This window comes from Chaetodon auriga, chromosome 22 (assembly GCF_051107435.1).
Source record: "Chaetodon auriga isolate fChaAug3 chromosome 22, fChaAug3.hap1, whole genome shotgun sequence".
Taxonomy (NCBI): domain Eukaryota; kingdom Metazoa; phylum Chordata; class Actinopteri; order Chaetodontiformes; family Chaetodontidae; genus Chaetodon; species Chaetodon auriga.
In genome coordinates this window covers 4,353,055-4,470,752 of record NC_135095.1, presented here as the reverse complement: position 1 = coordinate 4,470,752, position 117,698 = coordinate 4,353,055, and the positions used below count along the sequence as shown (strand labels likewise).

Here is a 117,698-nt window from a genome sequence, read left to right as displayed (position 1 = left end):
CCGCTCATCATCTAAATGTAACTGTTGTAGTCAGATAGGATGTGACTCTTTGTACTGTTTGCAGGTTTACATTCACGCTTTGGTTCAGGCAGAAGCGCTCTCCATTTATCCTCCAAACACACAAATTAGCCTTGATGCCAGTTATACAATTGCAGAGATGAGATGTGTAAGAGTCAACAAAGTCATTTTCGCTCCAGTTTCCCCCCACAGTCCAACCAGGTTCTCTGGTTTCCCACCACAACAAGTGTCACTTGACTCTAAACTGCCCGTAGGTGTGAACGTGAGCGTCGGTGGTTGTCTGCTGGGATTCGCTCCAGCCTCCTGTGACTAAAACATATATATACTTAAGTGTACTTAAGGCATATTCAAATATTGCAAAGTATGTTTTCAGTACTTTCATATGAATGTATTCTTACTTTTAATAAATATACGACAGTAAAATACATTTTCAGTCAAATTGAAGTTCAATATGTAAAGTGCATTTTGAGATAACTGCTGTCAGATACTTTTCAAGTATATTTTCAGTAGGTGTGTTAGTGCAATTTTTTTTTTTTTTTGACTGTGTGTAAAATGGATGCATCAACAAGTTATTATCAAATGTAAAATTGTTTCTGAAACTCGCGGGCAAGAAAACAGGAACAAGAGTGATCCATAACCGTTACAGTGTGATAACAGCAACAGGGGCATCGATGAATGTTCAACTAGTTCCCAGTCAATAATGAATACTGATACTCGTTGGAAGGTAAAACTCAGTGTTCCATTGTGTCAAACTGTTACTCCAGTTTGAGCTACAAGAGCTACAAAATATCTGTATATATTCGACTTTAAAGAGCCGGGCGCTCATAGAACACTTCCTCTGACCAGATTGCCGTTTAAAAGTAAGAAACTGAAACTGAACTATTTACTTCCATGCTTTTCATTAATGATTTAACTGTATGGAACTACATTGCAGAGTAGAGTCAAGCAGATGTTGCCTTTCAACAAAAGTGCAGCTAGTGTTGCTTTAATTTTACACTGCTGCAGTTTGCTCACTGATAAAAGGACACCAACTTCAAATGCAATTAAAAAAAGTCCATCATTCCTGCTGCCTGAAACAATACATCCCATCTGCTACAGAATTGGACCTGTGAGACTCCACCTGAGACCGTGACATTTCTTTCTTTCTATCACACACTCCTGCCTCAGATAAACAGTGATGGTAACTGGTGTCCATTTTCAAAGCCTCTTTGTGGTGAATGAATCCTCTGACACACCTGTCTGTACACCTCATGTCAAAGAGCATTTCAACAGGATAAGACAGCCAACTCACCTCCAACAAGACGTTTCCTCCAGAAGAAAAATGCAGTGAGTCGTCCTCACCTGGCAGAGTTGCCAGATGCAGTAAATGACGTGAGGTAAAGCTACAGAGCAGGCAGCAGCCTATGGAAAAGGTCATTGTAATAAGAGGAGTCACATGTTCCTGCGAGTCTGCATGATTTAGAAATAAAAAAGGTCACACCCTGGAAAAATTAAGCCTCCTCCCAGCATGCATCATAGACGTTTAGAAAGTTCTAGCAAGTCCAATAAATTTGAGTTTATTATGAGTTTCTTATCTTTCACGGTTTGAGACGAGTCAAGATTAATATCAGGAAGGTAACTAATTTTCTGATTGATACATTTTCATCTATATGTTTCCATTTATTGGTTTGGTTATTTTTTTCCTTGTTGATCGGCGTATTTTAGCAAATATTCATGTTTCACATCAAAATCAAGACATCATTTTCTAAAGGGAAGTTAAATCTAGTATGAATTTGCTCTCATTTCTAAAGCACTGAAATGTTCATGGAAGTTATGTCGCATCTGTTTGAGTTCCAAGAAAGAGGAGAGAGTACGGCGAGGCATTCATTCAAAATAACCAGAAATATGTAGTGATGTTATTGGCGCATAGTTTTGGCCATTTAGTTTGGCAGTGTGGATTTCATACATGTAACACTCACAGTCTGTAGTTTTATTACTGGAGATCTGTGAAGCAAATGGATTTATCATTCATCTTTTGGTTCAAAAGTGTGAATTTGATACATTTAATAATGTTGATGCAAAATATTAAGCTATTCACGCTTTAACACAGAGGAAGGACTGTAAGTTGTAGGTAATTATTATACAGTACGTGGCTGAGGATCTGTCTTATCAAACTGTGATAAGAATCAAACAAGCCAGTTATGCATTTACTTTTACAGACTTTGACTTGGCAAAGTGAATTTGACACCTGACACACGTTTGAAAAACTCATCTTTGAATGTTCCTGTAACCGTCTGAAATGCTGCTCTTGGGAGACGGACGGACAGACGAGCTCCATCACAACAACACTGCCTTCCAAACACCGATCAGAGTAAACCAAATACAGCACAATGCAAAGAAACCTATTCGGAACACTGGACAGAAGGAACGCATTATGTTATCCAGCCCTAAAAAGAGATCGTGAAGCCGCAGAGTGTCTGTACTTTCAGGGACTGATCCTAACCAAGTACAGGCTCAGTGATCAGACATAACAATGGAAAAAGGAATACTTAAAATACCACAGTGACAGTGACACACGCGTCACACACATATGCATTCATTTAAAAACAGATGGTTCACACTTACTTGTATTTACTTTTTTAACTGCGAGGCTACTTTTTTTTCTCACACACACACACACACACACACACACACACAAAGCACATGTGTAATTTTTTTTTTTTTTTTACTGCAGTTAAAGATAAAGCCCCTTTGACTGGAGACAAGTGACAACTGAAAACTGAGCTACAACCTGATCCTGCTACTATTTAATTCCCCGAACTTAATTTATCAGTGAAGTGAGTCTCAAGCCACATGGATTGGTTTTGTGTGTAATCAATTACACCACCAGAATAACATTTCGATTTGGTACATTACTTAATAGTAGTGTGTTTTTCAGTCAGCTTAGTGTTGCCTCATATACTTTCAACAAAAGTGCAGGTAGTGTTGCTTTAGCTTAACACTGCTGCAGTTTGCACTCTGATAAAAGTACACCAACTACTGTAATATTCATTCAATAACTTTCAATCAGTGGTCGAAAAGAAACTGCCCTCACAGCATATTTACACTTTGTTATTTCCACAGGACCCAACTTCAAATGCAATTTTAAAAAAAAGTGAATCATTCCTGCTGCCTGAAACAATACATCCCATCTGCTACAGAATTAGACCTGTGAGACTCCACCTGACACCGTGACATTTCTTTCTTTCTATCACACACTCCTGCACAATGCCTCTAATAAACAGTGATGGTCACTGGTGTCCCATTTTCAAAGCCTCTTTGTGGTGAATGAATCCCCTGACACACCTGTCTGTACACCTCACGTTAAGAGGTTCAACGTTCAACAGGATAACACACCCAACTCACCTCCAACAAGACGCTTTATCCAAAGGAAAAATACAAGGGGTTGTCACTTGGCAGAGTTGCCAGACGCCGTAAATGACGTGGGGCAGTGGTGTGTGGGTCAGGGGAACGCCACAAGATACGGGGTTATGCGCTCGAGCGTCCTTCTTATATATAGTGGATAACGCGCGCGCACTCCCTCTTAACGGAGAGAGAGGGGGAGAGAGGGAGACAGAGGGAGAGAGAGTGTGTGTGTGAGAATATGGACAGAAGTGTCGACTTGATCTAATGTTGTGCAAGAAACGTATTTTATTGAGACTGAATAGTTTGCTATTAAACATGAACACATTAATTAATGTCCAGATTTTGGTCGTGATAATCAAAATAAAAATGAAGGGAATAGGGAATTGCATCTCTCTGCATCACATTATAAACTTCTTGAGAAACTTTTAATTACAAACTTGCATGTGTGAAATGGAGGACAAGATGCCATGTGTAGAGCTACTGTGGCTTTGGAAGAGAAGCTTGCTCTCTTTCTTCAGACATTGTTCTCATGCTTCAGCCGATGTCTGCAGAGCTATTTTCTGCACGGATGTATCTCTTAAATATCTTAGATTTTTTTTTTTTTTTTTTTTTTTTTTTTTAAATAATTTCTAGTTTTCAGAGCATTTGCAGTCAGACAACTGTGGCCTGTCTGCTGATGCATTCTCTGTTAAGACTTCCACAAAAATAAGCCCTCATGTGTCGCGGCTTCCCCCGCATTTCGCTCATCATGAACTGGGTGAAAGAACATTAACCATCAAGGGAAAACACGAGTTTCAATATTAAAAAAGAAATGCAGAGAATCCCCGAAGACTACGACGGTGTATTGGGCCTCATTGAGAAATAAATAAATAAATAAAGAATTTTTTTTTTTTTTTTTTTTGAAAAAATCCAAGATTTCGAGATTAAAGTCGTAAATTTATGAGAATAAAGTCATGATATTATGAGAATAAAATAGCTGTCATAAGAAAACACGTCATAATATTAAAATAAAAAGTCATAATTTCACGAGAATAAACTCAAAATATTACAAGAATAAAGTAGTAATTTTATGAGAATAAAGTCATAATTTCACGAGAATAAACTCAAAATATTACAAGAATAAAGTAGCAATTTTATGAGAATGAAGTCTTAATTTTACGACAATAAAGTCGTATTTTTACCAGAGTAAATCTGAAATATTAGTACAATAAAGTCTTGTGTCTGTTATTTTAGAAGAGAAGTATCAGAAGAGCAGTTCTTATGAGGGTCGTAGGGAACTTCGTGAAGCTGTACTTCACACACATTAGTAGAAATTAGCTAACGGAGGCTCTTTGGAAGCAGCCGTAAATCTCAAGTAACGTTACTGTTCCCCAAACCCTGAGCAAAACCGTTCAATTAACGATTAACGCATAACATGACAGCTCCTGTTGTCACGGCACGACGCCGGCGACAGCGGTGTCTAAGGGGCCACTTCCGCTGTAGAATAGGTACCGTAATATCTTTTTCTCATAAATTTACGACTTCATTCTCGAAAAATTATGACTTCATTTTCGTAACATTGCGACTTTTTTCTCCTAAAATTACGTCTTTTTTCTCGTAAAATCACGACTTTATTCTCATAATAGTACGACTTTATTCTCGAAGTCTCAACAAATAAAAAAAAATATTAAAAAGTCTCCTCGATGTGGCCCTAAAACTCCGTCGTAGAAGACAGCAGGCGGCAGTCGCGCTTGTTCTTTGCTTCGAGAGAGGCGAGAGAGCGTCAGTGAAGTACTCTCGGAAGTTTGGATACCTAGCTTTCAAAATAAAAGCCGAAAACTCATTTGTTAAGATTAATTTCAAATATTTTCTTGATTTAATCACAAAACCCGCTAAAAGCACATATTGATTGATTACATAATAAAATAGAGAGAATGCCGTTATATGTGTATTTTTTAATGGTAGGATTATAGGTTGCAATAGATGAGCAAAATTAGATGCTGTGTGATTTCTGTGCAATCACCAAGGTCTGGCCTTGTTGGTGTTGTTTTTGTAATATCATCATGGTTAATATTGCTCCAGGACCATCATTGTAAATGACCAATCACGTTATTGTGCCATAGCTTTAAGAAAAAGCCCCCAGGATGGCGCTGGAATGACCCACCTTACTCTACACCTGCAAATGATAATTTATAATAAATATGTTTGACGATGTCCTTCTTCAGCGCACACTTTATCTGTCAAATCGAACACCAGTAAGTCAACTGGATTCAGGAGAACATGTGTTCACCAGTTCAGAGCTGAAGACAGCAATCACAAACTGGAAATGTGCAGCCAAACACTTAGAGCAAGATGATGTTGAATATACTGAATATGTCAGTGTGGAAAAAGATGATTTTAGCGACCTTAAGGTTACTTCAAGTCCCTCAAAACTTGGTTTCAAATCAGAAGTTCTCATCACATTCGAAAGTCATGACTGAGCGTGGAACAATCAGAATGAACGGTGTTAATTATTATTCACTCAACTGAACACTCAAAAATGATCAAGAAAAAAAAATCAAGAAAAATACAGAAAATGTCGCTAAAAAGTCCAATAATAATAGTTGCATATTATTTACCGCCAGGATGAGACCACTGAGGTTGTCAAAAGTCCAAACAAAACAAAAATACATTCAATTTGACAATTCAATTCAATTCAATTCAATTCAATTCTTACATAAAAGCATAAACAAGTGCAACTGACAGAATAATGAAGACAGAATGAGGTAATAATTTGTCCAAGTTTTGTGATGACCAATTCTTTGGGGTTTCACTAAACATGAACTCCTTTATTGAGCGCTTGATCACTTCCTACTATTGTCTGACTGACATATAACAACCAACCTATGCTTCTCATTTCTAGCTGAAGACCATGGATATTACAGGCTAAAATGATGACTCTCAATAGCAGATTAAGCTGGCTAATGTAAGCCAACGCCAATGCTTAACCTCTGTGAGTCAGCTGAGAAGTCTGTTTCCAGCTCATGTTTCCACAAAACCCATTTTAAAAAGAGACACATGAAAAGGGCTCTTAGATATGGACAGTGCTAAAGCAGCTGTGTATTTCAGTGTAGAGCTAGTTAGCCCCATAGTATGGTATTACAGATAAAATGTCAGAGTAATTAAATTAATAATGTAGACAAGACATGTTAAGAGCTGAGCTGGGAGTAAGATTGTTTTTTCATCTTCGGACACAAGCCAGACATAAGTGGGCAAATAACAGCATGGTGCTCAGGTTATGTGATCAAAACCACATAACCACATCCTCCAGCATTAGAGGACAGTAACAGAACCCACTGCTTCCGGAAAATCATCAAGGGTCCATCTCTCTCCAGCCATCGCGCGTTTGCTCCTCTGCTCTCTGGAAAGCATTTCTCCATTTGAAACAAGCTCTCTCACACTCCTTGTGCGCGTGTTGTTTCCCGCAAATTGTTACTTCTCTAAATTGAAATAGGCTGCGTCCTCATTGTACGTAAAGGTTTACAATGATTAAATATATAAAACAATATAAGAATAAAATGTGATGTTAGTCAGGAGCCCGGAAATTCTTGGTGTTTCAGTTTTCAGTTGACGCTTTTATTCTGAAAGCACGCCTCCCGGAAGTCCTGTTCCTGTTATTGTAGCGCAGCAGATCACAGCTGTTCTGGGCTGAACAGCCTGCTTTCAGCTCTCTAACATCACATAGTTTCATTGTGTGACAGCGTTACGTTTCCTCTCTGGCCTCCATTTCTATAACAACATCTTTTAGCGACCGGCGTTGCTTCCTGACGTCTCGCGCCGTTTGTGTGCTCACGAGAGGATGGTCCTGTCAACATCACAGCAGGTCGCCCTGGCTTTCACGGCCGTGCTCTTCACGTTTGTCGTCCTGCCCCGGTTGTTTGGCGTCGGCGGCGGAACCGGGGCGAAGGAAACTCGATTTGACTCTCGCTACACCAAAAAAGGTAAGAAATGTCACTTTTGTCGCAGAGAGAAGTGACACACAGCGACATGGTTCCCGTGCGCTCCTTCCTACATACGTCGTGTAGCCTCGAGCGCACACACCGTCCACTTTGCGCACGGGCTAGGATCCCCAACTTAAATGTCCTGACAGACACAGCTTATAGCGAAGACGGACATCGATCCAACAGCTCAACGTGTGGTAATGCACTGATGTTCAGCGCCGTTCATGTCCATCTATTAAAGGAACAATCCGCTGTTTACACAGGCTGCTTTGAACGGCCCATGTGACGGGGGACAGTAAAGTCAGCATAGGTATAAATCAACATCAACATTAGATTATGTCATCAGATGTTATCATGGTCTGGACTCCTTTCACAATGACATGCCTAAGTTACACATATTTACTGTGTCTTGTGTGTGTTGTACTTGTATTCCTAGCAGACTCAGGGTCAAACAGTGTCATGTCTGCCATGTGTCTGTTCATCTCTGCCAGGTGTGGTCCATCAGCTCTGGGTCATCTGCTGCCTGACGTCAAACTTAAATAACCAAGGGAACTACCCTGTGATCACCCCATTTAAGTAAAGATGGGCAAACACTTGATTTGAGCCCGTTTCTGACCCAGTTTTTCAGCTGCAGGACTCTTCTCAGAGTTGGGCAGAATTTAGGCCTTGTTGGGCTAAAACCAGCTGAGCCTGTGTTGCAGTAAGAAGTGCGATAACAGAAGTTAAGATAAGATAAGATAAGATAAGATAAGGTAACGCTTAATAAATTCCTTGTAGGTGAAATTAGGGAGTTACAGGATCATACAATCTGCTAAGACCATACCCTTACTCCTCCGTGCTGGGTATAGGTGTGCAGAAACCCCCGTGTCTGCTGTCACTGCGGGGTCTGTCAGCCACCTTGTCTCTTTTGTCCTGACAGCCTATTCAAGCGATGTACAGTGTGTGATGAAGAGTGTCACATTATTAATCCAGCTGCCGCTGATACTCTACAAACACTGACAGATTAGACACAGCGGTGTCCAAACAAGGAATGTTTGGCAGCATGTTGTCGAGCAGCAGTAAACCCTGTCAACGCAGTCTGTCGCAGCGCTTTGCTGTACTCGGGTCATTGTGTGATGTGAATTTTCTTTGTATTATAAGTGCTGAAAGTGAGTGTATTATAAGCAGTCTTTAATAACTCTGAAGAATTAAATAGGACTCCTGCTGCTTATTAGCTTTATGTTACTAATCTGGAAAGAAAAGTTAGACTTATCTAAACCTCCTGTAGGAAACCTAACAAGTCTGATGTCTTTGTAGCAGCAGGTCCAGGCCCGGGCGCAGTGAGAGGTCAGGCCATCAACATGAATGCCCCCGGTTCATCTCAGACCCCTGAGAACATGCAGCAGATGAAGAAGCTGATGGAGCAAGAGCTGAAGAGCGACAAGTACAAATCCAACAGCAACAAGGGCTACGTGTTCACGCTGATGCCTCTCTACGCCATCGGAGTTGGAGTGTTTGCAGCCTACAAGTTTTTGAAGGTAAGTGAAGATACCTGCAGCGCCAAAGTACATTGAGAGAATGAACAACTTTAGGAGTATGTGCCAAATGTGGACCTTTATGCTTTTCACCTCACAGATCAAGTCTGCAGATGACCAGGCACAAAAGGACAAATTCGTAAAAGGAGCCAAAAAATCAGTGGAGGCAGGTGTGTGTGTGGCATGCGTTGGGACTTCTGTTTGCATATCTGTGTTTTCTTTGTTCAAACATGTATTTGGTTACCGTGAGTAATTCAGACACGGTGTTTTCATCCCTCTCGGGTGTGTTTGGTTTTGCGCAGAGAACCAGCTGAACGAGCTGGAACAAAGGCTCGCGCAGACCGAGAGGATGCTCAATTCCATCCTGACCCAGCTGGACCCGCTCACCAACTGGTGAGTGATGATCACTCTTCTCTTTTTTTTTCAAGGGAGTCTGGAACAAGATAGCAGCAGCATTACGGTATTTCAAGCAGCGCGGAAACATTAACAACACGCGGAACAAAACCGACAGTATCAACTGGCATTACAGCGTTTCAAACCACACGCCACATATTAACCAGACCCAAGAAGAGAGAGCACATTAGTCCAGTTTCAGCTGCTCTGCGTGGCTTCCTGTAACATTCAGAATTGGTTTTAAGGTCCTCTTCAATGTATACAAAGCTCTTAATGGGCAAGGACCAAACGGCATTGCTAACTACCTTGTTCAGTATTTGCTTTCAGGACACTCTGCTGCTGGTTTATTGAGTTTATTGAAGATACAGCTTTGTTAGTTACGCCCCAAAGCTCCAGAACACACTATCCACAGATATCAGGGAAGCAGCTCGCTAAATATTTTTAAAAGAAAACTGAAAGCTTTTTTCTTCAGTTTAGCCTTTAATTCAATATGACATCCTGATACAGGTCTGAAGCTTCTGTGCTTTGCCCAACACTGACGCTGCATTTCTTTGAAAAAGTTGTATTTTACTTGATTTTCTGCATCCTCCTCTGCATTGTCCTCACTGCATGCTCGGAGTAGCTCCTCTGAGGTAAACTGCAATTCTGAAATTCTCATGCAGTTTTCACTTTTCTCTTCAGCGTGAAGTCAGTGGCTCAGGAGCAGAAGAACGAGATCATGTCTCAACTCCAGACCATCAGGTACCTGATGAAGAAGAGAGGAATGGACTGTCCACCCCTCAACATCAACGGTGGGCTCATTGACTGTCTTTGTCTCAGATCGCATTAGAAATGAACGTTCGCTCTGTTACATTGATCTGTTTGGACTCAGCTCAGGCATTACGAACCTGCAGCAGCAATGTGCACACACAGTATGCTAATGGTTGGTGCATTTTGTCCAATTAAAACCCCAAAACTGCAAACTGCCAGGTGCATGATAAGATATCGATAGTACAGTCATGCCTCACAGCTTGCATGCTGTGTTGGTGTGACATCAGTGTTGCGTGTCCTGCTGTAAATAGACCACAATTTGAAATTCAACTCGAGCAGCCACATTGAGACGCATGTGTAGAGACGCGCTTTGCATCTGATTTACACTCATGAATGTGGCTGAAGTCAAATTCGCAAACACATCAGAACACAACCTCTGCTGCAGCGTCAGATGACTGACTGCAAGTTCCCATTAACTTTGCTTTTCTTTCGTGTTGTTCTCTGTGATATATGATACTATGTGGTGGTTATGCTCTTCCCCACTGTTTTAAATTACTTTCGTCACATCTTCGGCATATCTGTGAAGCTGTTTCGACGAACACGAGACCGAACGCTGAATGCTGCAAAATAAATTAGGATCATCTTAAGAATAATGGTACTATCTGTATTGTTCCTATATGCTATTTGGATCATTGGCTCCATTTCCACAATACTAGCTTGCCGTTTGCAAGTCGCTCCATCAGCCAATGACACGAAGCAGCCTGGCCAATCCCTTAGGTTACAGCCACCTTGTTTGCTGCACCTGCCTTGCATCACCCTTGGTTAGTAGAATGCAGTGGTTAGTTATACACCTTTGTTTTGAACCATTACATAATTTATTGATGGCTAAATTTAACAAAGTTTGTCATAATACATAAATGATTATCAGGGATCACCAGAGGCGGACTGGGATTATAATTCAGACCAGGAATCTAACATCAGTCCAGTCCAATCTAATTGTCCACATCCACATTTGCCTTGAGTGTGTCCAGCTATTCCTTGAAACTGAGACTTGACTGTCTGTAAATTCTGACTTTCAGTAAACAGCTTACGCTTGTAGTTTTACTATTGATTCACAGTCAAATCTATCGTTCTCTTTATATCACTTGTTTTGTGACTTTCAGAGGCTTCCTGCGGGCGGAATCTGGACGACCTCATCGAGTCACTCGGAGCCAGCGACACCTCTGCAGCGGAAGCGTCGCCGGTGGAAAAGGAGAGCTCAGCAGGCGCAGCAGAGGCTTCCGAAAAAGTCTATCAAAAGCATTTGGAAGCTAAAGATGAAGCTGCAACAGACGGTGAGGAGATGAAGGAGCTCATACCAGAGGAATCTGACGGGGAGGCAGAGGAAGAAGGGAATGTGGAGGAAGAGCAGGAGGACGATAAAAACGAGGAGGAGGAGGAAGGATTGGAGGACTCTGAGCTGCCTTCTCTAGAGGAGTCATATGAGACAAACATTGAGGAGGTTGGAAGGGAGCAGCCGGTGTCAGGCCTCAGACGACGCAACAGGCCTGAATGAACTCACTGCAGGACTTCTGCGCTGTACAGAGATGTGACAGATTATTATGAATATTTATTATCTGAAAGGCTTTCATCCCAAAAGGCTACGCTCATAATCATCCAAAAACATATATCGCTTTCATAAGAAACAATAACTGTAAGGAAAGAAGCAGTGAACACACGGGGCTCTATTTTCCTGTTGCACTCTCAAAGACCAGACACGCTGCAAGGCTGTGTGCACGAGGTCAGTGGGGGGCATATCAAAGTGCATCTGCTATTATTGCTCATAGAGGTTATGTGCAAAAGGTTCGGGTGAAGTGGTCCTCAGTCAGGTGTGACTTTTTAACAGCTGTGCTAATCTGGTGGTTTACAACTCTGCAGGAAAAATCAGATGATGTTCCTTTTAAAGCTGAATATATGGGTGACAGTTTAATGGAAAAACCAACATTTCATGTCTTAATAAGGTGTTGTTCCACCACGGGCATCCAGAACAGCTTCAGTTCTCCTTCTCCTGGAGGGATGAGCAGCATTCTTCCCACGGATATTCTCTCATTTGGTGTATTGATGACGGCAAAATGTCCCACAGTGTCAGACTGAAAACCCCCGCTCTGGTTCTGAAGTCACCTCTCTAGATAGAATCACCGCATAATCAGCTGACTTGAAAATAGAGCCCATGATGTCCTTAACTTTCCTGCTGTCAGTCATTTTTAACGATAATTATCACCTTTTGAAACTTGCCTGATTTTGGAATGAAACCTCCATACATTTTTTTATTTCACTAATTGTAGGTTTGCGCCTGCTTGAGTGCTGAATCCAAACATTTAAGCAGTATAATCGACATTAAAGGATGTGGTCAGTGTCACCTGTTTCTGCGTATTTGCCTTTGTCGTTCCTTTCTCATTATGGACAGCTTGCCAAACACAGATGTAACTGTTACAATCATGTTCAGGGGTTCTGCTGTTATATTATCGGTTCTACATGTCTGCACTGAAAAAGGCCTGTGATGTCATGATCCCTGCATCTTAACCCTGCACCATCCCGTAGTGCCACCTTCAATGGACAATTGCTGAGATGGATGATTTCATCACAAAACCCATAAAACAATGCTGCTTTCCTGTCATTAATATATATACTAATTCATTTTTATCATAAAGGGATTGACACTAATGCTGCTGGATGTGATGAGTGTGCTCAGACTGCAAAATGTCACAGTGTGGATTTGTGCATGTTGTCTATACATCAAAAACATAACTGCATGTTTTTTTTAAATGATTTTTTTGTTGTTGTTTTGACTGCACATTGTGAGCGCATGTTTTCCTTACTCAAGAGGAAAATGACAATCATTTGATCAAACAGGACCACATGAACTCACCTTCACTTTCTCTACTTTTTACACCTCTCTTACCTTTTCAAACCAGCCTTATTTTGCATGTTTGTATGTTTGTTGGATACCAGTGTGGTAGAAAGGAATCAGTTGTGACTTTGCCTTATATTTTAATATTTTTTTTGGTTAGAAATCCTTGTGAGAGGTCACTGTGAGGAGGCTTTCAGGTTGTTTCTGTGTTGTCCGGTAGGTAAGATACATCAGGCGACTATCAGGGTGCTCTAACTCAAAATCTCTGTATAAAGTTAATTAATTTAAACTTTTAACAATGAAAAGAAATCTTGTTATAATTTGTACTGATGTCAATTAATGGCCAACAGTGTATTTATGCCTGCAGCTACAGCAGCACCAGAGTTAGTTATTAACCTTTGTGTGTATGATCATTTTACATCATATGTCCCTGTTTGTCACTGATTAGCACTGCACGGTGAGGTCACAGCCATTACAATTAACTTTGCAGTGTATAACAGTAGCCCAAATGTTGATGTGATGAAACGTGCTAAAAGTTTGGTAAAAACCGCATTTAAACAGTAGTAATTATTATTTTTGCCAAAACAAGATGGGCCAGTAGTACAGCACTTATTGTGGAATGACATAAGATCAAAGCATGAATTCTTGTGACGCTCACAAATCGTTTCCTTGTTAGTCAGTGAATATTTGACCAGTAGAAAGATGTTTGGGTCGGATTCATATTTTCATTGTTTTCCAGAGTCGTGACAGTTCATCCATATGAAATGTATTGACACATCATGGAAACCACAAATCTTTGCCTTAACTAGTTTTGTAATTGTTTTGTGTCATTCTCCCCCTTTTATGTATAGTTACATTTTTGTGTTGACTGTTGTGTGTTTCATGTGGTGGTTGAGTGAAGAAACTCAGCTCGCCTTCGACAATAAAATGTCTCAAAAAGTGATGCTGCTGGTCCCCGTGACTTTTGAACACAGGACAGTTAATTAAGCTTCAACCAGTATGAGTTTATCTAAATCTGAGCTTCTCCATCCAGTGTTTCTTGTTAAATTTTATTTTCAAAAAGCTGGAGAAAGTCATATTACTTTATATTTATAAAAATGTTAAAAAAAAAAAAAAAATGTTTCATTAACACAAAATGTATAATAATACCATGAAGAAATTCCAAGTTGTGGACACCCACACGTTTTCAGTTTATAGACCACTGCTCAGCCTGAAGTCAATGCTCCGTTCAAGAACTATAGGATTTTCTAAACTTACCTACCTCAGACCCATCAACAGAATTGCAACTGGGAAAAAGTTGACCAAGCTGGCGCCTAATAATACGTAAGTGCCTGAAAGCCACATACACATGGCTGACCCGAAATTACCCAAGTCCGTGTATCAAGGCAATGAACCCCATATGTGATGGTTGTTGTCTTATATCATCAATGAACAGTATTTCTGACACTCAGGACGAAACTGTTGAGTTGACCTTCAACTGTCCTTTGTTGTAAATATGGGAGTCTTCTCTGCCTGTACCGTTAGCAACAAGCAAAGTTATGCTGGAAATGACTACATACTCAGCAGACACTGAACAACATGAACATTCATTAGGAGTTATATTTCTGGCCACGTGACTCATGTAAGTCCAATACTCCATTCCCTTTTAGCTCTGTTTCACTCTCCACCGACTTTTAAGGGAGTTATCATGACTGTTAGCTTCCAAATGCCCCAATGTGTTCACAAGCTAGCTAGCTAGCTTAGTCGCTAGTTTATCTGTGCGCTGGGCAGGTAACTTGTAGTGGGTTGGTCTTATAATGGCTACTTGTTTTGACCGAAAACAGCACCATGAGAGTAGTAGTTAAATGTGATGTTGCTCCATAGGGGTTGAGGGGCAGCTTTGAGTAAAATAACGTTACTCGAGGAGCTAATTGCGCAGTTATATTGCTACTGCTAATGAGAAGTCTGTTTCCACAGAGCACACCTTGACGTGTCACAGCAGGACAGACACAGGTGAAAATAATATCATGATTGAGGTCTAAGTTCAATTTAGCTGCTTCATTTTCAGGGTCCCATCTTTACGTTTCCCACATGAGATAGTTTGCCACATGCCAATCAAGTGAGAACACCTGTGAGGGTGAAACATGGCTGTGTTGGGACCTTAAAATATATTTGTTGTGCTGCTTTCTGTAGCCGTATCGGCAGGTTATCTGGCCTGATGTATGCTGTCTGATTCTATTCTCAATATTCTGATGAATAACTGTTACCATATTCCACCTGGATACTGTAACACACACCACGTTGCACCTGCACTTACACAGTCTGCTGCAGAGTGTGTGATTGATGCCTGAAGTGGACGGAAGCTGAAGTGTTGATGCTGTTCCCTGTAAATCCTGCAGATGGCGCCACAGGAACACAACTACAGCAAAGGCAATCAGGTAAGGGAGGTCCGACACTGTGCACTGGGTGGCAAGGGCACGTCGTTATACATATACTGTATTTATCTACTTAATATTAAATACTCCGTTTGCATTTATTTTTGATATACATTATATAAAAGTGGGTTAATTGAAGGATTGTCTAGAAAATCATTAAAATAGTGTGTGATTAACATCGAACTGAAATACAAGCTCCACTCCTTGTTAATTCCAGGGAAATTGAAGTAGTCTGGAGAACTTCTCCAAAGTATCCCGGTGAAGTAAACCACCCCCTCTTGTCACAACTTATAATTAGACATAAAGAGTTTATTAATGACTTCCTCTCATGCAGTGGAGGAAAAAAAAGATCTGGGATTCATCACAAATTAGCTTGGCTCTCTCAATTAGGAAGGCAACATTTAATCAGCTCAGTTTTCTTCCACTGGGATTCCTGTCTAATTCCATCCAAGGGCCCGTGGTTAGCAGGATGCTGCGTTTTTTTTATTGTACTCCATGGTTGTGAATGGAGCTAGAAGTGTGCGGCAGAGCCTGCACGAGCTGCTAAAGAAATAAATAAAAAGAAGAAGGGAAAACTAATTCCCTTCACCACTCCCTTCAGGGCTACACTGGACTTCTAATCACACACCCAAAAAAAAAAAAACATTCTCAAGGGTGTTAAAGTGTTTACAAAGTGTTTTTATGTGGAAGGGCTGAAATCTTTAGGGTGCTTTATATGCTTATACACACAGTTTACATGCTCTTTGATGACTTGGCTGTAATTGTTAGCTGCAGTAATTGCCTCTCTGATGGACTTCATTGCTTTATTCCCCAAATGTTCTTGGTTATCCTGCCTTAATCTGGATAATGTAAATGGAAGGGTTGGAGAACAAAGAGCTGTTTAATTTTGATTGATAAAACGTCAGACTATATGGAGCAGAGCCTGACCGAAACCTGATTTTTGGGTCTGATGCCAATACTGATATTAGGGAGTATAAATTTTGCATTACGTTCGGTAAAATTTCATAGGGCAGCATAATGGACAACATGCGCCGATACCGATAGTTCTCTGACATACCTGTGATATACCAATATTGCATGCAATCCAGTGTAATTTCATCACATCAGCTTCACTGTTTACTGTTCACTCTTCTACAGCCATTTGAGAGCTGTATTGGGATGCTGCAAATGCCAGCACTATCTTTCTACTGAGGTCATTTTAATGCTCACATTAAAAACACTGAACTGGCAAAACTCAGGGTGCAGATTTCAAAATATTGAAAGAGCCAGCTTTGCAAATGATTATTGAGATAGGAAATGCATTAATTACAAAACAGTGAATGTAAACATAATTTGTCTGAAAGAAAACTCCACAAAGTACCTTTTAAATTTTGTAGTTGGGAACGTTCACAGATTCCAGACCCCGATTTTACCTCTGATGATGTCATCAGAGTTGTATTGGGCTTGTTGCGATAATTGCAATTGCAAGAAAGCTTGCGTTACAAAAACGTGGCACGGTGTTTGAAAGAGGTGGACCTTTACCAGGCAGAGAGACTTGAGAGAAAAGATGCCATTGAGGGGCATTTTGGGAAATGGAGGATTGTGCATTTTTGCAGCTTGTCCCATTCTTGGGACTAAAACTCAGGATGGTTTGATTTTGACTGTCTTTGTTCTGTCTGCCTCTTCTAAGTCTTCCAGTTTCATGGAATGCTGTACTAAAACAATGGAGTACCCCTTTAAAAAAAGTGGTCATGACCGGATGTGATGTATTTTTTTTTTATGATTTGTTGGAAAAATGTTGGTAAATGTTAGTGTAGTCAGCATGCCATATAGAAATGAGATATCAACATCTAAGCCTTTTATTTTTCTGTCAGTATTGGAGTTTTTATTATAGGTTTCAGACAAAGCACTGTCCTTTTGGTTCCTGTGTGTCTTCAAAGTCAGCAGGATTGTGTTGTCAGACCTCTGGGAGGGAGGCAGAGGTATTGTGCTTCATCAGATATAAACCCAGCAGACAGTCTGCAGGACGGTACAGAAAGTTCAGACTGAAAGGGCAGAAAACTCTCCCTGCCTCTGTCTGACAAGGTCGCTGCTCTGCCGTTCGGTGAAAGGAATACATTTCAATAGTATTCATCATCATCCAATTAATTTCTGTGAAATTCAAACTATGATGCAATCTTTTACTCATGGTCTTTATTCTACTGACCGCAAAGTCTTCTGCCCCATTGCTTTAGTATTTTCTGTATCAATTCCAGCTTCTTGTAATGAATTTGTAGAATCCTGTCCTCTACTTTAGCCTGGATTAGGTTTTCCTTTTATCAAGCATCATTTATTCCTGTGTAATATTGCTTGAAATAACACAATGGAGATAGCTTTTCTTTTTACAAAATCCTCTACTTAGAACACATTGAACATAATTACATCATGCCCTATTCTTGCATTTCTGATTGATGCTATTGTGAACCTGAATTGAAACCAGCCAAGGCTGCCTGTCTCGCCTTCAGCCCCCCCTGGGACCGATCCTCTGGCTCTACTTGGGGAAAATGGACTGGCCAAGGACCTTGGTTTTCCAATAGACTTTTCCTTTTTTCTACTCTCCAGTTCCCGATAAAGATCAGCAATCTGGCTGCTCTATTTTTAGTGAAGATATTACGGGGAGGGAGAAGAGACTCTGAATCCTATTTGCTTCCTGTATCGGTCAGTACAAGGATGGCTGTTTATAGGCAAGGACCGTCTTGACCCACTATAGTCCCAAATACTTCATCTTCTCTGATGAATGGCCTCATTAGTAAAACATTAAAAGGCCTCAACACCCCAATTTTAAAACTCACCAGCTGGTTCAATTTAAATTGAAATGGGAGGTAGCAGATTGTGGAAAATGAGTAATGTCACCACAGTAGGTGTTTTTTCAGGTAACGTATGACCTACATTGACCTCTGTTGGTGATCAGGAAGAACACCAGTAAGGCTGATCCTGTCCTGAAACTACACTGAAAATGTAATTGATGTGATGTGAATTGAAGCCAAATCCACATACCATAATTGCAATTACATAGAGCACTGAACATGTTGTTTTGATGTGTAACATCAGGGTAGCTGCAGGGAGGGTCCCTGTTTGGGTCAAATGTTTCCATACACCTGTAAGGTGCATTTATCCTACATCATGGCCATTGGCAATTCAGTGATTTCTTAAACTGTTTGTTACTGGTGACAGGTTGATTGGTAAATGTACTTTGTCACATAAAAAAAACAAAGTTTACATTATTTTATATATTTTGTTGTGGAAACAAAGCAATTAGCTCTATGAGATTGCCTCTTAAAGTCCTGTAAGTGATTATGATTTAGCACAGTTGATAACTTCTCTGTTAGAAATAGACCTTGTTTGACTGCATGCATTAGATTGAATCAAGCAAGTGCTACATCACCATGGTCTGAGAGGTGTCAGCCTTCCAGCTTGACACAGGACTGTTGCTGATCACTTTGTGATCAGATGAAACTTGGATGGAGCCACAGCAGCTGTTTTACTGTAGTTTAATGGAACCTGACTAAATAGACCCTAAGACCCACCCACATGTTAATTTCCATATCAAAATACAACCTGTAATTTGTGCTCAGGGCTTATCATCACTAATCACAAGGACTCAACACATAGCGTTGTTGGAAGAAGTCACCAGATTTGTGGCTACTCATCTCTTAAAAGCACGATCTCGCATCGCTGCATCCACAGTCAGATTACTATGTTAGCAACAGGAGTGAACAGCTGTCACTAAATGGAAATTTCCTCTGTATCTGTCACTACAGTGTGAGGCAATTAATAGATGGACAAATTAATTAACTTTAGTTGGGACTGGAGACCAGTTCCCTCTGCTACTTTAGACCTAATGAATTCATTGTGAAATGCTGAGGAGCCATTCAGATTTGGACTAAAATATGTCAGCGTAGCTAATACCAAAACAAAATCGATCATTTAAAAAACGATAATAGGTTATTAAAAAGAAACTTCATTCATTCCTGATTCCCATTTTAAAACCCCGACTTTGTAACCACAAATAGATCTCTTTCTCAGCAGATTTGGTCAAAACAAGTAATGAGTAATTAGGTTACTCAGAGGTTGCAGTTTTACAAAGCAGCCTTACATCAGGGAATAATGATGCATGTAATTATAGGCACGCTGCCTGCTGCGTCTCCTCGTTGATTGAGCTGTGCTTAGATTCCCTAAAGATGTCACTCTTTCCTTCTCGTACGTTATGGTAGACAACTGCGTCTCTGCTCTTATCTACTAAACCTGTGTTTCTCTCTCTCACACATTTCCTAACTTGTACCAAGATTTATTTATCTGTTGGGAGGATAAACAAAGAGTTTAGTCCTGAACCAACACTTGCATGATTTGTCAAGAGGCATGTGAACCTGCAAATGGACTAAGAGCACAGACACGGTCCACATAAGTGTGAGTGAGTTTGTTTAACCCTTTTGTCGCAGAGACACATTTGGATCAGCTCTATATCGCCCCCTTGAGGACTGATGTTGTTACCTCCACCAATGCATTGGAGTGCATGTTGAGTGTGTTTGTTGGGGTCACGTGTTTGTGGCGGGTGGGACCAGAGCTAATCTGTGTTCTTGGGCTTCCTAGCAGGTTACTGCAGCCCTGCATGCATCTACTATAACGAGTGCTGCTATTATACTACAGCCTACTTCTATTGTCAGCGTGACTACTGATACGGCCTCTGCTACCATTAATTCTACAAGCATTATTATTAATGGGGTGTTGCAGTAGTTCAGTCAGAGCACTGAAATCTGACTTGCATCAGCTGCTTCCTTCATGCTTCGCCATCAGAGATTCATTCTTCACCTGCTTGGCTACCAGCTGACTTGTATCATTAAATCATATTCATGCAGGTGTACAGCATGGCCTTTGGAACCTGACACTTTTCACTTCTACTCTGCTGGTACCTTCATGCCAATGCCATTTGACAGGAGGCACAGCAGCTCCCTCCACCACCCCAATCTCCTCTTCATTTAGGATTAAGCTCTTGGTTTTGTTGACTTGGTAAGATTTGATGTTTGTTCATACATGCATTGTTGTTTCTTAAGGACCTACTTCAAATAGCGGAACCAAACTACTACTACTGCCTCTTGAATACTAATTAATTATTAATATTATTATCACTAATATTGTTATGTTTACCTCTAACCTTTGTAATAATAACACTTGTATGTTATTTATATACTAATAATATTTGTGTGTTAATGCTTTAAACTGTGACTGCAACTAATGATTAGTTTCTCATTTAATCTGCCATTTATTTTCACCCTTATCAATTGTTTTGTCCATAAAATTGCAGAAAAAGAAAGAAAAAAAATCAGAATTTTCCAAAGCCAGAGCTGACATATACTCAGTACAAACTCAGTTTTTGGCATTTTGGCTCGAAAAATGACCTTAAACATGAGTATCAGAGTACAGCAGACGACACAATTTCCGTCTTAGCCACGTATGCACATTATTTATACACACATGTGGAAGGAGGTGGAATACTGAAAACACAAGGCAGTGCTGTTCCCTCATTCTGTAACACTCAGAGGAATAGCTTCCTCTCTTGGTGAATATACATATATGTGAAATCCCATATTCTGATTAGAATATATTGATGAATTGAACCTGTAACGCAAGGTAAGAATCAGACCCACTGAAATCATTTCAGGATGAAAACAGACAAAAGATGCTGCGAGCTAGTCTTCTTAATATGACCTGCTGAAGGATGAAAAGCTGAAATCACACTATAACACAGCTTTTCTTGGTGTCCCTGCCTTTAATTATTTCTAAGTCATCTGAGAGTTAGTTCTTCATAATTAAATTAGCTGCTCCGATTAAAATGAACATTTTCAGTCCTATCATTTCTCAGCTCCCCAAATCACTTTCCTGATTGGTTGTTGCAGTTTACTAAAGCAGCATAAAAGGAGCAAAATGCCTGTCTCAGGATGCCTCTGTCTCCTCTATTGCTTGTTCAGTCGAGCTATGACCGTGACAGCAGCACCGGAGATGAGCGCTGATTCATCTCCCTGAAAGCCAACTTCTGATTGTGTAAAGCAGCAACAACGACAATGAAGTGTAACTGAAAAGACTTGTAATGGGTTGGCTTTCCCCGTGGAGTGATGAGTATAGAAGCGACATTACTTTTTTGAAAGAAACGTTACATATTTTGGAGTAACGAGCCCGACGCTGACGAGCGGCTGTGCGTCTTGGAGAGGGCAGGGACGCCGGAGACGCGCAACGGCAGCAGCAGCAGCGCAGTCTGTTTGGAGCCACCGGTTGAGATCATTCAACACTCCGAGCGCTGACTGTCTGAAGGGATTGTGGGCTACAAATCGACGACCTCCGCCTCCCCGAAACCTTCCTAAACAAATTATGGACATCCTCCTCGGCCCTCTAAATAGCCACGAAAGCGTCGGATGAGTGAAATCGGAGATGCTGCGCACCACGGCCAAAATCCTGGAGCTTTTTTGAACAGGACTGTGGGTGTGTGCGCGTCGGGCTCGCCGTTACCTCCGGACTGCACTCGCCAACTTCCCCCGCTTTCCATCAAGTCATGTCTGATACAGAGCGATGGGCAAGTTTGACGACAACGAGAGGATAATCCTCAACGTCGGGGGCACCAGGCACGAAACCTACAAAACCACCCTGAAGACCCTGCCGGGGACGCGACTGGCCCTGCTCGCCTCCGACTCGGACATCGACTCCGTGCTGGATCAGCTGCAACAAGTCCCCGGCTTCATCGAGTACAACGCGCGGACAAACGAGTACTTCTTCGACCGCCACCCGGGTGTCTTCGCCTACGTGCTCAACTACTACCGCACCGGGAAACTCCACTGCCCGGCGGATGTGTGCGGACCGCTGTTCGAGGAGGAGCTCTCCTTCTGGGGCATCGATGAGACGGACGTGGAGCCCTGCTGCTGGATGACATACCGGCAGCATCGGGACGCTGAGGAGGCTCTGGACGTCTTCGAGCTCAACGTGGACAACGGGGACGAGGACGACGAGATAGGGAAGAGGCTCGGCATTGAGGATGTGGCTGCTGACGGCAATGTCAGCCTGTGGAGGAAGTGGCAGCCGGTGATCTGGAATCTATTCGAGGATCCCTACTCCTCCAGGGCGGCGAGGGTAAGGGCGCATCTGCATCTGGGGCTCGCCAAACATAAACAATAACCCCCACATCACACCTCACCTCCCACCTTCCTTTCATTCACAGAAACACGCTATAAAATCCCCATTTAAACAAGCGATTTTAACCAAAAATCTCCCAGAAAGACCAAAGAAAGTCATGTAAAAGTTGGTATAAAGTCTCAAAAACTTAATAGCTCTGAGATGTGACATGTCTTGCAGTCGTGTCAGATGATTTCCTTCCAACCTTTTCCTTTTTGGTTATTGACCTATTTTATTTCTCTAATGAAGTAATTGCTTCATTTTGACTCATTTCAAGATGATGGCACTTATTCTTGAGCCTGAGTTGGGAACAGGTGCAATTATCACTTCCAAAAAAACAGATTTTTTCCACTTGTCATAAGAAAACAAGGTGTTAACACGGTCAGGATGGATATTCCGAGCTGCAGTGTATTTTAGGTGTATAGGCCTGTGCCAAACACAAGCTATAGCCTACATTTGTTGCACTCTGATGCTGTTTTTTTTTAGCCATGCATCCTTTATCTGTGTTACTCCATTGTTCCTGTTGAAAGATTTTGTTTATTGGGTTACAGCTCTAGAAATGTCATTTCAACACTCGGAGCATGTGTTAGCCATTTAGATCACATTCGGTCCTGTCTGCTCCAATCTGAATCCCAGAAATCCTCAATTTCTGATAAACACAAAAGAAATGTGTGGGATTTTATCTTTTCCAGAAGGATTGCAGTGCTGGGAGTATGAGATATGTACACTTTGTCATTCATTTTTGATCATCATCATGTTTTTTTTTTTACACTTGGGCACACCTGTAAAGTTTTATCTGGGATGAGTGCAGAACAAAAGCACGCATGCTGAGATTAGACATCCCAGTTGATAAAACTGATGTGCATGTGATGATGCTAGTTAGCTGTTCATGAGACGATTTGGAGTAGTACAAATGCAGCGTGTTGAATGGACTTCATATCAGCATATCAAAGCAGCAGTCTGTAAAGTCGAGTCACCTTTCATTTTCAGTCCCCGCTGTCAGTGACGGACAGGGGCTCCGCTAAGCTCGCCTTAGGCTGCAGGTGAATTCTGCATAATGGACAGCAAATAGATCCCTCACTGGCAGACGGATGTGTCACAGGAGTGAATGACTGCTGGCTGTGATGTCACGTTGTGTGAATGGAAATTAATGCAAAGCAGCCACACAAATGCCTTCATGATGTCACAGACAGCATGTCGTTGTAGCAGGTGATGCAAACGAATACACAAGTGTCGAAGCTAAAATGTTTAATTAGCTTGACTGATGAGGGTTTTTTGTGATATGCTTAAACACTAAGTAAGAAAAGGAAGAAGGCTCTTGCTGATGTTTTATATCCGCTGTCAATGGCAGAGAAGCAGCTGTGACATCACTGACTGGGGTGTGGCCAGAGGTGATACTGCCTGAAAGAGAGCAGCGCTGCAGTGGCTTTCTGCTGTACAGTTTATGATTGATTAATGATTAAATGGAGTGTTTTCTTTTGAGGGCCAATACGCCCTTGCAGTAGTGTTTGGAAATTGAATTTTCACTTGACGATCTGGAAGGTGATATTTTGTTTGCAGTGATATTCTTTATATATTTCAATTTGCTAATATCACCTAAAAAAAAAACAAAACAAAACAAAGTATTTGGTATTTGCAGCCTCTGAACCCTGCAAAACAGCTTTTAAAGGAGTAGTTCTGCATTTTGGTATATACACTTCTTTTTTGCTGAGAGTTAAATCAAAAATCAGTACCACTCGTGGCCATCTGCTAAACATGAAGCTACAACCAGGAGACAGTTAGCTTAGCTTAGCAACAACCCATAAAACCACAGCAAACAATGTCATTTTTACACTTTGGTTTTTGTAATGATTAAACAAATGAGATATAAGGTGTTAATTAGTGAGCTCTAGAGGTGCTGGTTGGTTGACTTTGTTGCTTTTGGACAGAGCTAGGCTAGCTATTTCTATTGGTGGCCATAGCAAATAAGAGAATTTCCCAAAATGTTGAGCTATTCCTTTAAATCTTCATAGGACGCTAAAGCCCCCAACTCTGGCCATGTCCAACCAACAGTGACACTGCAGCAAAAAATGCCAGAACAAGGCTTTAGGGAATTAAAGCAGTGTTGCACAGCAAACAGAATTTAGCCTAGCTTTACTTTAACCAAAGCATTCAGCAACAAGCTGTGGTAAATATGTGCACAAACCAGTTAGAATAAGGTGCATTGTGTCCCTTAGCATTGTCCTAATATACTGTTCAGGAGAAACTGATTGTTGCTGTGATGAGCCCTCCCAAAACTGTTCCGATCTAATGTTTGACCACCTGTGCCCTGTAGCAGCTTCCACCAACGCAGCTCTTTGTGTAGTTTTGCCAAAATGCTCCCGACAGTCTGAAAGCATCCTAAATCACACAAAAGCCTGGAAAAGTTTTCACTGCAAGCTTTTAATCTATCACACCTGAGACTTCAGGGTAAGATTATCTTCTTATGAGCTTAATTCTTCCTGATGTTGGTCCATTATGTTAAGTCTAACTTGTAGTTCATGGCAGTCTTCCCTTCGGCCTTTCCTTTCAAAGGATCTAGCCTCGAACTGCTTTGTGAAATTGGTTATTAAACTATGAATGGCCATGGTGAATGTTGTTTCCAAGACATTTGACCTGGCAAAAACAGATCTGGGAAAAAAAAGCGTATGATTCACAATCAAAGAAAAGCAGTGTAAATTATCAGTTTTTTTTAATCCTTTATTTGTCTCTCAGCTGCTACCACAAAGTACTATTTCATACGTGCATTCGTCCTGTATCAGTGCTACATACAGTGGAAGAAGAAATTCTCCTGCATCAGAGCAGTATCATTACCTCTCTTTGATAAAGATGGAACAAACATCTTGTCAGACCAAACTCTGTTCCTCAACTGTTAAATGTGAGTAGACCTTTTTTTGATGCCACAACAAGCAGAGCATAATGTAATTTAGCAACAGAAACAGCATTGGTTTCATTTCTGCTGTGGTTACATCATTCCTCCTCTTCATTGTCTACGGGTAGCTGTTTGAACAGGACTGCATGGACTTTTATAAGAGATTTGGACGAGGAAGGGAAGAAGTGTCAGAGAGAGGGGGACTCCATTGTACAGTATATATTTTATGGGAATCAACATCTTGTCATACGAGAAGAATTGAATTAACTATCCCCTTCGTTAAAGATGCCATAAAGATGCAGATTTAGTGTTTTTTCTGGAAAAATTAAATTTGGAGATATGAATCTGATAAATACTGAATGGATGATTGTCCTGGAGTTACAGTATTCCCTGAATTCTTGTGAGGAGTCATCAGTGATCAGTTTGGCCTGTTGATCCAACCAGTCTTTAATTGTTTCGTCCGTCGGCCAATTCCAGAGGCAAAAGAGGAGGGCGCGTGTGTGTGTGTGTGTGTGTGTGTGTGTGTGTGTGTGTGTGTGTGTGGTGAAGGTGGTATTGGCATTGACCTTGTCCCATATCACTTGTCCTCCTCTCATAATCCATCAACAAACTTTGAGCAAGGACGAGGGCAGGGATTTGTCTTTGTGTGTGAAAGAAATGCTGATCCAGGTTGTGTACTTAACAATTAGAAAATGCATCATATTCAAACCACATTACACCAAAGCTCAATTTGAGGTTACGTTAACATTACATGACAGTTACTTTACAAGCACAGCTTAAAATAGTTCCTTCTTAACGGGAAACTGTCGACGACAAAATCTGCTGTTCCTCGTACTCTTAACCAAATTTCATTGGTCATTTCTTGGAAGTGTTTTTTGGCGATTACTCTGCTGACAGAGGAACTAGCGGGGACTTATCAGAGGTAAATATTGAGTTAGTTTCAGCGATGGTTCACTGGCAGAAGGGAGTTGATGGAGCTGAATGCTTGTGTTTACAGCACGCATTCATCTGTCTCCCTGCACCAACACTCACCCAGTATGCACACACAGAAATGAAGTCACGCCACATTTCCCTGCCACCAGTACCACATAGAAGCATCTGTTTCTAGAAGTGCCTTCAAACCTCTTTTTGCCTGCATGTGAACCATGTTGCCTGATGGCGATGATGCTCCACCTGCAGCCATATCAGGGCTCAGTTCGGTGTTGCGGCGGCAGCATGCAGAGAGATGCTGCTCCTCCGTGATGCCTGAATGTTTCCTCTTTTATTAAAGGCCATCTTAACCTTTTAATACAAGTCCCTTACATAGAGAAAGGCTCAGTGTTTGTGTGTGAGAAAAAGAGAGGTGATGTGTAGTGTGAAAGCAAGCGTGTGTCTCTGTGCACGTCTAAAAAAAGGCCCTTGGGGACACTAATCCGCCCCCTGACAAGGCGTTAGGAGAGACTAATGTGGAATTATCCTCCGTGGAAATGAAAGGTGTGATTTCAACCTGGTAACCCATGCAATGGAAATCGCAGCCCTCTTACACAGTTCACCTTTGACCCTGACACTACAGAGGCAACCGCATTAACTGTAAAGTGCTCTTTAACAGCAGAGCTGACATTAAACTTCGTGTGGTGGTGAATAAAAAGGTGAATGGGTGGATCATGCACAGCTGAACATTGATTGTCATATAATGGTCGCCATTTGCAGAAAAGGCTCTGAATCATATCATACTTGTTACAACATGTATGTAAGACATTGCAAAGGTTTGTGTTAGCCTAAATTAAAGTAGGCTAACTTCATTCATTCTGCAATTCAAAGAGAGTGTGAACTCTGTTTAGGTGGATTATTCTCTACTATATATAGTACTTCATCAGGAAATGGTTGATATCACTGAATCATTTGTTACAGCTGCTCACCAGTACATGTTATGTGTCTCTTCCAGGTCTAACAAACATTTCAGTTTTTGCATTTCCTTCCTCATAAACGCTGATTTTTCTTCAAAGTTTGAATCGTACATTGTTTACATCCATGTTTGACGAGCGAGCAGTCTTTTTCTTTGCCTTTGCTGGCACATGCTGCAACCCTTTGAACATTCCAGCCACCTGTCGATCAGCGGAATGGTGTGAAACCATTGGCTGGATTGTGAATCACGCCACCAGTGTGCACTTGCACAAGCGTCCTTGGACGCATACACGAGACACACAAACTGTTGCCCCACTCATAAAAAAGTGCTCCATAGCATTCGAGGGGTCCAAAACTCCACAGGATACTTTTAAGAGAAACGGATCACATCATGTGTTAAATGCGATGGCCCCTCAAGGAGAATTTAAATTACAGTGCCTTCATGCAAATTCTTTTTAAGTCTGATAACCCAAATCTTTGTATGACTGAAAAAAAGAGTGTCTAATTACAAGCTGTCAGACTTTCTACTGCTAGCTAATGGTTGGTTTAGCGAAAGCATATTGCAAAAATATTTTTTACAAGTTAACAGCTCTTAATCTACTCTTCAGTTAAACACAGGAAGTGCATCAGGCGGGGAGGGCACGCAAAAATACCCTCTTTGCAAAAGGAGTTTTTGGGAAATGTCTTCATTTTGGGAGGCAGTAGCACTAACTGCATGACAGAGCAGCAGTCCTCGTCATCGTGGTCTCATTTTTTTCCTGTAATTACAGTGTATGCTAACTAATATGACAATTCTCCTTAAACAGCAGCTTCGTTAACAGCATAATAACTGACTTGAGATCAGCTGTCTGTGGCTGTCAGAAAGCCTTTCATGAGCTGCTTTCTCCAGGTTTACTGAAAAACCCAAAAGTCTCATCTGTCCCTTTAACTAACTCATCTATGAGTGTTCATGTGCCAGCAGTCAGCGGTAGCAGGCGTGTTTCTCTGGCTCCCCACGCTGTTTCTATTGTTGTAGCCATCCTGTTCTCTCTTCACTCTCAATGCTGCCTCTTTAATCTGCATGCAGTGTGTTTTAACAGCGGTTGTCGGTTTGTTCACTTGTCTGTGTGAGAAAGAAAGAGTGAGTGTTTCTGCTTGATTTTCCTGTATGTTTATAATTGTGTTGAGGATATATAGCTGTTTTTTTTTCTGTGTGTGGGTGTGTGTGGAGGTGTATGTGTTCTACTATGTGTTAATCTGTTTGTTTGTCCCTCTCATATATCTCTGTAGTTGGCCATTGCTGGATTGGGATGGTAACAAACAAAACACCCACCACCTTTTTCATTTCCCATGTCTGAGCTCTGAGGCAGAGGTTTAGCTTATGCCTGACTTTGTAGTCCCCCCCCCCCCCCCCCCCACACCACCACCACACATACACCTCACCCTCACCCACGCATCCCCCCATTCTCCCATGATCCCATCTGAGACTGCAGCTTGCTTTCTTCCACTAAAGAGGTTAAAAACCCAAAGCGTCTGGGTGCCGCCTGCCGCACGCCTGAAGATACCAAAGCCAGGCTGCATGCTCAGCCTGCCTGTTGTCATGGCAACATCGTCGCTCATCACCACAGCCTGTTTTCATTCAGATCCGTCCGGTCTGTGAAACTGATTGATTTCAGAAACCTGCTCGACCATGAACCCTTATTGCTCAGTAACACCTTACATGCTAGCTTGTTAGTTTTGAGGCAGCGATGCAAGAAAAGGGGTGTTGGAGCATCACTAACACAACTGATCCATGTGTGCATGTCTCTTTAATTGCTTTCTTATTGCTGTCAGAGGTGACACACGGTGCAGTGCTGCAGCATCTTTACTTTTTGTTCCTGTGTGTTCGGAGCTACAGGTGCACAAAGGCCTGCCTGCCTCATCTGATAGCCCCGTTGAATCATGTTGTGCAGAGTCTGAGGTTGTAGGAGGCCAGGAAATGCGACTGATTCGCTGCAAACAGACGGCAAGGCCTCACTGAGTAAATAGAGTCTGACGTGTAAACAGCAGCAGACCTGACGCTGGGTAGGAGAGCAGGGCAAATGGCTGCCCGGGCGTGGGCGGTGACGGCACGCCACTGGGCATGTTTGTAGCCGCTGCCAGTCACGTTAATCTGCCCCGCCAATCATCATCCTGTGCTGCTTTGGTTGACTATAATAGCTCAGTGTACAGAGTAGTGTGGAGGGCTACGGCTGTGATAATTAGGAGAGAAGTTAGTATGTGGAAGACTTTCCACAGCTTTCGTTCCGTTAAAGGTGTGAGATGAGATGCTTCTTTTTTCAGCATTGGGTGATGTATTTGTTGCTAAGCACTCATCACTGCGGTGTTTGCGTTTATCACCTGTCAGTTGTGCAACGTGCTGTCTGTGACGTCTTGTGCACTGATCGTGCACTTAAGCATACTGACTGTATAGAAATGTACATGTAACACCTGTTCCTTCATATGTACATGTATGAGGGCAAGTTCAAACTTCCTGTATGGAACTGGCACTTGGAAGTCACTATAGCTTCAAAAGCCAATTGTGGTCATAAGGGAGGAAGCCTGTGAGGACCGAAGCGGTGAAGGTAAACAGCAACCACCATGGCTGACTGTAAGAGGCTGAAACACCTGTCAATCATGCAAACATTTGGCAGATCATACTTCTGTTCTGTTGTGTATATTTCCTTAATGAAAGAATGATTATCCAGCGAACACATTAGACACATGAGATATTAAATTAACCACTGAGATCATAATTACACAGTGAGGGAGTATTTTTGGAGTTAGTAGTTAATGACTATTAAAGCAAGACTGGCATTAAGAAGAAATCATAAAATCTTCCTCTTACAAATTAAAAGTAGAATTGATTAGCAGTGAAAAGCACCCTTGTTCAGATCAGTGCATTCAGGGGTTTTGATGTTACAGCCAAACTTGGTCTAGTATGATTAAACTGCTATTAGCTAATGTTTGTTTGATATTTCTGTGTAACTAATGTCCCTTCACTCACTTCATGACTCCTTCTACTTGTGCTACTGTTGCACTACATTGTGGTCAAATTCCATTAGATGAGTCAATCTGATTCAAGAGAATTTTGGAAAATGAAGGGAAACTTAATGTGCCATTATTCTAAAATGGGCCCCTTTGGTCACTTGTGGCAAGTACATAATACAGTCCCCCACAAACTAATGGAGCCAGATGGTAACATTATGACCAAAGCTGTCAAAAACAGCCCACAGGTTGACTTTCTGTTCAGATTTGACTCTCAGTAAACTGATTTGACTCTTAATGCAATTGTGTGCCCACCTTGCATTTGCAGTAATGGTTATTTTTGTAGAGGTTAAAGTTAGCTGTTAGCCTGTTTGCAACCTGTGTGATCATCTTGCCTTAACAGACTTTGAAGTCGCATTTTCTGGGATCTCAGCAAACTACAGATCCTTTATCCTTTAAGTCACACGTTGACTCAGTTATCGTGGTTGCTACTTGGTTTAGCCAGTCACAGACATTTCTGTTCGTGCTAACTTTTGTGAACATTTTCTAATGCAGTTTCATCGCTATTGTACTTTATTAATTCACAATAAAGACCACAGCAGATATTAATTCATATGATGATACAGTGAGCATCCACCACCAATAAAAATGATAAAGTGCAGGAAAGTGTCTTTGTGTGCATACAAAGGATGAAGAAAGAGGCCTGTTGGATAGTTAATGAAGGAGACTTGTTCAGTATGCATGATTGGACCCGTTGCCTCCCAGTTGTTAGCTATATACAGCATCCCATCAGGCCTTGCTCTCTCTGTCTGTCACTCCCTCACACACAGACACACACACACTCGAAACAAAGAACATGTTCACTCTCTCTTTCTCTCTTTCTCTCTCTCTTGCAAAGGAACTTTTAAATTATTGCGTAGTAGATTAAAGTGCCAGATTTGGCATACATGATGATGGCGTTACTCTGAGACTTTAGACTCTGTCTCGATGACGGATTCTTTCCCTTTATGTGGCTTTTTAAATCTTGTAGTAGTTGTATAATATTCACAGGGCAATTAGAAATTCGTTTTAAGAAAGAATAATGTTCTATGAAGGTGTTTTATCACCTTTGCTTGCTGTCTGTCTTTTTAAAGTTTTTGTCTCAAAATCTTTGGCCAAGTCTTTGGTCGTAATTACACAAATCAGTGTGTTTTCTTCAGTTTAACAATGTTGAAACAGTGAGAGGAGCAGGAGGGATGATGTACAGGCACCTTCAAGGATAAAAGAGTAAAGGATTGTGGGTAATCATTGCTATGGAGATCTGGAGATCTCTTCGTCCTTGATGGAATAGGCAGGAAAAAAAAAGCTTTCTGCTCTCAGAAAGCTCAGTTTTGCAAATTTGTGACGACTTTGGACACCAGTTGGCATGATATGCATTTGATTATGAATGAAGCATTTTGAAGCATGAGTGCATGTATGATTTTTCCATGATGGCAGTGCTCCCCTATGTCTCATTTTTTACAGGTTTCTACAGGTGTTACTTCAACAGAGCATCTGATATGAGTAATGCACTTGTTAACTCACTCCCACCCACCTTCCTCCTTTATTATCTAGGCTGGGTTTCTACACGTGCACGCCTTGGAAAAGAAAAAAAAGCTGAACAGCAGCTGGGTTAGGCTTCAGATCATGTTGAGTGTTAAAATGTTGTGTTTATATGTGGAAATATGTGAGTGAAGACTCAGTGTGACAGTACCTCAAAATGAAAGACACAGTGGTGGTACAACTCAGTGTTCGCCTAATTGGACGAGCTTTATTGCTCAATTTGCAAATGAAATTGATGTCACCGTGAGTTAAGACTGCAAAGCCTGCTTCTGAAACTGGAATGGATCAAAGAGAAGGAGACAGGTCTTGTTCCCCGATGTCCATCTCAGTGGGAGAACACCCTGCCAGATACTGGATTATACAGTAGAGAGATACGCTTCAGAGTCAGAAGTGCACTTAGGAATGGGTTAGATAAGAGCTATGTGTCATGCATATATGGATACGATGTCATGCATGCTAAAGGTGTGTTCCATCTGTCTCACTGTCCGTCGACCGCCAGGAAGGGCCCTGGTGTGAGCCTCCAACCTTATGCGAGCTGTAACAGACGTGCTGTTTGTTTGGACTTAATGCTGAATAATTAATGCTCATCCAATCACTCAAAAAGGTTGAGCGCCTCCCAAGGACAATGGATTTACTGAAAGTTCTTTTGTCTGGCACCATTTGCACAACCCCAATGTTCATGCATTAAAAGGTAATTAATAAGTCAGACTTTCAGGCTGATTTGTGTCTGGTGTGTCTGTGCCCCCGTCGGCTGACTGAGGCTGAGTCGCTGTCTTACGGAGTGCAGCATGAATTCAGTGAGAGCGAGTTAAGTTGCTTCCATTATTTTCTTTTAAATCTCTTTAACAGCTTTTTTTTCCACATTGCTCAATGCATTTCAGAATTCAATTTATAGCTTTTGCAGTTTATTAAGAAAATTCTATGTGAGGTTCTGTTAACATTGAAATGTGTGTCTGTCAAGAATTTCCCACTAAGCACTGATTTTTCTGTGTGATTTACCAGCCAATAGACATATAAACAATTGGCAGAATGATTTGAACCCAAGGTCCGCTTACTGGCTTGACTCTGTTGCTCTTTCTTCATCAGCAGTTTCTCAGAAGTCACTTGTCATGGAACTGTAGATGTAGATGTTTAAACCTTTGACATAAGTTGATTTTTGAATTGAGATTGTTCGTCACCTGCTGTTTCCAAGGTCAAGAATGAACTGTGGAACACCTGAACACCTGTGAGATCTGTTACCTACTTAGTCTTTGATCACACAGTTCCTGGTTTAAATAACACTGTTTTGCCAATTTTCATTTTTTGTTTGGCCAGAGTTTTTGTGTGCATGCTTATGTGTTTAGATAACATTTACCATTTGAGAACTTCTTTTATTAAACTTGTCACATACGCAACAAATTCTAAACACAACACGACATTAGCATTAAATTCTCAAGCTAGCTTGTCTGTCTGCTATTGGGTGGTGTACAGCTAGTGTAGGGTTTGATTAACAGAACTTTTTTCTTTTTTTCCACTGGAAAAAGTCACGGCTGAATATGAGTTGGTCAGAGTGGTGAGAGTGAACCACAACAGTTACGGGTCATAAAAATCCAAAGCAATAAGCAAGAACAATGCTCCATAGTGCTGAAAGGAACTGCAGAGTCATGGGATAATTGTCTGTTTGTGAATTGTTTTTGTCTTTTTCACTCCAAGCAACAGCTTTAACATTTAATGTAGTCTTTTATTCCACTAATAATTTAGAAATATTCATTAGTACAGCTTCAAAATGTAGAAAATAGTTTTGTGGAAAAACACGTTTATATTACATTTGTCATAGAAAGGTATTCAAAAAAGGATCATTTCAGTCTCAATACTGAAACTCTTGCGGTGCCAATTAGTAGAGAAAACTCGACCATGCATAAAACTATTGTTTCAATTCATGAACTGCCTTTCAACATACAGTTAAACCTCCTTAACATGAAATATAGTCGTTAAATATGGTCATATGTGACCTACATTTCCCTTTCATCCAAATTGAACCTGGTTTTAACTTTAGCTTTTTGACCCGCAAATCACTAAGTCAGTCCTTAATAGATTGAGCTGAGGGTCTACGGCTCTAAGCATCACATGGGAACATGCAGTTATAATGATATAACCTCCAGTGCATCATTGGGGTTGCATAGATTAAACAACATTAATATATATTAGTGTTGTATGTTAATCTTCATTAATCTCATTGGAAATTGGTTAATTACAAAAACATTTTATCCTATTTTTTTCTTTTTTTTCTTCAGAAAAAAGTTATCATTCTCCAGATGCTGAAATGAATGCCTTTTAGATAAAAAAAAAAAAAAAAAAAAAAAAAAAAACATCCTGTTTTCTACCTCTCTACAGGGTTTGATATCCCGTCACTTAGCAACTGTATGCTGATGCAGTCTGGTAAACTGCACAGCCTTCAAACTTTTTTTTTTTCCTTTGAGCCAGAGAGTAAGTATTGAAGAAAGTCTTTCCCACTGCTGAGATTAACTCAGATTTGGTAGGAACGCACCCACAGAGCCTTCCAGACTTCACAGGCAAAGGTCAGACCACAGTTTCATGGAGGTGTTTACTGTATCCTCAACACCGTCTTATTTAACTGCCAACGGTCACATTTATAGCACTCCTAGACACAGATGAGGGTGAGGCTGAAAATGTCACACCAGCTAGCAGACGACAGGAGTGCGATTTGCACAGAGAGAGTTGTCATCTCGTAATGATGATGACTAGTTGCGGGCTGACCCTGTTTGACAGCTTTGGTTGCGATTGAAGCTGTAAAATGTGTCGATTTTTCTGTCCCCACGAAGCGAAGCATGGGATTGAACTGGATGTTCCCTTTTTTTTTTGTTTTGTTTTGTTTTTTTGTGGGTGACTGATGCAAATTGCAAGCCTGGTTACCCTGCTGGATCAACCCCTGGCTTTCAGCTCTGTCCACTGATCATTTACACTGGTTCAAAGACGGGCTTTAAAGAGGATCTGCTGTTTAGTGCAGCCACAACTGAGCAAGCAGGGCTCAATTAGAGGACATGTGGTGGCAAATCAACACAGCATAGATGGACAGAGCGAGAGGCAGACAGACAAACAGAGGGACTTCAAGTGAAAAGGGGAGTGGATATAATATTCAGGTCAGATAACAAGTAATTACAATCCCATGGTGCTACTGTCTGAGAGTTCAATCAGTGCATCACACAGGAGGATTGTGGCTACAGTTTGAACTGTATCTTGCAATGCTCCACAGTTTGTTACCCCTCCAGCTGTAGACAGAGGCATTATGTTTTCGTACATGCGTACATATGCAATGCTTTGAAATGTATCAACAGTTAATTAAGTGTCCCTTGCAGTGTTGAGTTTGTAGAATTAATTACTTTTGTGTTATTACAAGCAGAACAAACTAACAAAATAATTACAGGAGATATTTGATAGACCTTAATTGACTTTCATCATTAGGGTCTATCAAATCTTTCAGTAAGAAGGTATGTCTTCTCAGTTTTTATTTGTGCTTACTCAAATGTGCTTTCATCATTAGCTTGTGCTGTATGTCAAAAACACTGTGGCTCAGAGAGCAACAACAGAAAAAAGCAAAGCTTTGGTACTTGAGATCAGACTCAACTACCACAGCCTCTTTCCTATGGAACTGTAATTGTAAATACTGTGAATGTAAGTTCTGTCAGAACTGTCAGGGGTCTCTGTGGCTGATGATGATGACATACGGAGATGCAGGCTCTGCCAGCCTGATATCGACTGCAGTCAGTAATGGAAACCTCCCAGGAGGTTGTGTCTTGGAAAGAAAATTTAACTGTATGAAGGGTCGTTGCTCTGCTCTCTGCCCTCTGGCACGAAAACAATAGTCCAATGTGAAATGAAGCTCTGGAAAATGTTTGTTTTTGTGGCTGTGCAGATTTTCTCAATGCAGACATTTGCACAAGATAATGACTTTATTTATTTATTTTAAGCTAATAGTATTTAGGATAAGAGCAGATTTGATTAAAACCCTTGCAAAAGTGTAAATAATGACTCCGATGTAGAGCCTAAGACTTTAATCTCTGTATGAATTACAGCGATGACAGCCATTCTCCACTTTGAGATGCTGTAAACATCAGTTGCCTTTGCTGATGAACCTTTTAACAAACTGTGACCGTCTTCCAGTCCGGTCCACTTCACAGTGTTCCTCATGGGACCTCATGAGCCCATTTGATTTGAAGCAGAGAATATTGTTTTATAGACTCCATGCTCTGTTGAACAAGCCTACACTTCCCTTCAAACTCCCTTCACACAATGACGTGCTGTCAGTCGTGTTACACAGCTTACTGTATCAGGAGTTTATGTTCTAAATGCTACTATATGTATTCATTTTGAAAAACATTGCACCAAATGGTTATTCATTTGAAATCGTGCAGGTGATCCCCTTTGGCTTTTTTGAACATTTTTAAAGCTGCACTAATGAATATTTTGATAGTAACAGAAGGTTGCATATCGGAAAATTATCACCAACTCTGCAGTTCCTCCCAGCTATGGAGCATTTAGCATCTTTCAGGTTGTTGTTTTAGCACTCATCAACTCCATTTCTGGAGCACCTATCATCAGCTCTTTTAAATGCACAGTACACTAACTGCCCAGCATCGAACAGCACACAGAAAGTCCCCAACTAGCTGGCAAACATAGTGAATTTAGCAGCTAAAGAGAGTTACTGGAGACCAAAACTGCTGAATTCTAGACTAGATGTTCGTTGGGTGACCAGAAACACCAATCCAAATTAAAACTGCATGCAGCGATGAATGCCTCCCTTCTCCAGGGTGGATCTAGTTAACCTTCTAGGAGTGTATCAAAGGAGAGAATCTGTCATTTCCTGTTGCCAGAAGGTGGTGCCATGACTGACCTTTAACAGCTTTTCATCTTTAAGGTCTCAAGGATGAGTTTGTTTAAGTAACATGCCTATATTTTTTAAAGTCTTGGCATTTTACATGTGCCAACCAAATTTCACACATGCAGGTGAAATGTACCATGAGGGCTGCTTTGCTGAAATTATGTTGGGGGGGGGGGGCTATCAAGCCATTTTGCCACACCCATACCTAGGACCCTTAAAACACATACATTTTCACTACTTTTGACATGTGTGCCAGGTTTCATGAGTTTTTCAGCAGCTTTAGCTCCTCAAAAAATGGATTCATTTGAACAATAATTGGACAATAATGATTCCTTACATTACAAAATTGCAGCAGTCGGTGCTTGGGCCCTAGTTAATGCAAATGTTACTCTGATGTGTCAGATGGATGTATAAATAGGCAGATATTTGTTAACAGAAATCCTCATATTAGGAAGTAACTATAAGTACTTCAGTGAAGAAGTTAAATTCTTCATGTGGGAATCGGCCTGCAGAAGAGGACAGTGTGTACTGAACATGTGAATTAAGAATACATCTCAGATTTATTTTTAATACAAGCATGACATGGTTCTCTATCCTAGTGAGTCTTGGGAAACCAAGCTGTGGTGTAGGATTACTGTACAACTCTCCCTTTGGTTTCAGCTGGAAGCAGGACTGTTTTAATGGCAAACAATATTAATAGCCTTACCCCTTCAGCTAGTTTTAATGCTCTGGATCAACCTTTTTTGGGCCAGTGCCTCCCTATCCATTATCCAGGTCGCTTACCACGCAACATCAAATACAATGTAAGCGAATTGTCTTCCCTGAATGTTAATGTTGATGATTATTCTGTTTTACATCGTTAAAAAAAAACCATGTCATTGAATGCCAAACGACGGATTTGGTTTACCTGGATAGTTGGAATGTCATTATCGTTAGTTTCCCAGGGAGAAAAAAAATGCGATGTGAATAGAAATTGCATTTATGAGCATTAAACAAATGCAAGTTAGAACTTTGACATTCAAACTTTAATTTGGTCTTATCACTGATCACAAACAGCAACCAATTAGAAATGCCAAACAAGAAGCATTCTTATTAATTCTCCCAACTTCAAACAAGAGCAGCCTAGCGAGGAAGCTGCTCCGAGGCTCCTGGAAAACAAAGCATGATTGGCCTATTTATATTAATGTTTGAAGGAAATCAGCTAAATTACTCTCAAAGTTAGTGTGAGCCCCACGCTTGGTGGTTCTCTGCCAGTTTCTTCACTGTGGGTGGCAGAGAAGATCGTTTCAGCTGTATTTGCACCTGAGACCATCAAGTCCAAGCTATTGCAGTACATGGAGAAAGCAAGAAGCAGCAGCTTGGTCTCCTCCCAGAGAGCCAGGTAGCACACGGAGTATTTGGACCGCATGCTTCTCCAACCAGATCTGCGTGTAGTAGCTGAGGGTTATTGTCACTCTGGATAGTGGACTCGCATTAGGTCACATCCACCTGAAAGGGCTGAACCGCCGGATGGGAACATTGAGGTTCAGGTCATAATGTAAATGTTTCTTTCTATTTATAATGGATTTATAGAGCTATATTAAGTGTTATAGTGTTTTTATGCATGTGGTTGCTAGACTCTAGGTTAGAAGTGGCTTTCACAGGAAGTCTGACAGCAGACATTGTACATTTTTAACCACTGCAGTAACATGGTGTTCATGGTGTATCCTCAGGAGAAATGAATGCTTTTAAGAGGAAGAAACTCTTAATTTCCTCCACAGGGAATAGCAAGGAAGAGAACGTCCATTTTCCTGAGTTGACACAGTAGCACATGATGGTGAAATGTTAGTGATGATACTCTTGATGCCTCATTCCCGTGAAGGCAGCATTGAGCTGTGCTACAAACTGTCCAGTGACAGACCGCTGACAGACACACTGAAGTGAAGAGTCAGCGCTCTGGAAACGATATGTCGTCTTGCCTAATCACATTGGTGTAAACTGGCAGACCACATTGTTTTGCAAGTAGTTGTTTCATCGTGAATCTTTGGTGTAAAGTCTCCCGAAACAAACATGCCCAAAGAACACCTCAAGGGCCCCCTTTCAAAAATATTGCTGTGAACACCCCCATTAAGAAACACTACTCTAGATGGTTATTTCAATTACAAGTTTAAATTGTCCAAAGATGACTTTAATATGAGTACAGGTGAAGACCTTTTGCTCCAATGTCAGCATTCATATTAGAGGAGTAGGAATCACATTTAATAGTTTTGAGAAAAACTATTCATTTTTTATTGTGTTGAATTTGCTTCATGGACCAAGTGAAGTGGAAGCAAGCTGACCCCAACTCCACAGTACAGCGCTGGAGTCTTTGTCTGTTTGAGTCTTTCTCTATGGTTCACTGATACCGACCTTGCAGAACCAATCCTATTAGTAATTCTCTACTGGATTCAGGCTCCTGGGTACCCAGAGAAGCCCTCCACTCCTGCAGCCCCCTCCTCTTCACCAGGCTCGCAGACAGGGCAGGAAATTCACGCCTGGGTGCGTTTACTCTTCAGCGAGAATCACAAGGGGTTTGCTGGTACAAAGATTGAGTCCTGTCTCTGAAGGAAGAGGGTAAAGGCCCGTGCCTGAGGAGATCTCTCTCTCTTCTCACTGTATGTTTGCAGCAACTCTCAAAGCTGTCTAAGGGAGACAGACGCTGCAGACATTTACCTCACATTCTTATCCACGGTGGCTGATGGAGAAGCCCCACTGAACACGATTTGCTATGTGTCCAATTCCTCCTGCATGCTTTTCATATTAGAAGTGAGAAATGTGCTTCATCACACACGGGATAGCCTGTAGTGTGAATCAAGCACCCAGTGAAGGAACATGTGGGGGGTAAAAGTTTAATCCATTGAACTTAATGCAAAAGTGCCCCATGTTTGCACACAGGAACCAATCCATTTGGCCAAAGAGGCTCTCACTCCATTTCTTATTCCCAAGAAATACACCAGCTCTCCATGTGTCTTCTGAGGACAAATTAATGTCAGGATTTCCAAAGTTTAAGTTATATGCCTCCTCTCTACACCGGTCAGGACTCAGGCAGGAGAAATGATGCCTAGAGGGAAGACAAAGGGTGCCTCTGGGGATCAATAGAGAAAATAGCTTGTAGTAGCGAGACCTCTGTCTCATTAAGGTCACAGAGGTCTTGAGAAAATCATCAAGAAATTTCGATAATGAGAACTTTGAAGGTGCTCTAGTATAATTCTCGAGCAGTTATCACACTATTTAACAATATAGATAATTTGTCTCTGCCTCTAAAATGACCCAGAGTATATGACTGACATCCCTGAATGCTAAAAAATTGCTGTGTAAAACAAAAACAGAATGTTATCATTTGCTCTTTTTTTTCACATTCGCAATTGACAACACTACAAAGACTATATATTTAACTGATTCACTGATTTCTGTAAATGCATATTCTGAATTTGATGCAGCAACATGTTTCAAATAAGTTGGGACAGGAGCAATAACCTTGCTGTAATGTCAAATCCAGTAACATGCAGATGTGGAAGTTAACATATGAGTAACATACCAATTTCTCCGTTGTTGGTTGCAAAAACCACCACAAAGCTCTTCATCTACTCCCACCAACCAAGGAAGTGAAGAGATTAACTTGATGGAAATGTCCCCACAACAACAACAACAACAACAACTGGAAAACTCTTGAGCTGTTTGTGTACGCTAATCATTGTACGTTGGATTGCTGTGAGAGCAAATACAAACAGGATTCGCTTCAAACTTGAAGCTCAAGGATGGATCAATACCAACTTCAAACTGAAAACCTGTAAGTTTTAACATCTTTATGTTGCTTTTCTGTTCATTAACATGCTGATTTTGGTGTTAGCACATTCTGCTAGCACATTAGCAGTACCATCTATTGAAGACTCATGCTGAAGCAATGTTGGCGTATTTAACATCGAGGGACAGTCAAGAGAAACTGTGTGAACATTAAGCCTCATTTGAAGCCAATTAACTAACCAGAGTAGTATCTTGGATGTGGGAAACTGTTTTCACGTTGCATGTTATGTTGTCTCACAAAGCCAGAGCTGATGTTATCTCCACTCTTCATACTGCAACACGCTCAGCTGGTTGGTACAGGAGAGCCTCCTCTGCTGCGTGCTCTGTCAGTCTGTGAGTCTCTTGCTGCTGTATATAAATGTACTTGATGGACATGCCTCCATGTACTGTGACATATATAATGTACTTTGGGATTTCTTGGAAATAAATGCTGTTGAGATGCTGAATCCTATCCTTTGTCAAACTCTGAGAATGAATTACATGACATTTACTAATTAGCTGACATTACAGGCCAGGCTACAGGGCTGTACCTTATTTTCATTCATATTTGGAGCCAATAAACCCATTAAAACCTATTAAGCCCACTGGGCTTTAAAAAGAAATACCATGCTCTTGTTTAGAATTTAATGGTTTTAGGATGCCTTCAGTGTTAACTGAGAGTCCGTTGAAAATTTATAACCTGCCACCTGGTATGAACATGAGGAAAAAATAAAAATTCAGTGTAGTTGAGTGCTCAACCTCACAGCCTATACTGCAGAATTCATCCAAATTAGTGCAAATCAGTAAATTGTTTCTAAAACACTATTCACCTGTCCTTGATAGGATGTCAGAGAAGTGTTTTTTTTTTCCTAAGAAACCCAATTCTCTACATTGATCAAATCTCCACTGTAGCTTTGACATTAATGAGAGACAGAATGATTGTACTAATGTCAGCCTTCCTGACACGTTCACATAACTGAAAACTGTCAGAGTTCAGTTCTCCTTCAGAGTGTTAAAATAAACAAGCAGCACTATTCTAGTATTTACAAGTTTGCACCTATCAGTTATTTTTTTCTCCTTTGGTCCTTTTTGAGCAACTGCCCCAGAGCTATATGAGCTCACAATGGACTCCGCAGTCAGCACTTGTCAACTCAAAGTAAGTGCCACAAGAAGTCAACACTTTCCTCCACACTGGTGGTGAATCTGGGGTATGATGTCGGCTGACCTTTATAGCCAGAGTAATGCCTGAATGATTCTCCAGACCACAGTGTGTTTGGACTGTTTCTCCATGTGTCTTTAAATCTTTTATTCCTCAGTTATCCATTACTGAGGAATAAAAGCATACAGCAGTAAAACAAGCTGCATTGCATTGTCTTGTTAATTTGTGATAACACAAATGATGATGATTACAATGTCTAAAAAGAAACTTGAACAGCAATTTTGAGGATAGAAATTCATTCTTTTGTTTTAGGGAACGTTGTGAATGACTAAATGGACTCAGCATGAGTAAGTCCTGAAAAGCAAGCGACTGCACCTTTGAGCTTACAGTATTTTGATACATTTGAGTAGTGGAACTGGAACACAGGAAGATGTGGGCACTTAAAGTGATATGCAAACAGTTATCAGAAAGAAAATAATCCATTGGTTAAGTTAAACCTCTGCGAGTGGAGCAAAACAAATTGCTTAACACCATGCAGATGTATGATTGACAACTTGGGGGACATGCCTGCCAAATTTACACTTGGCTGTCTTTGTTTGAGCCCAGAAAAAATGTGTTTGCTAACGAATAATAGCAAAAGATGTGATACTTATTGCTGCATATTGAAATTACTTCCTAATTAGAATCCATTCCAATGACACTTTAAATATTTATTAACAAGGTTAAGAGTCTGCTGCTACACTAGCGACTGTGAGGCACTGAGCTACAGTGCTGCTATGAGCTAAATGCTAATGCCAGTATGCTAGAAGGTATGGTTTTCCATGGTCACCATTTTGTGTTTTAGCATGCTAACATTTAGTAATTAGCATTAAACACAAAGTAAAAACTGGTAGGAATGTCATTATTTTTGCAGACATTTGGTTAGAAAACAAAATATCGGACAAATTAGCATTTTGACCTGTTTTCGTCTGAGCAAAGCTCTAATTTCAAAAGTATTACTAGTCCATGAATCCATATGAGTTCATGCCCACATTTTGTGAGCCGGTGCTGCACAAACCCGTGACTGAAATAGCTCAAATTACTGGGCCAGCGAGTTTATGTGTGATCAAAAGTGACCTGGTTCCTCCCCAAGACCAGTGTTAGTGGAGCAAGCCACCCAAAAGTGATTAGAATGTGGCACAAATAAGAATTTACCCACAATATTAACAAAAGCAACGTGTGAATGAACATCTTCTGTCTCGTCAGAGATTAGAATCAACATTAAAATGTCCAAATAGTGATTCTGTTCCTTATCTGTCCTGTTTATGTGCAGATATGACTCATATTAATCTGTAAAATGAATACCATCCTTAATATCAGTGTTTGTTGGTGAAAACCCTCTGTGGGTGTCGAGGAGAATCGCTCATTTCAAAACATGAGTGGGAGAAACACGGAGACTGAATTACTTCAGTTTCTGAAAACTGCTCTTTTCAATGTACCTTAATGTTAGTGTAAATATTTCTCAACCCAAGGTGATGGAAAGTAGAGAAGAGAGGGGTTTTTTTTTTTGCATGTGTGTCAAAGTACAACGCTGATTCACTCCCACATGAGCAATTTTGTCATTGACTCACACATCTTCAGCGGAGTCTAGCTGGGATGAGAACATTACTTCGGGCCCTTTCTATAAATGACTCTGAAATTAGTTTAATCTGATAATACTCAAAAAGTCATTTAGGGTACAAATGTGTTCATCTAACCCAGTGACGTCTAACCATGTGCCACTGAGAGAGCCAAGCTGCTGCAGGTCATTCCGCTGATTGGTCCCACCTGGCTGAAGGTTTTGCAATCAGTGAATCACCTTCCTCCGCAGAATATGTTTAACTACAAATGAGACAGATGTGTCTGTTTGCTTAAGTCATTATTTTGTGGGAAGCTTTAATTGTATTATATTATATTATAGGCTGTTCTAGTCTCAATGTAAAATACATATTTAGAATCATGCTGCTGGAGAATTAAGATATTTCAACAGTTAATGAAAATGTTTTGCCCGACCGCCCAATAAATTAGCAGGGCAAATGGTGATCGTCTCTTCAGTTTTCAGCAGTTGATACAGTTATCAACCCCAAAGACCCAAATTAAAACTGGTCCTATTATTTTCCTGCTTTTGAAACTTTCCCTATGTTATTTTTCCCAGCAATGCTGTGAATGTGCTGTCTCCAGCCATCAGCCTCCACACAACAGGTTACTCTAATGAGTCGGGAATTGAAGCTTTAAGAGGTTGCAGTGATGAGTTGCTCTACATTAACAGGTTCTAAATGCTTACTACCATGAACACAAACATTGTTTCTCATTGCCGACCGCAGTGTGATGCTCACCTCCAGTTTGAGCTCTCCCACCTGTTCCTTGAACGCTATTCTGTGACAGTTAACCTGAATTCTGTGGGAATCAGAATTGGCTCGGTGGCGAGGGTGACCAAGCATCTGCTCCCGCAGGCTGAGGAGCCATTTTAAGAGCTCGACTTCAGCGCTGATCGAGCGCGAGAAATGCAGCCTCTCAGCAGTACGCCTGCTGTTATCCAAGGACATCCGTCTCTCTCTCAGGCTCTGTTGTGCCGAGGGAGGGACACACTCCTGTGAGGGTGAGAGTCTGAGCAGATGCATGCCAGTGTGTGCCAGCCGCTAATGCCTCCTGGCATGTGATATGTCTTAAATTACCACTGCTGCTTGCTGTCAGAAGGGAAGAGGAGTGTTTTAAGTCAGCACGTGTCTCAGATAAATGGTTGTTTAATCCACCGCTAAGCTTCACAACTCAATTCAGCGCAGCTTCACTGGTGTTCACCTTGCACAGCTGTGGAGAACGGTTTCTGGTGCTGAAAGCACAACTCAAACAAGAGTCAGCGGAGATGAATCAAACTGGCACTTTACAACAACACAACTTTGCGCAGTGTTGCAATAGAAAGTCCTCTGCTTGACTCTGTAGAAACCAGTTGAAGTATTTCATTGTATGTACTGTTGCACCTGGAAAAGTACCATCACTGAACATCACATCATCGCGTTTCATACTTTGAAGCACTTTAGCATTGCACATCTGTAGAGATGGATGAAGAGTAGCTGTTTTCCTTGAGCACATTGTGCTTAGTTTCCATCACCCCTCTGTGTCTCCATCACAGTTAGTTTTGAGACAAGAGTGTGAGAAAGAGTTTGTAAAGTTTACAGCCTGTCTTGCTGTTATCATACCCTGACAGTCAACTATTACCTGTGAGATTACAGTAAAGCAGCAGGCCCTGCACATAGCTTGCATTAGTTGCTAATGTCAGTGCAGAAATCTGTGCTCTGTCAGACGATAGTCTCTCTCTTGTTACCTTGGTGATTCATCAGCCAGAGGTGCCACCTTTATTTGGAACATATTTCATGAACGAGTCAACTCAGAGTGGGTTTAGTTTCCTGAAGCACCACCCTAAAATACCTGCAGCCTCTTGCTTATTTTATGAGCACCGGGAAGGAGAAAAGACAGGATGAGGAGGGAGGATGAAAGACAGATAGCAGGAGAGGGAGCTGAAGAAAAAGAGCAAAGTCACTGTGTGTCTTGACTTTTATCTCAGTGACCTCAGATATCATGTTCGCCCAGATGCTGAACTGGGTCTGATTTGGAGGTAAACAGCTTGACTTTGGGAGGATTACACTTTGAGCTTGCGATAGCAAAAAAGCCAGAACTCTTGCTTGACTAAACAATACTTGAGTGTCAGTCACTGAGAGGAGGACTCAAGGTCATGAGGATATTTAGACACCCACGGCTCAGAAATGAAAGTTAACAGGTCAGAAGGTTCGCGTCAGCAGAGCTCTTAAGAACTGGTTGCAATAGCTGTTCCACATTGACAAATGATAACCTGATGTGGTCTCAGAGCAACAGAAAGACAATCTGTTCGATGTCCATGTCAAGCTGAAGTTAGATTTTTTTTCAGAGGGTGAAGTTATTTGGACATATTAGTAGAAACTAAGCTACAAGCCTCCGAGTGGGTGTTTCCCATGGCAGTGATTGACACCTCAAACTCTGTGGTATGCTACTGACTGGAGAAGGTCGTTCTGTGTAGCTCACAAGCCGTTTTTTTTCCTCCTTTTTCAACAAGCCCACATAGCATTGATTTCTACTGTTAGTAATTTAAGACGCCTACTCTTTTAGAACATTCGACTTTGGAAAGGAACAATCGTGCTGTGAGGCTTGTACTCCAAGCTAGCAAGCTAGGCTAACAAGCTTCCACTCAGAAGCCCCAGTTGGCCCCAAGCTTACAACACAAGCACTGATTCCCTTTTGACTTTTTGTTTTTTCAGCACCTGCTGACTCATTGGCAGCTCCTGCACCCTCTCTGTGTTTGTTACACATTATGCAAAGGAGGGGTTCTAGCTACTGTTAGCTGTCTCTCTTTCATGGGTGCATTTGGTGTGTAAGGCTGTGAAAGCCAACAGCAACAGGTACTCCTGTAGTCTCAGCTCTGGTTGGTGAAGGCCAGTGTAGGGTTTGCTTTCATAATGAAGAAATATAAATACAGAAAAAAGAATGTACAGAATTCAAAATGCTGAATCTTTGCTAGCCTCATTTTATGCCTTTCATGTATTTCATTAGCATCCAATTTTACCCAGCAAGCTTTGGGACACCCAGAAAGCCATTCAGCAATATGTACCACTGCTTGTTAAACAAACAGATTTTTGACCTGTTTGCCAATTGAATATGTGTTAAAAGTCATATTAGTGTACATTGATGTTATTTTTCAGTATTCTACATTTTCACCAACTGACATTAGAGGATTCTTTGAGCATACTGGATTCTGAATACCTTCTGCAAGTGTTGTTAAACGAGTATGTATTTTTTGGCAAATCTGCAGAGCTCAGTAACTCAAATGTGATGGTAATACACAAAGCGGGGCTAAACCTTCACCTGCTCAGTCATTACATAAATGAATGAAATGAGCCTCTGCATGTCCTCCTTCATCCTAATGTGCTGCCACTGCATGCAAAATATGTTCCATGCACCGCAATATCATTCCACTATTTATGCAACAAGCGTTTATCAGAGTAAAAACAATCAGGCGCTGCGTGAGATCTGCAGGTTCACCGCCGGCTGCAGTGTCAGATTTAAATGCCGTGGTGTGTCTGCTCGCGCTCACAACCCAGCATGTAAATATAACCCTCTCCTCTCTAGCACCCTCGTATTCCCGCCCTCCTCAGACACAGGCAATTATGCTATTCACTCTCTGCCAAGCTCTGCCTGGAACCATGACTCTCTTTCTATTAGAAGTCACTTAAGCAGCGTGCTGGAGGAGGCTAGTGGAGTTGTAGAGAGGGTCTTTTTTTTCACAAGCAAGCGTGCGCACACACACACACACACACACACACACACACACACACTCTTATAGTAGTGCATATAAGTGGCTTTCCAAACACTGCGAAAATCTTAATGCGAGTGAGAGGAAAAGAAGCTCCGTCTTCACCCTCTATCAGCCGCCTCCCCCACTTCAGCTCTCAGCACCTGGTCAGATTACACACCGGAAAGATCCAGACCTGTCTGCTTCCTCTCGACAGAGGAAGCTACCTCTAACAGTGAAAAATGCATTCGATGTAAACAAGTTGAGATTTTAAAAAAGAACACAAGGTGTTGATGAAAATATTTCAAAATAGTCCAGATGAAGACGATTGTGAGTGAATGCATGGCTTCTTTGACACAGTCTTGCAGACTCCAGTCTCAGCATTGACACATCTCTGATGACTCAGACCTGTGCTGGTTCGTGGTGGGTGATACACATTTTGGTTTTAATCCAATACACAAACTGTGTGTTGCAGATGCCTACATTGATACTGATATTTTTCACTGGTAAGAACGCAGATGCACATTAATGGAAGAAGACTTATTAGTCAAGAAGGTCTGCTGAAGTTCAGGCACAAACAGGTGGTATAGAAGTGCACTTTATGTCTGCAAGAAAGTTGGGAGCATATTTTACTAATCAGAAACTTTTGTGATTGATAGCTGTCCATAATTTCTCCCCGTCACTAGAAACAAGCTGCAGTCAGCTCCCACAGTGTGTACTGAAATAATCCTCAAACCCCTGTGCATTCGTTAGAGAAAGAGAGCAAAATCCTATAAACGTTGAAGGATAATATACACGATTCCTCCGTCAACATGTCCATTTGTTTTTCATCTGTGAGGGCCTCCATAGTATAATATGTATGTTTTAATTGCAGAAGGGATGTCTGCTGTTTGTTGCTTCTTCTGGCCTTAAAGAAGATTCAGTTTATTTTTGCTTGAATTCAAGTGAATCAGATCTTTAAACTGCCTGAGTTGACCCTGATAACAGCTTTGTCTCCCCAAATGCATTGGCCTTCACTAACTCTTTGAGTTTGCTACAAAAAAAAAAAAAAAAAGACAGTTCCACATCAGAAGATGATGTCTTTACGGTGCCTGTTTCCACATCAGTGCCCTTGTTTTATGAAGGTGTGTTTCTAAGTCCAGTCATTGTCTCTCTCATGCAAAGCGTCTCTGCTCTCCCTTTTGATCTTTTGCTCCCTGTCTGTGAGCGCAGACGGCAAGGGGGCCGTGACACTGGAGGAGCCCTGCCTTGACACCATCTGTGCAGCTCTGGCTCTCCACGCTCATCATCACATGATGACACCAACGTCAGCACACCGCCCGCAGCAACAGACAGACGTGCAGGCGTGCATATACCCTACACACACATTTACAGTAGATAGAAAATACATTCACATTACCAACACTTGGTAAACGCTCTGGCACTAACAAACTTCCAGAGTGACTTAGCATTAATGAGTCAAACACTCAGTTCAAGTACAGATACTATAGACATTAGACTGTGTGTGTGTGTGAGGTGCTCCGGTACAGAGAAGAAGAGCAAGTTGTGTTATTCTCAAGGAGCTGCTGGTTGTATTAAATGCACATATGCTGTATAGTTTAATACAAACTAAAGTGTAATAATGGGTAGGGTGATCTCTGCATTGCTGCGGGTCTTTGGTCTGTGCGGCAGTACCTGAATGGATTGGAGCAGACTGGCTCTCAGCTCTGATGACACAGTGTGTCAAAGTCATTACAGGAGAAAAATGTGTTTTTGGACGAGAGTCAGAGTGTGAACTGCGAATGGCAGGAAACACTACGTGTGTTGCTACTTCTTACAGCTGCTTCTTAATTGGTGGAGCATTGTGCTGCTTACCAGTGTTGGTGTTTTCTTTCTGTTTAAGTCTAACAGGGTTGGTCTCATTTTGGATTGGTCCGAAAAATACTCGGGTCTGTTTGGATTGGGTCTGACCGGCCTGTGGTCCCCTTTGGGTTTTTTTATGCTTGTCAGGGTTTTTCTCATGTCTGTTTCAGGTCACTCGAGGCAACAATGGTTGTGTCTGACAACACCATTTTTGAAAATGTGAAAAAATCTGGGGGTGTGGAGTCAGACATAAGCTTAGCAGACTTCAGTAGCCTGCTCTTCATTCTGCTTGAGAGTCAGCCGCTACTAGCATAGAAAACAGTCCAACAGTGTCTTAGGAGTGCAGTCCTGAATCAGTGGAGTAGTCTGCATCAGGCGCTTCATAAACACTGCTCCACATACGTCAGGGCTTTAATAATTTCATACTCTTTTATTTCCGCAGAGAAATCTCAATTCTGATTGGCTGCAGGATCCGACTTTAGCTCAGACCACCTCTTTGCTTTGACATTGCAGCCTTATTAGCATTCTTAACCCAGCCCCTTACAGCTACCTAACATAACATTTCAATGAAATTAAATTACCCCAAAATATGTCAAAATAATGCATATTCGTATTTCGATCAAAGTGCTCAAACAGCATCTGAAATCCTGTTTCTAGTGCCTGCATGCTACAAAAAGAGTAAATGGAAGCCTCTTCTATTTCTGCCACTCTCCGTGTGTACAGCCAAGTGCAGCACTATGAATGCTTTCAAGGAGCGACTGTCCAAAACACTTCTGCTCTCAATGCGGCTGGACCACACATCGCACGCCGTGGTTTGTTTGGATTGTGCTGAGACCTTAAATGAGATAATCCTTTCAGAGCCACGCAGTTATGAATAATGTTAAACCATTCATGATTACATTTCTCCCCTTTGCATCAGTGGGTGTTTAGCTTTTGCTTACTGTGTCATATCTCAGTAACTGTAAGACTGTGTATGTGATACTCAAGTAAATATTGGATACGATCTGTTCACTGTTTTTTTTTTTGTGTGTGTGTGCAAATGTCTCCATTATTTCTTTGTTGAAAGGTGAAATCCATCCCAGAGTTTCCCCACCAGTGAGTATGTGAGGTGAGTCATCTGTGCCTTACCAACTCTTAAAGTATGACTCAGTTTTAGTTTCCCATTATAGTCAAAAGGTTGTCTTGGAGGTGTTTCTATCTTTACAAAAATAAAATTCTGCGGGAAACACTAACTACCTCAACAGGAAAATGACTGTCAGCAATTTAAATCTTAAAAATATCAATATTACGCTTTGAGTGATCACACCCACTATTCCTTCCTTTAAGACAAAAAAGAGAAATAAATAGGCTAAGAAATGAGGTCAGCAGATGTGAGGAGAAGGTGTCACCAAAGTCGTGGTCTCAGCATACAGTAGTTGTTTGTATCCGATCTAAGGTTTGCTTTGAGTGAATGTGTCAGACTGGCTCATTGTGTTCTGGATTCAGTCTGTTCTGTCACGTTCTCACAGCATCTGAGAGCAAACAAGAGGCAACTGGGAGTATAACATGGATATGGAGTCACTGTGTTTTCAGTGCAGTTTGCAGTGATGTTATTGGTGATTTTAGTCTCACTCAGAGTCAAACTGTGTTGATTGTTTTGCATTTGCTTTTTTGTAAGTCCAATCTTCAATTACATGTCAGTAAGGGCTCTGAGACACATCTGCACAAACATGTGAATCCCTTGGTTAAAGTAGACAGATTCTAGAAAGTCTTGTGGACTGCTTTGCTCTGAATGTATCAGGCCAATCTGCAGTTTAACCTCAGCCCATTTTGTTATGCTCGGCTTTCCAACTGTGAGAAACTGCAGGCTGTCACAAGTAAACATCTCTCCTTGAACTCATAAACCCCGGCATTTGGAGGCGTTTCTGTAGTTATTCCTGGTTCGTTGGCACTGCTAACAAAGTGTACCAGAGTTCTAGGAAAGGACTGTATCTTTGATTTTCAGGCATCTCGTAGACATTATTTGAGGAGATTGTCTGACAATGTTTTCTAAACCAAACCAAAGGAGTAGACATATCAGTAGTCAGTGCATTGTTGCACAGTTGCCCCTTTTGAAAGTCTTTTTAAAAAACACTTAAAGCTCATTTGCTTACGTAAGCCACTTAGGCCCAAAGGTTTCTTACAGCAAACTGTCAAAGAAAAGTCTGAAGCTTTTTGAATTGTGTGCTTGTTGATTGAGTTGTGTATGGGCTGTGACATGTGAAATTACAAGAAAGTGGGGACAAGGAAGAGTCCTGAGTGCCTTTGACACCCAACAGCCCACCTACTCAGGTGGCAGAGGACCAGGACCAGAAAGGAAGGGTGCCCAGCAACTGGGTTAAGACCCCACAGCCCTGACACAATTTAGCCACCGGAGCAGTGCCAATGAGATGCCAGCCTTAGAACACTGGACAAGCAGCAAAATCTGGCCAAGCAGACACTTCAGTGCTGCAACTTGTTGTCATTTGCAGCACTTAATGTATATTCACATCAACTGGTGTGAACAGAGTGTTGGACCGATACCAGTGCTTTCCCCCCCCCCCAACTTTAAAATCACAGTCTCTCAAATAATTCTATACTTTTCTTTTTATCTTTTTCACCAAAGCATGTGACCTGTCCATGGCTCTGCTTTCTCAAAACAGGGCTTTTCAGTGTGATAAAAAGCTGCCTCTCCAGATCGACAGAGTAAATCTCTAATGTCATTACTACTACAATACTAATGCCATTGTCAAAATTAGCAGTTTCACAATAAAGGCCTGCTATTACCATGATATTAAAATGCATTTTTTGAGAAGCACATGCAGGGAGTGGTGTTGCTTATTTGGGTCAGTTTCAGTGCAGATACCGATGTGATTCATTGGATCCATGCAATCCTATTGCAGTTTCATTAAGTGTTCGTCTGAAACACTCAAACTCACAGATTATTTTGTGAGACTTCAGTTGATGCTCCAACGTGAAGACTTTACACAGATTTCTCGAGAAACTAATGGACATCAAGGAGTCTTATTTCACCCAAGGCTGACCAGTGTCCAATCCTGCTGCATTCAGTTATGCAAAACAATGGCAGCTGTTTTTTTTTGTCAGTGCATACAATTTTAAATGTAGGTTACATTCTTAGCCTTGAGCCAAAGTAATACCAGTGCAGAGGTGAGACTTTAGTGGAATTCATGTTAATATGATCATTCATGTGTGTCAAAGTGCCTCTGAATTTGCATAGATATTACCAGTTTTCCTCAGAGGAAATATGTTTTTAGTGTCACACCAACTATTCACGTTGCTGTTGAAGATGTCAGTCGTTGTGACTGATGGGTTTGCACAAGTCCTCCTGTGGTGCCTTCTGCTTTAACGCTGAACATAACAGGTCATAGCAGCTGCATATGCAAGTAGCAAAGCGTGAGGAGGAAGTTTTCTTCCTCAGGGCATAATGTCCTTCAGACAGTATGATAGACTAATACATGTTTGGTCACAGGTGTGTGTATGTGTGTGTGGTGGGGAACTATTTATAAAGAACCTATTCTGGGAGTAGGTCTAAAAGGTTATGGTAAAGTAGTACAAGAGGATAGGGAGAAGACGGCGGGGATGAATCGGAACATCTCTCTGATGTAAGAAAAGAGGACCCACAGACCCAGTTAGGCCCGAGCAGAGCTAGGACTCGAGGCAGCATGCTTTCCATTTCAACCTCAATCTTTCGCTCACTCTGTGACATTTACCTCATCATTTTCTCTCTTTCACTGAAGCGCACTTCATATTTGGGCCTTTTACCATCTTTCTCTTATTTGGGGTCGTTCTGTTTCAAGTATTGCCCACTAAATCTGTCTCTGTCTTTTTTGAAGGACATCAGCTGATGAAACCCAAGGTCAACAATAAACCTTCATGCTCAACATATATCTGACACTCTGATGCCCTCGTCACAGACTATATACTGTAATTTATACTGAAACTAACAATATTGCATGTGTAGCTAACATTCCCAGTCCCACCAGGAAAAATCAACCATTTGTCTTCAGGAAATATGTATTTCTAGAAGCTTGGTGATGCAGCGACTATTCACAGGCCTATTTGCTGTATGAGAATAGCCAATGAGCCAAATGCTAACACCCTAACCAGCCAGAAACATGCTAGCGCATGTCAGTCACAATAGCTCTCAGAGTTGAACTAGCTCACATGATTTATTCAAGAACCATCATACCGTTCATTCTTGTCTCATAATTGTCTACAAACATGCCTCGTCTGTGGTGCAGACTGTACTTAGGCAGAGGAGGGTTAAATATAATTAGATAGCACCATATGGCTAAAAAGCTATTATAGCTTCTCCTGTTTTGGATTTAGGTATTGGTTTCACAGGATGATGCAGGAAACAGCCTTAAATGACTATACAAAGTATGTTTTTGGTGTTGGTGCAGGTTGTTCTTTCAACATCTGCTCTTCCCCCTCACTAGTTCATTTGATGGTCAAATCAAAGCTAACTAAAGCAGACGATTGATTCTAATCGACATTTTGTTCTCGCTGTCCGTCTTGATCTTCCTTGTACTCACTTTGACCATGTGCCAGGGCATCCTCCTCTCACCCTTCATCCTTCTCCTTCCTTTCTTCCCTTGCTAGTCTGTACTTATGTGTGTTTAGTGTCCCTGAACACAGGAGATGGTGTCAAAAGGGACTTGTAAAACTGTCATGTTGAGAATGGAAGGTGCTTGGCCCAGTTGGTGAGCGATTAGAGCCTTGGCAAAGGTCATGTTTTATGGGCCCTTCTTTTAACCCCTCCAAATAGAGGTGATTATGGAGGAGGGCGCGAATCCAGTGACCTACTGTCCTGCCACAGTGCCTTGTGTTCCGTCTCAACCTGATGTTCCCATAGTAATGGTCACGCAGTCTTGCACTGCCACGAGAGTCATGGCTCCCAAATGTATGTCTTAAAATGTCTGAAAGACATTTGGTGATGAGACGAGTGAAGCACCTGTTCTGGACAACTTGTTTTGTTTTGTTATCAGATGTGGGTGGAAGCAGGAATTGAAATTAGAGTGTCAGTGCTTGAGGCGCACTGCAATTAGCCTGTCTGGCATGTTGGACAGCAGGCAGAGATTATGTTTTGGATCCCCACAGGAAATTTGAACCAGTGTTTTCTTTTACTTTCCCCAAATTTGGAGTTAATATCTGTAACTGAAAGACATTTGAGGTTTTCAATTACTGGGACTCATATCATATTGAGGGATCAAAATCACAATCACATTTGTACTTCTGAACTTACCTGATATTTGAACTCAACTCTTGGGAGTTGGAAGCAAAATATGATCATTTTCTAACCTTCACCATTCACTTTCCCCTAAAAGAATATCCACTGTGTAATCATTTCCTCAAGTAGTGGATATTTCCCTTCGAAACCAAACTCTCTGCAAAGACTGAGAGCTGTTTCAGAGATCAATTCTGTTTGATTTTCTATTTAAAGAATGGTACAGTAGAAAGGATACGTTTGGAGTTTAAGCCTGAGAAGGGATGGGGTATGAGGAGTTCTTGTCACTGGGACAGAAAAAGAGAGCCACAGGGTTTGGATCTGAACCCCATCTGAACCACTGTGTACTTGTGCCAAGCAGAAAGTGCTCCAAAGCAACACTTCTTTCTTCACCCTGATCTCATTCTGGGAATCCTCATCTGTCAGCAGCTTCTAAACTTGCCCATCTGCCCTTTCCATTAGATTCAGGGTCATTTTATGTTTAATCCCACATTGGTGACATTTAGCTTGTGTTCATTGCTGCAGACAGTATTTTCCTGTAGGTTAAAGTGGTGTTAGGTAATCAGTGGATCCTTTACTGACCTGTATTGGCAACCAGTAAGAGCTGGAAAAATAACCAAAAAACATCTGCACTATCAGATAACCAGATATGTGGTGGTCCTTAAGTGATTCTAGTGCAATAAGGTCTCTGAGAGCAAAGATCTAACAGAATTTTACACCAAATATCAGTGTTTCCCAGCCTATTAAGTACCACTCCTGAGTGAAAGGCAGGAGGCTGACAAAAGCAATCCAGAGTCATTTTGCTGTGTAAAAGTAAAGCAAAGTTTCAACTAAAATAAGGTAATGAGTGGAACTTCTACAACTTCCAAAGCTGTATGAATAAAAGGGGTATGAATCAATATCCTGTCAAGTGGAAAGTCTAATGTCTTAAGTGCTTTGAATGGCAGCAGAGCCCAAATGATCCCAGCTGGCGTGGTGGCACCTTTCTTTATAGCCAACTACAGGCCTGGAGCTGGGAAAGAACAAAAGGAAGACGGTGTCTATCGTTACCTCGCCACAGTTTCCAGGGTCACGTCGACCTCAGTAAAGCAGGAGAAGGGTTGTGCGGTCACAAAGAGAAAGCCACGGGCCTATGATGATTGCTTGTCAGTGGGATCAGTTTTTATTTGGGACAGGCACCAGACCCCACATAATGATACAATAGTGTATACCGCTGTGACAAGACAGATGAATTAGTCTGAGATGGAGGAAGCTGGATGCCTTCCAAGCATTCTGGGATGCCCACTTGTATGTATCCGTGTGAGGATGCCACTGGGCAACTCTGATGCCCCCGTACAACATATTGGGTCACCAACCTTGATGCCACTAAAAGCCCATCTAATAGAGTAATTTATTATTATTATTGACATCAAGCATTTTTGCAGCATTATTCAGTATATGAAATTCCCAACTGTCACTAAGATTAAAAAGCATATACTGGCCCTCTACCAATGACAGCATAGTGCAGTTTGTTCCGAGTAATAACTAATCCATACCAACTATAGAAGATAAGTCAAAAATTAAAGGTCTATCCCCTCAGCAGGAAGTGACCCTTTGCTAAGCCCTGCCTCATTAGCTATTGTGGTTTTTGTGTTTTCATTACCTTAGAATAAGCTCTCTATATGGGTGCAGGTCCTCTTTCCACGGAGTCTACCATGTTGTACCACCATGTTTCTGCAGTAGCCCAGAAGACAAACCAAACACTGGCTCAAGAGAAAGCCTTTTGTGTTTTTCATGTTTGTTGTGCCCCCATAGGTTCTCCTACATGCTTGAAGGGTGATGTGAAGGGTACTCAGTTGGTTGCAGTCTGCAACCTCACCACTAGATGCCACTAAATCCTATATACTGGACCTTTAAAGGAGGAAATTAAAGTAAGATATTAATGAATTGTGATAAGCAAGCAGGACATGAGTAGCTCTGTAGCAAAATGATTTGTTGGGAAAATGGAAGAAGATGGGAAGTTAACGGAGGAAAATTGGCTGGAGAGCAGACCGTTCTTGCTCTGGAGGTGTCCCATCTCCTTTCGTTCCACTACTTTCACCCATAACTGTGTGGAGAATTGCTCTCTAATATGCCGCTGTAGCCACATGTTGCCTGAGTATTTCTCAGAACTCTCCCCACTCCAGCTCTCCAGTCAGCATGTATTCCCAGCTCAGGTACCGGGGAGAGCAACGGAGCAGTCAGCACTCACCTGTAGAGGAAGCAGGGTTGATCAGTCAGGAACAGGAAGAACACCGGGGCGGAAAACACAGATACGCTGGGGACCAGCTCAAGCCTGTGCAAGTCTCCGGGTGTTCTGTCTGTACTCTGCGTCTCACTGACTTTGGCCTATATTCACTGCCTATTCTATCGGCAGGACTATCCTTACATTACCTTTAGAACATCGCTCTTAGACATTGCGCAGTGTGTGTGTGGCCTCTTTGGGATAAAGTCTTCTGCATAGTCTTGGGGAGCATTTGTCCAATGAGAAAGGGATTTGTGGATGCCACAAAGTTCAGTGCTTGATGACCTAATCAGTAATGCACCAGTAGTGATTGTCATTTTGTGTATGATGCCTTTGAATTCTTTATGCATTCAGATTGCAAACATCTGTAAGCACATTATTAGCTTCCTATGTAGCATATTATTCAAAACCCATCTTACCCCATAAACTTCTGCTGAACTGTTCCTTTGGCAGACGTTTACATCCACTTTGTTTGTGCTCTCTCCTCTGTGCTTCCTTCTTTCTTCATTATTCTTTCCCCCATGCTCTTTATCTCCCATATAATCCCCACTGAAATGGTACATATCTCCTCACTAAGCAGGGTAAGACGAGATGTGTGGCCATGTTGCTCCAAGTCTGGCTGGCATTGATCCTGCTGGCAGCGCCTGTTCTTTCGTCTCCTTTGAGGGAAAAGCTTTTGCACACTTTTTAACGAGACAGTGTGGCTCAGCTTCCCTGGCCACACAGGTGCATAGAACACCAAAGATCCCTGTGAGAGTGCCTGTTTGGCTGTGTTTTCCTGCTACACACAGCATGAATCCTGGATGTATATCCAGAAATCCTCTTTACTTTTTCTTTTTTTCAGGTGTTTGTTGTGCAGCTCAACATGGCTTCTGTGTTTTCCCATCTTCACACCCCTGGAGGTGTGCTGTTGTTTGAATGCGGGTATTTTTAGGACATTAATGAATTGAGTGAAGGTGTAAAATGGCTGCCACGGGAGGTCAGACGTTGGTCATTTGTCATCAGGATGAAGTAAGCGAGCTTGAAAGACGGAAATAGCTTTGTTTGGAGTGCCAAGTCATCTCAAGCCAATCTACTGGAACCACAGTTGGGGAGCCAGGCTCTCGATTTCTCCTTCATCTTTTCCTGCCACACATGGCCCTTAGGCATTGTCCACCAAACACAAGACATAAATATCCTGTACCATAAGAACTTGTCCCTCCCAACTGTCTAATAGTGCCTGTGAGCATTGAACAATAGTGTATATAAAATGTTGTCGGTCCTCGTGGTGTATAAGAAGCCTCTGGCAAAAACTGTTCTCCTTTTTGTTCCACAGTTTGCACTGGCTTCGTTTTGCTTCCTTTAACAATTTATACCAATTCCTAGTGCTTATTCTGGAAGCTAAGCTAACTGTGTCCAAGTCCTAGTTACACATTTAACAGACAGATATGAGAATGTTATTGATATTCTCATCTAATGCTTAGCAAGACAATGAATAAACAGTTTTCTTAAGATGAAGTTGCTCTAACGACTCCAGATGGAAAGTTCAGACATTCAGAATGTCATGAGGTAAAGGAAAAAACTTCACAAACTCACAATGCATGTCTGTTGACATCGTTATAAGTACAGATGTAATTACAGTGAGCATTAATGGAGCTCTGAGGCAGAGGCAGCTCAAACTGCCCTCTGAGGGCCAGACCAGGACCAGTGCTCGCTGCATGCCCCATATTGATTTTTAACTTACTGTACCTGACTCACACCAGTCGGCTTACTTATTGTTCATTGTGTCTACTTTCACCAAGCACTGGTATGGCAGGAAAGCACTCTTGAAACCTAGCATTTAAGTTTTAGTGATTGAGATTTAGAAAACCCCATTTTATTTTTAAATGTGGCTGCAAAGTCTAGCTAAATTCTAAAACGCTAAACCTGAACCAATCATATTTGGGCTCTGCAACATGACATGTATTAGAATGAAAATATCTGCATGCATGCCACCTGGGGCACTTCTCACAGGGATGATATACAGCTCTCCTCATTAAGACATGGGTGCATCATTAATTCAAATGTTGAAATTAAAATGCTTGTGATGCACAGCACTGTGCTTGCTAACGTACCTCCTGGTTGCCATGGGTAACTGTATGCTCATAGACCAATTTTCTGCCTGAGGAGATTCAGGCCACCTATGGGTCAAACGTTAAAGGGCAGCACAGTAACACTACTCATTTAAAACAGCACAGGAGACTTTAAGTCAATGGAAAAGCCTTTCTCTTTTGTTAACCTCCCGCTGTGACAACAAACCTGCAGGTTCCCTTAGGAGTTGCTTTAAAGAACTGGCTGTGATTGAAGGAAAATCAAGGGCAGGTGGAGGTGGATGGTGGATGATGTGTGAGGTGTTTTTCACTTCAGGTGCAGTGAAGCGTAGCGTCCACTCCACACCGACAGACAGCCTCATTGGTCACCATTTACACATGGAAAAGTCCATTGGTCACCGGTCATTTATCATGCTATGAACTGATATAGAACCTGGAGCAAAATCACTTTCCGTAACAAGGAGTCCTCTCAGACTACTCCATTTACTGCTGCAAATAATCCAAAGCACCATTGATTAACTACTGTTAGCAACTAGTACTTCTGCTTTCACTACTGTAGTCACTGCTCCTACTACCACTTATATTACGGTTCACTCAGCCATTGTAATTAGGACTGCAGCTACTACTGTCATCACTATAGCTGTAATTGTTAGCTTTACTCATATCACTGCTGCTACTCATTGTCATTAGCACTGCTATTGTGAGCTCTACTATGACTTATGTTGTTACCACGATGTCTATTACCAGTATTTCTACAAGAGATGGGTGATGTGTTTTGAAATCAATTTTCATCATCAGGACACAATGTCTCAGTGTTTTGGGAGAATCAAGTCTACTCTATAGAAACAAATGGCGACAGTGGCTGACATTTAGGGTCGGTCCAACTCTTTGGTTCAGGCTGAAATATCTCCTCGAGTGCCACCATGAGGTTGATTGTTGTGGTTTTAAGTGAAGAGTCTTGATGAGACTCATGAAATGAGGTGCAGACATTCATGTCCTCCTCAGGATAAACTATAACAACTGTGGTGACACTTTAACTTTCAGCTTAACTCTGCTTTGTGATTAACAAATCTTAGCATGCAAACATTTGCTATGTTAGCATCGTCATCATGAGCATGTTAGCATGCTGACCTTAGCATTTAGCTCAAAATACACGCTCACAGAGGTGCTAGGATGGCTGTTGTTGGCGTTGTTCTGTGACGTCTGAGCAGCACAGCTGTCTTTGTCTTGTAGACGAGTTCCTTTATAAATTTGTGGTGAGAAAAGGTCAATAAAATAAAATAAAGTGCAGTAAAATGTGCATATACTGCTATTTGATCTGTATGCCTACTTCCACTAGAGACAAAGGCTTTGCCCTGATAGGGATGGATCGAAAGGAGAATGGATGAGTAAAAGCCAATTAAGTCCTGTCTATCTTCCTCAGTCTTGCATCTCCTTACGCAATCATTAGAACCCACACACACACACACACACACACACACCCTCTGTCACACACCCCCCCCCCCACTGGGTGGCGGTGACCTTGATGCAGCGGAGAATTTGGAAATCACAAACCTGAGAGTCAAGGGAGGGGTGAACGTCGATCGTTTTCTTGGCAGATCCAAGGCTGCATTTAGAAGTTGGGGAGTGTGAGCAGGGGAAGTGTGTGCTTTCGTTACACAAAGTGATACCCGGACCCACTAGAGGGACAGACAGACAGACAGACAGAGGGGGAAAGATTAGACGGAGTCGAAGGCAAAAAAAACAAAAAAAATGGCTGGGTAATGTGAGAATACTCCTGCTTCCCTTTCTGAATCTTGTTCACTTTTTCTTTTTCTGACTTCCTCCTCTCCGTCACGACTTAATCTCTCTTGACTTCCACATAAATGCAGCAGAGATGCATTCAGATACTCCCAATAAACTGCTACACGACAGCATGCCACTCACTCTCCACGCTGCTCATTCACAAACAATACATGGACCCACACGCACACACACATACACACGTACAAACGCTGACACACACACAGACACACACCCTCAACCTCCATCTCTGCTTGATCTCTTATCATATCCCAGAACACCGTACCGTTTCCCTCCCTCTGGCAATTCATTTCATGTTAACACAACATCAATCTGCAGGGCTGCCCTCTCACTCCACACATCCATCCATCGCTGCGCTGCTTATCTCAGTCACCTTCAGGGAAAACAAATGATGTTTATATCCTGCCTCGCCGCTTACATCACCTCCACCTCGCTGTGTTTGTCGATCTCTACACGCTGCACAGGCTCTGCTTGGTTCATGCTCCAGTACAGTATGAGTAGACAAGTACAGTATCTGTCCTGCTGAAGTGTTCCTGAACAACACTTCCCTCATCCTGAACTCTGAAGGGGCCAAATGGGCAAAAAAAATATGCGGCCACTGCAAAGAATAGTTAGTTTGACTCCTAATTAGGGTACAAAGAAGGCTATTGTTCGGATATTGTGGAGCATATTTAGAAGCTTCTCTTCTGCATTTTACCACAGTGTCCAGATATGCAGTGGGAGCATCCCAGCTATCTGTTTGGACATTTGACCATCAGATTCAGGTTTCAGATACCTGGACTCTGTTGACCTTCAGTGGCCATCATGGCACCAGCCAAAATCGGATCTCAATCTCGCCCCTTTGTGTAACCATCTGTGAGTGAAGTTTCATATTTGGGCCAAGTGATAACAACAGAACATCTCCTTGACCTTTGTTTCACCTGCTAATGAAAGCAATGGAAGATCTGGAAAATTCATTAGAAGTGGAACTTGCTGGTTGTTGGTTGTGGAAAGTTTTGCACAGCCTAATGGAAAAATCTCCTGTCAGAGCATGTTTGGGGTGGTTTAGATCGGATCTCCGTCCATAATTATTGTGTTTGGTGTAAAAGTCAGCAAGCAAAGCCAACATCTCCCTCTGAGAGTCTTGCAGAGCATCACATATTTATTTTTGGTTCCAGTTTTTTCAGTTAGAAAATGAGGATTTTAGTTTGTGGTGGGTTGTTGGTGCGGTGAAGTAGTCTCTATTATAATCACTGCTGGAGGGCCTCTTCGGTCCTGTGTGTGCTCTTCTCCACAGCAGCTTCTTATGCGATGGCTCCTCTCACTCCCTACAGGCTAATTGGCCCTAACTCGATCTGAAACGGCAGATAGGTTCACCCATAATGCCTCGCGTTGATATCTATCCGCTGGAGGCTGATCGTCTCTGTTTCAGCAAAAGCAGCTCACCGTGTGTGTGTGTGTGTGTGTGTGTGAGAGAGAGAGAGAGACAGAGACAGAGTGTGTGTTTGAGTGGTGCGAGGGTGAGTGGGGGTGGCAGTGGGAAGCATGTCTGTTTGTGCACCAGCCTTTGCGTGCGCGTGCGTATGTGTGTGCGTGTGTGTGTGCGTACGGGTGGTTGCGATGGCGTGTGTGTCTGTCTACAATTGCGTGCCAGACTGTCTGCATGGTACAGCGCTAACACTCTGAACGCTGGCTGTTCCCAAATGTCAGTTTGTGCTGTGCAGGTTGCCTGGCAGCATGTCGAGGTTGAGCGAGCACGCTAATTTGATGAGAAAACACACGGTAGAGAAATTGATGCAGATTTGCTCACTCTTTATCCAGATTATCATAATTTCAAACCTTATTATCTAAGATTAATATTGGAATAATAAATCGCATTATTGTAATTGCTGTAGTGTGGAAGCTGTCTCAGTGCTGTTTGGCACTGCAGCGCCATGAAAAGGTTAATGTCAGTCGCTGAGGCGCTGACACTTGCCTTTATAGCTTTTTAAGGATTTTGTGAGCATTGCTGTGTTTTACTACTGAATATACTCTGTGTAGCTGTAACTGCAACTTTATTGATGTCTGTGGGCAAAGGTTCCTGTGTCTCCAAAGGGAGGTCAGGTTCAGCTCTAGGCCAGCACCAGGAGTCTGTGGGCTGGCAGTATTTTCTGGCAGAAAGACCAGTCACCAGTGGTAAGATGTGCAAAGTTGAGGAAAGTTAATGAGCTGTGTTGTTTGTCCCTCTATCAGTCTTGTCAGCTGCTGGTATCACGAACCTCAAAAGAACTTTGACTGCAAAAAAGAAAAAGTGCACCTCTGAGATCCATCAGCCTCCAGATAAACTAATATTTGCCTCCAGCTGCTGACAGAAATCTGAGAAGAAACACTCAGTCTGTCATCTCGGAATCCGAAAAGGAGTTCACGACACTCAGCATATCCTCTCCTTTCGTTATGCCTAATATGGCAGAATAGGTGTTATATCAGAAAAGCTGCATTTTGTGAGGAAATTTGAAGAGTGCTTGCTTATGATGGAAATTGCAAACTGGTTTGTTGTTTGTGTATAAGTGCTTAAAGTAATTGAAATAAATTTAATTTTATTGCTGCCCAGGGTCTTGAGTGCCATTCCATTTGAAGTGCAGTGCTGTGCAGTGACCTCTGACCTTTAAAACACACCAGTGGTGGTCACTGCCGTGTCTTTGTTGGACAGTACAACAGAGGAGGGGATTGAAGGTCAAAGATATGCTTCAGCTCCATGACCCGGCACGTGCGAGGCGTGTGCAGCACAACGACAGCCCTGTTCCCTTTTCACTTCCTCTCAGAGCGTCGGTGCTGCCGCCGCTCGGCTCCTCCTGTTCCTCCTCTCCATGTATCGCTCACAGTTTCTCTGGAAGGTTCTGCGATAGTAATGGGAGCTGCTTCATGAATCATTAAGCACATTTTTTCTACAATAGAGTGCGATTTGGTTAAATGGATGTGGACGATGAGAGCTTTTCCATCTCATCTGTATTATTAAACGTGGAACGGTCGGACGATGGATGGTTGGGATGGTGGCGTGTGAGCCACAGCGAGTAGCCACGTTCATTCTCGTCACTCCCCATCGTTCCCTGTGTCTCTCCCCTCTCTTTCATAATTTCTGTTATCTTGTTTTTCCTACTTCCCATTCTTCATGCCTCCCTTTTAGCATCACCAGTTATCCTGCACTCGTCTCTTTGTCTGCGTGTCTTTCTCCCAGAGGGTTTGTATCTAATCAGCCCTCTGACAGAAATGTAATTATTGCACTAATGGTATATTTTATTCCAGAGAGCCTTTCAGCACGCTGCCACAACACCTAAGCATAAATAAGTTGTAACCATGAAATGTTATTCCAAATTTAGATCCATCATATCTGAAAGTAAGGGCTTTTTTTAATCATGTAAGTGTAAAGTAGTAGTTCTTGGGCACATGGAGTGTGTGGGCGTCTGCTGCTATGTTGGTTCAGCAGCGCAAAGTGCAAAAGAGCCGGGTGAATGGGATACAGATCTGAAGGTGTGGTGATTAATGAATACACTCTCATCCAATCACATCGCTGGCCTCATAACGAATGAAGAGTTCTTCATGAGATCATATTGGTGTCTGGATGTTGCAGAGCGGCATGATGTGAGCACACAGCACCACAGCTCTGCAGCCGAAGGCAGATGGTGTGGGTGTTTTTTAACTGTTCGTTAGTACGGACCTGATAGAAATAAACACAAAAAAAGTTTGATGAAGTAGTTAATATGGTCGCATCAGTCTTACACTATTTCACTCATAGCTGTTTTTCATGTTGTAAATGGTCAGATCAGATCGTAAACTGTGACACAGCAGCCTTTGCGTCATTATTATTCCTTTCAAGAAGAAAACATGAACCATTGAAATGATTATTTTTTAATCTGGAAAGGAGGCTGTGATGTATAGCACTGATGAGCTGTGGTAATCAGATGTCTCTTGCATAAACAGGCTGAGTTATAAGGGACCTAACTGATGCGTGTCGAAGTGTGTGTGTGTGTGTGTGTGTGTGTGTGTGGTTAGTCTGTGGCAGCCTGGAGTCGTGTGCACGTTATTTAATGAAGGTAAACACGGTGGACGGTCGTGCATAATGGCACTGCACTTCTCCAATCAGAGATAGCAGATTTGTCAACATATGTGTCGCGCTGCCTTCAGATGTCTGCAGGGATTTAATGAACTGACGGAGAAGCTTTTCATGCAGTTAGTACATCATTATAGCACATGATCATATTCATTTATAGATCAGTGCAGACTGATTGACCAGCATGTCAGGTTTTTTATGCTGATTTAAAAGCAGCCGCTAGCAGGGGGTTGCTCATCATCAGATTCTGAGATGCCTGTGCATAATCGTATAGAAAGCTAATTGAGGGACCAAACTGGAAAGTGTTCCTCACCAGGAGAGCATGAATATACTCAGAAACGTCAATGGTAATCTGCCAAATGGACATTATGTGAAAAAAAGTGAACATTTAGCCTGACGGCACTACGAGAAAGGCCAGAGTCTCCCAAATCATTCGGGTTCTTCCTCTGGGGACCATGAGTATCCACAGCAAATATCATGGAAATCTGACAGCAGTTGATCTGCAGATGTCACAGCTTTAATCTCATCGAAAGAGAATGAAAAAAAATGGTCTTTCAAGAATAATAAAAAAAACCCCTCTATTATATTTTACAGTACAGTGAATCTGAAATGAATTCTGAGTTTCACCTCTACAGCTGAGTGACAGCTTTAACATGACACTGTTACCTGAGTGATCAGTCAGGACCAGAATACACATCTGATATGAATAATTCAGCGGGCGAGCCACAAATAGATTTACTGTAGTGGCAACAGACATGAGGCTTTGATCTTTCCTGAAGAGTAAACGGCTGCAAAAACCTCCTGGTTGTTGCATCCGACAGCGTTACACATCAGCAGCGCTGTGGAGAGCAGGTCATCTCGCCACAATCAGCTGGTTTGATTTGCGACTCCCATTGATCCGCGCTGTCAGTGTGTTGCTACCAAATATGTACTCGAATATATTCAGATTGTCGCTTGCTGATGTTCATCTTCACCCTCAGAAATTGTGTTGTACTTAAATGGACACAAGGCGGTCAACCAATGGAAAAATAAGCAATGGCTGTCATACCTTTAAAATGATGCTATGTAACGCCAGCGCAAGGCCGTCAGACACCGCAACAGATAAATAATTCATCTCTCGGTCAGTTATTTTGCACATAGCTCCCATGAGTGCAGGCAAACTGAATGCTATATTTCCCTGTGACACAGGAAGCGAGCTTCGTCAGATAGAAAAGGTGGTGTTTCACATTTAGCCGTGGGGCAATCATCAGTCACAGGGCTCAGATCCCAGGCCAGAAAAAACACTGTTGTGACCTTCATTTGCATTAACATTCAGGTTTCTGGGCTTCCTGTCTGCCTCTGTGTGTGTGTGTGTGTGTGCGTGCGTGTGTCCCTGAAGCAGGTAGAGGTGAGAGGGGAGTGTGACTGCGACTACATCATATATTAATTTATTCATTGTAAAGGTTGTCAAGCCCAGGAGACTTGAAGAATCAGCCCAGGTTTTCTCCATTTGGCAGACATCAAATTCCAGTTTAGAGGAAATGTGACTGATGGTGGTCAACTAATGGTTATCTCACCTTTAAATCACTGCAGATGAGGTGTGCAGTGACCCTTAATAACACCGACAGAGGAGCACTGTCACAGTGTTGGACAGTAAACCATTACTAAGTTGGGTTAAAGCAGCGTGATTACTCTTTTACAGCGTTCTGTATTTGCTTGTGTTTTGTCTATTTGCATGTGTTTTCTCCTGTTGCAGTTTGTTGGGTTTAGTGACTCCATTGTCAAAATGAAGACAGTCTCTTGCAGTAAATGGTCAAATAGATGTATGGTGTAATAGACTGAGCTGAAAAATGAAAAGAAACCTGTTTTCATGTCACTGGAACCAATTGGGTTTGAACAGTTGCTCTCACCAGACCCTCACTTGTTTGAATGCAAATCTGTCCTTTTTTTTTTCTCATTGAGATGTTTGTGTTTGTTATTTTGGCTCGTGAATTCTGTTCTAATTTCACCACGCTGCGGCGTCTGGCTCGAGGAGTCGGGCATATCAAACAACACGCGGACAAATGTTGGAAGTTGTTCCGCTATTTCCACCCAGGCATCAATATTGAAACTCAAGCCCATGATGACACTCTATAGCCTGCCTGTATTACATTCTCTGTGACCTTTAGTGGGTCAACAGTAAATCCCACGAGGGATTATATCACTGGCCGGACTGCTCTATGTGGCATGCTGCTATGCTCAAGCACAGTTTGCCCGTGGGTGTCCATCTTGCTGAGCATAATAGCAAAGTGGGACCTTCAATTTCAAGTTGCCTGAGGGGGGAGAGGGGCTTACACAGGAGCCAGCTCTGCCCTGCAATCAGACTTTAGCGGGGGGCTCCCTGCCATCCAGCTGGGGACAGATACATGGACGAGTAGTAGTCGTAGTAGTTACAGAAGTCCTGCTGGGAGTGGTATCATCAGACTGATTGGTAAAAGACAGCATTTAGCATTTATGGGCGCCATTACAGCGGTGGCGGAAACTGCTCATTTTCACGGTGAAAACACCTTACCTCAAGCTGATGACAGTTGGCGCGTGTCTTCTCCAACAGATGAAGGATGCATCTGTTAAAGTGGAAATGATGCAGTCTCTCAAAAAAATTGATAAAGACACAAGCTTTAGGAGGGGAGAATGACATCATCGAAACACGAATGCTTATGTTGGACCTCCATAGTGTAAACATGACATTGCCGTGAGGTAAATAAAGACAAATGCTAACAACTTATTGCCATTGCGTTCAGATGACACACATATTGTGTTCAACAGAGCGTCAGGATTTTCTGAAGATGAGGGGTTGAATGGATCCTGTAGCCTTGTGGAGGTCTGTTTATTGTTGGGGTGTTTTAAGTGAAGAGTTCTGTCATCACGGATATTTAATGTTTTCACGATGTAACAGGTTCCACAGAATCGCCTTTGGTGGCAAAGATTTTGCAAAAGTGCTTAAAAAGCCAAATTATTTTCATGCATTACAGTGCTACAGGGTTACAGTCACAGTGATGTCAGCTTGTTTACTGTTTACTGACAGATTAGTCAGTTCAAGAGCTGGAAACAGTGAATATTTATTTGTGACAGATGACCTCCCACAGTGGTGTGAGTAATGACTGTTATCTCTCAGATACAAAGGTGGAAGCAGCGTGATCTTGTTAAACTACCTACATGAAAGCGAACCTTACGAAGGCAGCGACGGGTGACCTCTTCTGTCGTTTTGAGCTGTCGTATGCAGCTGTTGTGTTGGCTGAAAGGCATTGAAAAAAATATCTGTGAATGCGTCAATTCAAATGAGCACAATGTCTTTCACTGTCCACGTTCTTCCACGGAGCACTGAGGGCAGCATCAATGTGCTGCACAAGTTGTCTTTCCTTTTACTTTGGCGCAGACTGTCATATCAGCCCGAATCTGGTGTCTCAGCGCTTACATGCTTCCTGCGCTCGGTTGGCGTAACGGGCCCTGAGCGCTGCCAGACATAATGAGAGTAAAGGGTCTCAGGTACGAGCCTGTGTTTCACTGTTGTTTCCAGAACGCCGTGTTGTCAAAGCACATCAGCATTCAGCTCAGGGCCGATCGGTGCAGGCGTTGTCGGATCCGGCCTCGTCTTTTGTCACAGCGTTCCTTCGGCCGCCGCTTCCACGTTCCTCATCGCCATAGCAACAGTGGTTTTTCCCTACCTCGCCTCTCAGCGCGAGCCGCGGCCCCGACGGCGTTGAATAATGCCGAGCGGCTGTGGGAACGGGTGAATGGAGCGGACGCGGCGTGATGAGTTTGTCTTGTCAAAAGGAGAGATCCGCCATTCAGCACGATTCAATTCATCAGACGCAGACGCAGCGAGCGACCGCAGCCCTTCGCTGTGAAAATGATTACACGTCTACAGATTAGATCCTGGGGATTTTTAGGAGGAAAGATGATAAAGTTGGTTCTGAATTGTCACAGACTGTAACTCGCTCTCCTCCGCAGGAAAAAAAGGGCATGTGGGAGTGTATGCGTGTAGGTTCGTTTGGGTCAGAAATAATAACGCCGTCGAACCCTCCATGAAACATGCGTCACAGCTCATTCTCGACCTTTAAAACAGCAGCTGATGAGGGCCATGTGACACCGTCAGAAGCTCTAGAACGCACGAGTAAGTGGCCCGTGACGTGAGATTGTTTGTCAGCTGCTGTTTCAACAATAAACGGCCAAGCTTCACTTTTTTTTTTTTTCCTCCTGCCTGGACGTGCCCCGTCATGGAAAGTTTGAACATCCGCAGTTCCATGGCAACCTGGTATTCTGCAGCTGAGGACTGTGTGATGCGGCTGACGGCGCCAGAAGACGTAAGCAAGTGGACATTGGGTTGAGTTTGTTTCGTCAGCGACGGTGATATGAAATATGCTTCTCCAGGTTAGCTGCTCCTAGCAACTGCGACCACAGCGTCCATGTGGACTGCAGATGATGACGGCGGCTCGGATGTGCCGCTTGTTACCGGGTAGAAATAACAGCTGGCTAGAAAACGTACCCATCTTTTTGCACAGTTTCCTTAGCACTGATTCCATTAAGTCATAAACACAAGACTCCTACGGTGTTAAAATTCTCTGCATGAATCATAAGTCGTTGGCCACTGCCTCCACCCAGCTGCCGTCCTCAGAACCTGACCTCAGCTCTCCTTCCTCCCCACTTCCTGTTTGTCCTCTGCATGTAAATCCTCCTTTTTGGTTAATGTCTCCCATTTGTCTCACTTTTCCTGCACAGCGCACACTTTTGAGCTCCACCGTACTTTAAAATTCACGAGTGCTCGTATGAAACTTGTATGAAACCACACCGTTCAGAGCCATCAGGTGTGACCTTGAAGCAGCGTGCGAGACGTCACACCCCATAGTTTATTGATCAAAGCCTGGAGGTGAACAATACCTTTCCCCTGCTGCTTGGTAGAAAGCAGACTACTTTATATCCGCACCTCAAGCTGGGTTTGAATTTCAATAGCCTGGTACCACCCGTACCACGACTAGAAGTTTTTACCCAGACTGCTCAGCCTCGGACCTTGCCAGCCCAGCTTTTTGCGCGTGACCCACTTCACTGCAGCTTTTGGCTAAATTAAGCAGACGAAATCTGGAGCAGGAAGCTCGTCAGAACACAAATAATAGCAAAGTGACAGATAGCAGGCTCATTAATTGGAGACAGCACATGTTGTTTGGAGCAGGTTGTGATTGAAGGGAATGGCTGCGGAAGTCAGCCGGAGGTGCCGTGCGTGTGTTCAGAGTCCTCGCGTGTGGACGCGGTCACACACAAAGGGGGTATGTATAGCAGTTTGACTAGGCTTGTGTCTCTCCTTTATTCCCACTCTCCGTATAATTGCATGTTTGTTTCTTTTAAATGACAATAATGTATTCATGAATTCAGGAAAGCTTGGGAGGGCTGAGCAAATGCCTGCCAACTAGGCTTTTAATCACAACAGAAAAAAGCCGGGATACTGACATCAATTTTTACGCTCTAGCATGGAGGCAAACACACACAGACACACACACACACACACAGGCACGCACACACACAGACAAATCATATGTTCCTCTCCACTTATCTGCAAATGGATGACAGGAGGAAGGAGCACTCCAATCTGTGTTTTACCAAGCTGAATACACAACTATACAGCGTGTTCTTTTCCAAACGCCCAGGACATCGAGCAACACAAGCTCTCATGTGCAACGGCCTCAGAGTCTGAAACCCAGTGTTCATGTGGCACAAACAGACTTTCTTATTTGTGCAAATGTTGGCATATAAAGAACCTTTCTGGTGTTATGACTGGTGTTTTAGTCTGTGCATGCTGTCATTGGTCAAAGTTGTCCAAGTCATGACTCAACTCTGTCAAGTCCAAGTGACTTGAAATGCAAGATTTAAGCGAGTCAGAGTTCTGTGTATACCTGAAACGAAGACCCCAACCCGGCTCATACCCGCGTCTTTAAGAACTGACCCGACTGAGCTGGACCGGTGCAGCTTCTGGGTTTTCTGTGGCCTTCAGGTGTTTTGGCCCACAGAAACATCCTCTGGCTGAGCCATGTGACTTCCTGCTAGCACCCCATACACACGACTGGCACGAAGACGCACCTATGAATGCAGATGATTGGGCCAATCAGAGAGACAAAGATGGACTGTTCTCTAGTCTAAAGACGACTTCAGTCGCACTCAAGTCGTCAGTGATGGAATGTAATTAAGTATAATTACTCAAGTACTAATGTACAAATTTGAGGTACTTATACTTTACTTGAGTATTTTCTTCTCATCCCACTTTCTACTTCTACTCCAGTAGAATGTTGAATATTGAGGTTTTGAGCATGCAGCTGTTTCTTTCACGTCTACCTGCCAGCCAGCATCTCACTTAATCTTCTCTCAAGTCATACCCAGCCTCATGAGTGGTCACTGAGGAAGCCACTGCATCTATTAATCACTCGTTCACTAAGTGTCGCAGATTAGCTTCGTCCACACGACCCTGCAATGTTCGTGAAACTCTATTTCGTCGTCCGCGTTTGAAGACGTTGCGCGTTTCACATACTTTCTTGAGACACTTGATGTGATCTGTCGGCACTATTTTGGTTTTGCTTTTATGAGGTAGCCAAAGTAGCGAGAGATGGGATTTTATGCCAAAAAACATTCCCCTTGGATGTCTGATTTTCACAGTGTGTATCCGAGCCACCTGGATGTTCAACTTGTCAATATTTTTCCTGACAGAAGAAGTCGGTGTTGAATCAACCTCGAGTAACACACATTGCACAAATGTGAAAGAACTGTTCTGCTTCACACACTTCCAGCAAAAACCACCGCGCCTGTCCGCCTTCCTCCACCTCCACCGACACAAACAGCTCCTGATCCTGTTGTCAAACCATGCCTCCTCAACTTAAGAGACAGCCGGGCCCCGAGTGCTTTGCGCCACAGCGAATCAAACGCGTCATGGGCCACTGAAATATCAAGGCTGTTAAGTCAAATGAGGCAACTCGTCTTCCATTGGAGCTTTGTCTTTCTGATCCTCCTCCGTTTCAGATTATCATGTCGGACTCTCAGATGTGTCCCAGCCTTGAAATGTGATTAATGTCACATTTAGTCTCTGAGGATTTGGGAGTGGGATTTGAACGCGGAATCAAAGGCGTTGCGTCTTTTATTGGGAATATGGGCAGTCAGTGGGAAATGGCTGGATATAATGGCAACTTTAGGGCTATTAAGATTAGTGATGAGTTGCACAGTTGCGACCGTCTTTAGAGACTGGGCTGCTTTTAGGGCAAGGGATAGATGCTACAATCCCACCCTTTAAGAGAGAGAACAGATGAATGCTGTCTGTTTTCAAATGTTGACATGGTCCAACAGAAAATAATGTCCAACATTTTCAGCCAGTTGATGCTTTTCGCTGAAGTTTCTACAAACTGTGGAGCTTTATTCCAAAATGAGGTCTGAAAGTCAATCACTAAGCCCCAAAACAACCCAAAACTGAGTAACAGGTTATCAGACACTGAAAAACTAGATAAGTAATATTGTTGGGTAAGGTAAGGTGTAAGATGAGGCATTGTCAAACAAACGATGCATCTAAAGTTGGAAGTCAGCTGATTTTTGGGTCAGTGGTTAACTTTCGGGTTTTTTAGGGTTAAAGTTATGCAAGTATTGATTAGGTTTAGGGTCAGTCTCCAGTGTGTGTGTGGAGCGATCAGGAGGCTAGCTAGCTTAGCGGAGAACACTGGTGGTGACATACACAGGGCGCTAGTCTTTCGGTAGCTACACCAGCTCATGTAGGTATCATTAATAATTGTTATCCTCCTGTGTGCTGCACAGCATCATATACCAGCGACTCTTGTAATAGCAGTTTAAATATTTTAGCCAAGAAGCTAACACTGACAATCATCATCTTCATCTTCAAGTGCGTGTCTGTTGTAACTGGGTCCTCTTCATATTTTAAAGACTTGGATAAAGTTCAAATCATGTTCAAGATCACATTTGTGCAGAGATACAGGAGGAAAATTAGAAATGTGGTCCAGAAAACGAAATGTGTTGATGATATGGATATGGAAAACTAGAATGAACTCATAATAGATCATTGTAAGAGTAAAATGAGCTTTATTTTATTGTGGGTTAGGGCGTTAAGAAAAAGATATGTACAAAAAAGTCCTTTTTTGATCCAGTTAAACTCTGTATTTCTTTTTTCCATTGTGGATCTTTTCACTTGTGCCTTGTCTGATGAACTCATACAAAACACCTGCTAACCACCAAAATCAGAGCGCCGTCAGACCTCCGCCCAGCCCCGTCATGTCCCGGTCTGACACTGCTGATGATGGAGTCCACATCAGCGCAGTCATGGCTAATATTTATGCCGCTTGAGCGCAGACGTGCTCACATAAACATCAGCTTTCATGAGTCAATGGCACGCCTGAGCTATAGGCAAAGCGCTGAAATATTGATGGGCAGATGAACAGATGAAAGAGCGAGTCAGTGAGAGAGAGGCGTGCTGGTTATATTTAGTATCACAGTCTCCCCGGGATCTTCAAGCGCGTGTATTTTTGTCTGACTGGAGAGGTTGAATACTGCTTTTGTTTTATTTTGAGTGATGTTACGATAAGCGCTCACATGCTGTCTGCCCGCTGCTCGCTTCAATCTTTGTCTTGAATTCTTTGTTTTTTAGCAGCCATGTTTTCAGGGCAACTTTGACAGGCGCCAACGGCTGAGGAATATTTTGAATTTAATGATACAGGACCATGGTGGTGACAGGAAACGGATATTTTAGAGCCGCTTTCTAGATTGTTAGTAGGAATGCTACTTGTGTTTATTACCCAAAACGCTGCTCACAGAAGAGATGTGCTGACATTTTTAACTTCTTCTTTTTGAAATCCTGGATTTGATTATTAATGAAGCAAGAGCATGGAACTCAAAATATTTAGACTAGCCTCTGGATGTAACTCTGAACAAGTAAAAGCTTCCAGGAAGTGCTGTTAGTCTAAATAACTATGATCTCCTGTCCGTCAACGAGCTAAGCTGAAGTGACTTCCTTGTTCTCGGAGTGCTATTTGAGCTTTTTCCTTTGTGAACTTCATACATTTTATTTGTTTTAAAGGCGTACTCGTGCTATATGCTATTTCTTCTATTTACGAATAACAAATCATGATAAAATTGGTGATCTCGTTTTCTGTCATAGTGCAATTCTGGTGAGAAAATCTCACCAGCATTGCTGCATTGTCAGTGTTTTGACCCTTTAATCACCAGTAATTTCCCTGAGACCTGATAAATAATGTACAAAAAAAGTTTCCCAAAAATTCAGGCTACTGTTCCTGACTTCAACAGTCAGCCTTTATACTTTAAAATCAAGTATATTCATTTCCATTTTATCCATTTATCTGTCCTTTGCTACATTATCTTTCATTGATGGTCAGTTTTTGTGTCTTTTTAGGGGAAATATCTGTGAATGAATACATCCCAAATGCAGAGGTGCTGCTACTTTCAGCCCTGAATCACGTCTGCAGGCTTCCTCTCAGGCAGCCTCAGTAACGTCCAGACAGGACAGGACAAACCTACAATTTGCCTGCGAGGCGAAAACCGGGCCAAACTGTCTGAAGCTCGCTCGCCACTTCTGGCCAAGCTAAATTGCTGTGAGTGCACAGTAATACTGAGGGCAACTCTGACGAGCAATACTCGGAGCATCTCTCGTCTGGATTTTGGCGGCGAGGCAGTGAGGGGACACGTGCCCCCAATGGAATTGACTCCCTTGTTAGCAGCAGTGATTTTACTGCTCGGTTTAACTGTGTGTTTTAGCCCCAGCTGTGGGTCAAGCATCATAAACAGCGGATCCTGCACTTCTCTTCATGCAGATTTCATTCAATTGTAATTGTCTGGTAAATACCCATGTCTTTCAAACTCCAGACCTCCAGTTTACTCTCCTCCAGAGCCTCAGATCACTTTGTGCAACTGTTTCCATGAGTGTGTCTAAAATTGATGGAGTGCCCCTCTGGAGGAAGCAATATCATGACCAAACCTTGCCCACACCTGCAGCACCCAAAGCAACTGAGGGACATTTGTTACTCAAGCCAATGAAAATAAAAGATCCTTGATCTTATATGTGTTTATGGACTAAAGATGTGCCATCACCGCTCCTTTTTTTGGACTATGAAACTGTCACAGATACAGCGTTTAACATAGCAGTTCACAGTAAAGATGTTGGTAGGATATGAGACAAACAATGGTGTGTTTCACACTGCATGAGTATACATTGATTATACAATCAAGGAACTCCCTGATGATGCTAAATGTTTCCATATTGTTTGGATATCAGTAACGTCTCCACTTTGCCAAAGGGAGAACAGCTTTTTTTAAACCTGGCTTTCTCTTGACCCTTTGAGCCTCCCTCTGAGTGTGTAAATGAAGGCGACAGCGGCTGGCAGGGATTCATTTGTCTGCACATCAGCTCCCCGCCCTCCCCTCCGACGCTGACTTCACCGACTTAAAGTGACAATGAGTTATTCAAATTAGAACGCCTGGAAATTTTTGATAGGCTATTTTTAGCCGCGGCATCTGGTTGGTTGCCAAAAGCTATGGGTTTAGAAGGGTTCCCCGAGTGAGCTGGCTGTCATGTCACAGCGAGCTGTATAATGAGGACGGGGAGGAAGTGTGTGAGCGGAGGAGAGGGTGACGGAGGGAGCGGGGGGGGGGCAGCAAATCCTCCTGTCATGTGGAAACGCTTCTTGTGTTTTTCTCCTTTCTTTCATCAGGATTCGGGCATCTGTGTTCGGCGACGCCCGCTCCTCTGGCGGTTGTTGATTCTAAATTAGCGATGAAAACAGTTTATTGAAACCCATCCTTTGAGTAGAGTGAGTGACAGCAAAACCCGCTCGTGTTTTGTCATCTGTCTGTACTAAAAACAACAAAAAACGTCTTTCATTATGTTGAAGGAAAAGGAGATGGGGAGCGAGGAAGAGGGGAAGCCCTCTTCTCTGCCAGAGAGCACGACCGTTCATTTTCCCCTCCACTGCCTCCTCCGCCTCCCATTTTTCTTCCCCTTCGCGATTCACCATCTTGAGCTGTCAAAAAAAAAAAAAAAAAAAAAAAAAAAAGCCAAGGAAAAAGGTGCCGTTACCATGGCGGCGGCGGATCAAGGGAAAAAGTGCAGACCCGTGTATGACAAAAACATGCTTTTGTTTGGGGACTTCGCTGTAATGTAGGGCAATTCATTACTAGTCTCCTCTTCTTCGCCGTCTCTGATATTTCCTGGGACTCATCACTGTCCTCCCAGGCACTCGCTTTATTTTTATCCTGCTTTATTTAATAAGAGAAATATCACCCAGCCTTCTCTCTATAGAATAAGGCTAAGATGGAAATCAATTACTTGGCGGTTTAATTATGTATGCGCTACGATGGTCTTTTAATGAGCCATTCAGCTAACTACGCTGCATAATGTTGATTTAACCACTGTTTAATTTTAGAATGGGGAGCTGGATGTGACAGAACTTGCAAATACAGACATCATGTCTTTTTCCCAGCCTGCGCCGTCCTCCTCCTACAGGCTGGCTCGGTTATAACACAGCATGTCTAAGCAGATATATTGGATGTGTTTATGGTTAATGGCCTGGACTCTTAAGAAGACAGCCATCAGAAGGTTCTGTAACCCCACTGGAGCTGTTAGGAGGTCCATCATTTCAAATCCACGCTGCGCACACGAGCTTCCCTCAAAGAGTTAAATTCTAGTCAGGATTTCAAGATACATGTCATGTGTATTGTATGTATTAAGCAGACTGTCATATGACAGTGAATTCCAGTGAGAGCGGCGGTGGATGGCAGCCGCTCTCACACTGAAAAGGTCAAAAAAGTGAAAAAGGAGAAAGGCATTGTTCACATTTTAGCCTACATTTCAGTAGGTGGAGTTAGCGAAAGAGCAAAAAGAGAGTAGAGGACTGACATTTCCAGGCTGACCGTGTTTCAGCCCAGCATGTCTTCTTCTGGTGTGCTGATACCACTGCTGGTGGAGAAAATGCTATTTCCCTGTGTGGTTGGTGAATGATTCGGTGGGGCTGACAGTGGTGTGTAGATACTGTAGTGGTTGCCTCAGGGATTCAAACCTATTAATAAAACCTGTGTGTGGAGGTGGCGGCGGGGGGGGGGGGGGACTTTCATCACCTCGACTCCTCAGAGTGTAAGAAGCGTGCAGGTGACAAAGACAACATAAGGAGCCGCGTGTATGCATGTGACCGCAGATGTCAGCCCTTGTCTTTGTGTGTGTCAGTGTGTGTGTGAGTGGGAGCAGGGTGTGTTCAACTCCAAGCATGTTTCAAGTAGTTTATTAAAACCAAGATTCATACAGCACGATTTTCTTTGGATGGGAAATACCGCTGCCTGGAGTACTACTTGTGCAGGGGCAATGTGTTCTCCCATGCAGGTGGTCCGAGTGGACAGTTTTCTTACAACACATCTATTGTCAATGTGTATACATGAGCATTAAAAAATGATCTACATATTGTACATATAAAGAAGTTTTAGTGATATGGAGAAGACTGTTTGGAAAGGTCAGCATAACAGCATCAGGTCAGGGGAAAATGCTCAGCTAAAGTTAGCAAAGCTGCTCGGAGTCGGCTTTTTTCCGACTCCATCCAGCTGCCAAAACCTCTAACCTGGTGGGATGGCAGGTTGCCAAAACTCATAAACAATCAGCTGTGGAATCTATTTGACTTTTGTTTACAAGCCCTGGTTCACTGGTTACCAGGCAACATGACGAGAGGGAGGCAGAGGAGGGAGAGATTCATAAAGAAAAAGAGAGAGATGCTCCTGTCATTAAGTAGGTGATCAGTGTCGCTCCCTGGTGTGTTGTCAGTAACGTGGGCTGGTGGTGATGTGGAGGCAGGGAGGGGGGGGGTCGCTTTGAAGAGACACAACACTACTGAGTGACAGACACAGAGCAACAGACGGAGGGATATCTCTTGCCGGGGGTCTCTGCTTCCAGCTGGAGCTGAGCTCTGTGTCTGTGGGAGAGAGAGACTCCAGCAGAGAGACGGACATGACAGCTCTGCCTGCATGCGTCCTTATTTCTGCACATGTATGCAGTGATGTTAATTGACTGTCAAATAAGGACTAACTGTCACCTGTAGCAATTCAGCAAGTCATCATAGCAAGACGGAAAGAGCTTGTTTATTCCCGTTAAAATACCTTATCTTGATGTAAGTTTGGTACTGACTAACATGGATGCATATTAGGAATATGTGTTGCATTATGAATAGAAGATTGGTCCTTCTTTGTAATCAGGTAGCGTTTCTAAAATGGTAATTGCTTATGTCTTTTTTTTTTTTTTTTTCGGCCTCTTGGGGGCAGCAGAACAAGCTGTCCCTCAATACTACACATATATTATCACCTTATGTTGTTTTGGCTAAGGTGTTAGCAAACAATACATCCAGAACACACAGAGCAACATTAGCATTTATTTAGGCTACGCTCACACTGCAGGCCTTAGTGCTCGTGCTGGATTTATTGCTCGAATCTGATTTTTTTTTTTTTTTTTTTTTTTTGGACTGTTGACCAGTATTAGATTCCATTGTCCACTGACCTGCAATCACACATCATACGACATCACACGCAGCACGCCGTCAGATGGACGTAAACGGAGAGCACTAAGCGCTTATGGTTTCATTTCTAAGTTGATGTACAGTGGAAGCCAGCGAATTTGTGAGGAGATGATAACAAGGTCAAGGATGAGGAGAGAGAGAGCCAGATTTTTAATTATGGCTTTGTGTGGAGCTGTGGCTGCTACTTCTGTACGGAGGTGTGAGCGGATGCGGAGTCGGAGCCAGGAGTGGTGGGATGGTGATCTGAATGGCTGCACAGAAACAGATTCCATCCAGGATTAAAGGATGTGAAGGGCTACCTTACAGCAAGACACTCAAGTGAAACATGAAAGTTGCATGAATCCTGTCAAGACTGAGGTCACACTGCAAAAAATTAGACCTTTATCTGATTGAGGACCACCTCTGAAAGTGGTCCAAATCAGGACTGGAAAACAGACCTGATCCATGTTCACACTGCCATAAAGAAACAGATCAACAGCAATTGGATTTGAGCCACTTGTCCAAAAGGTCAACACTCACTCTCCTCTTCGGTCTGTTTTGATATTCTGAGAAAAATACCTCTCCCATTAGCTGCTAAACGCTCCACTAGTTTCACCAGCTAGCAGCCACCTTTGTGTGCATGCCACTTAATGCTAAGTAGGTGGTGTGCAGTGGGTTTGTGGAGCTAAAAGCAGCTGCCTGCTGTGGGAAACACTGTTGACGAGAGTGATGTGACTGAACCAAAACAGTAAATTTGGGTTCTGTGAAACCACAACACGAGCTGAAAGATGCTAACTCGCTGCCCACAGCTCTGCACTGGGAACTGCAGGTGATAATTCTCTGTGGGTTTGTCACTACAAGCAACACCTTTCACACTGCACACAGTGATTTAATGCACTGGTGGTAGAAAAATAGCGATTTGTGCAGCTTTAATTAATGAGGCTCTGCAGGACATTTATGAACCATCACTAAGCACAACTTTGAAATGCATTTGTGAATCCTTCAGTGTGGATTCATTAATATGAGACTGATCTGACTCCATACTGCATTTTAAGTTTAATAATTCATTATTGGAGGGTTTTTACAATCTACCCAGTTACACTGTAAATTATAACAAGTTGTTAATACATATGTTTTGATCCAGTTGTCCAGTGGTCAGTCACCCATTAGCGGATGAATTGAAGAGTCTATAAAAAGACAAAGCACCTGTCAGGCTGCTGCAGCATAAACAACAGCCAACGCCACCAAAAATTGTCACAGTAATGACCTTTATCTGGTCCATAAAGTCTTGCTAAATGATTTAATAACCATTACTAAAGTCATTGGTCCCAACTATAAACCCACACGTCACATGCATACTGATGGATGCATTCATGTGGACGTGCAGCTTAACACGTCTGCAGACTTCATGTGTGTTCACAGTGGAAAAGCCCTAAATCCAGATTGAAATTAGAACTGGGCAATCATGCAGAAACAGAAGGCAAACCACATACGAGCTCAAACCCCCAAACCCCACAGGTTTAATTATGTCAGCGTGTAGACATGTGTGTGTGCGTGTGTGTGTTTGAGGTCCTCTTGGACTGTGTTAGCACCTACGGGGTCCCCTTAGCTTGATGATGTCACAGCGGCTTACAGAGGACCAAAGCAGCGTCTTGCTGGATGGTGGTCTCGGGCCAGGATCGGAGCGCACAGCCTCCACTCATGGTGTCAAACAGATGGTGGCAGTCCCAAGGAGGTGGAGGCAGCGAGCGCTGTGATTGGCCGAGCCAGCAGGGCGGTTTCTGAAACAGAGCCTGAGCAGAGTGATGGGCTGCCTGTGTTGTGTGTGCGTGGGGGGGGATTTTTCAGTGGGAGGATGCCAAGGTTTGCCCATCCAACGTGTTGCTGTGCCAACAGATGAAGGGATGTACGGAAAAAATGTGTGACCCCATGAGGGTCGATCTGTTTTTAGCTTTCTGAGAGAGTGCTGGAGCTACCAGGATTCACCACAGAATATTTCAAATTCTGGTAGGGTTCAATTAAAGATTCATTTTGGCAAGTCTCAGTCACATGATGACAAATCACTTTCTAGCTTGGCAGCTGATATTCTTTACTATAATTCAAATATTCAACATCTCTATTCCCACATACTGCAGAACTGCATAAAGGCTTGGTTCAAAATTCCCCAAATAACTGCACATTATCTACAAAGACATGCTGCTTTGCATTTTAAAGGATTTTTTTAATGCTGAGCATCATAATTATTATTCTATTCACCTCCTTTTCGTTGGGGTGGCTTGTACAAAATGTCAGAGACAGATAACTCAAAACCTGAGAACATAAATTAAAAGCTGTCTGCGTGTGTAGATGCATTTGGCTCTAAGTGTTCTTTGTGTGTGTTTTGGGTGAATTTACATTTTGAAGAAGAATTCTGTCAAATCTGCTACTATTGAAACTTCATACCTGTTGAGTAGCTGCCTGAAGTGTAAATGCATCCAAGCACCTGAGGAGGTGTTTTGAGACGCACCCGAACCAGATGTTTGTCTCTCAGAGTCCATCAATGGGAGTCATCCCCATGTTTTTCTTAGTTTATGGCTGCTAGCTAGCTAGCTAAGCTGCTATAATCAACTTACTCCTCTCTGGACTATTTTGTAGCCTGGGAAAACCGAGATGGATGCAATCAGATTTATGATCTGGCTAACAGATAAGCGTACAGTATATACAGGGTTTCCCACGGTGGAGGCGCCCCATCTTGCCTGAAATGAAGAGCACCTCCACTAATGGAAGAAATGATCCAACTTGTGTGAAACTTTGATGAAATTTAAACAAGCAGAGGCGCTAATTCACACGCCAAAGGTCACATATTTAAGGAATGAGCTGACTGTTGAGACCATCATCTTGTCACTAAGCTGATAATGAGACGAGGTGCGTCAGGATGTGTCTGATTGAGCTCAGCAGGTGACACTGATTGGGTCACATTGTGCATTTGCTTTGAGGTAATTATTTAGAGCAGCGTATTGTCTGGGATGAAAGAAAGCTTGTGTGTTGACAACCAGGTAAAGTAGACACAAACAGGATGCTACACCGCTGGTTAGACACCAGGATGAGGTTAATTTGGGTGTCAGGAAGTGGACATACAAAACAGAGTCTGAAGCAGACATCAGTGTAAGGTCCAGCTGCACGTTGGCACTGATGTACTCTTTAAGCTCTGAAGCTAATGAATCTCTCACCTCTTACCGCTTGCCTCTCTGTATTAATACATTAAAATCACATTGGTTTTGCCTCCTGGGTAATGACATTATTGCATAGTGTATCAAGATGTGCACACATTAAGATTACCAAAAGTAGTTCTGCCAAGTTTTGAAGGCTCATTTGATCTGCTCCAGTCTGCTGGAGGCTCTAGAAAATAAAGCACGCATGAACTGACCCAGAGGCTGCAGGTTAGTCACATTTGATCCATCACTGATCGTTGACAGGCCCGTTCATCTACTTTAACCTGCAGACCACCAAGTTTTTCCTTTCCATTAGCGTTGTAATGTGACGTCCGTGCCGGCGTATCAGTTACTGTTTACAACCCGGGGCTGCATAGCTCCAGTGTCGGCGCCCTGGCCCGCCGGCTCTGGCAGCTCCGGGCCGAGCGGCAGATGTAATCCCCCGGGGGATCGTGTGATCGAAGCTGTTTGATCTGGCATTTTCCTCATGTCGCTTCCCTCGGCTGCGGACAGGCGGAGTTCCAGGGAGTGGCAGAGGCATCTTGTAAAAAGTGATGTGATTATGAGGAAGGCCTCCCTGCTTCAGGACTGTGACAGCGATCACATCTCATCAGTGTCTGGGGTGGTGATAGGGCTGCTGACTGAATCTGTTAGGTCCTAATAACTAACTGTGTTTGTACAGTACATCTAAAAATACACACAGAGTCTGCAGTTGAAAACAGAGCGCCTGTGAAAGAAGCATTTCAACAATACATCTGCTTTACATCTGCCAGTTATTTTGAAATGTATGCCATTCTTCCCAGTTTTTCCTCACTAACAAGGACTAACGCAGCATGGATGTGATAATAACATGTGTCAGGAAACATGTTTATGATTGATTCTTTCCTGGAGCCGACTTCCTGCTCTTCCTGTGGGTGTCGAGTGACTGATAGGAATCTGAGCTTAATGTGATGCAGCGCTGATGTGAAAACATTCAACTGGAGCACAATGAAATAATGCTAACAGAGAAGCTGGCAAAACAAAATGAAGGTTTCATGCTTGCTGTGTGGATCATCCAGCCAGTTGTTGCGTACAGTGAATAAAGAATGAATAAAAGCAAATGGTTTCTTGTAAGGGGAGAGACAAAGAGCTTTGATATTTCAGTCACACTTAAAGCGGCACTAAAGTATAATGCCTTGCTAGTTGCCCATGGAGACTGAACATTCATTACATTCTGCAGTCCAAACGTGTTGGACAGAAAAAACCTGTTCTAGCAGTCTGGTTCTTAATCAGGAGAGTGCTAAAAAAGTACCGTTTGCTCTTAGCAGTGCTGTCATGATACCGATGAAACTGAAACAATACTGATTGAGACTCGATGCCTAATAGGTCAGAAATCAGCATCCCATCTTTGGGTACTTTTGGGTCAAGAGGTCCCATGTTTGTGTGTGCAAGTGACTCATGGAGACAGCAGTTCTTGAAATTGGTCCAGTATTGAGTGAGAGCGCTGCAGCTGAAGCTGGCTGACAAGAAAGTGGCCGCGTTGTAATCCCCCCGGGCGTGCGCCGTCAAAGTACGTCCATTAAAAGTGTTTGATTTCACCACTGACAGACTCAGATTGTTGTTCTAAGTGTCTTTGCATTATGTAAAGAAACCCTACAGAGATAGAACCTTCTGTGAAAGAGTACGATCCTTTTTGTTTAACGAGAACCAGCCACCAGACTCCATTTACAGAAACAGTCATTTTAACATTGTAAAACGCACTTCATTCAAAATTGACAGAAACAAAGCAAATCTCACTGAATCCTTCTTAGTTTGTCTTTCACTGTTCAAACAATCACCACCAACTCTGATTTGGTTGAAATAAACTCTTAATTCAGCGAATCGGGAGAGGAGCGAGAGCGAGGGCGAACATCAGAGAAGCAGCATGTACAGCCAGAATATTTTCACATCTAACTCTGGGATTGTTATCACGAGACCTGATGACCAGAGATTTAAATATGTCGGACTTCAACAGATTTTTCCCACCAAAGTTTTCAAAAGTAATTACCGGATGACAGAAACCCTGCGTTGCATTATGAACAGATTATCTTGCAATTTAAATGTTCACACTAATAAAATAAAAATGATAATTTAATAATAATCTTAACCAACTAATATTTCTGGTGCCCACTAGCAAGAATATATATATATAGATATATAAACACACACTCACACACACACACACACACATATATATATATATATATATATATATATATATATATACACACACACACACACACACACATCTAGTCATCTGACATTGTGGCTGGTGTTAAGTTTCACAGTTTCACAGAACACCTGACGAGAACAGACAGTCTCTGAGCACTGACCCTCCTGCTCACCCACAGTCTGTGTGCTGTTTCACCATACCCTCCCTATCCTCCCTGTGCTGCACCCTAACCGGTCTGTCACGGCACATGTTGAATCAAACACGAAGGTCGCAGGTTTGACCTCTGCAACAGCCACCTTGGCCATTATCAGCTGTGCCAATGAGCGAATATCTCTGCAGCTAAAAGCCTTAAATCGAATGAAAAAGATGGCGAAAGAATGGGGCGCGTTCTTGGGCTAAATTAGATCTGCATTGTTCAGAGGTCTGCGCTCCAGCCGCCCTGCGCTGCCTTCAAATTTCCAGAAGTGCCGGACTTATTTAGAATGCAGAGCGTGTGCACTGGAAATCAGGATGTCGAGAAGCATGTGCCTGTTGCAATCACATGGTAGAGTAGCGCCTTTGCATTTTTAATGTCTGTCATAAATAACCTTGTGAGGCTGTGTGTGTGCATGTGTGTGTATAAACAGGGGTATCAGTGTGTGCATGTTAGTATACTCTGTATGCATGTGCATTTGGCATCTGGCTTGTTTAATGTGACATGATTCAGCTGTTAAAAGCCAGTGTGCTCTGGTGAGATGGTGCGCCCTCGCTCTGCAGACGCGAACGCAACAAAATTACAGCCCAGCACGAGACTGCAGTTGTCATTAGTTGGCGCAGCATCCGGGCAGCCAAAGGAAACAGCTCAGGTGGTCCAGCTGTTCCTTTTAGCCAATGTCACGATGATAAGGAGGCAGAGATGTAGACACAGAGAGGGGTGAGACGGACAGAAAGTTGAGTTGAGCAGCAGGAGGAGAATTGCAAAATCCACCCTGAAGTACCTCTAATACGTTCCTCAAAACTGTCAACAGTGTGCCTTGGTCTGATGCCTCATGTACATCATTTGGAATGGATGGTAGAGATGGGAAAGACTCGTGTTTAGAGCTCGTGGCCATTCGCTTCATAAGACAACTCAAGAAGATTATACTACAGAGTTGGTTGCATGAGGATTAAAAAGCTTGGATTGGCAATACAGCATTATATCCATTAAATCTGAGGCATCCGTATTGCTTGACTTTGAGATACTTTCATATCAGTAAGCACCGGCTTGGAAATATCAAAGCAATGCAGTCGTAAAAATACGACTTGGATATTGAGGTCAACACTGTGCAAATCAGAAACGAACAACGTGAAGATGGCATTATTTCCTGAGAATAAAAGTTTTCCATTGCATTTACTTTGCGCTGATATAGACTGATGATTTGTGTGCTGTGCTCTCCGGCCATGCCTCTCTTACTGCAGTGGTCCAGTCCAAGTGGAGATGTTTGGGCCGTCGACGCCTCTGGAGGGAGACTGTGAACGTGGAAGGTCTTCGGTCTCATAAAACAAGTGTGAGAGAGTGTTATGACATAGGCTTTTTACCAACCTTCAGCCTTTATTACAAGGACTTTTTAATTATTTTTCATCTCATGATCACATTTCTTAGCAAAAGTGGTCAAACAGTGAAATCCTTTACGCACAGTACACTGCACTGCATAGTGTTACTGTGCAGGTTTACAAGTGAGATGAACAGCACAAATGGTGTCTTGTTTGCTCCCGCCTACGACCTATTAATCTATAGAAGAGGAAAAAGACTCCAATTTCTATATTAACAGCAGCTTCAATAGACCAAATGCAGTGCAGTAACAAGCTGGAGATGGAAACATGAAAACCGGGCTCTCTTCCTGTAATCTGTGAGGTTTCTTTCAGTACAAGTCGACATAATAAGGCAGAGGGAAAATGGATGAAACCTGAAAGCAAATTACAAGTTTGTATTCAAATTTAGATTTTAAAATTACTGTGTTTCTAAAAGACAAGCGAAGACAACACTTTTGCCAGAAGTAGAGGTGTGTGTGAACATGTGGTGAATAGGACGATGGCTTTCAGTCATGCAAACAGAGTGAATAACATTAAGTGTTGGCATATACTGGCATTTCTTTGAATCGGTGCTGGGTAACCCCATGATACTGTCATTGTGCAACATGCGGGGCTTTAAAAACACGCCAGTGAATGAGCCAGACAAACACACACTCTTATAAAACGATAAAGACATATGTACAATATATAAAGAGCGCGTGCAAACAGAAGTGGAGTGAATGCACGCACACAGTTCAGGAGCAGGGTGACCCAAATAGTGGCAATGATATTTAGAGAGTGTGTGAGTCATGCAATCCAAAAACAAGGCAGGGTGTGAAACGACTTCTTTAGAGCTCAGTAGGCAGAGCGCACCAGTGGAGGGATTGTGGGAGGAAGGTGGAGAAGGAGCATAGTAGGCTGCGTGTGTGGAAATCTGCTCCGTCTAGCTCTCGGAGAAAGCCGTGGATGTTTGCAGATTGAGCCTGAGAGTGTTCCAGGGCAGCGGAAAAGCTGGATGTGAGCTCTGCATCTGACAGGTGGTTCCATAAACACTTTGCAAAAGAAGACCAAAACAAAACAAGATCTGTGTGTGACTCATCATCGAATGCTGTTACCATACAGATTCAGCCACAGTGTATCCACATGCTATCATTTTGTCAGCCAAAGATCCAAGTTACTTGCTTTTTTTTCCTTTTAATAACAGGCTTAGGTAGTAGTGCGTCATACTGATGCATTCTGGACTTAATGTTGTATTATCAGTGCCACTGGCGTAGCTCTGAAATTGTAAACGTTTTCCTCAGTGCCACTTTCCTATTCACATCCATCGCATTCCCTTGTTTCCAATAACATTTGAGCAAATTGAATATCCCACGACATTACCTTTTTTCTTCCCTATCACCTCGCCTGAAGCTGGTGAGCATGTTGGGTCCTAATAAAAACTCCTTATGTCTATGCATTCCTTCATGTTGGCATTAAATATGAATGAAGGGGTTACCAAATAGCACCCAAGAGGACTATTTAAGCATCCCTGTCTCCGCCTGACATTGCCATTGGACACAGTTACCCAGACACAGGGGGGACGAGTGAGAAAGGATGGCTTTCATTTGGAGCCAGTTTAACATTGTAACACCTGTGTTGTGTTCTATATTGAGACACAGAACAAATGATCACAGACAGTGTTGGAGATGACAGAATGGAGAAAACTGTCTGAATCCTGCAGGAGAGCATCAGCACATTTGCTAAAAAGGTTGAGTCGGCTCCACCGCTTTGCAACAAATGTCCTACCCGTGTCCTACCAATGAATTGCTAATTAATTGAATACCTAAGAGGCAGAGTGGGAAAGTTGTGCACAGGATTTGACGTGAGAATGGCATCAATTTCCAACTACCTGTCCTTTATGAGGAGTTTGTAAGAGGTAAGGGTCATAAAATAAATCTGAATCATTGCTTTTTTTCTTGTTTATTACCACAAATTTTAGTTTAATTTTACTGAATGGGAACAAATCCTTCCTTAATTGATCTGGTCACACCTAGTACACATAAACGATCTGCGAGGAGGAGTCACAAGTAGACGCTGCTTCATTGTAAGGGGTCACTCGCCAAAAAGGTTTGGAACCACTGATCTACGTGATGCAGTCCGTCATGTTTGGATTGGTCTAGCTGCTACTTTAATGCATGAAATTTAAAAACACTCCAGCGTGATGATGACATGCAAATACAAAATCACAAAATAAATACAGTGCTCAAAAAGAATCACCTTTTCCCAACACTGCACTGACTCTGAAGTCTTATGTTTGCTTGGTTGAGTTAACCACTTTCCTCCTTGCTTTACTGCCAACTGCCGAGCACACCAGCAGTACTAAATTAAATCTGACTGCACCTGCATTCCCATGCTACATTTCCACCAGGACCAAGAGGGAAGTCTGTTTATTTGTTGGTCTTGGTAATAGATTGCTCCTCTCCCTGGAGTCCATTCAAATTGATGCAAGTTAATTAAACTTGTCTGAGTTCAGTCTCTTCCTCAAGAGTAAATGAATTGATTGATCTAGAATATCAAGGTGCAAACAAGTAGAAATATAACATAATGTGTTTTCTGTTTTTCTCTTTTCCTCTCCTGTAGTTTATTGCCTTTGCGTCTTTGTTCTTCATCCTGGTCTCCATCACCACCTTCTGCTTGGAGACCCATGAGGCTTTCAACACCATCATCAACAAGACTGAGCTGATGCGGAACAGCAGTGTGCCGGATTCAGGCCCGCAGTATGAGATTGAAACTGACCCTGCGCTCACCTACGTGGAGGGCGTTTGCGTCTTCTGGTTCACCATTGAGTTCCTGGTGCGTGTGACCTTCTGCCCGGTCAAGTTGGAGTTTGTTAAGAGCGTTCTCAACATCATCGACTTTGTGGCTATCTTGCCTTTCTACTTGGAGGTAGGGCTAAGTGGCCTTTCTTCAAAGGCTGCCAAGGATGTGTTGGGTTTCCTCAGGGTGGTGCGCTTTGTTCGTATCCTGCGTATCTTCAAGCTGACACGTCATTTCGTGGGGCTAAGGGTGCTAGGCCACACGTTACGGGCCAGCACCAATGAATTCCTGCTGCTCATCATCTTCCTGGCATTGGGAGTGTTAATTTTTGCAACCATGATCTACTACGCCGAACGAATCGGTGCTAAGCCCAATGACCCCACTGCTAGCCTCCACACCAAGTTCAAGAACATCCCAATTGGTTTCTGGTGGGCGGTGGTAACCATGACAACACTGGGCTATGGCGACATGTATCCAGAGACCTGGTCGGGCATGGTCGTTGGTGCATTGTGCGCCTTGGCCGGTGTGCTGACGATAGCCATGCCTGTGCCCGTTATCGTCAATAACTTTGGGATGTACTACTCCCTGGCCATGGCCAAGCAGAAGCTGCCCAAGAAGAGGAAGAAGCACATCCCTCAGATGGTGCAGGGAGGGTCCCCCACCTACTGCAAAGCTGATCTCAACACCACCTGCAACAGCACTCAAGGTGACCTGTGCCACGTCAAAGGGAGCAGGGTACTAGAACGCAACCGCTCAGGTAAGACCATATCACCAGACCAAGGCTATGTGGGGGAGAAAATTATGAAAAACCACACCACTGCAGTAAAGTTCAGGTTTCACAGAATGGTTTTATATATGTTGTGGCAGAAAACGAGAACCCATAAGGGACCTCATCTCAGGTAGAAAGCAGTGGCCGTTTGACAGATTCCCCTCTGAGACCAGAAATGGTTTTCCCTTGGAGACTCAAGAGCACCACAGCTGCTTCCTCACAGTACACTGAGCTCTTTTGCCTTGCAGTCTTCATCTCTGGTTGCCACAGTGATGAGGAAGGCAGTGCAAAAGGTATTGAGAGTAGGAGATGGCTGTGTGAAATAGCTCATGCTGATAAAAATTCAGAGTCCTTGTGTCCAAGTCTTTCCTCCAGGAGGGATTGTTCATTTGTTGTTCAGACCGTAGGTGGCTGTTTTTCCCTCTGGGCCCGTGCCAGTAATTTACTGTTACACATCTGATATTGATGGAAATTAGTGTCGACCTCCGTATGCTTACTTTCTTTGAATTGTGCAGCAGACGTTCCTGAGGGTAGGTGCGCATTCTGGACTCTTCGCAGTCTATTTGTTTATTACATCTCAGAGTCAGAGTCTATATTAGATAAGTATAGAATAATTCATGCCTCATCTGAGTGCACAAACAGAATCAATCTGGTTTACTCACCTCTGTGATTTCCTCAGAGGTCATTTAAAATATACAGTCTGCGAGGTTACGTTCCTCTTAAATGTCCTTTGCTGTGTCCTCATGACTTATGTTTCAATGTGAAAGCTTCCATTTAACATATGTACTGTATGTTCAGTCACATGTGAGAGGGCATGTCAGTTTCTGGGATTTATTCTGGGATAGACATAATATAATGATCTGAATCTAACCTTTACAGTAACCCTAAGAAATTCATTTTTGGCAATTGACTGTTAATGGAAATTCTTTGTGTCGCAGACAGAAGTATATTAATGGTAAATCTGCCACTTTTATAACTTAGCTGACAGAAAGCTTGACAGACATAGCAACAATAAATAATGTGGTCTTATCGGTCAGTTAGACTGCTTAAAAAAAAACAGTCACATTATTTAATCTTTAAACAGCCAAAACCTGTTATTCCCCTGTTCCATAGACCTCAGTTTTCATCCAAAAACTGTTAGGACATATTCCATCATTACGATGGACTCTGCCAGCCACAACTGCCACTGCGTTATCAATCTCTGGAAAGTAACTTAATGTCTGGCAGACGTTATTACACTGGCCTCCTTCATTGTAATGATGGAGTATGTCATCCAAATGCAACAGTATGGCTCTTTTATGTGCTTTTAACAGATTCTGGACAGAGGCAAATGCTAGCTAATACTGGTTTGATAGCTGATCTGATAAATTCATTGCTGCTATTAATAATAATGTGAACAGCAACCTAATCCTTATCTGTGGTATATGCAGGTGTCCCACAACTAAAGATGTTTATTTTATTTTTTATTCTTACAAAAGCTCTGGCTCATAAGAAAACAATGTGTCTCTCTCATTCCCTGGAGCTCCACACACCGTCTGACCTTCGACCTGCACGGCGGTGCTCGTGACATTTGACGCAGGCTTTTTATGTGGGAGGCTGTTTGATGTTTGTTGTGACTGATTCCCCTGTCTCCTCACCTCCGCTGACCCTGGAACCTCCCTTACTCCCGCACACACAAACCGCCTTTCACTGCTTATGCTGCGTGACACTGAGAATACACCACTGGGAAATATATTTCCAATTGATCGTATGTTTTGTATTATTAGTAGCAGCATAATTAAAGCTACTTTTTCTATTTCAATCAGAAATTTTAAAGACATGTTTTCAACTTTTGAATTTGAGGGATTTTATCACGAACACTGTAAGAGTGAAACAGTGCACTCCAGTAATCAAATCAAGTCAGTTTTCTTTGTATAGCCCAAAATCAGAAATCCCAGTAAAAGCCAATCTGTCTCACTGTGATTCTTGTATTCAGTGTGGAGATATTACACTGAAGAATTGTGCTGCAGAGAAATGTTTCTGACATTAAAGTTGCACAAGGTTAAAAGTCAGACTGACAGGAAGTACTGTAGTTGCCCAGCAACTTGAATCTTAGATGGAAGGATACAGTTAAAACAATTTCTATCATATTATCTAATTATTTAATATCTCTGCTGAATTATTGACACCGTTACTGAGGCTTTAGTGGAATGGTAAGTTCATTGCTTAAGGCTTTTTTCATTATTTAATCAACTGTTATAAACTCAGGATTCAAAGCTTAAACCCCCTTCAGAGTATTAGAAGTTGTATGGATTGAAGAAACTGGATGTTACTGGAACCAGTAAAAATATTTCAGCTCTCTAACCTGGCCTGTCCTCTCTGACAGTGCTGTCAGCAGACTGCAGTGGGGGCAGTGACCTGACCATGTCTCCAGAGGAGAGGGTCCCCATGCGAAGGTCCAGCACCCGGGAACAGGACCGCCGGAGCGGGGGCACGTGCTTCCTGCTCGCTGCTAGTGACTACACCTGCCCTACAGATGGAGGGCTACGAAAAACAGGTAACTGCATGTGGGAATTCACGTGCTTTTCAATGTGATTGAACTTTAGATAAATGTTATGGATAAATTCATTCTGTTAGAGTAGAGTCTTTTAAAAGCCATGCAATATTTTCTTGTTTAAGAGAATCACTCTGAAATCCATGCTTGCTCTTGTGCATCAATACTGATTCATTAGTCATCACTTGTAAGTCTGGGTTAGGATTCATCTCAAAGGGATGTCCTGTGACCACCAGGTATATTTTTCACTCTTCATAGAGTCAGAGTAGTTTATACTTCAGATGTGTTTTACCATTAAAAATACAGACACCAGAGCAAATCTTAAAATCTCAGACATCAGTCAAAATCCTCATCAGCTGATCCGTATCCTTAGTGACTGGGACACCAACATCCCTGAAGGGGGGAAGGCTGGTTGTTCAGGCCTAGTCAGCTCAGGTAACGTAACCTGTGGATCTGCTGTTCCGGCTCTCAGCAGTGACACACAGCACAACTTTTTTGGCAGTTCTGAGGGGAAACAGCGTCCGTGCAGCTGACTCAGAACTGTTGCTTTCCTCACAATTTATTCATGTTTTCTTGTTGCCTGGAAACACTTGAATAAATTTCTGACCCTGTGGCTCACTTTTTTGGCTGTTGCCAGGTTCGTTGCCCATCTACCGATCCCAGATAGATCGCCCAGTGTATCATTGGCCACTAAGGTGATGATACACCAGCAAATATTTCAGATATCTCACAGGGGAATTAAAAAGGTTCAAGTAATAGATTTTAATCCCATCAACTCATAAACACATTGACTTCTTCATTTATATATAACAAGAGGCTACTGTCTGAGCTAATCGGTAGCCAATACACATAACATGCAAATCAAATAAACATAAACTACTGACCAAGTTTTTATCTGACACATCAGACTTGTTGCATATATTCTATCTATTATGTTACTGAACTGTAATAGGTTCATAAAGGCACAGTAAAGCTTAGTTTCCTTCAGAACACATGTCAAAGCCTTGTAATTGACCCTGTGCTAAGCTCCGCCCGCCTCTGTAATACCTGTCAATCTTTCCATTCTTTACTATGATAGTGGTGGCAGATTTACCACTCAGCATTTTTTCAATAGGTCTTTGACTTCATACAAAAGCAGTCAGCCACAATTGAAGTAGTCAGCCTGGCAAGCTACCTAACATTAAAAGCTTGTGTTTTGATGTTAGTTAAAACTGTTAACATAAAGTATGCATGATGACACTACCCACATGATATAAGGCTGACTTTGAAACGTAAAGAAAATGGAAACAAAAGAGCAGCATTGTCCTTGTATTGCAAAATAGAAGTTAGCCCCAATAGTGCAGATGTATATTAAACTAGGTTAGATGCATCCTTTATTGTTGGTGTTTTCAACAATATGTTTCACTTTTACATGAGAAAAGGTTTTCAAGATGAAGACTAGCAGATGACAAATCTGTCTCAGGTAAACTCCAAATTCAGTGCCAAGCATGACAGAGCTGCTAACATCAGCCTAAACGCTCATCTAACAGCATCTGGGCCCATTGTTGTTCCAGCTCCCAGGTAGTGAGTGTATAAGTCCTAACTAAGGACTAACCAATCCTACCTGTAACCAAATATAAGTGTGCTAACTGCTAGCCTCGGAAGTAAACGTGGCTGCTGCAGGCCTGCTTTGCCTACTTATGGTCGCTAAACAATCAGTTACCAATTGCTGCTTAGGAAGGCTGAGCAAACAGTCAATTCCAAGCCCTTTGTATAATGTTGTTAGTGTGAATTTATGAATGAAGAAGTCAATTTTCCTGTGTCAAACACTGAGTTGACCATTGCTCTTGTTTCTGATTGGACAATGTTGAAACTTTGCCAGCAAAGTTTACTGAACAATGAAGCCTGACTAGATGTATAAGCAGTATGCATTGTTTCCAATGAGAAACATCATTAACAAAATTTGTCCACAAATTTTGCTGTCAGATTTGTCCAGTTGTCAGTCATCACCTTCAGCCCTGTAGCACACCATCAGTGGAAAGGTCAGACTCAGAAAGGGCTTGACCTTCCGAACACTTTGACCCAAGCTAAAGGTCATCGTGAAGTTCACATCTGCTGACTTACCGCCAAGCCGTGTTGCTGTTCCATGCGGCCGAAAAGGTCATGAACTAAAATATATGAAGTGAGCAGTTCCCACGGTGGAAATGAGGTCATACTGCGGCTGATTTGATAGGTGGTCCCTGCAGCTAAATCATGAAAGATTGTACTTCTGTAAAGTACTTTCAGTTAGTCTCTTTTTGACCACACTGAAAAAACATTTAGACTTTACGTGAGGCCTAAAGCATGTTTGTCAGATTAATTCCTCTGTTTTATCTCAAGCATCTTGAGGCTTTAATGTTGTGTTAATCTGCACTGTGATGTGGAAGCGTTAAGCCTTGGCTAATTACCTTCTATCAGAAGTTAACTGCTTCTCCAGGAGGCTAATCTAAATGTCCTGCTCTCGTTGTTATTGGTCTATAGCCTCATAGCACCACTGTGCTCACTCTATAGCAGGCAAATCAATGAGATCATACCATGAGAGCGCCACTCTGTAAATTGTTCAATTGAATTTCAGCTTCTGTTTGGTGAGAATTCAAATGAGATAATACATCATTCAGGTTCACTCATTCTGAAATGGGACAAAATCTAAATAATTTGTCAACGGTTTTCAAGCTGGGTATTGAGATAGACGAGCAGGCTCAACCATTGTACATAAAGTCCACATCTTCTAGAGACCACATCCTGGTGGTCTCTCTCACAGCAGGGCACCTCGCCAGACTTGTTTTTTTTTGCCGTAGGCGGTCAAGCAGTGGCGCCTTCGCCTCTGTTGCTTCAGCCAGCGGTTGAAGCTGCCGCCACGCTGACACCAGCCCCTGCTACCTGTTGGCATAGACCCAGGCTACCCTTTGTTTTGCCCCCTCAGCTGGTCCTGAAACAGTCCTGGTTTAATTTACCCCCTTCCCCTCAGTGAGGCAAATGGTGCCGTATGCAGTATGGTAATGAGACCACGTTTCCATTAGCTGTTCCTCATCAGTGTTTACGCCAGCTGATTGGCATGCTCCATTAACGATCTGGCTGCTTTGGCTTGCTTGTTTATTTTGCACCAAGTGACCGAATGCAAATTTGCCAGCGTGCATCACATGCTGTGTTTTTACAAGTTTGAGCTGTTGTAAAGTGTGAATCTGTACAAATGATTGAAGCAATAATAGTAATTAAGGTCTTTTTAATCATCCTCATCATCATCAGTATGTGCAGGCTGCAACCTGAACTTCAGTTGTATTTGATACAAAATGTGTATGTTGGTAGTCTTAATGTGTATGTTATATATTTGGAATAAGTACCTCAATGTGAATTAGCACAAGCATTCCTAAACTTAGTAAAATTTATGGTCTTTAGACTATTTCCTGTGAGAGAAAATGCTAATGATGATGCCATGAGATGAATGAGTGCTGATGTATGATTCTATTCAACCACACTAGCTTAAGAACAACAATATCTCTTATTTGATGAAGATTTTAACTCTGGCAGACTGGAATTTTACTCACACAGGCAGAGGAGACTAAAGCAATCTGATTGGTTGAGTGAGTGGGCGGAGCCAGAGAACCAGTTTTAGCTGAATGGCAGCTTCAAATGCAACGTAGAAATTGATCAAAATAGAAATGAAAGTAAATTCATAACTTCATTCATTCATAACCCATTCCAATCATTATGTTGGAACATCAACATGTTAGCTACGGGCCTACCGAGCTAGCTGTAGGCTATCTTAAGGTCCAGCTAAACGTAATGCAAACAGACGTTCTGGTGCAGCTAATTTCAAATCACGCCAAGTAAGAAAAAGGCGTGGTTGACAGCCTCCTAGTTGGAATTCCAAGTGAGAGATATTGATATCTTGCACTTGGTGAAAAGAAGTACAGAAGTGTCAAAGCACAGGCTGACGCTAAACAAAACGCAGTATTAATGCTAACACAGTCCAATCAGCTAAAACGACCTCGGCTGCATGAAGCCATGTCCATGCTGCTGTCTAATGTCGGAAATTTCAGGTTCTTTTAAATTTCAACATAAAAGTGAAAACAAGACAAAGCCAACCCAAATGCCAGCAACAGTCACAGCCTCCTTTTTACTTTTTGCAGTGGACATTTAAAATTTGTCACAGCAGGAAACGCACAGATGCACCTAAATCACATTGATGGCGGCTCCATTCCATCCAGGTGTGCTAGTGAGCGTGGCATTAGTTAATTGGTGCAAGCGAATGGTGCACACCTCCTCTTTGATCAGCTGAATTGATTGAATCAGAATTCATGTTGGTTTTGACACTTTTGCTGAATGATGTGTGAGTCATAGCCTGACTCACACTTACAACTAGACGGCTGATTCAGACGATTTTTCCTGCTCGGCTGCTCATAATTACACTCTGAATGATGTGATGTGAATGCCTTGTTTTCAAATTAAGTAGCCTACTTTGAGAGCGAAGAATGAAATAGCTTACACGAGCTTACAACCTGCATTTAACTATGCACTTCTAAATGAGTCCGAGGCGTCAGTTGGACAGTATCTTTTCTGCTCAGATAGGGTTTTCTGTGTAGATGGAATGCATCGTGCACCAGGAAAACCGTAGTTCTTTGGCTCTACCCACCGAGGATTAACTCAGCCAACAGAGGGGCTCCAGCTCAAAGCATTTGCCTGTCTAAGACTCCAATCTGCCTTACTGTCATGGTCAGGAAATGTGCTGTGCATGCACTCACCATACAGTATGTTACTGTTGCTCTGTCTCACTCCTGTCTCCTGTCTTGTCTCGGTTCACTCGGCTGGCTCGGACTCGGATCGTTGCCTGCCTGCCTGCCTGCCTGCCTGCCTGCCTGCCTGCCTGTGTGTGTTCATGTCCTGTTCCTGCACAACCACCACCACCACCACCACCACCACCACCACCACCTCTCGTTCGCCCCCTCATCTGAAGGCTATGAGAAATCCCGGAGCTTAAACAACATAGCAGGCATGGCTGGTAACGCCCTGAGGTTGTCTCCTGTGACCTCGCCCTACGGATCGCCCTGCCCGCTGCGGCGCTCCCGTTCCCCCATCCCCTCCATCTTGTGAGACATCCAGCCCTTGGGCCACTTTGGCCTAAAGCACCCCACATCTTACCCCAAACAAACCACCTCCCTTTGGTATTATATCTGAGCTCTGTTCTAGATATTGTGACTAGTGGATAAGTACTTAACTTTGTAGCTAAGACTAATGTTAGTGGCATGGGCAACCTGAGCAACTCCTTCCTCTCCCCTTTCCCTTGAAGGTACATGTGCTTAGCTTACTTCCTTAAGTAACTGGTCAGTTCTCCTGTGTCACTTGGAGTCCCCTTTAGTTCGATATTGTCGTACTATGAGACTTGCAATAAAAACTGACTGGTGGCTTCAGAAGTAGCAGCCATAACATTTAACAAAGGACAAATTAATAATCAGGGATATTAGATGTTGCTATATTTAGATACCTTGAAAAAGACGTGCTTCCAAAAAAAAAAAAAAAAAGGAAAAAAAGTGAGATGTCACTTCATTTTAACCTCATACGACTGTGACTGTCTTTGTTTTGCTACTTTATTTTTGGGATGGAGACGGGAGGGACGGAGGATTGGTCTTTCAGGACTGTGTTTCGACTCACTCAAGCACACACGCTGTACAGTCAGTGTCACCCTTCACCTGCTGCGGGGCCTGCTCATGTTTTTGCATGGATCATCCTGTAACCATCGTCTGCAAGCAATGTGGTGAGGGGGGCAGGGACGAGGCGAATAGTGAGGAGAGCTCATATGTACACTTCCTATATATGAGAAGGAGTATTTTTTTTTTTTTTTATTAAATGTTATTATGTTGGAGTTTGGGGGCTACACTCGACTTGTATTGTGTCTCATTCGGCATTGGCTTCACCAACAATCTTCGTAGCAGACTAAAAACACAGAATGCCAGCTGGGTGATCGTTCCTCTCTGCATGTATGCTGCTATTTCTGACTTTTTCCCCCCACTTTATTTATTTATTTATTTATTTATTTATTTTGGATGCAGTGCCACCAAAGTGCTGTTGTGTCTCTGATTGTTCACTCACAGATAGCTGCAAAGACGTTGTCTTTACTGGTTTCACACAAGCAGAGAGCAGCGTTCTATCTTAATGGCTTGAGGGAAGGCACCGCCATGGTGGAAAGGTAACCTTCTGAGTAGGTGTGAGGGTCACATTGCAGTGCATAACCCTCTCACCCTTTTGGCTGTTCTTGTGTGTGTGTACTGAAAAAGGGGTTATTCAATAATCCTAAAAAGAGATGCCTGAATGTGGTTGCTGAGACAAGTGTAGACAAACATGCACTCTTGATGGCACTGTTAAAGGTGCTGCTTGTAGCATTTCAGTGGATGATTATCGCATTAATATTGACACCTAAGTATAATTAGTGAGATGAAAAACTGCATTTTGCAGCCAGATTTAGTTTGAAGTCTGCATGATTTGCACCCCGAGAGCAGATTTGTTTGTTGTTTGCAGCTGATAGATAACTTTCTCCACTTGTGCTCTTTTCACTGCACAGTTCACACTTCATATCAGCCATCACCAAGGGCTACCAGCTGCTCTCAAATCCCCAAGCCAGACAGACTAACCTGAAGTCCCTTAGAACAGTTCTCATATCACATCTCATATTAAACCAAAGCAGCCTTCGCTTTGTCATCGTTCATTCATTTTTTGTTCACGACAAACATAAATTGCCTCGGTGCGCCAACAGGTGTGGGACAGCAGACATAACCATGCAGCACCATGATGTACCTCACCCATCCCTACAGTATGTCTATACCAGTAGCAGATGGTTGCTTAGCAACTGGCTCACAGCTAGATGCATCTTCCACACAGCTCGGCGAAAAGTCAAACAATTAAAAAGAAGAGCTCTCTCAAACATTCCTCTTTGTCCCTTCACCAAAATTATTGAATCACCCCACTTAAACCACTGCAATATACAGTCGAGCTTTTCTAATTCTGGATGTATGCTGGACGAGCACCATAGATTTGTACTGTGTCCTCATTCTTTGTGCATATTGGAAATAGCCGGTCTGTGCAGGCAAGTTCTTCTGAAATGATGTTCAGCAAAGACAGATTATGCATTTCTGATATTTAGAGATGTGTTTATATTTTATTTAGACAATTCATTTCCTATTTGAATGCCGGTGGGATAAGTCATCAGTATGAGGACCTATTGCAGTGGGAGGACCGCATTTGGAGCCACTCCAGCAGGACAGTATGGACGAGGAGGCCCGCAAAAACAATGACTGACAGCCGCCCAGCCAGTGGCTCACTGAGCAGGAGAGGAAGTTCATGATCAAACATAAATCCCGGGAGGACTTTGACAAGCATTTACCTATTCCTGATTTCTCTTTTTATTTTCCTGTTTTGGACCTGCAGAGGGGAAAAAAAAGGAGAGCAAAGCAAACTGGACACGTCCTTAAAAGAGACTATCTACTGTATAGATATTGCTCCTGTAAATAAGACAACAACACAGCACATCTGGGCCAAGCGGCCCCGTCCACACATCTGTCTTTTTGATGGCGAGTCAGGTAACAAGGTGGTTGGTTGCTGAGGTGCGCCATGACACTCAACATCAATCACTTTTCTTGCTGTGGTGTCCCTCCTCGCAATAAGTGTATTAAGATGTATCAGTTGAGGCACTTTGTGTTCTAAAAATGGAGTGTATTCATATATGAAATTCTACATACAGTATATACAGTATAGAGAGACAAACGTGCTAAGTTGAATAAATGTGACATTACGGTCATCTCTGCTTTTGTTTCCCTTGGTAATTTTCAGTAGGTTAATTGCTCTGCTGTGTGTTAGTGTGTGTGTGTGTGTATCCTAAAAACCAGGGTAAGATCTGCAGTTTGAAAGGCCAGGTCAATGGAAACCAATGAGTGGACTTGATGCTGTCACTCTTCCAGTTAGTTTTAGCACAAACATGAATGAGACAGAGTTCCCCTGTGATGCAGTCGCCGTTGTAGAAGTCCCCCCCCCCCTCCCCCCGCTGTGCATTGAACATGCAATTACCCTGCATTTGTGCTGCAGATGTTTGTCTCTTCACACACCAAATTACTCTTACCGGACTATTCCTCATAACTCCTGGTGGCTAAAGACAAAAAAAAAAAAAAACTGCATAACTTGATTCTTCCAAACTTTGCAAAAGTGTAGCAGAAGTTTAGCAAGTTATAAAGTGGGACTTCTAGAATGGCTACATCTGCACAGTAGCAATCCCATGTACCCAAACAATCAGATCGGATTTGCAATAAGCACCCGAAAACTAAAAAGCGCCGATCCACACTGTGATTTCAGCAGCCCGTTAAGAGACGAAGGCGGAAGGAAGACAGGTTGAAAATGCGGCTCCAAAAGCTGACAGGAAGGACTGGCAGGTGTCATGTCGGCTGCGACCTGCACAGTTGTTGGCTAGCTGTCAAGTGTCACCCTGTACCCACAATCCTCCTCGTGTAGTACACACGCTGCTTCACTCTTTGAATTGACAAAGGGGTACCGTTCTTTGTGTATTTTTAGGATGACGTTGTAACTTGAAAAAAAAAAAAAAGGTGTTTATTTTTTTGACTCCAGAACATGTATTTTTGTGTCTTAATGTTGAGTACATTGCTCTTACCTGTAAAAGTCATGGTAGTCTGATGCTGTGCTTCTCCATCGTGTCCTCCAACTGTCAGGCTTTTGATCCGAGTTCATGTTTTGTATGTTTTAATGTGAGGAAAATTCTAGTTTGAAGTCTGTATTTGTGGAGCCTTTTGTTGGCATTCTAAAGTGCATGCTGAAGAAAAAAAAAAAACCATTATGTCAAACTGTTGAGAAAAAAAAAAAAGAATAAGGTGACATACTGTATATCACGTTCAAAACAATGTGTATAGAGTAAAGGTAAATGCTATGTGAGAGATTCACATAAACTATTTATCTTTTAACTCATTGTTTCTTTCTTTGCTTCGTCTGACCTCTTTTCTTCCTAACAGTGATCTCTACTGTAAAATACAACTCACAGCCAGAAATACGGGTTCACCATCAAAGTCCCGGATTGTAGTCAATTATGTCCAGCAGCACAAAAAATATCTTAGCACAAGGCTTACTTACAAGCTCAATGAATTATGGGAAACTAAAGGGTTGAAAGAAGACTGCACCCTTTAGTTGATCCACCTTCACCTGGACAAAATTTGGATCATCTTCCTGTAATAAGACGTGACCGCCTGCTTGAAGGGGCTTCTTTGTTCAATGCTGCACCTCCCCACAACCCTCCTGCAAGATTTCTGACCATTACCTGCTCCTGCTACGATTCTCATCTCTCCTTTTGTTCCTTTTATTATTTAAAGAAGTGCAAATTCAAGCACTAGATCTGTCATACACATCAGGGTGGTATCTTCACCCATAGCAAAAGATACAAACCAGCTGCTGGAACATCAGGCGTCACAGCGGCAGAGGTTGCGTTATTCTTTAGAGATTGGATTTGGATAATTCAAATGCTACCAATATGTAAACAAAATGTATGTATCTGTACATATATCTGTACACAACTACACATGATTAATCCTGAGAGCGCAAGGGAAACATATAGAATTTGTGCTTGACCTCTGCCATCCCTAACACCAGACTGTCATTCAATAAAATGTGCAGCATCTCCATTAATGGGGAGGTGGGTTGTTGTAGCTGCTCTTTATCATTTACTCTAATAACACAGGTGTGCTTTAACCCGAGCACCAAGCCCAGTGCAGCTGTAAATGTCACTATTTCCCAGGGAGAGTAAAAGGCAAACAAAGCAGCTGGTGCCTAAAAACAGAAGATTTGTCTGGCGGCCGGCGGTGATTTCTCCCGCAGGTTCAGGCTGAGATAATGGAGAGCTGGCGCCGTCCTCTCCCACTTCCTGTGCACCCTGTTCATTCTTCAACTCACGTCCAGCAATCAGCACCACTCGGCGCACTGTATCTCTGACACATCCCAACTATCTTTACTCCCGTCGCCATGGAAACAGCCACAGACGTGCCAAAGAGATGTAAACAGCCAGAGCTGGGAGTGTTGTTTTTCAGGACAGGACCCCCCCCCACCCACCCCCTCCTCTCCTTACCCCTCCCCCTCCTCCACCCGCCCACTCTCCACCTCCCTGCCTGGGGAGGGGGCGGGGTGTACGGTACCAGCTGCTGAAAATCCAAAATACCAAACTCGTGACATGAATATTGCATCAGAGGCTGTTTGAAACTTCTCGGTTCTCGCTCTGTGAAACGCAAGGAAAGACATATTTCACCCAGAGTCATCTAACAGGTGTGTGTGTGGCTCCTAAAGCAAACAAGACAGCTTCACCGACATACTGTGGATTGATTGCTATCCAGTGAAAGCTCCACCCCACAATGCAAGAATGCCAAGTGCAACAAAAATGAAGACTCTGCTCTTAAGGTTTACGCTCATGGGGTCATTAAAACTAAAGCTTTCATCCACTGGTGAACAAGAACGTGCTTCATGAATTTTATGATTTACAGTCAAAGTTCGGCCTGATGGTGGGGCTTGAGGAGAGGTCAGGAGGTCATCCAGACTCCAAAATGCTTGATGTTTTAATGTGCTACTGTTGCACACCATGGCCCCTGAGGGACTGATCAGGCCTGAACGGTGGTGAGACACCTCCAGAACCAAAAATAATTATGCTTAATATTTAATCTGTAGAAAGACATTTTGTTGTCCCATTGTTTCATTGGCAGCAGCATTCTGATCAGTTCATTTCCTCAGTGGGAATTCAAGAAACAGTAAAGTGTAAAGATTAGTATAATATGCATATGATTATCATGTATGGAACTGGGACACAGCGTGAGATTCATCTTACGTGTTATGATTGGCAGGTTTTAAGATATCTTGATGCATGCATTATTTCCTGTCTGCCATACACATTTATGTTTTGCAACTAAATAAAAAATACCACCTTACTGAACTTCTATCATTATAGCTTTATATTAAAAACCAATGCAACTACAAACACTCCATTTTACAGAAAAGGCAACTTATGCTAACACAGTGATTCCCCCTCTAGGTGTTTTGATAAAAGCACGGCTGACGCTGATGATTATCAGCCTTGTATATTTAGACCCACTGTATAAGGCTCTGAAGCTGTCATACTGCGGTGTGGCATTTAAATCCTGATAAGTGCCATGTAATGAGACTGCCGTAGTCGACGAGGGCAGAGTGAGTCAGGCGGTGGAGTGGGGGCTTCGTTTACAGGCTTTGTTCCAGGTGCGTACTCCAAAAGCCACGAGAACGCTCTAAATTACTCACACGCTGACATGGAGCCCCTTATTGACAGCCACAAGGGCAGCGTGTAGTAGCGTGCGCTAAGTGCTGGGACACACAAGGGCTGTAAATACCAGCCTCATCTCTGGGAGATAACCGAAAAATATCAAATCATATCAAATCAAACACAGCGGAGATGAAGATTGTGCTGTAAAGACACTCCACCTGCAGCAGGAAGTGAGTCCACACATCAGCCGCACAGGAAGCTGGCCCTTCAGCCATCCTGTCCTCCACTTCAGGACTGTATGTGGGATAGTGATGTGCAGCCTACTCCTCCATAGTTTTGAGTTTTATTTAGCTGCAGGAAGAGGGATGGAGGGAGGCACTGCTATGCAAATGTTCTCTTCAGCTACATTAAAGATGTTTCATAATATGTGTTTACCGCTGCGTACGATTTCAATGACCCCTGATGACTTGTAAAAAAAAAAAAATAGTCTAAAAGCAGCTCCAAACATAAAAAAATATCTTTATTATTCAGGGTGTATTTGGGGTGTTTTTCACAGCAGCATGGGTGATGACATGGGCACTGCACTGCTGGCCCACGATGGAAGAAAATGAGTTTCATATCTAGATATATGCATTATTGAGCCTCTTTTTATCAGCCCACACAAGGGTCAGAGGTCAGCCACAGACCACAGCTGACAGGAGCATGGACTCCCTTATTATTCAAACTAGCTAGCACCATCATTTTAAATAAATATTAATTCATTTCTTTGTCATATAAATGGCACATTTCTCCCGTTTCTCTATATGAGTGAAACAGCGCCCCCTGGAGTGTCACTGGAGACTGCCGAAGTGAAGCCAGCTGAAGGTAACTTCATTTGATTTAAACAGTAGCTAGCTAGACTTAGCTAAATCTGAAAGTAGCTGTAATATCCGCATCACATTGGTTGAAATTGGTGAATGGACACACTGCAGACTATTAAATAACTGTGGAACCAGTCCAATTTTGGCCTCATTTTAACCAACATACAGAAAGTAATCACAAACAACCAGATAATTAGCTTGTTTTCCAGTGTTGCTACTGATATTAGCACCTAGCTTTGGCGTCTGTTAGCAAACAGCCACAGACGCACGAGATGCTCCTGTCAGCAACTGCACGAGCTCCTACAACAAGGCCAAAGTCGAGAAGACCTGACAGGACCTGACAGGGACACTGACCACTTCACTCCACCTTCATGAAGGACTGAAAACGTCAGAAAACGTGAGTCCAGTACATTCTCTGTTTACCTGTCCGCCTCTTTGCTGGCTGTGTTTGTTTATGACTCTCAAATGTCCATGGCTGTGTGTATTTACTGGAGGTGGTTGCTGCGCAGTTAGTGTTGATGTTAATGTCATTATAGGAGGATACTGTTCCTTGTCTAGCCTTTGAGTCACTTCGGAATTTCCCTAATTTGGCGTGTATTGGTTGTTAAATTGCGTGTTCACTGTGTATGATTTGTGAATGTTTGTAAGGGTCTGCTACAATAGACTGTTTTTCATCTGTGCCCTCAGTCTGTCCTGTAATTATTTTAATTTAGTAACTTCAACACTGTGGGCTTTGGATGTTTTCCACAGGCTAAGTACAGTGGATAGAGAATGGGTGTGTAAGTCATGTAATTCATACATGCATTGATTGAAAATCTGTGAATGAATGGTTTTCAGTGTTCAGCACTGGCCTGTATGAAAGGAAAAGCTTTGCTGGAGTGAATATTTAAGAAAACAGATAAGAGGTGTGTGTGGATCCTGTGCATTGCTTCTCTCTGATGTGAATGATCTGTTGGCTAAATGTCACTCTGGTGTTGTTTTGTACTTTGTTGTTATTTATCTCACTGCAATAGTACCAAATATTGTTGGTAGAACAGCAGTGTCACACTTTATATGTTGAGAAGGTGGCGGTTTTTTAATGGAGTAGGACATATTGTCTGCATATATGTCTCTGTGAACACACAGAAGTCATTGCCATTGCAAGCCATAGCAACTGTTCCCTTTAAAAAATGTACAATTTAAAGCATTCATGCTGTTGTATGATACCTGAAAAATACTTCAACAGCTTTGACACATCCCATTTTAATGTGAGCCTCCCCATGGGCCACTTTCAGTAAGCAGAGCTGGTGAAGTGGGATGAACAGATCAAACACTACAAATAGAACTTTTTATTCTATAAAACAAATGTTCATTTTATGTTGTATAAAATGAATTTGCCGCTGTGCTGCCGGCAGATCCCGCCAGCAGCTGACCAAGGTGTCACTGTGACTATAAACACAGATGAGAAATAAATAGACGGAGACAGAATGAGACCATTGTGATCAGGGAAATGTCTGTTCAGTGAAAATGGGTGTGTCAGTTGTCAGATAATTACCTAACTCTTCAAACCTGAACCTGCCCAGCTCCTCTTACTTTCAGTGTATTTGCATATTGTACTGCTGCTGAAATCACTTTTAAATGCCTCTACTGAAAAGCAAGTGATGTCATTGGCTGACCAAATGGTAAAAGATTTACAGCGTATTTAAGACTGGACATTTTCCAACATCAGGTACCCAGTGTGCTGAAGAAGTGAAACACCTTGCATGCTGAGCCATAAAGTCCTGATGATAAGCAGGGGGAGTGTTAAATATTTCACGTCAAACGCTCCCATTGATCAGCTGAAGCCTCTTATCCAGCTCAGCTGCCTCCGTGTCATTACACAGAGAGAGATCATAGGCTGCGTGCACCCAGCGGCGTGTTAATGAGCCGGTCGAGCTAAGGTAAGCCTGCGTGCACCGTTGCATCAGGAGTTTTCGAGCGGCACGCGTAGCAGCAAGCTAAATTTAGCACGGCGGATTTGTGATCTTGCAGAGGTTGACGAGCCTTTTCCCCCCATCGTCACTGAGAAGCTCCTGTATAGCAAACCTGTGTCCCCTCTGAGGCTTTTTACTCTCTGAAACTCCAATATTGTCCAGAATTTCTGTATGGTCTTAAGTTGGAATGTATGCACACTGAGTGTTTTGACAGGCCAAGTTGTGCAGCTAAATCTATAGAGAGATCCAGGTTATAATCATTGAATCTGTTAGTATAAGAACTCAAATCTGGTGCCTGCATATTCCAGTATTCTTCATGTCTGTCTGCTTTGCATTTGCATTGTGGACCCACTGTGTCTCCCCTGTTGACCCCTGTTGAGGGGTCCTGTCAGTAGTTTTACAGACCTCTCTTTTGTAACGCCAGCCGATGAGCACTTTTCAGGCTGCAGGCAGTACTGTGGTTAGCCACTGGGACAAATTGGCAGCAAATCTTACCTCACCCGCTTAATACAATCAAGGTGACATCACTCAACATCTGGTAGTCACAGATGCAGGCCTGCTGTTGTTAATTGGATTGCACTTGTTGGGTGCATTCGTAAATGTGCAGCTTGACCTTCTCATAAGAACTGAATCGAGCTGCTTTACTTTGATGCTGTGTCTGACTGTGAAATAATCATTTCACCACTCTCTGTCTGATATGTACATATTAGTTACAGTAGACCTTTTTCACAACACACAGCCCAGCTCAGTTCCATCCTGACACATGGAAAAATGGTGTTTTTTACAAATTGCCAAGTAGGCTAACATTTCTGGACTTGTCACTGAATTGTCAAATTCTCAAATTGTCAGATCATTTCGATTCAACATCAGAAATTCAGCAATTTTACTCATTTGTCCAGTTTCAGTATCCTACAGTTACTACTAGCAGAGCTTTGCATAAGCACTGGCTGCCAGCCAAGCAGCATATCAGTCCAGCCTGCTACTTTATTATATAGATCGTGTGTGTGCGTGTGTGTGTGTGTGAGGTTGTGTCTGCTGAGTAGAGAGCCAAGAGTTGTCTTCAGCGAGCAAATGCTGTATTAGAGACAGGGGGCATCCTCATTAGACGGGCTGCAGTAAGCATTGAAAAGTCCACTGAAAGGGTGACATTTTCTACACTTTATAGGCTTAATGAATGAATGAATCTAGTGTCTTTATGTACATTGCCCTCATTGCAGCAGGGTCATCTCTAAGATGCATTGCAAACACACGTGTGGGCTAAAACATACATGACACCTAATTCTCCTTTACAGTACTTCATGACATGATGGCTATAATCAGGTAGGCAAACTCATTAAAATATGCAATAATTAAGATCAGTGTATGTGATGGAATTGAGGTAATCTACAGTGTTCTAATGCAAAATTTGTAAAACTGACACTAAAAACAATAAGCAACCAACTTTTATTCATCTTATAAAGCAAGAAATCCTCAGTATCATACAGTTGTGAAAATTTATCTGCTACTGTGCATTTGAATACTGTTGTGTTGCAGCTTAAGTAGTGTCCTAATGTAGCCAGACATCCCCTTAATGGATTTGGTCTAAAACATTAAACACCACGAGAGTCTCTGGCTCTTGTTGTTTATTTGTGCTGCGGTGCATTCAGGCGCCAAATTACTGAGAGAACACTGGAAGTGTCTGATAGTGTCTATTCTCAGCTTATCTCCTTGCAGTCACTGACTCTCAGCTGACATGTAATTAACAGAAGACATTTAAAATCCGCCGCTGAAAATAAATGAGAAGGCAAATATCTGGACTGGCCTGCGCTTCATTATAAATAAGTAAAATGCTTGCTAGAGTCTTCATCTGTATGCACAGGAGCGAGCAGAGACACAGCTATGGATGGTTGCTTATATAAAAAATGTAAATAAATCGATTTTAGGTATTTTTGTGCTGTGCATAAATACTGAATGAATTGAATAATTTCTGAATCACCAAGTTCCCTCATTTCTTGTTGATCTTTCTTCTCACGGTTTCAGCCGTGTCGGGCAATTCAGCTGTCAGCCTGTGACAGGGGCTCCTGTAATGGACCACACATGAATGTTAATCCAACCCGGCATCAGCATCTGTCCCCATGCCAATGTCAACAACTTTCATTGAGTGTGTGATGAAATTTAGTGAAATCAGTAGTATGTGGCTCATGTTCATTGACTCCACAAGCCCCATGTAATTTCTTTAATCCTGTGTGTCATTTGAGTTGGGTGTCCTTTCAGAAATATTTCTAAAGCATGGTATTTTCTCTGCATGACAGGATTTGTGCTGGCTGACAAAACACACAACACAACAGGAAGGATGAAGGAGAACCAGACTCTGAACAGAGATTATTGGTTCAGTTCCATTCAGCCTTTTTTCCACTAAAGGAACTTAACCTTTAACCCGAGGATTTTTCTACATGGAAAACGTACAAACCTTGTAAGGCTTTGGTACAAAGCTCTTCCATGTGTTTGCACTCTACCTTTCAAATGAGCACGTTTCAGATGTAGAGTATGTCATTGTTATGTGCAACAACAGCCATGGAAGAAGTTGCTATTGATTGACTGAACATGAGATACAAGTCGAATGCAGGGCACTGCAGGGCCAGCACCAGCCAGGTTTTGGCCCAGTGTCAAGAGCTCATGGAGAAACTTTGCTCTGTTGTTTCATTTTTAAATTTTCCTCAGCACTGTTTGGCTGTATATTGAACCACAGCGCTGACAAATATTCTGCCACAAGGAACTCAGAAAACTTTTGATTTTTAGGCACTGACTGCAGCTCCCTCTGAAAGGTCTCTGACAAGGCCCCAGGCATCTCTGTTTGTCCAACGGGCATCCCCCCTTGTTTCCCTTTTGTAAAGTAAATTGATGCTTTTGTCAAATTTGAGTGCAACACCATCAAGGCTTACAAGGAGCCGTCTCTACGTTCAGACAGGCTCCATTCATTGGGTGGTTTGAGGTCAAATTTTAGTGTTGTTTTTGATCATTTCTCTTTGAATTTTTGGCAGCCTCTCTGCCAATCAAATCAATGCACACTGATCTCGGCAACCTGAGTCTGCCATGTCTGCAGCCAACTGACCACCTCAAGGCAGGCGATGGAAATTCAACAATATTTTCCTTATGAAATGTTTACCATTCATGAAAATGCTGTTAAGACTGAAATGCTCAATGTCAAATCTGAGAAGATATTTACAAATTAATGTAACCAGTCATTCAGACAGAATCAAGTACCTCCCGCCCCACCATTTATTTATGTGTGTTTAAGATATCATTTTCCCAGTTTAAAACATGTGTTAAAAAGTAATTAAATGTAAAATTAAACTGAATTGAAAGGGAAATGTTTAAAGGGGAACTTGAGTGGAAAAAGTCATGTAAAATGTGTCTCCAGCGGCTGTGTGAAGCCTGATAAATGTCCTCAAGTGATGTCATTTGAGTCATCGTCTAAGTCTGAAAATGAAAAAAGTCTGGGGGCCTGTCCTCATTTCTGCTAGCTAACATTAGCTGCTACTAGCATATCACACCAGAATCGACCGAACTGTTGGCGGTGTAGTCTAAATAAATTAACTTTAATGTGCATCTTAAGGCTGATTATAAAATAATATAGTCACAGAGAAGATTTGAAGCCTTTACGAGGGGTGTGTTTTGGTGTGTTTTTGCTTGATTGACGGCTGTATCCGCCTGTCACACCCAGCTTTAGTGGAACTCCTGCCTCCGCTAACCGAAAGAGATGACGAGCACTTAAACCAAATTAAAGTTTCAAAACATCCCCTCAGCAGCCTATTGTAGACATGGCAGATGCCACATGCATGTTTCTGTACACTTCCTGCTTTAATAATGACATACAATTTTTAACAGTTGGACCGAAATACACTTTGGAACCTCTTAGCTCAGCGTTAGTCATCTAATGTTTGGGAGATAGAGAGCGCAGGGGGTTAGAAAATGAATGTTTAATATAGAATTAAAGGTGTGGGAGCTGTAATTCACAGAATCCATTTTTACTCCTCTTAATTATCTGCTGGATTATTGCCAGAAGCGTCTCAGAGATAAATTGTAACGTACTCGATAGTGGTTGGAGCCTTATGCTGGGTTAAAGAACAGCACTAATTACAGCAGATAAGCCCCCTCCCATCCCCGGAACAGTGAATAATTCAGATGGCTGTGATTTAAATGCAGCCAAACAGCCATAAACTATCTGGAAGCCTGATCATGTGCCCAAGTCACAGTACGTGCCTTGTTTTTCTATCCTGATTGTCTCACTGTCCCACTTTTTTCACCTCATAGGCTAGATCAACACTGTAGAACCACAAATTGGGCTTTTAGGGAAAACTGTTTATATGGATTACACGAGTAAAGAAAATAATGTGTTAACACTTAATTTCAGATGACTCATGTTGTTTGTATTGTGTTGGAAGTACAAAAAACAGATGTCATGTGTGCCGTTATGCGCGTGTGTTTTCCATGCTGGGAATTGATGTTGGTATTAAATACAGCTTACATCCTGCAATCAGTACAAACACAATGAGATGCCAGCCAGCGACAAAACAAACCTTGAGTCACCCACCGTGGCCCTTTGGACCAACAAGACAATGCCGCTTCCATCCACATACAAAACTTATTCATGCCTCCAGCTCCTAATGACAACACAACGGATACACAGGAGGCACAAATTACATCAACATGTGAGTAATGCGAATGAAAAGAGATGACGACTACACAAACTAAAAACCAGCCAAGGATAAACAATAATCGTCATCCTCTCATCTAAGAGAAGATTCAGAATGTTAAGAAACAGACCAGCAAGTAGCCAGACATGAGAGTAAAGCAGCTGTGTGTGTGTGTGTGTGTGTGTGTGTGTGTGTGTGTGTGTGTGTGTGTGTGTGTGTTGGGGTGAGGAGGTTGGGTTATTGATCTTCAGGCGCCAGGAAACCCTCTTCTCCCATTTCCACTGTAATGAAACATAATCGCTTTGAGAGTGGCAACTTTGCCTCACATAAAGCCATCAAATGATCTGGGCCTTTTCCAGTTGGCACTGAGTCAGCCTTTGTGTGTGTGTGTGTGTGTGTGTGTGTGTGTGTGTGTGTGTGTGTGTGTGTGTGTGTGTGTGTGTGTGCTTGCGCGCGTGTGTGTGCGTGCGCCTGAAGATGGGGACGGGGTAGAGAGAGAATGCAGAGGAAGCGAGTGGAGTAATAAACATGTAATTGGAGGAAAGCAGTGGAAAAAGTGACATTTTGTTGTCCACATTGGCTGAATGTTTTTCAAGATTTTTACATTTCGCACCCAGCGAAACATCACAGGAAGAACATGGAAAAGATACCAACAATCTGTTGTGTTATTTGATTGTTCAACATCCATCTGGTTGTGCTTGAAAGTAAAGTAGTAAGGTAGTCTTTTTCAAATCCTTAGAAAGTAACTAAACACCAGGCTGAAAAGCAGTTTTATGGCTCTCTCTGTTGCGCTGCCCCTGTAACCACACCAAACAGTGATGTGGTATGTGTGTACCAACACACCCTGGAGCACACCTCTGTGTCACTGCAGCAAGGTTAAAACCGCTTCGAGTACAGTTTATCAACTAACCAACCAGCAGAAATTAATCCGGAACAATTATCTGCTTTAAGTTGTTTGTTTATTCAAGTAAAAATACCTAAATTTGACTCGGTCCAGCTGCTCAGATGTGAGTATTTGCTAGTATTTGTCATCTTATGTGATATTAAAATGGATATCTTTGGGTCAGACACTCTCTGATTTTGTCATCGCGTCATTGTGACTTGAAATTTGAATTTAATGTACTCTACATTTCAGTACCAATAACAAAACAATACTTTATTTTGGTACCCCACCACATGACAGTTTTTGAATACAAACATGCTTGGCACAGTTGGCATAATGATTGTTTGAAAAAGGAGCTGTTTGATCAGAAAATAAGTAAAGGAAAATATGAGTCTGAGCATTTAGTGTCAACTTTCAGTACTTGATAGTTTGAGATAATCTGTGATCTCGATGTATTTTGGTCAGTGCACAATAAGTATTGAGATATGATGCACCCAAGTCAGCGCTTGATCAGGAAAACATCATGGATGCTTAAGTTTTTCACTTTCAAAAACTTTTAAGCCCCAGCTTTTGTAAATTCCCCCGTCCTCCCACCTTGGTCTGCTGCTATCCTAAATACAATGACACAGGAAGAGAAACATGAGCAAACAAAGACATGAGTTTTAGGGGGACAGAGACAAAGGGAGACAGACCTTTTAACAGATTAGCCCAACTGGCATTTACTCTCCCTGTCAGCTTCTTTCTGAGCAAACAGGAAAACAGGAAGAAGAGAGAGAGAGAGAGAGAGAAAGCCAGTTGGAGCCTGAGGAGTGACCACAGCTGTCAGGTAGAGCTGTGTGTCACTGAACACTTGCACACCATTTATGGAAAAGGACAGAGGGGCGAAAAAGCAATCACTGGGCAATTTAGCAGTCTTTTAGCCATCTATTGTTGCTGGTGGGGAGCAGAGCACAGCGAGGGATGCACGGCTGGGTGCTTATCTGATGTGATATACACAGCAACTATTCCTCTGCTTTCACTGCTTTTTAGTCCTTATTAGAGGAGAGGGACTTGGTCTTTCTGTTTTGTGGTAATGAAAACTGAATTCATTGAAATCATTTCGAGGCAGGGTCTCATTTACCGATAAGCCCGTGTTCTGATTGGAGGCTTTATTTCCGGCTCGGGCACGAAGTAAACCTGGGAGCGTCATTAGAGCCGCGGAGAACCGGAGCTCAAAGGCTGCGAGGAGCCTTGCATCACTGTTGTTGCCACGCAACGCTAACCTCAACAACTTGCAGGCTACGTCTAATTAGTGTTTAGCCGGCTAACAAGTGAAAAGGAGATGATGATGTTGAGGAGTAAAAATGGAGAACATGGAGATAGAGAGTGTGCTTTTTGTGTGTGAGTTTAAAGATGCAGTTCACCCTAAAAATACAAAAAATCTAATATCTGGAGTGCAGACTGTCCATCCAGATGGTTCCCATGTGATTTTCTGACAAGCTCATTGACATTAAGTCACCCCATTAGATTGGAGCTGAATGGCATTTAGTTCTATTCAAAATGCTGAAACCTGCCATTTAAAAAACCTGACAGCCACATCTGTTTCCAAATATTACAAACCAGTTACTGGTGATAGTCAACACCTGTTTCTTCCTCTTACTTTGAGATAAAGAGGTAGCAGGTACACTTTGGCAGAAGGTAGTTCTCAGTTAAACTTTAAAAGGTTTGTAGATCATCATCATGATATTTGGAACAAGATGTTGCCGTTGTGTTTTTTGAATGTAATCATCACTGAGCTCTTTCAGCATCACAGATCCAATGACAACTCTGTACACTGAAGTCAGAGCTGGGCAGTAAGCATAACATCCTCTTCCTCAGTACGTCATTTTAAATGCACATATATCCACTGTATTGTGATATGATACAGTTGTGCTCACTGATGAGCTTACCTTCACCCAGAGATATTAGAGTGATGGCTACCACAATATAAATGACAATTTCTATGAATGATGAATTACAGCTAATGACAGTAATGGCTGCAGGAAACATGCTTTATGTTTATGGGTGAATTGTCTTTTTATGGTGAACTTTCCTGACTGGAAAGCTTTAAGATCCTGTGTTTCTTGCCCCATAGAATCACTTTTTAACAAGGCTGCTCTATTGCCAGATAGTCACCAATTAACTTGGTGAGTTCAGTGTTACTATTACTGAATTTTGATGGCACAAATTCTGAAGATTAGACCCACGCTGTAATGAACCTGAATAATGCTCTAAGATGCTCCTCACTTTAGTCTCAGCAATAGACTTTACCTTGATCCTGTCATCATAGGTGAGCTTGTGCCATCAGCTGTGCCAGAAAACACACATCTGATACATAGAAAATGTACCGTACATCTGACGCAGTGACGAAGACTGCTCGGAAATGTACACTCTAAACAATGTGACCACAGCCCTCATGAGACATTATGTAACTGCAACCTGTGCTATTTTAGAATGAGCACCTACAGACCGAGCTTAGGTGTTAGAGGAAAGATGGCGGGTGAGAGCAGGTATGTCATTCAGATTCTCACGTGGGAAACTTCCTGCTACAAATTTTTTGGCTGTATTTGGCTCACAGGCCTCAGAAAAATGCAATGACTGTCTCCCATGTCGACACGATGTGTTACTCATCGCAGGGCAATTTCATCTGCACTCACCGGATGATGAGGCCACGACATTATACAAAATTGGACTTTGCAGGTACTAGAGGATGAACAATTTCATTCAAAAATGAGATATCCACCTACTACTTAAATTAGACTCATCCAGAGAGAGCTCTGCCTTTTGTGAAGATAATGTGCGGTTTAACAACACCGACTGATTAATGTCAGGTAGCAGTAAAACAGATTCAAAGGATTTCATTGTCAAACTTTTCATTTTGCTGCCTGGTTGCTTGTTTTCACCTGCACTAGTTATTCTGGATACATTTTTCTCTTCAGACTCTAATATGCAGAGCTGCATCGTGAATAAAACACTACTGTTTGTCCTCCACTCGTGGAGAGACTGTACTCATCCATCTCCCTGCTCCAAAAATCAGACATACCAGCAGTCCATTCTCAGTTCTAAGTTAGATGTGTTATAACTAAGCTTTTCTTAATGGTGACTGACAGCTATGTAATAATGACCTCTATCATGTCCTACATACACTGAGATTTCCCGCTTGGTGATTACAAGTTCCACACAGGTAATCGTCCCTCTGTACTTTACTGTAAAACAGAACTCCCCTCCATCCACTCCACCCTGTCGACATGGGCTGTTAACGTAGCGCTTTTAGTCGTGTTGTAGCTAAAGAGTAATCAATCCATCCGTTCATCAACCTCCACACCCGCCGTTCATTTCCCTCAGCAGCAATATTTGGCCCGTCATCCATAACATTCATTTCCAGTTAGAGGACGCTCCATCAGGCTTTCTTTCATGAGTGAGTGTGAGGCAGTTTGCATGGCTGATGATGATGTCGAGCTGTTAAACAAGTTATAGAATCAAGAATCAAAAGGAGAGAGTGAAAAATGAGAAAGAGAAAGCACCACAGTTCTGTTCATATCTGACTCTCTCAGCTATCGTGTATTCTAGAGTTCGAATTTCATGCCTAAAACTATAAGATTTCTTCTGCATTTATCTGAAATTCTGTCCTTTGCAACCTTGGTCTTATTTAATTCTCTTGGCCATCATCCTATCAGTGATGATAATGTTTTCCATCATTTACACCACAGTTGGCGTTTCCATAGATGATGATGATGTTAGCTGCCACAGATCGCTTTACTTTCTGTCACAGTGTATTCTAGTGTATTCCATTGCAATCTCCCAAAATGCATTTTTTTCATCTGTAATTCAGGAACATACTTTTACTATCAAATTTAGAGCAGCAGTGTTATCATCAGTCGTGGAATCAATGTTTCTTCACAGCTCCAACAAGTAGAAGAAGACAGACAAAGTCCTCTGAAACCTCACTGCTGTGACTATTAATTCACTAATGAAACTGCTACATTGCAGCAGTGCTGTTGTTGGAAAATAATGCTCTCAAGTACTTATGGTAGGAAATGATTTCATGTCAATCATTTTTTCAAAATAATTCTGCTAATGTGAAAATGCAGTGTGCTCTTCCTCTTCACTTGTGAGGTGGCAAAGTAGCATCTGGTTGAAAATCCTGTCTCAGAAGAAGACAGTTACAATGTTTTAACTTTGATGGTTAACTGTACTGATTTTGTTGCATTGAATATTGCAGTGAATATGTCAAGAAGCTGTCACTTATTACAGAAACACACACACACTTAAACATATTCAGTAGTCACGGATCAACATAAACATTCATTTTTTAGCTTTGTTTTGTCCTCCACTGATTGCTGAGAAAAGTACATGGCTTTTTAGCTGCTACGTGCTGCTTGTTCTGTTGGGCATGTAGCATATTTGTCCATGGAAACAAAGTTTATGAGAGCAGTGAGACAGAACCAAAATGGTAAAGCTGCAGCTGCTCATCTAAAACAATGAACTGAAAGATGCTAAAAGGGGAATGGTAGACAAAGGTGATAATTCTCTGTGAATTTATCACTGCAAGTGACCTTTTTCACATTACATATAGTCATTTGAATCATCATTAATGTAAAATATTGATTAGTGCAGCTTTAATGTTGATTTCTTTTCAAAGTCTAATAGTCTCACAAATGAGACAGATATGGTGTACATGCAGATTGGTAGGTATGGACATAAGCAGCTCTGAATTTCAGAATGCAAAGTCTAATTTAAGCATCATGTACTATATGTCTTGGAGTTCAGAGCACGTGAATGGGTGCACTGCTGTGCATTTCTCTTTTATGCATAATGTATAGGGACTGCAGATTTCAGTCTATTCGGGGACCAAAGTGCTTTTCCAACCATTTCATTCAACCAGCCGCTGCTCTTGTCGGAGGTGGTAAGCTGTCACCCACTCACATCTTTCAAATATCAGTTGACCAGTGAAGGTAAATGCATTATCCCTGGAGTCCACGTGTTAGCGCTCAGCTGAGCTACATCCATGTGTTTCAATTACAGTTAGACTGAAGGGCAGTGAAGGGCATGGTTCCTGAAGGAAAATTAATTCAGTTTTGAATTGTACAGGGACTGCCCACACACATTTATTGGCCAGGCTTTTGTTGTGAATGACACTTTGAGTTAATCAGCCATGCTACCCAATTTAACAGCCCCTATAGAGGCTTGGTATGTAAAACCAATACCAGTGACACTCAAACAGATCAAATAAATATTGGTCAACCAGTCAGTCATGCTTAATGTGTGTGTCAGTGGTTATCTGTATCCGTTTCTTAGATTAATGCAAACAGCACTGAGGCAGAACAGTGCAAAAAAAAACAAAAAACCCCTGACCCCTGTTGTTCTCAAAGTCAGATTGCTCATTGCCATTCAGCGCCCCATAAACTGCTCACTTTGCCATGCAGCTAATGTGCCCACATGGATAATGTTTTACAAATGACAAATTTCATTTCCATTCCTCACACTGGGTTTTATCCCTTGTTTTATCGTCTGAATTAGGACAGGCTTGCCCTCCAACGGACAGATCAGGCAAGGTAATTACTTCCATTAGTCCCTTTTCACCTTCTCCGATAGTCAGGATTCATTAAGCTTATCAGTTTATTAATCCACATGTAGTGAAGGACTGGGGACCTCCAGGGTCCTGCTTAACAAAAGGAATATCACCTGTCTCGTTTATCAGCCGGTGACATTCGTTGAGCATGACCCTATATTCTAGCTTACGTCAAAGAACAGTCAGCCAGGGTCGCCACCCTCAAACACCCAAATTAGCCTCAAGTTAGAGAAAACTTTCTTTTGCATAACCAAAGTTAATTAAGATACCTCCTAAGTTTGGTCTCAATTAACAGCAAAGTTTCTGTCCTGCACTTGATGTGAAGACCAAGTGGACAGTAGGAAAGATTACTGACTGTGCTCGTTTCTTGCTATTGAAGCATACAGATATAAAATTCAAGAATCTCACATTTCCCCAAATCATCATTAAACACAAATCCACCAAAAAACCAAACTGCCTTTTTTAACTGACACTGTGAAAGCTGCTTGGTTTGTTGGTCCCTCAGTCCATCTGTCACTCGGATACTTAGGTCAGAGGTAACTACTGTGAAAACTATAGGATGGATTTCCATTAAATTTGGTTAATTAACCGCAGAATCCTAATAAACCAATGGATCAAGATTTCCACTCATCCCACATCTTAGTTCATGACAAGACACACCTAAAGCTAACAACTCTGAAACTAAAGCCCAGGCCCGGGTGGTTGGTGGAGGTGGTCAGGATGACCTTCAGACACTGACAGCCATAATATGTCCAACTTCAGTCTGGTGTCTGACATGGTGATTTTTTTTTCCCCCTGATTGTGACTGACTGAGCTGTTTGTCTCTACTGTTCCTAACTTCTAAAAACTTCTTTACAACACTGTGATGTGCCACTCTGATCAATTACAGTAAAGTGAATGTATGATGTGTTTGATCCCTCCATTAGCTGCTGAGGCAGATACTGACACATCAGTGAACTGTATTTACTTGATAATGCTTTAAACAATCACCTTCCTGTATTAAATATGGGGCTTTTTGACTTTGTGATTTAGTGCCACTGATTTGGCGTCGCTGGAGACACTCTGAATTTCACGTGAGGCAACATTGGGAGGAATTTTCCTTGGTGAATTATTTCTCTGATTGGTTGAGGCAAAATCATTTATTTATTTAGTTTTGTTTACATCCAGTGAAGCTACATTACCCACTTGTACTTGTACTGCTCTTTGGGAAGCACACAGTGTGCCATTCTTACTGTAATAACACTTTATTCAAAGCACCTTACAGCAGCATTACAGCATTTGTGTCCCTAGTGGAAGCTGAACCTCTGTCCCTGCAGCATCAGTCCTTCGCTCTGTGTATTCAGCCACACAAGACCACTAACATAATGCATGTGTAGCTAAAGCAGCTGCCAGGTCTAACACCTGCAGTCTTACACATCTCACGGTTGTCAGGCGATGGTAATCCGGTTAACAGTTTTGCTGTTGATGGTTTTCAGCTTCAAAGCTCTTACTGGATTTGTCACATTGGTTTCTGTGAAGAGCTAGAGGTGTTTTAGACGGCACCCTCTTCTCTGTACCTACTGAACCAGCAGGAAGGCTCTCACATTCCTACACAGCTGACAGTGTCTT

At 42.4% G+C, this 117,698-nt stretch overlaps 2 protein-coding genes across 8 annotated transcripts; both read left to right on the top strand.

Moving 5' to 3' along the window:
* Positions 1 to 5,600: 5,600 nt before the first annotated feature.
* On the top strand, positions 5,601 to 13,851 carry LOC143315191 (uncharacterized). 2 transcript variants are annotated; one of them, XM_076722728.1, is made up of 6 exons: positions 5,601 to 7,361; positions 8,661 to 8,878; positions 8,976 to 9,045; positions 9,178 to 9,268; positions 9,950 to 10,059; positions 11,182 to 13,851. In XM_076722728.1, the coding sequence occupies exons 1-6, from the start codon at positions 7,220 to 7,222 to the stop codon at positions 11,571 to 11,573; spliced, it is 1,023 nt and encodes a 340-aa protein (XP_076578843.1). In that variant the 5' UTR covers positions 5,601 to 7,219; the 3' UTR covers positions 11,574 to 13,851. The 2 variants fall into 2 exon arrangements, with proteins under 2 accessions (XP_076578843.1, XP_076578842.1); XM_076722727.1 differs by having other exon boundaries at positions 8,658 to 8,878.
* A 7,424-nt stretch (positions 13,852 to 21,275) lies between these two features.
* Positions 21,276 to 99,714, top strand: kcnc2 (potassium voltage-gated channel, Shaw-related subfamily, member 2). Of its 6 annotated transcripts, none has more exons than XM_076721745.1 (5): positions 21,276 to 22,456; positions 87,370 to 88,303; positions 90,681 to 90,851; positions 96,956 to 97,050; positions 98,025 to 99,714. In XM_076721745.1, the coding sequence occupies exons 1-4, from the start codon at positions 21,902 to 21,904 to the stop codon at positions 97,015 to 97,017; spliced, it is 1,722 nt and encodes a 573-aa protein (XP_076577860.1). In that variant the 5' UTR covers positions 21,276 to 21,901; the 3' UTR covers positions 97,018 to 97,050; positions 98,025 to 99,714. The 6 variants fall into 6 exon arrangements, with proteins under 6 accessions (XP_076577860.1, XP_076577862.1, XP_076577861.1 ...); XM_076721747.1 differs by lacking the exon at positions 98,025 to 99,714 and adding an exon at positions 91,222 to 91,283 and having other exon boundaries at positions 21,277 to 22,456; positions 96,956 to 97,030; XM_076721746.1 differs by lacking the exons at positions 96,956 to 97,050; positions 98,025 to 99,714 and adding exons at positions 91,222 to 91,283; positions 95,821 to 96,368 and having other exon boundaries at positions 21,277 to 22,456.
* Positions 99,715 to 117,698: the final 17,984 nt, after the last annotated feature.

Coding starts and splice junctions, on each gene's coding strand:
- LOC143315191 (XM_076722727.1), top strand. CDS start 7,220: ATGGTCCTGTCAACATCACAGCAGGTCGCCCTGGCTTTCACGGCCGTG. Junction 8,879..8,975: donor CAGCCTACAAGTTTTTGAAG/GTAAGTGAAGAT, acceptor TTCACCTCACAG/ATCAAGTCTGCAGATGACCA. Junction 9,269..9,949: donor CTGGACCCGCTCACCAACTG/GTGAGTGATGAT, acceptor TTTTCTCTTCAG/CGTGAAGTCAGTGGCTCAGG.
- kcnc2 (XM_076721742.1), top strand. CDS start 21,902: ATGGGCAAGTTTGACGACAACGAGAGGATAATCCTCAACGTCGGGGGC. Junction 88,304..90,680: donor ACTAGAACGCAACCGCTCAG/GTAAGACCATAT, acceptor CCTCTCTGACAG/TGCTGTCAGCAGACTGCAGT. Junction 90,852..95,820: donor TGGAGGGCTACGAAAAACAG/GTAACTGCATGT, acceptor CCTCATCTGAAG/GCTATGAGAAATCCCGGAGC.